Consider the following 144,179-nt stretch of genomic DNA (forward strand, 5'->3'; position numbering starts at 1 on the left):
AGAGTACTGAAATGTTACATTTATCCAGTTATGTTATATGGCTCAGAATGTTGGACAATATCTAGTAGCATGAGGAAATGAATTGAAGCAGCAGAGATGTGGTTTTTGAGGAGGATTGAAAGAATACCATGGACAAAACCAATATCTAACGAGGATGTCATGAATAGAGCAAACACAAAAAGAGAAATAATGTATGAGATCATGAAGAGGCAAGGTAACTTCATTGGACATGTGATTAGGAAAGAGGAGTTAGGATGCACGGTAATTATGGGAAAGATTGAAGGGAAGAAAGTAAGAGATAGACAAAGGCAAAGACAAGTGATGGTGGAGACAGCAGCCAGAGGACTGGAAATGAATACCAATGAATTGATCCACTTGGCCGGAAACAGGAGTGTGTGGGCCATGGCAGTCAAAGCTCAAATTGGGCACGGCACCTGATGATGATGATAGTATGATAAATCTAGTCTGCAAGTTTCCCTGAACTATGCAACTTAATCAATTTGGCAGCTTTGAAGCAAGCCAAAATCAATGGTTCAATGGTTCCATTTAATATCAGAGAATGTATACAGCATACAACCTGAAATTGTTACTCTCTGGCAACATCCATGAAGCAGAAGAAAGCCCCAAAGAATGAATGACAGTAAAATGTTAGAACCCCAAACCTGCCCACTCCCCTCCCACACACAAGCAGCTGCAAAGCATTAAACCTCCCTCCTCCCCCTGCCCCCACTTGTTCCAGCAGGAAGCATTAGTATCCACCACTCACGAAGCAAACAATAGCAAAGTTCCCAAAGAGGCCGTGATATGCAGTCCCACAAAAACATCGTCCATAACTCAGCACTTCAACATGCTACATGCTCCATCTCACTAGCAAGGAAGAAAGAGCCGTCATCCTTTCCACAGCAAGAGGACGAGCAACAGATTGCTGTTTCGGAGCAACACTTATTCAGGCTCACTTAAATTGAGAACTAGCAGATCCTTCCTTACCCCCCCCCCCCAACCCCCATTGAGAGAGAGCGAGCGATTGCCCGAGTACAGAGGGCTCCAACAGCCGCACCTGCTGTCTCGATGTACCAATCTCCACACTGTTCCAGTTGGCGTTACTGGTGAAGAATCGAGTCATCCACAGGTGCTGCTGAGGCCACACCCCAAAGGTGCAATCTTCCTGGCTGCACTCCTGAAGATATAGAAAAACAGCCAGTCAATGAGTTCTGGAAGTAGGAACCCTCCGCCATGTCAAACTACAGTTAGAATGCAGCTGCGGATCATGGACTCTGACAGGATCCCAGCCACCTTGAAAAGGAAAATAAAACGAGACGTTAAAAAGAATTATTTAAGCTGTTTCACTGATGAGCTTGATGAAGTCACCCTCTGCTGCCATCTTAGCTCCTCCTCCTGCCAGGAAAGTGATATAATCCATAATATCATGCTGTACTCTCAAGTACCATAAACTAGGTGCAGTGAGCTAGTATCTTACTCTCTACAAACGGAGCATCAGTTATATACAGAGCATGTTTGCAAAGCTGTGTTTTTAACTTCAAGCTGATTACTGCTTTAACGTTAGTTGGAAGTTTACTTACCCCTGTTTTTCCTTATAAGTGACAGCAGCTGTGTTTAGAACTTGAGGAAAAGGCCTAGACCTTCGAAGTAAATATCCATCACACCACCCTCTTGCTAAGCAAAGATTTCTAACCCACCTTCTTCATATGGAAGTCAATTTCAAGATCAGTACTCCTACCAAACCCCCTCTTGGTAACAGACTATTGGTTCTCCATCCATTCCAGTCGGTTACCAATATTAGAAAGGTTCTGTTTGTCCAATCCTCAAATAACTCATTGAGTACTTCCCAATGCAGGGGTTTCTGTGTGCTTTTCACTTTAGAGTATTCAGTTCTTCACTCTCAGCTGCACACATTTCCCAAGCCTCAAAGGAACGTCATCATTATAATTTTCCATAAACACACAATAACGATTCATCAATGTCCGACCATAAGTCCATATTAGTCAATCTTTAAAACCGTCTTCCCCACAAACAGTTCTTGCCATTTCCTTGAAGCAGGTTCAAATCATTATCTCTACTGCCATTAGTTCATCGCGATGTCTCTCACTAAGCTGATAGTTCATCTCTTTCACAGGGGTTTTAACATTGCTTTCAATGCAATGCACAGCTTTATTCAGGTTTTCTGAAAACAAGTCTTGTAAACAAGTTTCAAATTTGGTATTACTGGCTTCTTGTGCTTAAGGATTAGAAATTTCACATTTTTGCTTCAGAAAATTATATCCGCCAGCTACATAATTTCACAATATACATAAAAATGAAACATCCAGAAAGTAAGGAAGAGTACAGTTCTCCTGTTGAGATTCTATCTATACCTTTAATTCTTGCCTCCCAGGAAAAGATGTCAGAACATAGGGATTGGTTATGTCCCTGTCATGGGAATGAACACCCATTCGGACTGCTGTATTTTAACATTCTGACATCTGCCATGCCATCTGCATAAGTTCCTTCCCATTTTGGTGATTCTGGACTCCAGGTATATTTTTTCAGGTCGTCCCCCTTTACTTTGTTAAGGAGTGGATCTGACTGAGAAGAATTGACGCATCTTCCCTATTTTTGTGTCTTCCCAGAAAACTTTAACTGAACATGACTACTCAGTCTGCTCTGTCGAACCATGGCAATTTGTCAACTAAATATACATTTTGTTCTGGTAACATTAAATATAACATAAATAGCAAAATCACTAGGCCTAGTGGTCCTACTTGTTGCATTGTAGGAGTACCACATACAAATTATATGCTCATACCAAAATAGTAAGTAAAACACATTGAAATAGTTCTACCTTGTGACACTATAATGCTTTAAAACTTTGAAGGCTCTAGGGCTATAACTCTGTTTCTGAGGAAATCACAACAAAATAGTTTAAAAAGTCATCAAGTGTATAGCATTCCTCAGGGGTAGGTAGCTATCTTTCTCCTCCTGGTAAGTCCTTTATTATTGTATAAAAGTCAAATGTGTAAATTATGATCGTATAATATCATCATTAGTAATAAAAAACATGTTTACAAAATACATTATACAATATAAAATCTTAAGAACCATATATAAAAAGTTACACATGTTAAAAAATCAATGTAATATCCAAGTAGGTGAGTGAAAAATGATGTTTGTCAACTCATCTTTCCACAAGATTGTGTTATTAGACCAATTATTCACAACCGACACATCCTAACCCACTCAAGATGAGGCGAGAAACACACATACCCGTATGCATCGTTAGTGATCAGGACTAAGAGAAGGAGAGGAACAAAGATAACATGATGAGGGCAGTCCCTGCTCTTCACTCTTCTGGGGTGGAAAACAAGCCGGAGGAATAGGTAAAGAGCCAACTACGAGGCAGTGTAGCAATGTAGTCATATGAGAAATAACCCATAGTAGTGCAGGGTAGATATGGGAGTTGACGGAGGCTCAGGAGTAGAGCCGTTACACAAAAAATATAAGTCACCAAACTTCCATCATGGCAGACTTCAACATCTCAACAGAAAGAGCATTACAAAAGGAATAATTCCAACAGTTCTGGGAATTATCCATCGGAAAACTGCAAAATAAAAATCTGTATCCCAACTTAAAGTGGCGCCAGTCCATCCGGAAACTACTTTCGTGGCTGTGGAAGCTAAACTTGAAGTTTCAGCTAGAGCCAGATAGGGAAATAGTATGAGTATGCAAAAGAGACTTACATGCTGGCTGACCAGCTGAGTTCCACCAGCATTTTGGGTGTGTTGCAGAACGAGGTGCCTCGCTCATCTGATTGCGTCAGTTCAATGAGTGTCTCCCATAATGTATAGAGAAATGTTCTTTTAATTCAACTGAATTTCTCCTAGCCATTGTTGATGAATATCAAGTCCTTCGAGAATGTTCTTTGTTGTATCTATTATATATCATTCCTTAAAACTGGACGCATTTTTGTCTTGAGATACGCAACATGGATTAAATCATTAAGTTACTCCAAGTCATTTCCTCTGATAATGTTAAAGTGAGTGATCCTCTGATAGCAGTATGCTTGTCATCAGAAAGTTCTACCTCCTGCGAGAACCAAAGGATCACATCATTCTAAAAGAATTCTCATTGTAAGGTATTATTCGCACTAGAGTACGAACTATTCACAACTTTTTGATTAACAACAAATATGAAATCTGGGTAGATACAATAGACTACAGGAACAAAGCCTCTAAAAAAACTTCTTGGATTTATCAATTTCAGTTGACCAGAGAGGAAAACATTTTCGTTTTATCTTAGCTTCAGCTTCAGTGCATTTCCCTATGCAAAACCTGGATGAAGGGCTTTGTTGAGCCATTTCGAACACAACCCAGAAATGCAGAAAACTGTCCTGTCACCATGACATTTAATAATGGAGTGGAATAGTGACCACAATTGGAGAAATGGAAGCATCTAAAATATTTGTAGCAATTGCATTCATATACGTGTTAGTCATAAAGGAAAAATGCATTGAGACACCTGTCTAATGTAGATGCCTTTATTAAAAATAGCTTTTCACTATGTTCTAGTCTAATGATTTCAATGTCTTGCTCTAATCACTGGGACCATTTAATGACATAACACAAAATACATACTTTTCTTCAAATATAGGGTGATCCATGTCAAGGGATTCCTTCATTAGTTTACCTTCAATATCTGGGCTGGACTCTTTCAGTTCTGTTAAGGTGTTATTAATCATTTCTGCAAAGGATTCTTGCCTTCCTATGTATCTATGTTCATTTTGTCTGCAATGCGGTCAGAGTGAATGTTTAAATAGATAGGAGCAATCACTTTGCCAGGGGCAAGATTTAAGGGTTCCAGTGTATTAGTTCACATATGACAAAGAGGTAAAGGTCATTTAGTGATATTTAAATTAGAATCATCATAGCTCGCAGATCCCCTTAATCTAATATTCGCTGAGTCATTAAGTGTTAGGAGTGTCCAAGTCAGATGAGACAATTTCTGTAGTAAATGCGACTTTGTCTGCAATAAAGCAAATGGTATCAAGGTAACACTGAACAATATTATTATAAGCACAAATATTAAAAGTAAAATACAGCAAAAACAACAATTCTGCTTGGAGTTTGAGACTCCTCTGACCTACTCTGAAAACAACAGCATATTCTGGATATATTATCCTTGGGCAATAAATCTATAAGACTTTGCTCAGGTGAACAGAAACATGTGTTTTATCTTTTCAATACATCTCACCTGCCCTCCACCCATTGGGTTGTAGGGATTCTGTGGTGGACCCATGCAGATTCAAGATTCAAAAAACTTTATTGTCATTCTAACCTTACATCAGCTCTGCAGGGCAGAATGAGGCAGCGTTCCTCAGGGGCAGAGCAATCATAACATAACAAATGCAACACTAAATAATAAACATAACAATAAATAGTAAAACACAACAGCCACATGTCAGTTAAATCAGTTATAAGCGTCCAGAGCGAGTTAAAAGTGTCCAAAGCAGAGTCAGGTGGAGCAGCTATTTAGCAGTCTGACTGCCTGTGGGCGGAAGCTGTTTAGTAGCCTTGTGGTTTTAGTTTTGATGCTCCTGTAATGTTTGCCTGATGGCAGAAGAACAAACAGTTCATGGAGAGGGTGTGAGGGGTCTTTAATGATGTACCGTGTCTTCTGGAGGCATCGACTCTGAAAGAGGTCTTGGACAGAAGGTAGGGAGACCCCAATAACCTCCTCTGCTCCCCTAACCACCCTCTGCAAGGCTTTTTTGTCGACAGCACTGCAGATGGAGTACCAGGTTGTGATGCAAAAGGTCAGCACACTCTCAACCACGCCTCTGTAGAATGTAGTTAAGATGTTAGTGGGGAGTGATGCTTGTTTAAGCTTCCTCAGAAAGTGCAATCTCTGCTGGGCCCATTTCACAATCCCAGTGGTGATCCTGGGCCCGGTGAGATTGTCTGAGATCTGCACCCCAAGGAACTTGATGTTTTCACTCTCTCCACTGTGGAGCCACTGAAGCTGAGGGGTGTGTGCTCAGGCTGAGACCGTCTGAAATCGATGATCATCTCCTTGGTTTTGGTGACATTAAGCATCAAGTTGTTATCCCTGCACCAGCTCTCTAGATGTTTGACCTCCTCCCTGTGCATAGTTTCATCATTTTTGCTGATGAGCCCCACCACTGTGGTATCGTCTGCAAATTTAATGATCAGGTTCTCTTTGAATCTGTCTGCACAGTCATGTGTTAGCAGTGTAAACAGCAATGGGCTAAGCACACAACCTTGTGGGGATCCAGTGCTCAGTGTGATGGAGTCAGAGATGTTCCTGCCAACACGGACTGACTGTGGTCTCTCTGTCAAGAAATCCAGAATCCAGCGACACATGGCAGTGCTAAGGCCAAGCAACGACAGTTTCTCCACTAGTCTCTGCGGGATGATGGTATTGAATGCTGAACTGAAATCAATGTACAGGATTCTGGCATAAGTGGTCTTTGTTGTCCAAGTGAGAGAGACCTGTGTACAGTGTGGTGGATATTGTGTCCTCTGTAGAGCGATTTGGACGATAGGCAAACTGTAGAGGATCCAGTGATGAGGGGAGGCTGGCTGTGATATGAGGCTTGACAAGCCGTTCAAAACATTTCATCACTATGGGGGTCAGGGCAACGGGATGGTAATCGTTCAGACAGGCTACAACTGATTTCTTTGCTACAGGGGTGATTGTGGAGGTTTTGAAGCATCTGGGGACAATAGCTTGACTAAGGGAGATGTTGAAAATGTCTGTCAGGACATCCGCTAATACATCACTATGTTCCTTGAGCACATGTCCAGGGATGTTGTCGGGACCTCCCGCTTTTCGTGGGTTGACCCTGGCAAGGGTCCTCCGTGTTTGCTCTGGATCAACGATTGGAGCCGGCTGGTCTGATGGTAAAAAGGGACTGGCTCTCCCCCTTGCTGTAGTGTTAGATGCTTCGAAGCGGGCAAAGAAATTGTTAAACCTGTACTGGTTAAATTTAAGGGTTCCACTAATTCTGGGGGGATAATTCCTGCTTGGGGGGCAGGTTTGATGTTATCATAGGAGACATTTGTACTTGGTCTTGTTTCATCTCTCAGTCTTGATTACCACTGTCCTATCATTGAAAACGTGCGTAACATGACAAGGAAGTTTCCATTTGGGGCAGAAACTAGGACTGAAATTATTTTTATGGAATTTCTATTTTTGGACCCATTCCCCTTTTGTGATCTCCAAACTGCTTTACCTAGTTTTTTGCTTTCTCTTAATTCTTTGAGGAGAATTGTATCAGGTGTAGGCAATGGTTGGCCTGAGTTAGTAATCAGGAGTGTACCTAGGTAGACATTGAAGACTAAGAAATAAGGTGTAATGTTCTTGTGTACTTCTATTTTCACAATTGGCTCTTTGCTTGCAGACAGAGGCACTTCAGGGACAAGTGTAGCCTACTTTGCCTCTAGGTTGCGGGTGAATATCCTCTCTGAAGGCAGGCAGTCTCCAGGGAACTTATCTGGTTTATTGATTTTGTCTTCCCTGTTGAGGGCCTGGTGCAGGAGAACACTGTGAATGCAATTGACCAGAGAAGTAGGGTTGGTTTGATTTGTTGACTTGTTACTGATCCCACGTTCCCTTTAGAAGGACAAGGAGAGGATCCTGTGCCAGGACCTTGTGGCGGAGATTTTCACAAGTGTAAAGGGGTAACATCATAGAATGAACCAGGTCTCAGTCTGCCCTTTCAGCTTGTTCTTCAATCTTATAAAATGTTACTAATCCTTGGCTTTCAACTATTTTACTCAATACAGTACTAAATCCTCCACGTACGTCTCTACCATTAATTTGTTTATAAATCCATGCATATATTTGATATGGATTTCTACATCATGTGCAGGTGACACCAAGGCAATGAGAAATCATGTTAAAAAGAATTGCTGAATACGTTGGGGAGCATAACTGGCCCAGAAGACAAGTAACCTTCCAGGAATCAGAAAGAGCCTCTTCAGAATTCCTTCAGCATCAGCTGGAGGCGAATGCATGCTGCTGGCAAATTCTGAATAGCCAAAGGTCCAAAAATCTTTGTATGGGGGAAGCTGCAGTGACTCCCCGTACAGGAATCTGTCCCTGTATTATTCTTTGTCGTAACTCTAGTCCGTGTTCCCAAGCATCTGTTCTACAGGCTTCATTTGTACCTCTAGGGTTTACTAGTATGTGTAATACCTTGTGTGTGCCTGAAAGGAATACCCAATATCCCCATGCATTGGGATTAAGATACAGGTCACTAGGTTCTATCACATAAGCATGTGGTGCCCACTCAGGTGTTTGGTTTCTATCTAAAAGAGGGCCAATTATTTGCCTCTAGACAAGAATTATTCTTACATTGTTGAGATCTGGTACAAATTGTGATGGTCTGAGTCCAGCAGGTCATTCTGCAGGGTTTGGTCTGTCTAATCTGCAACCTACTGTATGTTCTATACCTTCAAGTCTGTGACTTGAAGAATAAAATATTCATGATGTTCAGTTTGAGGAAAGTACGTAAATGGCATACAACATTACACCACCATCTCATACGAGCATACCTCACTTAAAGTAACTGCAAAACTAATGTGCACACATTCCGTACTTCGCCTTTTTTCTTTTTATTACCTTTAAATTCTGGAGTTACAAAATATAACAGGAGCAATGAGAAAGTTTTAAACAAATCTGAGATGTTGAAGTATAGCAAAATGTTCAAGTTTTAAAAAAGCAGCAAGATTTTTGAGTTTTAGCAAAAAGGCAGAAAATGAACAAATTCACAGGTTCATAAACAGTGAGTACCGGGTGATAATGATCATAAATTTTATAAAACTGAAATCATTGACAACACTGGTAAGATAGATGTGTTTGATTGCGCAAATGATAACGGGCTGCTATATAGAGAACAAATTGAGCAGTATTTTGAAGCAAATTATTTAGCTGATGAGAAATGAGTACCATTTTTGCTGAGTGCATTGGGTTTAAAGGTATATAGTTTGCTAAGAAGCTTGAAGGCACCAACCAAACCAGCCAAAATGAGCTTTGCTGATCTGATGAAAGTAATGCAGAAACATTGTTGATTACAGAATGCTACAGGTTTCATAAGCAGAATCAAAAGGAAGAGGAGTCCATTTCTTTGTACATGGCTGAATTAAAGAAGTTTTCTGAGCATTGCTAGTTCAGTAATTGGCTTAAAGATACACTAAGAGATTGTTTAGTTTGTGGTGTCGTATATGAAAGCATTCAAAAATGACTCCTAACTGAAGCACAACACATTTAAAAGAACAGTTGAATTAGCTGTATTAATTGAAACAGCAGACAGAGACACAATTGAGTTGCAGTCATGAATGAATGCAAGTTGAACAAAATTGCAACATCTAAACAGAGACTAGTCTGGCATTACAAACTGTGTTACCATTGTGGCAGAGTCTCACATACACCAGACCAATGTAGATTTAAAGGAGAAACTTGCAGAAAATGGGAAAAAGTAGGACATATACAAAGAGCATGTCAGGCAGACAAAAATAAACTGACTGCACAGGGAAGAGAAAAAAAAAGAAGTCAAGTTACAATGTCAAAAAGGGCATTAATCTGCATGTTGTTGATGAAAAGTCTGATAATGATGAGAGTAACACAGGACTGAGTAGCTTAAGATTTACAATGTGAAAATTAATCATAGACAAGCAATATGTCTTATACCAGAAGTGAAGGTCAAATTAATTAAAATACAATTGGACACTGACTTGGCTGTTTCAGTCATTCCATAAAATGAGTTTTAATATCATTTTGAAGATACTGAACAGAAGCCTGCAGATATCCAACTAAGAACTTTTACTGGAGAAAAGATGACTCCTGTGGGAATGACATTTGTAACAGTTAAATACAACAAACAACAACCCATATTGGCTTTTTATGTGTTAGAAGTCCAGAATTATGGATACATCAGTGGCTGTGACAACTAAAATTGATTTGTGATCCATCCACCATTTGCATGCTACATCCGCTACAATAGAGTCAACTGCATGCAAATTAGGAAAGGTACTGAAGTATTCAAGGATTGCATTGCAAGACTCAAACATATCAAGGGTAAAATGTTTTTAAGTGAAAATGCCACACCCAAGTTTTACAAAGGCCATTCGGTATCGTATACCATTCCTGATAAAGTAGCCAGGGAGCTAGATCGCATGAAAGCTGAATGAATTTTTCCAAGGATGAGAGGAGTCCCAAGTTTTTCTCAGCATCAACACTCACAAAGGGCTTTATTGCTATAATAGGCTTATTTTTGGGTTAGCATCTGCATCTGCACTCTGGCAGAAAGCTATGGACAGGTACTGCAAGGCTGTCTAGGCACTCAGTGTTACCTGGAAGATATCATTGTTACTGGTAAGGATGACAAGGAACATCTCCGAATTCTCAAGACAGTATTAAAAAAAATAGCTTATAGGCTCAGAGCATGATGGAACAGGTGTGATTCTTTAAACTATAACTTACTGTAATCACAACATCAACGCAGAGTGATTACACAAGTGTGCTGAGAAAATTCAAGCAATGGTAGATGCCCCAATGCCAAAGAACATGTTACAGTTACGGTCCCCTTTAGGATTTGTCAATTACTATAAAAGGTTGCTACCAAACCTGGCTACTGCAGTCCACCCCCTGAACTCATTACTACAGATCGGGAAGAAATGGCAATGGACAAAGCAATGTCAAGGGCCTTTCCAAAAGGTAAAGGAAGTGATAACGTCAGGCACTGTACTCACTCATTATGATCCACATCATCCAGTAAAGCTTGCCATGCACTGTTCGGGATGCCAACATGTCCAGAAGAAAGATGTCCAGAGTTGTCAGAACCACTTCCTGCAGTGCCAGAGTCAATTCCTACAACCATATCGGAAGAAGCCCCAGAACCTAACATTCTTTCACAGCCACAAGTCTCTCCAACCAAGCAGAATGACCCTCCTTGTCAGGAAAGGTGATATCCCACAAGAGTAAAAAATCCTCCACAGTGATTAAATCTGTAGGACTGAATGGGAAAATTTAAAATTTACTATGCTGTGGATAGTATGGTAGATGTATTATATAGTGTACTGTATATAAGTTGAGTTGCATTCCATATTGAGTTGGAGTTTATAGCTAAGCAGGGAGGAGTGTCGCATATTTAATATATCAGTAATATTTGAGTAATATTTTAAATATATTGCTTGATTAAGCATTCTTTGTTGTTTACATAATGCATTGCGGGTTATCTGTAAAAGTACGTAAATGGCATACGTCATTACACTGCCACATCATAATATGTGCCTTGCTTAAATTAAAAATAAAACTAGTTTACATGCATTCTGGACTCCCGCCATTTTCTTTTAATTTGAATTACAAAAAAAAAAGGTCCCCTTTCCCCACCAAGGAGAAGATATGTACTTCCAGCTAACAATATAGTTTAAAACACAGTACATTCATTTTCAGTGATATGTTTTTAAAATTATTCAGAATCAAGTTTATTATCATCAGCATGTGACATGAAATTTGTTAACTTAGCAGCAGCAGTTCAATGCAATACATAATCTAGCAGAGGGAGAGAAAAATAATAATAATAATAAATAAAATAAAACAAAACAATAAATAAACAAGTAAATCAATTACGTATATTGAATAGATTTTTATTTTAAATGTGCAAAAACAGAAATAATTTATATTAAAAAAAGTGAGGTAGTATCCAATGCTTCAATGCCCATTTAGGAATTGGATGGCAGAGGGGAAGAAGCAGTTCCTGAATCACTGAGTGGGTGCCTTCAGGCTTTTGTATCTACTACCTGATGGTAACAGTGAGAAAAGGGCATGCCTTTTCTCACTGAGAATTGTTAATGAGAATTAAACAACATTCTCAAAATTCATTTGAAACTAACAGATGATTTCAATGTTAAACACTGCCAAATTATAAACCACTTCTAAATTACAAAGCACAAATGATAAAGGATTTCCAAAACATAGGAGCAATTCCTATGAAATAAAAAGACTTACCAACAATGCAGACGAATGGATCGTCCATCGCAAAAATCGAAGCAAAGGAATGGATTCTAGTTTACTCCATGTTTCTTCCATGCTTCTTGATGTTCTTTAACCATTTCTAATAAGCCTGAACAGCTCTTTATACTTATACACATTCTTTGCTGCTCGGGTAAATTAATATGCATTTGATATTTCCTTAGATACTCTTTTTACACAAATGGTCTAAAATCCTATTGGAGACAAAGTTCCTAGCTAATGCTGTAAAGCTAGCTTCCTTGAATACAAAAAACTTGCAATGATAAACACATCAGTTGTTCTATACTGTCTAGGTACCATATCCCATGCGGACGTTAGTGACCATGGTTTTCCATATAGATCTATCCTTCGTTTTTTGGATGACTTCCATTTCCTCTGTGTAGCCACCTGGCTAGGCTTTTGATGTACATAAGCCGAGGTCTTCCTGTAGGTTTACTCCCCTCAATCTTTCCAGAGAGTATGAGTTTTTCTAGTTCATCTTTCCGCATGATGTGTCCCAGGAATCTGAGTTGTCTTCCTCTTATTGTTGGTATGAGTAATCGAACTGTTTGGGCTCTTCTAAGAACTTCTTCATTTGATGTGTGTGTGGTCCATGATATTTTTAACATTCTCCTGTAGAACCATAATTCAGCTGCTTCTAGTCTCTTTTCCATTGCTAGAAAAATGGTCCAGCATTCACTTCCATAAGTCAGCATAGAATAAATGTAGCACTGCAGTATTCTGTTTTAGTGTATGTGCTCATCTTTCTGTCTGTTAATATGGTCTCCATTTTTTGGAAAGCTTCTTTCGCCATTGCTATTCTGTATTTGATATCTGTGTTGCACCTGCCATTACTTGTTATTAGGCTGCCAAGATATTTGAAATTGTTGACCTGTTTGATATTTGTATTTCTGATCTTGATCACACATTGTGGGATGTCTGTCTATACATTCCATACATTAAATGATATTATCTATCTATCTGTAAGCTTCCTTGAATGAAGCAACTTAGTCAGCTTGTCTGGTTTGAAGCAAGCAAAGTTAAATAATCCATTGCTTTATATTGCACTCTTGAGCACCAATAAACCAGGTTCAGTAAGCTAACATCTTACTTTCAACAGGCAGAGCATCTGTTATATACAGTGCTTGTTTGCAAAGTCGTGTTTTTAGCTTCAAGCTGATTATTGCTTTCCATTTCCATTTGAAGAACTGAAGACTGGCTCCTATTTTTACAACTAGAAGCTAAACAAAGAAACATTAATTGGAAGTTTACTTACTTCTGCTTTATCTTAGAAATGGTAGCTGTTGTGTTTAGAAAGTGAGCTGGGCAAACATGAGAAAGAGGCCCAGGCCTTCAAAGTGAATATCTGTCGCAATGAATGCTAAAGATGAATTAATTCTGATGAATGGGATTGTGTTAACAGATTTCAAAACATTTGGTGGGAAGCTTTGTCAAAAGGACAGAATACGTAAATGTTTTAAAAATAACATCTCTGTAGACACATCTAAGCAACCAAGAGATATTTAATGGCCAAATCAGCAAATGTTTTCAGAATTCACAGCTCTAATAAGCACCAACATTAGTATTGCATGATACACATACTTGCTCAATTTCCTTCATTCACCTGGCTGATATAGGTGTAGAACAGTCTTTACAGTGGAACTATTCCAGTTGATCTGGCCCAACAGAATATATCCCTGAAATATCTTTCATAGCTGTGAATAGAGTTTGTTTTGTTCTTAGTGACCACAATTAAAACTACTTAATTACCCACTGGCACACCAAGTCTCCTCATCTTCCCTGGTTTGTGCACATATAAATTAGATTTTCCCATCACAGAAGATCAGAGCCAAGGACCTTCTGTGCAGAATGTTTGCTCAGTGAAACAACACTGTGATACTTTTTGACACTAAAAACTAAAGCTACATAGCTGGGGAAAGTGCCTGGGAGCAGTCTCCCCAGGACCTCAGACATGAATTGACCAACCTATCTACCTTCTACAGAATCCTGATCGCACCAGAATAATGAGAATTTCTGAGTCCTGAGAGCAGCATCCAGGGTTGTGCCAGGAATAGAGCAGCGAACTGCAGCTGCAGCACAACATTCTGTTTCCCTCTAAAAGCCAATATAGAATGCCAACAACAAAGCTTCACACACCATTGCTCCTAGCCGATTGAAATCTTTCCCAAACAACACTGCTGCTCGGAATGTGAGAAAGAAACACAGACATGAATTTATATACCACCTTTCACAATCTCAGAGCAGATACTTATAGCCAATGTTTTATGTGAGACCCTGGTCTGGTCTCACCTATCATCTGCCAGCTTGCACTCCTCCCCTTCTCTCCACCTTCTTACTCTGGCTTCTTCCCCATTTCTTTCTAATCCTGATGTAGGGTCCTGGCCCGAAAGGGCAACTGTTTTATTCCCTCTATAGTTGCTGCCTAATCTGCTGGGTTACTCCAGCACTTTTGTGTGTGTTGTTTTGTAAGCATGGTGGTGAAAGAGACATGGCAGAACTTTGCACACAAACTGCTGTCATGAACAACAGCCAGTTATCTGTGCATCACACTGATGAAGTCATAGATTTAGATGGCATGGAAAAAGGCCCTTCCCTCGAAGCGTTTCTTATCCATTCACTTGTCCAAATGGCTTTTATTCATTGAAATTCCACCTACCTCTTCCATTTCCTCTCGCAGCTCAGTCCATATACGTATCACCCTCTGATGGTAAAATGCCTCTCTGGTCCCCTTTAATCTTTCCCCTTTCACTTTAAAATTGGTGCCCTTAGATTTAAACTAAAGGCATAGGTTTAGAATTCTCTACCCTGGGAAGAAGTCAAGTCAAGTCACGTCAAGTGGCCTTTTATTGTCATTTCGACCATAAACTGCTGGTACAGTACACAGTAAAAATGAAACAACATTCTGCCAGGACCATGGTGCTACATGAAACAACACAAAACTACACTACAGCAAGTGAGACAACACAAGGCTACACTAGACTATGTAAGACAACACAAAAACTACACTATACTACAGACCTGCACAGGACAACATAAAGGGCACAAAACAGTGCAGGTAGTACAATAAATAATAAACAAGACAATAGGCACAGTAGAGGACAAATTACAATATAATAATAAATGATGTAGATATCAGTCTAGTCTCTGGGTATTAAGGAGTCTGATGGCTTCGGGGAAAGAAACTGCTGCACAGTCTGGTCGTGAGAGCCCGAATGCTTCAGTACCTTTTGCCAGATGACAGGAGGGAGAACAGCTTGTATGAGGGGTGCGTGGGGCCCTTCACAATGCTGTTGGCTTTACAGGTGCAGCGTGTGGTGTAAATGTCTGTAGTGGCCGGAAGAGAGACCCTGATGATGTTCTCAGCTGACCTCACTATCTGCTGCAGGATCTTGCAATCCAAGACGGTGCAATTCCCGAACCAGGCAATGATGCAGCTGCTCAGGATGCTCTCGATACATCCTCTGTAGAATGTGGTGAGGATGGGGGGTGGGAGATGGACTTTCCTCAGCCTTTGCAGAAAGTAGAGACGCTGCTGTGCTTTCTTGGCCATGGAGCTGGTGTTGAGGGACCAGGTGAGATTCTCCACCAGGTGAACACCAGGGAATTTGGTGCTCTTAACGATCTCAAATGAGGAGCAGTCAATGTTCAGCAGAGAGTGGTCGCTCCGTGCTCTCCTGAAGTCAACAACCATCTCTTTTGTTTTGTTCACACTCAGAGACAGGTTGACTGTGACTTCCCTACATTGGGAAAATAACTGTGACCATTCACCTTATCTATGCTGTTTGTCACTTCATAAGCCTCTATAAGATCATTCTTTAGCCTCCAGGAAAAATAGCCCAATCTATCCAGTATCTCCTCATAACTCAATCCCTTCAGTCCCAGTAAAAATACGTCAATAATTGACCAGGATGCTGGAGACAATTCTGTTACTATTCTCCAAAATAATGGCACAAAACCTTTTACATTCACTTGAGTGTGGACTGAGCCTGGGGTTAATGACAGACAGCACTGCTGACCGTGTAGAACAGCTGCAGTACTGCACCTGAATGGTTGAGATGAACCCATAGCCTCTGACTCAAAGGTCCAAATGTCTCTAGCTATGCAACTGGTACAATGCATATAACCTACGGAACTAACATCATCCAGTCATGAATGTAGTCACCGGTCACATTATTTGGAGATTTTGTTTTCTCAACAAATATTAAGTTTCATTTTATAGATCTTATTACATCCAGCTGCACCTTTTTATTATTCATAGATTTTTCACATTTTAAAATTACTACAACTATTTAACTAAGGCTGATTTCATCAAAAACAAGGGATGATATTCTTACACAGAACAGCAGAAAATGCTGATGAAGTTGCCAGGAACACGACCAATGATGCCTTTCTAATTCAGTCATATTTGCACTCACTTTCTTACACACCTCAAACACATTTACTCGTACACTCATATATACTTCCACCAGCATGCATGTTATTTTAGACACATACACACACACACACACACACACACACACACACACACACAAAAGGCTTTGTGGTTAAAAAGATGGTTTCTATCCAATTGGCAATTTCTGACACTACAGCACTGAGTAAACAGACACACACAAAAATTGGCTGCTATCACAGGTGGTCCTTCAGTTCCCTACAATTACAATAAAGGTTGGGTTTTAGAAGATGCTTTCCTCTTTGAACAACACCAGTATATTCCGGTCACGTTGTACAATCCTTTTTTTTTGTTATTTATTTCTTCAGGTTTTTTTAAGTCTCAAAATTGTTTCAAAGACATTGAATAAAAAGTACGTGTGGCATTGTATTCTGTAGAGTTTCTGTCATCTCGATGATTTTATTGTTAAGGCAATACAATTGAATGCCCCATGTGTCCAGGCACCTGAAAGATCTGTTCAATTTTTCCATAGCATTCTGCAATATTTTTATTAGGAGGTTGTGTCCAGTTTTGGGTTTTGTGTTGTGTAATGTTACTTGGCCAGTGTGCGCTATGCAGCTGAAGTCTTGACCAGATTTTTGGCCATTTGCTACTGTTCAATGAACAGCAACGAATCATTACACACAAAAAGAATGAGATAATTTTTTTCATTACTGCTACATCCAACCAAATAAAGAAGTCTTTTGTTAGATTTAATATTTTTTATTGTTAACAGTACTCAATATTTTGTGATAGAGTACAACTGATTAGTGTGAATAATGCAAGCACATCAAGTCTATTTTTAAGAGAATAACTGTATGTGTCCATTTCATTTACAAAAGCGAGCGCCATCGTATTTGTGCATAAAAGCAGTGGTGACATGTTAGTTAAAACTACATAAATTAGAATAAATAGGAAAATTAATAGAGTTTTCCTTTAATGAAAAGGGACTGCAGTGAAACGCTAGAAGCAGAGTGACAATTCTCCCTGGGGTATTGTATTCCTATCATACTCACATACAAGTGGATACGTTATAAGTACTTGCAAGTACACCTAAAAGAGATGTACCTTGTAATCGTTGTTTATACAACAGAAACATATTTTGTTTTGATTTGAATAATAGACATGTTTAAATACTAGTGAAACAATAGAAATGTAATTGAAATTTAGTTTAAAGCAATTTACCAACATTATCAGACACATTTATATTGAGTAAAATTCTATTCTGGTATGTGGCTTTCAAAGTGCAACTTAATGTTTCGGAAATATATTCCGACATGATACAATAGAAAAAAATGATGATGGAGAACGCTGTCAATATAGTGCCTTCTGATGGTGGCAGTATCACAGCTGAGAGCAGCAGTCCCTGGAGTAATGGCTCTGATGCCTTCCTTATTTGCCAAGTATCAGTCTTAAAAATGCTGCATGACTGGGGGACAGCCAGGGAAAGGGCAGAGAATATGGTGGAACAAAATAAGAACTCACAGTTCCTGTGATACAAGACTCCAATCACTTCCCGAGTAGGCCAAGCAGAGCAGTAAAAGACAGATACGTTCCATTTATCTAATATTCGTTTGAGATACTCTTTGGAATTGTTTCCAATACCTACTTCAATAATTTCAGTTAACATCTTAGCCCGTTCTTTAGTTAGAGCCTTCAGCATTTTGGGCATCGAGGGAGAGAGGAAGAGGAGAGCCATCCGCAGTACCACCGATGCAGCAGAGAGGGCCTCAAGATGGCTGTGGCTGAAAACAGGGGAGCCATGGAGTCATAAGTTGCTAGCCATCTGGACACAAGCTGGGGTCTGATCAGCCCCGGCTGGGTCACCTGGAGGAGGTTGTATGATGTTGAAAGACTCGAAACACCTAATGATTCCAGGAACATGACTGAAGATGTGTCCAGAAGCATTAATAGATGTATGTACACAGCCTTTCCTCTATTACACATTGATTCTATGAACTCAGATACAGTACTCTTGACATCTGAGGCAGAATATTCCTGATTCTGGCAATGTGAGCTTTTAAAAAGTCTGTTTGATATACCATATAGCTCTGAGAGAGTGTTACAGTGTCATAGGTACTATTTTTGGATGACAAGCTTAAAATGTGGCCCAACTTACTCATCCTCTCCTGGGCAGCAATGATCTCCACCATCCCCAGCACCGAGATCCATATTACCCTCAGTCAGATCCATTGGAAACTCCACAATATTCCAAGCCAAGCACCTAAAACCAACCCTCTTTTCTAAGTTCTGATTTGGGAAGAGATTGCCAGACAGAAAGAGAAGAGAATTCAAGCATGTGCTAAAATCCCATTTGAAGGTTTGCAATATCCCCACTGATTTCTGAATCTCTGAATCGCTGGCTCTTGACTGTTCAACGCTGAGTAGGAGAATTTGGGATGGTATTGAGGACCTCCAATCCATGTATTAGGAGCAAACGGAAGCCAGCATAAGGGATTGGGGGTCAGGGGGCACTCCACTCCACAGAGGTCAAGGTGCACCTGAGGAAGAGCTGGTTGTTCCCACACTTGTTTCATTAGAAACCACAGAGATCTCAAAATCCAACAAACTGGAATGGTAACAAGTCACTCTTAATGTTGAGGGACTGTCTATGAAAATAAGAATAATCTGTTCTTGTTCATAATAATGTAAAACACCACAATAGACTACTCTAGAGAGCAGCTGGGAATTAACTATCCTTTTGAGCAAAACTTGTCACTCAATCAACATTTATAAAGCGAATTCAGAATCTTTAGGTTCCTATTACAATAAAAGGCAAGGTTGACAGGTTTAGAGAACATTGATTACCAACTGTTACTGAGGCATTAGTAAAGAAAAAGAAGAAGATGCATGTAGGATCAAATGAGGTGCTGAGGGGTATAAGAAATGCAAGAGAACACTTAAGAGGGAAATCAGGAGTGCTAAAAGAGGATATATAGATTGCTCTATGAAACAAGATGAAAGAGAATCCCAAGGGTTTCTTTAGCTACATTAAGTCCAAAAAGATAGTAAGGGACAAAATTAGTCTTCTTGATCAGCATGGTCATCGACGCATAGAGCTGAAAGAGATGGGGAAGATCTTGAATTAATCTTTAGCATCTGTATTTATTTGGGAAACAGACATAGGGATAATCATCATGATCATCGGGTGCCATGCCCAGCTTGAGCTTTGACTGCTATGGCCCCCATACTCCTGTTTCGGGTCAAGGTATTCATTTCCAGTTCACTGGCTGATGTCTCTATCATCATTTGTCTTTGCCTTCCTTTTGCTTTCTTCCCTTCAGTCTTTCCCATAGTTACCATGCATTCTAACTCCTCTTTCCTAATCACATGTCCAATGAAGTTACGTTGTCTTTTCATGATCTCATACATTATTTCTTTTTTTGTGCTTGCTCTGTTCATGACATCCTCGTTAGATATTCATCTCATCCATGATATTCTCTGCATCCTCCTCAAAAACCACATCTCTGCTGCTTCAATTTGTTTCCTTACATTACTAGCTATTGTCCAACATTCTGAGCTATATAGCATAGCTGAATAAACATAACATCTCAGTGCTCTGAGGTGGGTTGTCATGCCTAGTTTAGTGTTGGTCAGTACACTCTTCATTCTCGTAAAGGTGTCTTTTGCCATGCCTATTCTTCTTTTGACGTTTATGTCGCACCTGCCATCTGAGGTCACCCAGCTTCCCAAGTAGCAAAAGTTCTGTACTTGTTTTGTGTCTTTCCCATTTATTTTCAGCTGCAGATAGGATTCTCCTTCTTTTTGGATATCACCATACATTCTGTTTTTTTGCAATTGATAGATAGACCCATTTTTGCACTTTCTTCAACAATTATATCAATTAAGTTTTGTAGTTCTTCCTCCGTACTTGCAATTAACACAGTGTCATCCACATATCTGAAATTATTGATGTTTTCACTGCCAACTTTGATTCCCAAGATGTCTCTTATTTTTTGTAATATTGTTTCACTGTATACATTAAATAAATCAGGGGAGAAAACACACCCTTGTCTAATGCCTCTCTTGATTTTCATAAACTGACTCACTTCTCCATCTATTCTTACAGCGGCAGTTTGTTCCCAGTACAGATTTCTGATTAGGCGGAGGTCTTTCGAATCTAGATCTAGAGTCTCCTGTACTATTTCAAATAACTTGTTGTGCTTCACTTTATCAAATACTTTTCTGTAGTCGATAAAACAAACAAACAAATCTTTTTGCACTTGAATAGCTCATTCTGATAGTATCTTTAACATCAATATCGCATTTCTTGTACCTTTGTCTTTCACAAAACCACATTGTTCTTTACCTAATTCAGCTTGTATCTTACTTTTAGCTCTAGTCATCAAAATTCTTAGAAGTATCTTAGTGATATGACTCATTAAACTTATGGTCCTATGTAATTCACGTTCTATTGCTCCAGGTTTCTCATGAAGAGTGATAAATACTGATTTTTTTCATCTCTTCTGGTATTATTCCAGTCTCATAAATGTCATTGATTAAATCAGTAAGTTTTTCAATTCCATTCAGGAATTGTCTCAAGACGACCGAAGCGAAAAACCAGAAATTAAGAAGAACATTGAAGGTCTAAGTATTTTAAAATCTGAAGTTCTTAATACAATAAATAAGGTGAAGAAAGGGAACACAGCAGGTCCTGATGAATTAGTAATAGAACAAATTATCGCCCTTGAAGATTATGGAATTAAAAAACTTACTGATTTAATCAATGACATTTATGAGACAGGAATAATACCAGAAGAGATGAAAAAAATCAGTATTTATCACTCTTCCGAAGAAACCTGGAGCAATAGAATGTGAATTACATAGGACCATAAGTTTAATGAGTCATATCACTAAGATAGTCCTTAGAATTTTGATGACTAGAGCTAAAAGTAAGATACAAGCTGAAATAGGTAAAGAACAATGTGGTTTTGTGAAAGACAAAGGTACAAGAAATGCAATATTGATGTTAAGGATACTATCAGAACAGGGCCAATAGAATTTAGGAAAAAGAATTGTATGTTCATGGACCATATCCAGATTATGGAAGAGGGCGTGCTTGCTGCCTTGATGAGATCTCCTTCAGACCTTGTGGGAGGCTAGTGAAGATATTGCAGAGGCCCTGGCAGAGATATTTAAAATGCCCTTAGACATGGGTGAGGTGCCACTGGACTGGTAGATAGATTTCCATTGTTTAAGAAAGTATCTAAGATTAAGCCTGGAAATTGTAGGCTGGTGAACCTAACGTCAGTCATGGTTAAGCTATTAGAAGGCATTATAAAGGACAGGATATATAAGTATTTGGATGGACAGGGCCTGAGTAAGGATAGTCCACATAGATTTGTGCATGGCAGATCATGTCTAACCAATCTTATAGAGTTTTTCTAGGAGGTTACCAAGAAGTTAATGAAGGGAAAGCAGAGGATGTTGCCTGCATGGACTTAAGCAAGGCCCTTGACAAAGTCCCACATGGGAGGCTGGTCGAGAAGGTTCAGTTGTTTTTTTCAGGATGAAGTAGTCAATTGAATTCAACACTGGCTTAGTGGGAGAAACCAGAAAGTAGTAGTAGTAAATGGTTGTCTCTCTGAAAGGAGGTCTGTGACTAGTGGAGTGATTTAGGGATCGGTGCTGGGTCCATTGTTGTTTATCATCAGTACAAATGACTTAGATGATAATGTGATAAACTAGGACAGCAAATTTGTGAATGTCACCAAAACAGGGAGCGTAGCGGACAGTGAGAAAGACTATCAAAGCTGGCAATGTGACGTGGACCAGCTGAGAAAACGAGCTGAAAAATGGCAGATGGAATTTAATGCACAAAAGTGTGAGGTGTTGCACTTTGGAAGGATAAACAGGCCAGGAGTTATACAGTGAAAGGTACTGAGGAGTGTGGTAGAATACAGATCCATAAATTCTTGAAAGTGGCAAGGTAGATGGAGTTCTACAGAGAGCTTTTGGCACATTGGCCTTTATAGACACATGGTTCTGGATACTGAATGAGCTTTGTTGTGCCCACAGAAAAAGTAGGTTTTGGAGGATCGATCAGGCGAATCGATCAGTGGCTCTCGCAGTGTGAACAGGGTGTGACCGGTGGGGAGTTATTTGTGTGTCCATACCTCGCCTGGGTTGATAATTCCATCACAGAAGAACAGTCCCCTTTGTTGTGGTCACAGTCGGTGAATCCTAAAAGATGGCGGAGGACAATGGGAAGATCAACAGCGTCAGCTCACCTGAAGACTCAAATCTCTCCCTCTCTCTCTCTCTCTCCATCACTACTCAACTCAATACCATGAACTGAACTGAACTTTACTCATCATCGTAAGACTATCTATTTACCCCTAGACTTGAAGAAGCTTGATTTTCATGTATTTCCACACACATATATATATATATTCATTGCTAACCTGTTTGATTTACCTGCATTTATATTACTGTATTGAGTAGTTACTAATAAATACCATTAGTTAATAGCAGTACTGGACTCCAAGCTGTTTTCCATTTCTGCTGGATCTTTAACCCTTCATGGGGTACGTGATAATAGAAATAGAAAAATAGAAACATAGAAAACCTACAGCACAATACAGGCCCTTCAGACCACGATGCTGTGCTGAACATGTACTTACTTTAGAAATTACCTAGGGTTACCCATAGCCCTCTAATTTTCTAACCTCCTGGTACCCATCCAGAAGTCTCTTAAAAGGCCCTATCATATCCGCCTCCAGCACTCACCACCCTCTGCATAAAAAACTTGCCCCTGACATCTCCTCTGTACCTACTTTCTAGCACCTTAAAACTGTGCCCTCTTGTGTTAGCCATTTTAGCCCTGGGAAAAAGCCTCTGACTCTCCACACGATCGATGCCTCTCATCATCTTATACACCTCTATCAGGTCACCTCTCATCCTCCGTTGCTCCAAGGAGAAAAGGACAAGTTCACTCAGCTTATTCTCATAAGGCATGCTCCCTAATCCAGGCAACATCCTTGTAAATCCCCTCTGCACCCTTTCTATAGTTTCCATATCCTTGCTGTAGTGAGGTGACCAGAACTGAGCACAGTACTCCAAGTGGGGTCTGACCAGGGTCCTGTATAGCTGTAACATTACCTCTTGGCTCTTAAACTCAATCCCACAGTTGATAAAGGCCAATGCACCGTATGCCTTCTTAATCACAGAGTCAACCTATGCTGCAGCTTTGAGTGTCCTATGGACTCGGACCCAAGATCCCTCTGATCCTCCACACTGCCAAGAGTCTTACCATTAATACTATATTCTGCCATCATATTTGACTTACTAAAGTGAACAACCTCACACTTACCTGGCTTGAACTCCATCTGCCACTTCTCAGCCCAGTTTTGCAGCCTATCGAATGTCCCGCTGTAACCTCTGACAGCCCTCCACGCTATCCACAACACCCCCAACCTTAGTGTCATCAGATATTTTACTAACCCATCCCTCCTCTTCCTACTCCAGTTCATTTACAAAAATCACAAAGCGAAGGGGTCCCAGAACAGATCCCCGAGGCACACCACTGGTCACCGACCTCCATGCATAATATAACCCATCTATAACCACTCTTTGCCTTCTATGGGCAAGCCAATTTTCGATCCACAAAGCAAAGTTCCCTTGGATCCCGTGCCTCCTTACTTTCTCAATAAGCCTTGCATGGAGCACCATATCAAATGCCTTGCTGAAATCCATATACACTACATCTACTGCTCTTCCTTTATCAATGTGTTTAGTCACATCCTCAAAAAATTCAATCAGGCTCGTAAGGCACAACCTGTCTTTGACAAAGCCATGCTGACTATTCCTAATCATATTATGCCTCTTCAAATGTTCATAAATCCTGCCTTTCAGGATCTTCTCCATCAACTTACCAACCACTGAAGTAAGACTCTATAATTTCATGGGCTGTCTCTACTCCCTTTTTTGAATAAGGGAGCAACATCTGCAACCCTCCAATCCTCCGGAACCTCTCCCATCCCCATTGATGATGCAAAGTTCATTGCCAGAGGATCAGCATTCTCCTCCCTTGCCTCCCTCAGTAGCCTGGGGTACATCTCATCCGGTCCCGGTGACTTATCCAACTTGATGCTTTCCAAAAGCTTCAGCATATCTTCTTTCTTAATGTCTATATCCTCAAACTTTTCTGCCCACTGTAAGTCATCCCTACAATCACCAAGGTCCTTTTCCGTAGCAAATTCTGAGGCAAAGTATTCATTAAGTACCTCCGCTATCTCCTCTGGTTCCATACACACTTTTCCACTGTCACACTTGGTTGGTCCTACTCTCTCACATCTTATCCTCTTGCTCTTCATATACTGGTAGAATGCCTTAGGGTTTTCCTTAATCCTGCTTACCAAGGCCTTCTCATGGCCCCTTCTGGTTCTCCTAATTTCATTCGTAAGTTCCTCCCTGCTCGCCTTATAATTTTCTAGATCTCTATCATTACCTAGCTTTTTGAACCTTCCATCAGCTTTTCTCTCCTTCTTGACTAGATTTTCAACAGCCTTTGTACATCATGGTTCCTGTACCTCACCATCCTTTCCCTGTCTTATTGGAACGTACCTTTGCAAAACGTCATGCAAATATCCCCTGAACATTTGCCACATTTCTGCCGTACATTTCCCTGAGAACATCTGTTCCCAATTTATGCTTCCAAGTTCCTGCCTGATAGCTTCATATTTCCCCTTACTCCAGTTAAAAGCTTTCCTAACTTGTCTGTTCCTATCCCTCTCCAATGCTATGGTAAAGGAGATAGAATTGTGATCACTATCTCCAAAATGGTCTCTCACCCAACACCTGACCAGGTTCATTTCCCAATACCAGATCAAGTACAGCCTCTCCTCTTGTAGGATTATCTACATAGTGTGTCAGGAAACCTTCTTGAACTCACCTAACAAAATCCACCGCATCTAAACCCCCTTTCTCTGGGAAGATGCCAATCAATACTTGGGAAATTAAAATCTCCCACCATGACAACACTGCTATTATTACACCTTCCCAGAATCTATCTCCCTATCTGCTCCTCGATGTCCCTGTTACTATTGGGAGGTATATAAAAAAACACCCAGTTGAGTTATTGACCCCTTCCTGTTCCTAACTTCCACCCACAGAGACTCAGTGGCCAATCCCTCCATGATTTCCTCCTTTTCTGCAGCCATGACACTATCTCTGATCAACAGTGCCATGCCCCCACTTCTTTTGCCTCCCTCCCTGTACTTTCTGAAACATCTAAAGCCTGGCACTCTAAGTAACTATTCCTGCCCTTGATCCATCCAAGTCTCTGTAATGGCCACAACATCATAGCTTGAAGTACTGATCCACACTCTAAACTCATCCGCTTTGGTCATGATGCTTCTTGCATTAAAATAGACACATTCCAAGCCATCAGTCTGAGTGCATCCTTTCCCCATCACCTGCCTACCCTCCCTCTCACATTGCCTACAAGCTTTCTCTATTTGTAAGCCAAGCACCCCTTCCTCCATCTGTTCAGTTCAGTTTCCACCCCCAAGCAATTCTAGTTTAAACTCTCCCTAATAGCCTTAGCAAACCTCCCTGCCAGGATATTGGTTCCCCTCAGATTCAAGTACAACCAGTTATTTTTGTACAGGTCATGCCTGCCCCAAAAGAGGTCCCAATGATCTAGAAATCTGAATCCTTGCCCCCTCAGCCATGCATTTATCTTTCACCTCATTCTATTCCTATACTCATTGTCACTTGGCATAGGCAGTAATCCCGAGATTACTACCTTTGAGGTCCTGCTTCTCAGCTTCTTTCCTACCTCCCTGAAGTCTGGTTTCAGGACCTCCTCCCTTTTCCAACCTATGTCGTTGATACCAATATGTACCATGACCTCTGGCTGTTCATCTTCCCACTTCAGGATATTGTGGATGCGATCAGAAACATCCCGGACCCTGACACCTGGAAGGCAACACCATATGCCTTGACAGGAGGGGGAGGCACTACTTTCAGGGATATCGTCTCAGTCTTTCTCTGGCTGACTCTGAGTTCAACCTGTCCATCAAAGTACATAGGTATATGATCATAATGCAAAATCATCCACAGTCAAGTTCTTCTAAAGTAGAGAATAGAGTCCACCTCATGCCTCTCTCCCTATCTTTCATTGTTTGCCTCATAACCCAGTCAATCATTAGGTTAAACAATATCGCTGATATCACACAGTATTGCCAGACTCCTGTCTTGACTTCAAAGCTCAGATTGCAGTCCCCAACTGTGCAGATGAAATTAACACAGAAACTCTGGATAAGCTGGACAATTTTGGAAGGGATCCTGTATGATCTGAGAATTTGCCAGAAGCTCTCCCTGTGGATGCTATCAAAAGCCTTTTCAAAGTCCATGAAATTTACATACAGTTGTCTCTGCCACTCTGCACACTGCTCTATGATGTTATGCAGCATGAAGATCTGGTCAACACAGCCTCTGTTCTTCCTGAAGCCAGCTTGCTCCTTCCTCAAACACACATCGACAGCATCTGTAATCCATTGGACAATGACTTTGGCGAGAATCTTGCTGGGCACTGACAAAAGTGTGAGGCCACGCCAGTTGTTGCAATCACTTAGCACTGCTTTCATGGGGATCTTAACAATAACTCCTTTTGTCCAGTTCTTTGGTACTTGACCCCATTCCAAGATTATAGTAAACAGTGGTTTCAGGATGGCTGCTGCAACTTTTGGTTAAGCTTTGAACTGTTTGGCGTTCAAATTGTCATGTCCTGGAGCTTTGCTGTTCTTTAATGATTTAATCACAGCAACAAACTCTTCTTTCTTGCATAGATCTCTGCTGATGTCGAGGTCCTTTGCTGCCTCTTGTTTGTCAGTCTCTTCCTCTGGTGGTGGTCTATTCAGTAATTCTCTGAAATACCCGGACTATCGAGCTTCTTGTTCTTTCTCAGTTGTCAAAAACGGGCCGCTCTTATCTCTCACGGCACCACTGGATCTGGCCTGGAACTTTCCACACACCGATTTTGAAATTTTGTACATATTTCCCTGACCACCACAACCGGTTTCTACTTCAGCCCCCACTGCAAGGTATTCGATGTAGTGTCTCTTATCCTTCCTTACAAATCTCTTCACTTTCTTGTTAGCTTCAGTGCATGCTAATAGGAAGACTTTTTAAATAAATGTCAACAATATTTGTGAAGTCCATTTAATGTAGTGGAATATCCTAACATGGTTAAACATTAATGGCTATTTTTCTATCAATCTGATTTTTTAGCTTCTTTTACGTTCTCTTCGCCATTGCACGTAATCTAGAGAGAAAGTTATAGGACTTCACCTCTCCATACAATTAAAACAGTTGTCATTTTTAAGATATAACTGAAGCCTGCCCATCAGTTCATTTGGATCTCCTTCCCTTTCTGATGCCTCCTACTGACCCTAAGTAAGTTATGTTTGCTCTCTGCTTTTTCTCCACGCATTGTCCTTTGACTGGCACAATCTCCACAGGACTAAGTTTAACAAAGCAACTGATTAAGAAATCCTTCTCAAATGTATTTTTTTGAACTACTTTTACTAATAGTTCAATGAAATACAATTAAAATGGTTTCTTTATATCCATTCTTATTCTGTATTGCCTCTGTATATTACTATTCAAAAATACCTGCAATATGGATTTATTTTAATGGTTAAAAGAATGCACAGTCTGATGTGACTGCAATTATTTGTACATACATTGAAGAGTATATGACAATCTCTGCAAAATAGCATTCCCTCCAGGTTAAAGCCAACTAAACAGGAACTGAATAAGTAAACCAGCAATAATAGAGCAATAAAAGAACCTGTCGTAATATCAGGCCTTCAATAGAGTCAACAAACATCTTCCCCTATTTTCTTATTCCACATGGAACATTTTTGTACTTCTATAACTTAGCCGTAAACAACAACAGGAATTCTGCAGACGCTGGAAATTCAAGCAACACACATAAAAGTTGTCAGGCAGCACCTCTAGGAAGAGGTGAAGTCGACGTTTCAGGCCGAGACCCTTCGTCAGGACTAACTGAAGGAAGAATGAGTAAGGGATTTGAAAGTTGGAGGGGGAGGGGGAGATCCAAAATGATCCTGATCCTCTCGTATCCCTTTTGCCTATCACCTGTCCAGCTCTTGGCTCCATCCCTCCCCCTCCTGTCTTCTCCTATCATTTTGGATCTCCCCCTCCCCCTCCAACTTTCAAATCCCTTACTCACTCTTCCTTCAGTTAGTCCTGACGAAGGGTCTCGGCCCAAAACGTCGACTGTACCTCTTCCTAGAGATGCTGCCTGGCCTGCTGCGTTCACCAGCAACTTTGATGTGTGTTGCTATAACTTAGCCATTGTCATTTTGTTTGCAACACCCTTACCTTTAAGAAAAAATTGTTTATATACTTAAACCCCACTCCAGAAGCACAAGAATCATGTTGTCCCTTCATTCAAGTTCTGTATTTCAGCAGATGTTGATAATGTTTTCTGGATCAGACATTAAACTCAGTCCTGCCTGCACACTCATGAGGATTTGACAAGATGCCACAGCAGTATTTTTAACAGAAAAGCAGGGAGTACCCTGGTGATCTGGCCATATTTATTCCTTATTCAGCATCACCAAAAAAAAGGATTATCTAGTCATTATCAATGTACTGTTTTGGGATACTGTTATGTGCAAAGTAGCTGCCTACTGAACAACAATGACTGCTTAAAAAACACTAATTTTCCTGTAAATGCTTTGGGATATCCTTAGGTGGTGAAAGGCACTAAACAGATGCATGTTTTTCCTTGTGCATCTCATGTAAATAAAGGACAACTTTCTAAATATCATTTCATATGTTGAAAACACAAAATTCCTATTTTTATCAAGTACGTTCTGGAATAAATAACATTACAGAACAACATAATATAAGGTAATGGGCATTGTTGCAGATGATATATAAACAGCTAATACAATAATCAAAGAGCAAGCATAATAATTCACTGAAATATTGTATCATACAGAATATTCATTAAAAGTTAAAGAATTTCTAAGATCCTAATTTTGCTTTTTCCATTAGTGTAAATTTTTGAAATGAAAACAGAAAATTCCTTCCAAACAACAACTATGGTACAAGAAATGAAGATAACATTTCAGGTTTAAGACTTTTTATCAGAACTGGATAATGAGAAAATAAGTTGGTTTTAGTTTGCACCGAAGGCAAAGAAGGGAACAATAGACCAAAGGAAATATTTCTGAAAAAAGTGAAGCCTGAGATGCCCGGATAATTCCAATATTTACAGTGCCTACATTAACAAGGGCAGACAGATAGAAGAAACACCAACAAAAGATATGCTAAAGCTGTGAAATGCAGATCACAGTTATTGCTGAAACCTGAAGCCCAAGGGTAGAACCTACACAGTGAATGATAGGGCACTGAGGAGTGCAATAGAATAGAGGAATCTGGGAATACAGATCCATAATTCTGTGAAAGCGGTATCACAGGAACATGGTTGTAAATAGGGCGTTTAGCCAATTGGCCTTCATTAATCAAAGTATTGAGTATAGGATTTGGGATGTTATGTTGAATTTGTATAAGATGTTGGTGAGGCTTAATTTGGAGCATTGTGTCCATCTCTGGTCACCTATCTACAGGAATAATATCAATCAGTGCAGTGGTTGTAGCAAAAGGTTCAATATGCTAGCACTTCATTCCCTTGAGCATAGGAGAATGAGGGGAGATTTGATAGAAGCAAGCAAAATTGTGAGGGGAAGGGATAAAATACATGTAAGTAGGCTTTTTCCACTGAGGTTGGGTGAGAAGTCAAGGGTTAAGGATGAAAAATGAAATGTTTAATATGAGGTGGAACTTTTTTAATCAGAGGGTAGCCAGAATGTCGAACAAGCTGTCAGCAGAAGTGATGGAAATGGGTTCAATTCCAATATTTAAAAGAAATTCGGTTAAGTACATGGATACACGGATGGAGGGATATGGAGGGCTATGGTTCGGATACAGGTCAATGGGACTAGACAGAGTAATAGGACAGCACAGACTAGGTGGGCCAATAGGTCATTTTCTGTGTTGTAGTACTCTATGACTCTGTGACTTTATGACTCCAAGGTATGCTGGAAAGACTCAGAGGATCAGGAAGTATCAGTGGGAAAAGAATTGTTATAGGTGGATCACCATACAACAGAACTCACCGTTAATGATACAAAGAGAAAACATGTGTTATCTGGATAACTGTTTGATTTATTTATTTTTTCAAATTAGGTTGTTGCTTGTTCAGTAATTACACAGGAAACCCTGCATTACAGAGGCATTGTAATCCTAGAAAAATGTCCATATCACTATTTTCCACAAAGTGTATCTACATCATCTGAACAAGCATCATAAAAATAAAAAAGCAGCAATTTTTTCCATAAATTCTGTAGGTGATCTTTTAATTCCATATTTCAGATTTTTGGTAGTGATTTATGATTTCTGTTAGGACAAAGTACCTCTACTTGAATTGTTGCAACAGGCAGGTGTGGGAAAGCACCCGTATTTGAACATAGCAATATGAGTTTAAAAGAGAAATGCACAATGGGTCATTTAACATGTGTAGGGAACCATTGTGACACTTTTATTTGTGCATCAGAATGTATCCAAAATGTCATAACCTTCTTTGTCTCATAACACAAATAATTTTTTTTTATCACAGTTTTAGGGCATTTTCAACTTGTTTTGTTTTATTTATAGTATATATACCCGTCTATTGTATCATTTTCATTAAATCAACCCAGTACTAACAGTCATCACTCAGTATATCATTCATGAGGTATATGATTCCCAAATCAGCAAAATCAACTGAGAGAAGCCTTTGGCCCAGTTCCAAGTACTGTTCTGCTTTCTTATGTTTCCACATATTGAATATTTAAAGGAATGTCATAGCTGTGCTTAATTTATTAAAACATACAGATCTGTGGCAATCACATTAAGAAGAAGGCTATTTTCTACCTTTCATTCAAGGAGTATGGGTGTTGCTGCTGGCTGCCCTTAATTTCCTTGAAAAAATGTTGTAAGCAGCTTTTTGAATATTGCAGAATGTTTGACAGAGGTTGTCATCATCAGGAATCCCTTATGGTTGAGGTCGATCTGCTCCATGGATCAGGTAATGAGTTGTTGATTGTACAGATAAGGATAATCAAATACATGTAGTGAAGGTTCTTCCACGGTTAAATGATAATCAAAAGACATTCATATGGAAATCTCTTCATCTGATGAAGGATCTGTGACCTGAAACATTCAATGAGTTCCTCCCATGGTTTAGTAAGATGTAATCTTAATTGTGAATGACCTTAGATCTGAGGACATTGTAGAGTCCAAAGTAAATATTAATGATAACTAGTGCATTGCTTTTGATTATATGCCACTATTCCAGTATCATTAATGGTCCTATATAAGACTCCCTTAATATATATGTCTTTACTGGTCTGCAGCTTAGTTGGTCTGTAGAATAGCTCTCCTAATTTAGGCATGTCCCAGAATATCCAATAGGAGTAATACGTGAACGAGGTCGTCTCTATCACCACTAGATCCATTTCTTCGGTTGCTGTAAGTATTTTGTCCAGTTTTATGCTTCACCTATTCAACCATTATTCTTGGTAAGTTAGCAACTTCCTAGGACATTCAGAGTCTACATTTGTTTCGATCTGGTGTACATTTGTTTCAATCTGTTCCTGGCCCAGGCAGTTGTCCCCACAAGCTTCAAGATCGCCACCATCGTGCCAGTGCCGAAGCATTCCACTGCCACAGGCCTGAATGACCTCCGTCCAGTTGCACTCGCCCCCATCATTGCAAGGAGCTTTGAGAGACTGGTTCTATCACATCTGAAATCCTGTCTGCCTGCTACCCTGGACCCCCATCAATTTGCCTATCGCACCAACAGGTCAACAGAGGACACCATCTCCATGGCACTTCACTCTGCCCTGACCCACCTGGACAACCCCAACTCTTACATCAGAATACTGTTCATTGACTTTAGTTCGGAATTCAATACTGTGATCCCCTCCAAGCTGATCGCCAAACTTCGTCAGCTTGGTATCGGCTCATCTGCAATTAGACCTTGGACTTTCTGACGAACAGACCCCAATCAGTTAAGTTAGACAAACTCTCCTCCTCCACTGGCGTGCCTCAAGGCTGTGTGCTGAGCCCTCTTCTGAACTCCATTTTCACCTATGACTGCGTTCCTGTACATGGTTTTAACTCCATAATCAAGCTCGCAGACAACACCACGGTGGTTGGCCTGATCAGATGGGATGACGAGACAGCCTACAGGGACAAGGTCCAGCACCTGGCTGCGTGGTGTGCCAACAACCTGGCCCTTAACACGCAGAAGACCAAGGAGATCATTGTGGACTTCAGGCATGCTAGGAGTCACACTCTAATCCCCATCTACATCAATGGAGCTGTAGTGGAGTGTGTATCAAGCTTAAAGTTCCTTGCTGTCCACATTTCCGAGGATCTCACCTGGTCCCTGAACTCCTCCATCCTGATCAAAAAGGCGCAACAGCGTCTTTATTTCCTGTGGAGCATCAAGAAAGCTCACCTCTGTCCCAGGATACTGACGGACTTTTACCGCTGTACCATTGAGAGCATACCCACCAACTGCATCTCAGTGTAGTATGGCAATTGTCCCGTATCAGGCCACAAAGCACTCTAGCGTGTGGTGAAAACTGCCCAGCGGATTATCGGCACCCAATTGCCCACCATTGAGAACATCTACCATAAACACTGCCTGGGCAGGGCGAAAAGCATTATCAAGGATGCATCTCACCCTAACCATGGACTTTTTACTCTCCTCCCATCCGGTAGGCGCTACAGGAGCCTCCGCTCCCGCACCAGCGGGCACAGGAAGAGCTTCTTCCCTGAGGCTGTGACCCTGCTGAACCTCTCATCACAGCGTTAAGCAGTATTGCACCCATATTGTACTGTCTCAATACTTTTATATTTGTGTGCTGTCGCACTTACTTTTTATTCGCAGTTATTTTGTAAATAACACTATTCTTTGCACTTCTGGTTAGATGCTAACTGCATTTCATTGGCTTTGTATCTGTACTCGGCACAATGATAATAAAGTTGAATCTAATCTAATCTAACATATAGGCCAGATCAGCTAACAATAGCAATTTCCTTCCCGAAAGGCAACTATTAAACAGATATACTGCATATAAGAAGTATTCACACCCCCCCAAGTTCTCATCTTTTATTGTTTAACGATACTGAATCACAATGGATTTCATTTGTTTGTTTTAACACCGATCAACAGAAAAAGACTTTTGCATGTCAATGTGAAAACAGATCTCTACAAAGTGATCCAGATTAATTACAAATATGAAACACAACATAACTGATTGCACATATATTCACTCCCTTTAATATGACACACCAAATCATCACTGGTGTAGCCAATTGGTTTTAGAAATCACATATTTAATTAAATGGAGATCACCATCAAGGTGTTTCAATTGATTATAGTAAAAATACACCTGTATCTGAAAGGTCCAACTGCTGGTTAGTCAGTATCCTGGCAAAAACTACACCATGAAGACAAAAGAACACTCCAAGCAACTCAGTGAAAAGGTTATTGAAAAGCACAAGTCAGGAAATGGATACAAGAAAATTTCCATGTCACTGAATATCCCTTGGAGTACAGTTAAGTCAATCATCAAGAAATGAAAAGAATATGGCTGTAAATCTGCCTAGAGCAGGCCATCCTTAAAAACTGAATGACAATGGAAGAAGGGGACTAGTGAGGGAGGCCACCAAGAGACCTATGACAACACTGGAGGTGTTACAAGCTTCAGTGGCTGAGATGGGAGAGACTGTGCATACAACAACTGTTGCCCAGGTGCTTCACGGGTCATAGCTTTATGAGAGAGTAGCAAAGAGAAAGCCACTGTTGAAAAAAACTCACTTGTTAGAGTTTACCAGAAGGCATGTGAGAAACTCTGAAGTCCACTGGAAGAGGGTTCTATGGTCTGATGAAACCAAAATTGAACTTTTTGACCATCAGACGAAATGTTATGTTTACTGTAAGCCAAACACTGCCCATCATCAAAAAAAAACTGGGAAGCATGATGGCTGCATCATTTTGTGGGGATGCTACACTGCAGCAGGCCCTGGAAGGCTTGCGAAGGTGGAGGGTAAAATGAATGCAGCAAAATACCGGGAAATGCTGGAGGAAAACCTGATGCACTCTGGAAGAGAACTGCAACTTCAGAGAAGATTTGTTTTCCAGTATGACAACGACCCCAAGCATAAAGCCAAGGCTTCACAGGCATAGCTTAGAAATAATTGAGTTGATGTCCTTGAGTGGCCAAGTCAGAGTTCAGACCTCAATCCAATTGAGAATTTGTGGCTGGACTTGAAAAGGGCTGTTCTCTCACAATCCCCGTGCAACCTGACAGAGCTTGAGCCATTTTGTAAAGAAAAATGAGGAAAAGTTCTATTGTCCAGATGTGTAAAGCTGACAGAGACCATTGCTGCCAAAGATGCAGCTACTAAACTCTGACTGGAAGGGAGTGAGTAATTATGCAATCAATTATTTTGTGTTTAATAATTGTAATAAGTTTAGACCAATTTGTAGAAATTTGTTTTCGATCTTTTCTGTTGATCAGTGTCAAAAAAGCCAATTAAACCACACTGATTCAATGTTGTAAAACAATAAAACATGAAAACTTCCGGGGGGGGGTGAATACTTTTAATAGGCAATGTATGTCTTTTCATGACAACTTGGATCTTTGGAACATAAAGGTTTATGTGCAGAAGATAAGATATTGGTGTTGATAGAGGATTGCCCCCTGAATAGGAACCAAAGACGAGGCATAAATGGATATTTTTGGGCAAAATTCATTTTGGTAGACAAGCTGTAAAGAGTAGTATACCACATGAAATGGTGTTAGAGACTCAGCTTTTTAGAATTTACATAAATGATGAAGAGTTCTTAACACAAAGTCAGGTGGGAAAGTAAGTTATGAAGAGGGATATGGTCAGATTAACTGAGTGGTAAAAATATGGCAAATGGAGTATAATATGGGAAAATGAGAAATTGACAGTTTTGCCAAGATAAATAAATAAATAAATTACCTAAATGGTGTGAGAGACAGAAGGATCTATTATCACAAGAGGCCAGCATGCAGATAGAGCACATAATGAAGAGAGCTAACAGAATGTTTTCATGCTCTATAACTCTACTTTCATGACAATCACCTCATAACTGTGTTAAAAAAAACAGTCAATTTAGTAAGACACAATTTGCCTCACTCAAGGACCTCATGCAAGCAAGTATTTCCCCCTACTGTCTTTGTAGTTATCCTCTAGCTTTTGATGTATGTATAGAATGCCTTGGGATTCTCTTTAATCCTACTTGCCAAGGATTTTTCATGGCCCCTCCTGCCTTTCCTAATTTTCCTCTTGAGTTCCTTTCTGCCTTCTTTATATTACTCAAGAGCTATGTTTGATTCTAGCTTCCTAAGCTTTGCATATTTTTCCTTTTTCTTTTTCTTCTTAATTAGTCTTCTCATTTAACGAAGGATGCTAATGATCTGGAAGCTGTTCAGAGCAGGTTTACTGGATTGACAGTGGGAATGAATAGAATGAAAATGAGGAAAAGTTTGGAGATGCTAGGTATTAGTGAGAAGGGGCTTGATTAAAACATATACAAGATCCTAAGTGGTCCTGGCAGTCTGTACACAGAGAGAATATTTCCTTTTGTGGTAGAATTTAGAATAAGATATCATTGCTTAAAAATAAGGGATTACACATTTAAACAAGATATGGAATGATTTTTTTCCCAATAAAAAGGCATGAGTTTTTGCAGATCTCATCTGCAGCATATAGTGGAAGAGAAGTATTGGAATATTTTTTTTAAGTTGGGGGGACAACAGTTCTTGATAACCAAGCAAATGAAAGATCATTATGGGTAGACAGGAATGTAGAGTTGAGGTGACTATTAGATTAGACTTGTTTAATAAATGGCAGAGTAGACTCAAGGGACAAGTGGCCTATTCCCATTCCTAACTCGTATAGTTTATATACTTACTTGTTTCACCATAACTGACAGTAACATTTTATTGCAGGTTATGTAATTAACTTAGCTAATTTAGTGCCTTAGATAGCACAATGGTGTTTGATCTCACTGCTTCATCATCATTAGCCCAGGCCTATGGAATACTATTTACATAAACAGTCTGCTTCTAATTCACTCCAAATACTATTCAAAAGATGATATAATTGGGTAACAGCACAATGGAGGAGCTAGTCCCACCTCATTATATCAATCACAAGTGTTAATCTCAGAAGAATACACTTCATACACAATCCATTTAATCTCAAGAGTGTACTCTTATATTATTTTCCAGGGAAAGAGCAACAAGCTCTTTTTTAATCTAAAACACATCAAGTTAGATTGTCACAGCAGGCAACATGTACAAACTTCAGAGACTGATAAAAATGAAATGATTATTATTGATGCAGACTATATGGTTGATACGAGTTAGAGGCATGTCATCTACACTAATGGAAAAGTGGTAATAAATCAAGAACTCTCTATGTCTTTTTTACATTTTTATGTATATTTATTCAGCTAACTTCAGAATCAATATATTTGCACATCTAGACTTCTTTAGATTTTTTATCAATTATGTTATTTATAGCATTTTCTTTCTCCTTTTTTAATTCTATTCTCAATTGTTAAATTATTAGTTGACACTTAACTCCAGCTGCTCTCTCCTCAACTTGACAGTCAACAAATTTCTTGCCACAGTCTGTATTTTCTTCCCAGAATTTACTAAACCTATCAGTTTGATTTTTATCGGGAAGTTCTAATGGCTAGAGTAAGGGAATTAGAATTCTCTAGGTTAGGGAATTGTGTATGGTAAATAAGTGTAACTCCTAACAGTAGCACCATTGGACCTTCATACTCCTTTTAAAGGAGCTAGTTGCTCTTTCTGCCCATTATTGACTTAATTATCCAGGTCCGTTCCTGCAGCTATACAGGTACTTCCACCTTAATTCATTGTGTTAGAACTTTTCCCTATGCCTTTGATGCAGTACCTAACCACATGTTTTTACAGTGACAGAGAAGCTTAATAATAAGCTGCACCTATCGCTCTAAGCTTAATGTCATTTCCTTGAAGAACTCAATGGTGTATGAACAAATGCAATCCGCCTTTTACAAATCCATGTGTCTCTGATCCTGATGGGATCTTCCAAAGAGTTCAATATCAATATCACTTTTCTGAACGGTGCTCTTCCAAAGAGATTTCAGAATTGACCATTCACCCATTTTTGGTACTTTGAGCTGGTCAATATTTTATTAGCATATAGTAATATTCATGAAAATAATTTTTTACTTCTTAAACGTATTGTAGGTAGTATACAGAATTTTGAGGAGCAATTTTCAATTAAAACAATACCAGCTAAATCTCTGATACTGGTGTTAATTTCAATTATAGGGAGATGTGTACTAACAATTCAATTCCCTGTAATCTCTTGATTTTCATTTCATTGAAATAAAATAACTAAAAAATGAGGAGCATTGTGTAATATGTGGTTGAACCAAAATGCCCCTCATACACCATATTCAATTTATTACAGTAATGCTTTTAATGAAAGAAAGATATTAACAGATAATTTCTTTTTTGCTTTCTTAAACATCCTTATCATGCTTTCCAAAACTGACATCTAGGTAGATGATAAATTTGCCTCTCAGGTTGACTACAGAACTGATTATAACTCTGAAACAAAACAACACTGGTATGAGAATTTCACAAATAGCTGTTATTTTTATGGTATGTTATTTGACAAATGGTTTATTTAAGTATTAAGCCTAGGTTAGATAATGCATGTGAAAATTTAGCTAAAACATAATTTTAGTAAATTAGTTGAATCCTCTGTCCAAGATTTAATCTGCTCCAACAAATAAAGTTCAGTATGTCTAAGCACATTATTTTATTATCTTTCAGAATGTATCCATGAGAATATGTATAAGGCCTAATCTGATATATGTGAAGGTAAGATGCTCTCATACTGATTAGCTCCACCCACATTCACTCATTATATGTGTACAGTGGATGTTTATGTACATTACCTTAATCAGATTGCATATGTAAGACATGGATGCAAGTTCAACATTGGTAGGAAGATATAAATATTCTGTTTTTGGTAGTATTAACAAAAAAAGGCTACCTGCAAGTATTCAATCAAGATGATAAAAAAAACATTGTTATCTCTTACAGGACATTCTAGAAACAGCAGTGTAAATAATATAGGAAAAATATAATTTATTATATTAAATATTTCAGGAAGATACATTTCATAAACATGAATTGTATGTGTGTGCATTACACTAAAGTCTATCAGAATTTTCTGAGGCTTCCTTTGTACTGACTGATCACATGGTTTGCTAAAATATTATGTTTTGAGTTATGTCAGTCTCTTTACCATTCTAAAATACTTGGGAATAAAACATCATGTCGCCATGACTCAAATTTGCTTGTGCAATAAGCCATTAATGTGGGACATGGCAGTGCCAAATATTGAGTTTTGTGGTTTGGCCTGACAAACACTATAGGCAAAAAAGGTTCAAACCAGCTAAATAAGGGTAAATGCTGACCTCTGACTCAGTGGGTATAGAGAGTTGAGATACTTTCCAAGCTGTGACATCTTGTATTTAAGATGATGTTGGTGAATCACTGAGGCTTTGCTTTTACCACTTACTGTAATGCTAGAAATGTGCCAGTAGCAATGCCCATGGTCAGTTCATGGATATGATTTTTTTTACATACAAGATTATCTTAGGTTTGGGAGAGAAAGCGACTGTAAACTTACTCCATGGCATCACCTATTGAGCTGAAGCTGCAACTACACATTGGAGGCACTATGAGCCCTACCCATTGGAAGCCAGTTGGGTAGACAGATAAACCTGCAAGGCTAGAGAGCAGCCCAGATCTCATGACCATGACTTTTACTCGTAAGTGTTGATATGTGATGAAGTATCACTGTTGAAGATACTGGTGGAGGAGGGTCCTTAAATATGCAGATTAAGGTGCAAATAACACAATAGCTCAGACTTGACTTGAAAAGTTTGCTCAGCTACCTGAAAAATGGAAATCATAAGATGCCAGGGAGTAGAGATAAAACTTGATGTTCCCTGCTGGGGCCAGAAGTCACTTTCTATCCATATCCATCTCTCCCTGCACCACCCTTCTCCTCTCCAACCAGGATAACCTCTCATCCTAACAGAAAGAGGTCAGCGGTTGTCCAGTTTTTCTGACCCAGCATAACCTTCAGCACTTCAGAAAGTGCTGTGCAGATGTTGATATAAATGTTGGTTAATGTTGAAAAATGTGTAATCTTTTCCCAACCTATGTTGTTAATGGTGGCATTACTAGGAGCAAGTCCTATGTGGCTGTTTGTAACAGAAAATTAAATTATGATGTTGGTTTTCCAGACAATTTGGATTACATTTCACCATTTGAATATCTCCTCATCGACCACTCTTAAATATTCAATCTCTATACCTCCAGAACTCTATGGTGGCAGGGTATACTATGATGTTAGAGACTCTCGTTTTGGCAGATGTCTTTGGAGTAACTATTTATCAAGGTTACTCCGAAAACGCTTCCCAAACCCACAACCTTCAGCATCAGAAGTCACAGTCAGCGAGTTTCTGGAAATGCTTTCTCATGCATATTCTCCTTCAAGACAAATTTGTTTCTTCACTGTTGTTAGATAAAAATACTGGAACTCACCATCCAACAGCATTGTAGGAGTACCTTCACTGGAAGGACCTCCACCTCCATCCTAGTCTAGAAGTCTTACAGGTGATGACCTGATCCCATAAATATTTTTTTTAATGTTCAACTTTGGGAACTATCTCCAACAGGACCACTTAAATGGACCATTACATCCTGATTTTGGTTCATTGTTGCTTGGTTTCCACTATTGGCACAATTCTACAAGAGTTTGGTATCTCATGTAGACTTTTATTGTCACAAAATAATAAGAGGCTTGGCAGGTACTGTCGGGCTTTTTTTTTACTGATGTTAAGGCTTCTGTATAAACCAGTTACTCCCAGATAGGGATGCCTACACGAGCAATTACAACATGACTGGAAGAAGGAGTAAAGTGCATCAGCTTGGCTTGTTCTGAGCTCCAGAGGATAGTGGGAGCAGAGCTGTCCGTAGGAACCCACGGATAAAAATTGATTTCCAGAGTATAATTCTTTTTTGTGATTCTGAACAAACAGCAACATGTAAAACATCTGCATTTTACCAAGCATATCATGAATGAAGATTGCTGCAGCTACATCTTCAACCACAGAACAAGCAAGAACTGTATTGCCATGGCTACCAATGGCTTTTTATGCATGTGCTGATGTCACTCTATATAACCACATGTACCACCAACATTTGGCCATAACAAACAAATCAAGTGTGGCTTCTGGTGAACAAGAGCAATCCAGTTAAAATATGGCTAATGATTCAGCCTCATAAATACTCCATGCACATACAACAAAAGCCATGCTGTTACATAATCTGTGAAGCAAAACTTCCTCGACCTGAACCATCCTGAAAGAGCATGGCAGCATCTGATCTGTCAAGATCAGGACTTGTGGGTCCTGCTGCATAATGCACAACTTCACCAATGCGATGGAACCACAGGCCTATAAGATTGTAGTTACACTGTCGTGCTGCAACTCACTGAGAACAGTAAATATTTATTTTCTGTGCACTTAAAAAATCGAAAGGCTGGAATGAAAAGCATCTTCAAAGTTCGTCGCTGAATAACCTCATCATAAATCAAAGATCCTCAAACAAACAGAGATCTGAATGAAGCTTTGACTGCCACATTGTGAAACACAAATTGCAGCATAGATGTGAGAGGCAATTCAAATTTTGCAGTGCAATTAAAAGAAGCAGTAAAAATTTACATCGTGCAATATTAATTTAACCATGAAAGTAAATTGACAGGTATAAATCCATCATAATTTTGAATTTAAGATAACATTATTCCCCTCCTTTCCTATCTTTTGAAAAAATAAAATCTTGCGCCACTAATTGTCACAAAGAGTTCCCACTGTGAAATTGGACAGAAGTTTTTACGATACTGTTGCCTGCCAGTCTAATTATAAAGACTTCTGTTCATGTTGGATCAAGAACTGAAAACAACCCATACATGGCAATGAGGCCTTCTTTCGGAAATCATGCTTTAACAGCGAAGTCAAGCATCAGCAGAAAGCAGACACTGAAACCAAAATGTTCAAGTCAACTTTTCTTCATTTAGATTATTCATATTAATAAATTAGCAAATGCAGCTTCAAAGTTATTATATGCTAGAAACAGCATTTCAAGCTCCAAAGAAAATTATGCACTCAGGGGCACAAATTTGTGTCTTCTCAACTTGCATAATTGGATTAATTACGATGTTTTGTAAATAAGCACAATGTAGAATGTCCTCTCTTTTATAGTTTTATGCATGAATAGTTGCAAATGGTATCGAGTATTTCTCATACTTAAAGCTCAAGTAGAAGATTTGATTGGTAGATGACTCCATTATAAAGTGAAGTGCCTGTAATTTATGAACCTGAATCAGTGACTTTTACAGGCCCAGTGTAATCTCACAGGCGGGGGTGGTGGTTTGGGGAGGGTGGGATAGAGTGCGACAGGATGATTTATGAAATGCTTTAGAGTAGCCTAAGCAGTTCCCATATTGATGGAATTTCTATATTATCCTTAATGTTGAACCTACTGCACTGAGTGAGCAGACACAAAGCAGACAATTCAGATGGACACATCTTTTATATTATTGCAATAAATAGCTTGGATTAGAACTCTCAGCCTTCAGGTGAAGTTTGTATTGTTAGCTGATACTGGCAGAGATTACAGAAAGAATAATCGTCATCACTGAAATCAAGCATCTGTATTTTATAGCAGATTTAACAAATAACAATTATTCAAAATGCATTTTCAGAAGAAAAATTAGCACCAATCCACCTAAGAAGATATTAAGCCAGGTGCATGAGAGTTTGGTAGAGAGATAGCTTTTAAGGATTGTATTCAAGAGGAAAGAGGAAGTGAAGTAGAAGATTTAAGGAGGAAATATGAGGAGCACTGGGGGAGGGGATGGTCCGGCCTAAGGCATTCTGAGTTGAAGATACAGTATCATTGCTAGAGATGGCAGATTTAATTTGAGGATGATCATTAGAGGTATGCCAATATCTGAGAGGCTTATAGGGCAGGAAGAGGTTGCAGGGACATAAAGAGATGAGGTCAGTGGCAACTTTAAAAATAAGGATGGGAATTAAAGGTCCTTAAAGATCTTTTGAGGAGCTAACAATCATGGCTGTCTTTATTGTACCATGAAGTGGGTTAAATGAGATGATAAACTGACATGTTTCTAGGGAGTGGATAAGAATTGCTTTTAACAGATTTTTTCCTTTTGTCCCACATTGTTCAATTTTAGAGGCAGTTCTATGCAGTATTACATCTCATGGAGGATGAACCAAACATGGGCTTCTTTAATTGCTCAAAAAGGGAAAAAGAGAGGTCAAAGTGAACAATAACACCTTAGATAAAGAAGCTTGGAAATGACAGATGAGAGAACAGATACTTTGTATTAGTAATTAGGGTGGAAATTACTTTGAACATACTTCAAAAAAAAGGAATTAAATATCAGCAGCATCCCCACATAATTATCATGAAAAAATTAATGAGAAGTGGAGGCAAATAAAGCCAGGTCATTACTGGAAAAATATTAGGAAGGCAACAGCAAAACATTTGGGAAGTTATATGACATGATCAAGCAGTTTCAAGCATGACATTATGAGGCAAAACAAAATCTGACAAATTTAGACACGAGAAAATCTGTAGATGTTGGAAATTCGAGCAACACACACAAACAATGCTGGTGAACACAGCAGGCCAGGCAGCATCTATAGGAAGAGGTACAGTCGACGTTTCGGGCCGGGAACCTTCATCAGGACTAACTGAAGGAAGGGTCCACCCCTCCCTTCCTGTCTTCTCCTATCATTTCGGATCTCCCCCTCCCCCTCCCACTTTCAAATCTCTTACTATTTCTTCTTTCAGTTAGTCCTAATGAAGGGTCTCGGCCCGAAACGTCGACTGTACCTCTTCCTATAGATGCTGCCTGGCCTGCTGTGTTCACCAGCATTTTTTGTGTGTGTTGTGTGACAAATTTATTTGGGGACTAATCAAAAAAATCAGTAGAGGAAAACCAATAGAAGAAATACATTAAGACTTTCAAAGGGCATTCAACCAGGTATCACACAAATGGAAGATAAGAGCTCATGTTGTTGGAGGTAATATATTCTGGATAAAGTTTGCCTAACTAGAGGGCTGGACAGAATAAGTGCTGGGAGGATGTCTTTCTTTGTGAGAGAGTCTAAAACCAGAAAATGCACTCAGTTTGGGGGGCCTATTTAGATTAACGTGCTGGCCGGAGGAGTAGTGGCATCTGCACCAGACTTCGAGGTAACTGGCCCTGGGTTCGAATCCGGCTGGCTCCCTGCATGTTTTCCATCCATGCTGGGTTGAGTGTTGAGCAGCAATTTGGCCTCATTTAAAAAAAACAGACAAATGCTGAAGAAATGGTAAAGTTGCTGCCCGATGCAACACAAGGTGCGGAAAGGAATAACAGCAATTTAAGATTAAGTAAGATTAAGATGGGGAAGAATTTCTTCTCGCAGAGGTTGTGAGTCTTTAGAATTCCTTGCCACAAAAAGGTGTGACTGCTGAATGGATGAATATATTCAAGGCTGAAATAGATAGCTGAAAATACTAGTCACATCTCAGATGCTATATTTTGTGTGATATCAACAAATTAAACAACCTGCTCTTTAAAAATCACACAGAAATGTCTAGCAACACACATCAAAGTTGCTGGTGAATGCAGCAGGCCAGGCAGCATCTCTAGGAAGAGGTACAGTCGATGTTTCGAGCCGAGACCCTTCATCAGGGCTAACTGATAGAAGAGCTAGTAAGAGATTTGAAAGTGTCTGTGTATTTCCTATCATTTTGGAATGTAAAATAACTTGAAATGTTTCTCAGGTGGGAAAGAAGAGACAATCATACGGGGGGTGATTGATAAGTTTGTGGCCTAAGGTAGAAGGAGTCAATTTTAGAAAATCTAGCACATTTATTTTTCAACATAGTCCCCTCCTACATTTACACACTTAGTCCAGCGGTCCTGGAGCATACAGATTTTGGACCTCCAGAAAGTGTCCACAAATGGATGATTGATAAGTTCGTGTCCTAAGGTAGAAGGAGCTGAGTTATACTGCTCTCGTTACGGTGGTAAACCATATATATATGTTGTAACTGGGTTAACTGTCTGGACACGCCCCTCTGCTGACTGCCCCTGTGGCTCCTCCCACAGAGTCCTGTATAAAGGTGTTTCGCCTTGCCCCTCCCCCTCAGTCCGGGGGCAGACCCTCACAATGGAGGTCGTATTGTACAACGAATAAAAGCCTTTCAGCATTTTACCAAACCTCAGTATTTTGGAATAATTGAAGGTGCTTCAGTTACATGCAAATGCAAGTCAACTCTTTGAGTGATTATGCAGAAAGTTTGAAGTTAATAACTCATCTCCTTCTACCTTAGGCCACGAACTTATCAATCACCTCTGATGTTATTAACTGATGAGTTATTAACTTCAAACTTTCTGCATAATCACTCAAAGTGTTGAACTGCATGTGCATGTAATGAGAGCTGTATAACTCATCTCCCTCTACCTTAGACCATGAACTTATCAATCACCCCTCGTATATTAACCTCCATAACCTTCTAACAGCAATTATTAGTTTTTACATTGCCTCCAAGCATACTTGTACCACTTACCCACATATGGAATCATAATTTTAATGTTAAAAGACATTGACAGTGGAATTTGGATCCTGTGGTTTTCCTTGAACAGCACTAGGTAACTTTTAAAGTCCTTTTGAACATTTCCATATCTGACGACCTAAAGTTAGCAAAATGTGAGAAAGAGTATTAAAAGTTATATAGCCAGCAACTAACAGCAGTCCTGAATACAATTATATATCAAGTCCAAAACCATAAACTTCCCTGAATATGCTGTGGGTCTCAGGCTTGTAACTTATGCTGCAGATAAATTTATCACATAATATCACAGATAACGTAGAAAAGAGGAACAGTCCATTTAACCCAGTCAGTCCAAGCCAGCATTTATGTTCCATTACAGCCCCATTTCATCTTTCCTCACATGAATTATCTAAATTTGCTAAGTACTATTTGAAGATAATAGAATAAGTGATTGGTGTATGGGGTGGATAGGGAGAGAAGTTCTCAAGGCACTTGCCTTTTCCTGAAACTCGATTGCTTAAAACAGTTTTCTAGGATACAGCCTGTTCTATTTTCAACTTCACTTGGAGTAGGGCACTCAATGATCATTTATAGCTAAAACTACATCAGAAATTAAATTAGACTGAGCACTTCCATGTTAATGTACACAAGTTTTCCCTTGATGTTATTATTCATGACACCCATTCCCACCAGTAGCAACATTAACTGGAACATAAAACATACAATCGTTATAGAACAGAATTGCATTACACTAATTTTTCATTCCTTCCACTGAAGAGGAGACACTGCTGATAAAGAAAGCCCTGAATGGGCATTTTCATCCAGCCCAGACTAAGTTCCTGACCGAGTACTGAAAATCTGTGCTGATCAACTGGTGGAGTGCTCACTGAGATCTTTAACCTCTCGCTTCAGCACTCTGAGGTACCCATCTGCTTCAAGCAGGCCTCAAATATACCGGTACCTCAGAAGAAAGTGGTAACCTGCCAATATCTAGTAGCACTCACATCCACAGTGATAAAGTGTTTTGAGAGGTTGTTGATTAAACATATCAACCCCTACCTGAGAAGCCATTTGGATCCACTCCAATTTATCTACTGGTGCAACAGGTCCACAGCAGATGCCATCTCACTGGCTCTTCACTCAACCCTGGAACATCTGGACAGCAAAGATGCTTACATCAGGATACTGTCTATCAACTATAGCTCAACATTCAATGTCATCATTCCCTCAAACCAATCAAAAATCTTCAAGACCTTGGCCTCAATACCTCCATGTGCAATTGGATTATCACTTGCAGTCCCTAGTCAGTTTGGATTGGCAACATCATCCTCTCCACCATCTCCATCAGCACAGGTACACCACAAAGCTGTGTGCTTAATCCCCTGCTCTAGTTGCTTTACACTTACGACTGGGTGGCTAAGCACAGCTCCAATGCCATATTCAAGTTTTTTGACGACACCACCATCTTAAGCTGAATTAAAAGTAGTGACAAATCAGCATATAGAAGGGAAATAGAAAATCTGCTTGAGTGGTACCACAACAATAACCTCTCAGTCAATGTCAGCAAGACCAAAGAGCTGATTATTGAGTTCAGGAGGAGGAAACCAGAAGTCCATGGGCCAGTCCTCATAGGATCAGAGATGGAGAGGGTCACTAACTTCAAGTTCCTCAGTGTTATCATTTCAGAGGATCTGTCCTGGGCCCAGCATATAAGTGCAATTATGAAGAAAGCATGGCAGCGCCTCTATTTCCTTAGGAGTTTGCAAAGATTTGGCATGACATCTAAAACTTTGACAAATGTCGAAAGATATGTAGAGGAGAGTATATTGACTGGTTACATCACAGCTTGGTATGGAAACACCAATGCACTTGAATAGAAAATCCTACCAAAAGTAGTCGATACAGCCCAGTCCACCACAGGTAAAACCCTCTCCACTGTTGAGCACATCTATACAAAACATTGTCGCAGGAAAGCAGAATCCATCATCAGGGACCCCTCCTAAGCAGGACATGTTCTCTTTTCACTGCTGCCATCAGGAAGGTGGTACAGGAGCCTCAGGGCTCACACCACCACGTTCAGGAATAGTTATTACTCTTCAATCATCAGGCTCTTGAATCAAAGGGAATAACTTCACTTCCCACAACCAATGGGCTCACTTCCAAGGACTCTTCACCTCATGCTCTCGATATTTATTGTTTATTTATTTAATATTATTATTTCTTTCTCTTTGCACTTGCACAGTTTATGTCTTTTGCACAGTGGTTGAACGTCCAAGTTGGTGCAGTCTTTCATTGATTCTATTATGGTTATTATTCTATTATTACTGAGTGTGCCTACAAGAGAATGAAAAACATGGTTGTATGTGGTGACATATATGTTCTTTGATAATAAAGTTACTTTGATCTTGGCATCTGAATGCATTGCAGGCTTCTCAGATCACTGCCAAACTCCCAAAGGTGTAGTGAACCAACAGGGAATGTTTTTTTGTTTTCCAGAACCAGGATGCTGAGATCAGAGATGCTTTGGTGCAGCACCCTCTCACAAGAAGTATTTTTAGGGACATAGCAGGCCACAGAGTCTAGATCAGAGACCTTGAGTAGAAGACAAAGGCATGATGCCTAGAAAAGATTCAACTCTCACAGAGACATTATATCTTACCTATAGCTCTCTGTTGGTGTTAGTCTCATCCCAGATGATAAACCTTGTATATGATATCAACAAGTCAATCTGCTTTGTAAAAAAATCACAAAAATATACGCTGCATCTGTGAGCTGCATGTGTTCATGGGATGAAGTTTTTTAAAGGTATGTGGAAGACATGCTATTCTATTCAACACTATAGGCCACATCCTTGCACCTGGATGGTTCTCCCCATGTATGTCAAGGTCACATTGACTCTGAACTTCCTTGTTACAGGCTTTTTTCATTTGTCTCCAGCAGGCACAGTTTGTCCTATAGTTTGACAGTCAGCAAACACTGGTTTCACAAAGAAATAACTCCTCCAGTGAATGAAAACAATCCCAGTCCTGTACTATTTCCTTGTAGCTTATTCTCTCTCAGATGCATGTTAAGTCCCCTCTGATTCCACCTTTATCTTACAAGGAGCCATCTAGCGACCAGCACATGTGGAGAGAATAGGAGCACGCAACAGGAATCCATATGGCTACAGAACATGTGCAAACTCTGTGCAGGGAGCATCAGAGGTCAGGCTTGAGCCTAAGCTGCAAGGGCTATGAAGTAGTAACACAATCTCCTGCACTATTGTGCTGAACATATGTGGGGATTGTCATACCTGAGGAGACTATTGTAACCACATCAGACCTGGTTGTTCTTTTGGTTTTCCTGGTAGCTGTCATTCATCCACAGCCAAACAGAACTTCTCACCAAAGATAGTCCTTGCTGACCAGGATTTGCTTTATCCTTTCATGTTAACATAAGAGTTGCCTCCCTCTCCTCTGCAGTCTCCATCTCCTTCATGGCATGCCTTTAAGGGCTGCTGTCTTTAAGCATTGCACAGTTAAGTATAAGGAGAAACCAGGTGAGCTCCCATTGGTAGTCATACCAGTTTCACGTAGAACTTGTTTCTGCGCGTAATCCACCTTAACTCTGTTTCAGAGTTTTGGTGAATCTAACCATTTGTTTTTCAGGTATATTAGTGCTAACCACAGCCATGTTAAAACAACCCAAAATGGGGCAATCAAATGTTAGGCATCCGTTTCATGAGAGTTGTAATTTTCACATTTTAATTGATGTAGTTTCAATTATTTTAGAATGTTCAATGAACTGTTTATTTTTCCTAACTCTTTCTACTTTTTTTGCTCAGATTTGCATTTGGGAATGAATTACATTCATTGTACTTCAAAACAACTTTTCTCTCGTGTAAAAAATACACATTACGGCAAACAGGGGATTTTAATTTATTTTCATATTAAGAGGATGCTTAGTAACATGTAGGGACTTTGGGCTGGCCAGCCCAGTCCCTCACGAGTAAAGTCCTTCCCACTATTCAGTATATCTGCATGGAGATCTGCAGCATCCATCGTTAGAGAACCCCACCAGCTAGGCCATGCTATCTTCTCACGCCTACCATCAGGTAGGAAATAAAGGAGCGTCAGGACTACACAGCCAGGTTCAGGAACAGTTACTACCCCTCAACTATCAGGCTCTTGAACCAGAGGGGATAGCTTCATTCGCCCCATTACAGATTTGCTCCCACAACCTATGGATACACTTTCAGGACTCTTCATCTCATGCTCTTGATATTTATTTCTTACTTATATGTTATTATTATTATTATTTTGCTTTTTTGTTTGTTTCTTTGTATTTACTGTGAATGCCCACAAGAAAATGAATCTCAGGGTTGCATATTGTGGCATATGTGTACTTTGATAACAAATTTACTTTGAACTTTGAATGCCACTCCAGGGCCTTGTAACGCATGAAACTCTTCTACGTTTTAGGTAAGTACTAGTTCGGCTTTCAGGCACACCATTGTAAGGAAAAAAAATTAGCCATCATCTTTCAAAAAGCTGCCAAAATCCACAGTAAGCTGACTCCTCATGAACCCTCTTCATTATGTCTGTGGCATTTGAAAATTAGCAGTTAAGCAGCCCTTTAAATTAAATAGGATGTACAAATAACATCCTTACACTTATATTTTGGGGGTTGAGGAAGAGAGGCATAAGTACATGAAGAGAAAATGTAAATATTGTTGGTGTAAAACTAGCGATGTATTTTGAATACACTGGAACTCCTTTACACCACTTGGCTAGAGTGAGTTGTGGTGATAAAGACTACTGCATCTTCTAAGAGAAGAGCAGACAGCTACTTAAAGCAAAAGAGATGCAGAACTAAAGGGGTGGACTTTGAAAAGAAATTTAGCTTATTTTTAAAAATAGTTGAAACAGACATGATTGTCCTTCAGTATGGTGTGCATCTGCAGGCCTTTATAGTTGCAGAGTGCCTCATCATGAAAATTTTGTAACTTTTAAATTAGCGTTGTTGGACTCATAATCAGCTAGAGTGGCTGAGGCTTTGGCACAGTACTGTATTTGTCAACGTGGGGCAGAGAGAGTTTGTAAATCTGGAGGCAGCAAAAGATTTTGGGAATGGTGAGGGTGGAGTGCCACGGGAGGGGTGTGGGACAGGGGTCAGAGAAGGAGTGCCTTGGGTAGGGGGAGTTGGCGTGGGGGCAGACATGCCCAGCCCTGATACACTAGGCAAAGTCACTTGATTCCAAACAATTAGTTTATTGATCATCACAGAATGTCCCTCTGGTGCTTCCTGCTCCCTCCCCTCTCCCTTCTCCTTTTCCCAATCATGGTTCCCCTCTCCCCACTCCCTTCCCACTCTTAGTCCACAAAGGAGACCCATATCAGAATCAGATTTATCGTCACTCACATATATTATGAAATTTGATGTTTTTTCTGTGTGGCAGCAGTACAGTACATAAAATTACTATGGTACTATGAAAAAGTCTTAGGCTCCCTAGCTATATATCTATATGCCTAAGGCTTTTGTACCGTACTGCATGCTTATTGTTATCATAATTTTATTATTTACATTTTTCATAATTATGACCTTATTTCATAATTGCTAGTTCAGGAAATTTGGATTTTCACACTTGTAATGCATCCATTGTATTCACAGATCCTATGTCAGGTCTCTTCCCTCCTTTGGCTGACTGTAAATCTGCATATGTAAATCTGCTTTTTTAAACTAAAACAGGTGTCAACATGTAATGCAGAAAGTTGCTTTGCGTCATACACAAATGCATGAATATTTCACTGTTTAATAGCTTATCTGAATAACTCCACCAGTTGGAGCAAGCAGAAAGGGCTGAGCGATCAGAAGCTGTAGCTTTGAAATGACAATGTAACCAGCTCACTTAAACTAACATCATGATAAAATTAACTCAATATACTACTTGGACTAATCAGCATTCTTTATTAATGTTGCCTGCTTTTACTTGCTCTTCTGAGAATCTTGGCAAGTGTCCTCTTCCAATCATGATTATTACAATAGTAGTCCTCAGCTATTTCATTCTTTAACTGAAGTACTCGTATTTCTAGTGAAAATGATTAATCAATTATCCACTTTAATTTTAAAATGTACAAAACCATCATTTTACATTGCTGCCTGAGACACCCAAAGAAGATCACAGGTGTTTACAAAACAATTACTTAAGCATGTTGAACAGACCAAATGCATAATCAAATGGCAGTAATGAATGATTGTGGCTCTTCACAGACTGCTGTTTGTAAAAGGATGAGGTCTACATTCTCCTCCTTCAACGAAACTATAGGTTCTCACTTACAACTTATAGTAGTCCCCTGTGTCCTTGTTATCATTTAATGTGGCCACATCTCCATGAAATGTTGCATTCTGATTATTTGATGCTATTCTTTCACACTCAGCTGAGTATCTCAATGTGAATGAAGAGACCCCCTTGAGACAGAGCATATCGGAAGCTTCGCATTTGTGGCCTCCACCATTTCACAGTATTTGCAGGACGTATTTTAGGTGCCAGCACCATGCAAGGATCCAGCTATATTTTGAAAGTTGTTAGCATCTTTTGTCATAAACAGTTAATAAAATATTATACAAAATTAAATTTGACTTCTTTGTTTCAGTTTAAAATTATAATCTGTATTCAGAAACTTTGCCTGACTTAATTACTAAATTTCATTGTGGTATCAGAAAAAGTTATATTCAAAATAATATAAATGAATTCTAAATATGATTTTTAAAGAAGAGCATTGTATTCAAAAGATGAAATTTGCAGTAATAAAAATATAGCAACATCTCGAATCACCGAGACGTCACAAACTTGCAGATCCCAATCCAGTGAGATAGGACAAGTGCCTAATAGAGATCAAGTATATCCCAACAGTGACGAGAAAAGGGCATTGATAAATAACTCACTCTCAGAAATATGGCAAAATATTACAATTGGCCATTCTTTTCAACAATGTTCATCCTGATAAAAGAAGATAAATTACATCTGTAACAATAACACAAATTATCTTCTATAAAAGTCTCATCATTATACATTTTACTTTAAATTCTTACTTTTGCAAGTAACTTGCTATTTAATAAAATTAGATGGCAATAACCCTATGTAGAAAAGCAATTCATTTCATGATTTTTTTCTTGTTTTTCAAGCATGATTAAGCAATTGGCCCATGAACAATAGCCTAAAACAGATAAATATGCAACATCATTGATGGCACCAACAGTGTTTTTTTTGTTTCATCCAGAGGTGAATGAACTGGAAAGGTATTCTCTGTAGCTGCATTGTGGCATACCATTTCTCTTACAGTAGTCAACCAAACTCAAACTCACCTAACTTTATTGCAACTATTCCACTGCAATTCCTGCTAATAAATATGTCATGTTGAAATATAAGATTTCTTTGTGAAAGGGCTTAAATGTTATTGGGATACAAAAGTTTCAGCAGAAACTGCAAATCTCAAGCAACACACACAAAATGCAAGAGGAACTCAGCAGGTATGGCAGCTTATCAGGATGAAGGGTCTCAGACAGAAATGCCAAATGTACATTTCTCTCCATAGATGCTGACTAACCTGTTGAGTAGCTCCAGCATTTTATGTGTGCTGTTAAGCATTGAAGAAAGTTTGGGATCTATATAGAGTTGTGTTTCACATAAATGAACTGCTGCACCATAAACACTGCAGTAGCTATTGTTCAGCATATGAACATTTCACAGTCATGTTGACCATGATCTCCTCTTGTGTTCTGACTGTCAGAGTGTAGTTGTATGTAGGAGAGGCAGATCGGTGAATGAACTTTACTTTTTCTCATTGAATTTAATATACTTAAGTATTAATGTGGATTGCCTCCCATACCTCAGGAGTCATCCTCAGCGAGGGCAGACAATAACGGCAAAGTGCATCTCCACCTCCAACATGCCAACATAGATTTCACCAAAAAAGGAAAAGACAGCTTGAAGAACAAGATCTGAAAACAAGTAACAATGTTGGCCCATACTCATCAGAGTGTGGACAATCTACAGAAGGTACTTCAAAGCACCAGAGAGGTAGCACCAGTGCTGTCTCTACAAATTCTTTCAAATCAACAGGAAGAGTAAATGAACTAACTTCAGCATCTCCTGATGAAGGGTCTGGGCCCAAAACATCGACTGTACCTCTTCCTAGAGATGCTGCCTGGCCTGCTGCGTTCACCAGCAACTTTGATGTGTGTTGTCAGCATCTCCTCCCAGGCCAACATTGCCATCATCAAAGCTCTAATGTCCTCAACCAGTCCTCTGGGTTATCCAGCCACATTATCCATGTGCCTGATACCAGACATCCAAACAAGCACTCTACTCCAAATATTATCAAGGCAAGAGTGTCAGTGGAAAAGATAAACTGCTTCATGGACATATTTAAACTTCCTTTAAAAATTGTCACATCCTCACTCACCACTGGGATTCCCTAGCCTGAGATTACTCAAACCATTGAATAAAATCAGGAAAGCACTGAGCACTTTGTGTCACTCTGATTGGCACCGAGTGCAAACAACAGAATGGAGATACAACTTTCCAATCAGGCTATGCACTGGTCCCATCAATCAGCACCTACCCTACTTTGGACAGTGTGTCGAATGCACAGGATTCATTAGTTACCTCAGAATGCACAGAACAGCAGTGGAGGAAAGTCATCCTCAATGCAGGGAGACAGACCAAAAAGAGCATGGTCAGCATATGACTGTCTATAATAAAATGTAAAACCCTCTCCCACTAAAGCTTTACGAATAAATGGCTAAAAATAATTTCTTTTTAAGAGAAATTGCTAATTTTACATATAAATTGTTCACATTCAGCAAATGTCTCAGGGTGAACTTGACCTTCTCAAATTTTGCTTGCTGTTTGGCCTGAAACTGAGCTTCTATCTTGCTTTGGACTTGTCAGTGTTTTCACATCCTGCAAAAGATAAAGGAATTTTCCAACCAATCAACCCAGCATACCAAACACAACCCAGCCTATACCCAATGTTTTCCATTGAATAATATCCCATCCATTGCCATTTGACCTAGAACTGCTCTTTATTTCAAAGAATGAATGTATTTAAACAGGATGTGCATTTTATGCCTTCAGAAGTTCTACAATAGACTACAGTCAAAGCAGTGCTGTTGAAGTATAGTTGTTTTCTGAAGGATACCCCATAGCCAACTTGTAGCCAGTGATGTTCCACCAATAACATTGAAATTCTGACCAGATAGTCTATGTAAACAATATTGATTGAAGGATAAATGACACAAAGTAAAGCTCATTTACTGATTTTTGTTTAAATAGAGCCATATGAGTTTCCATACTCTTGAGAAAATGTACCAGGCTTCAACTGAACATTATGAGTGAAGGCAACATCTGCGTAAGAGCAGCACCTCCTCAGTACTACACTCAAGTACCACTTAGAATAGGTCCCTAACTCTCCAAAGTTTAACAAACCCAAAATAAAACCATTATTGCTGAGTCAAGGTTGATGTAATTGAACAAATCCCTTGGAAAATAATGCCAATACTTCTATCAGCTTGAGTCAAAATCCAGACACAAGATACAGCAGTTTCATAACCACCATAATTCAAATTGATTTCCTTCTAGTTAAATTAACCAGTGATGCGGAGTTCCCTGCATGTGATAACTGTATTTCTAGATACCTGCTTCCTTCAGGCAGGGTGATACAATATAAGAGTAGTACAGGATAACACACTGTGGGTAATTTCATCTGACTCGAGCAATACACGCAATATTATGGCAAATTGTCAGTCAGCTGTAACAAGAAGCTCCATTATTGAGATACTGAGCCTGATCTGAGAATTGGAACTCAATAACCGCAGCTCTGTTTTCATATGTTCTGAATTGTCACAATTGGCATTATATGAACATTTTAAGACAGAGGCTAGGATAGTGGACATCATGGGAAATGGAAAAGACATATGGGTGCCTTAGCAACTACCAAAGAGAGGAAAGTATCATCCCATCTGTCTTAGCTGGAATGTAAGCCAATCTCCCAGAGGTGAAATAACATCAACTTAACCCATTCTATTACACTGGAAGCACTTATTGATGGTTTTTGCTTTGGTAGTATACATAAAGATAAATGAGATTGCAGTACTTACATAAGAATATACAGTATGTAAAAAGTATATGAGAATACATATAAAAGAGGAGCAGTTCATGTGGTAGACTCTATGATTTCAACATACTATCACTTGAAGTCTTAGTGGTTTGGCAACAAAAGAGTTAAATCTGTATTTTTTTTTCCCAAACATCATACTCATCTTGTGTTGGAGAGCCCTTGAGAATGTTATTAGCTGGGTGTTCGCCTGCCATTTTCCATGGGAGGCAGCTGTGTAATTACAAAGCTAATAGCCTGATTGAGAGAAATCAGATGCAGTGGTTTGTCCAATTATATGATACATTAGCTCTTTCTTTGTAAGCAGCTAATGTGTGAAGCAAAGTGGCATTTCAAGGGTCAGGATCCTTAAACAAGTGCCGAGATGCAGGAGATTATTGTGGTTTCTAATGGATAAAAGTGCTAAATCTTCATTACCAAAAGCACGAAAATGCAAATAGGACTCAAACAAAAGAGAGGAGGACTGGCAAGAATATCCAATGTATAATATGTCAACCTACAACACCAATTACAGCAAAATGCATGGAAACTAATCAAGGACAATGTAATTTTTTCAAATTGCATTCTTCTTTATGGGAGTGTGGCGAATGTTGTTGCTATTTCCTTTCATATTGCTGTTACTTGACTTGTTTGCCATAAATATGCAGTCTTGCAAAGTGAAAAGTATGTGATAGTATCCGCACTGGCCTCAGGCTTGCAAGAGCTTTGAGAGTGTTACAGTATGCTTCCATTGTATTGTTTAATGTTTTGTGCATTAATGAAATAGTTGCGGATGAACAGAAATTATTTTAATGCCATAGTTTGAACTGGTTAAAGTGATGTGCTCTCTTACCAGAAGTCCCACCGTAAAGTGCAAGAAAAGCAGATAAGATTCTTCAGTGAAAATACCTTCATTAAGCAATTTCATTATTCTTCCGTAGTTTGATTGATGCTTTACACTCTAACTAGTTGGACGCTGATTATGTATGGATGTTTAAAGTATGATAATTTCATGAATAATTAAATGAGAAAAACAAAATGTAGCAGTCTGCAGAGACAGAAAACTACATAAACATTAACAAACATCAACTCAATTAGTTTTTGCTGCTTGAAGTAAAGCTATGAAACTGGCATGAGCAGCTCTACAAAACTTAACTTTAAACTTGCACAAGCTGCCAAAGGAACTCAGCAGGTCAGGCAACATCTACGGAAATGAATAAATAGTGTTTCTGGCCGAGCTGCCTGACCTGCTGAGTTCCTCCAGCAGTTTGTGTGCTTTGTTCTGGATTTCCAGCATCAGCAGAATCTCTTGTGTTTCAACTTGCCCTTTCAGAAGTCCTTTGACTAGGTGATACGCAAAACCTTGATCAGAGGAAGATCAGGAATTTGAAGCCAGTGGCTTGGCAAGAATATGAAAAGAATGATGACTACAAAACAGAATATAAAAGGTTATAAGTTAAGAAAAAGTTTATGGAAAGTATAAATGTAAATGTAAAGTATATAATGTAAATTTCCTGTAAATTCTAGAGATTAATTTTTGTGAAAATCACAGGAAATCATCAGTTTCCAAGATACTCAGGCCACCCCATCTGGCACCAACAATCATTTCACAGTCAAAGTCACTTAGATCACATTTCTTCCCATTCTGATAGTTGGTCTGAACAAAAACCAAACGTCTTGACCATGTCTGCATGCTTTTATGTATTGAGTTGTTGCACATGATTTGCTAATTAGACATTTGCATTAATGAGCAGCTGTACCTAATAAAGTGGCCACTGAGTGTATACATGGTCCCTAAGATATTCTCTTTTTAAAGTGCGGTTGTGTTCTGAGATGGCATTGAAACTATTCCATAGGACATTGGGTTGGTATGAGCACCAAGCACAGAGATATTTTTGTTGCTCTACTTATCATTCTTAGGCCAGCACCTCCAGTATTTAGACCCTTATTACTGAAGTTGACTACCTTGGGCAGCCAACATTGCTTGTGTGTTCGACACTGGACTCCCAAAACAAACACTTTATTCTTCATCCGTTTGTGGGAAGAGATTTCAGGCAGACACAGAAGACTCATGGACATGCTCAAAGTGTCCTTGAAGAAGTGCAACATCTCTATAGTACAGTGCCGCACAAGCTCATCGAGACAGCACTGAAACATTACTACATCCCAGAGAAGGTCACCAAGATCCTGGCAAGTTATTTCGAGGAAATTCACTTAAGGTTCAGCATGCAGGACTACATAACATCATGGCAGCGAGTCGAGAAGGGTGTTGTGACTGGCTGCACTATGTCCTCTTCGTCATGGCCATGAATCTACTTATAGAGGCGGGGAAAAGAGAGACCAGAGGGCCAAAGACAAGCACTAATATCAGACAGCCGCCAAGCAGAGGATTTATGGATGACCTTACAATTACAACCACAACACGTATCCAGACTGGATGGGTACTCCGGGCAATGGACGAGACAGTCACATGGGTGCAAATGAAATTTAAACATGCCAAATCAAGGTGTTCAATGATAAAGAAAGGCCAACTTACCCAGAAGTTCACCTTGAAGATCCAGGATGAAGAAATCCCATCTATCATAGGAAAGCCCATCAAGTGCCTAGGAAAGTGATATGATGACAGCCTGAAGGATGTCAACAACAGCAGACGGCTGGAGCAACAAACAACAGAGGGGCTGGTAAAGATCGACAAATCAGGTTTACCAGGAAAGTTTAAGGCATGGATTTTCCAACATGGGCTCCTACTCAGACTAATGTGGCCAATGAGGCTGTATGACATCGCCCTGTCAACGATCAAGGGCATGGAGAGGAAGATAAACCGGTATCTGAGAAGGTGGTTAGGAGTACCGCAGTGCTTCTCTTCAACAGGGCTATACAGCAAGTCAGCCAAGCTCCGGTTGCCCCTCGCCTCAGTTGTAGAGGAATTTAAGGCAGGGAAAGCACGCCTCATCATGACCCTCAAAGACGCCAAGGACGACAAGGTCAGTGAAGCAGGAGTCAAGATACAGACCGGGAGCAAATGGAAGGCAGCAGAGGTGGTAGAAGAAGCAGAGTCCCAACTTTGCCACAGAGACGTTGTCGGAATAGTGTGTAAGGGCAGACAAGGCCTAGGAAGTGAGTCAACAACCAGGTGGAGGGAGGCCAACCCTAAGGACAGACAGCACTTGGTCCAGCAGGAGATAAGGAAGAAAGAGGAGACTAGATATGTGTGAGCAGTGGAGATGGGGAGTCAAGGGACTTGGACAAAGTGGGAAACAGAACAGAGAGTGTTGACATGGGATGACATATGGAAATATACATCTTTCCAACTCCAGTTCTTACTGAGGGCTGTGTACGATGTATTACCAACTCCAACAAACCTGCAGAACTGGGGAATAACAGAAGACCCAATGTGCCATCTGTGCCAGAAACCAGCCAACCTAGAGCATATCCTTTCTTCATGCCAGGTTGCCCTTTCCCAGATGGAGACACGACCAGGTTTTGAGAGTACTCGTCCACACTTTGGAGACAGAGAGGAAAAAGGACCACAGAAAGGACAGCCAACCAAACTTCATCAACTTCATCAGGACTGGGGAATGTGCTGCAGTAACAAACAAGCATAGAGACAGTATTCTGAGCATGGCAGAGGTCTGGGAGATGAAGCTCGATCTTGAAAAGAAGCTGGTGTTCCCACCAATTGTAGAGTCCACACTTCGACCAGACGTTCTACTGTTGTCAAAGAGTGCAAAGAAGCTCGCGGTGATAGAGCTAACAGTACCATGGGAAACCCGATGCCAAGAGGCTCACGAGAGGAAGCTTGCAAGGTACGAAGACCTGGTGGTGGACTGCAGACAGCAAGACTGGCAGACGTGGAACATCCCTGTCGAAGTGAGGGCAAGAGGATTTCCTGCCATGTCATGCTGGAAGATTATGGCACCTTTAGGGGTACATAGAACATATAAAACATAGAACATAGAATAGTACAGCACAGTACAGGCCCTTCGGCTCACAATGTTGTGCTGACCCTCAAACCCTGCCTCCCATATAACCGCCTACCTTAAATTCCTCCATATACCTGTCTATTAGTCTCTTAAACTTCACAAGTGTACCTGCCACCACCGCTGACTCAGGCAGTGCATTCCACGCACCAACCACTCTCTGAGTAAAAAACCTTCTTCTAATATCCCCCTTGAACTTCCCACCCCTTACCTTAAAGCCATGTCCTCTTGTATTGAGCAGTGGTGCCCTGGGGAAGAGGCGCTGGCTGTCCACTCTATCTATTCCTCTTATTATCTTGTGCACCTCTATCATGTCTCCTCTCATCCTCCTTCTCGCCAAAGAGTAAAGCCCTAGCTCCCTTAATCTCTGATTATAATGCATACTCTCTAAACCAGGCGGCATCCTGGTAAGTCTCCTCTGTACCCTTTCCAATGCTTCCACATCCTTCCTATAGTGAGGCGACCAGAACTGGACACAGTACTCCAGTGGTGGCCTAACCAAGGTTTTATAGAGCTGCATCATTACATCATGACTCTTAAACACTATCCCTCGACTTATGAAAGCTCACACTCAATAAGCTTTCTTAACTACCATATCTACCTGTGAGGCAACTTTCAGGGATCTGTGGACGTGTACCCTCAGATCCCTCTGCTCCTCCACACTACCAAGTATCCTGCCATTTACTTTGTACTCTGCCTTGGAGTTTGTCCTTCCAAAGTGTACCACCTCACACTTCTCCAGGTTGAACTCCATCTGCCACTTCTCAGACCACTTCTGCATCCTATCAATGTCTCTCTGCAATCTTCGACAATCCTCTACACTATCTACAACACCAACAACCTTTGTGTCGTCTGCAAATTGCCAACCCACCCCTCTACCCCCACATCTAGGTCGTTAATAAAAATCACGAAAAGTAGAGGTCCCAGAACAGATCCTTGTGGGACACCACTAGTCACAATCCTCCAATCTGAATGTACTCCATCCACCACCACCCTCTGCCTTCTGCAGGCAAGCCAATTCTGAATCCACCTGGCCAAACTTCCCTGGATCCCATGCCTTCTGACTTTCTGAATAAGCCTACCATGTGGAACCTTGTCAAATGCCTTACTAAAATCCATATAGATCACATCCACTGCACTACCCTCATCTATGTGCCTGGTCACCTCCTCAAAGAACTCTATCAGGCTTGTTAGACACGATCTGCCCTTCACAAAGCCATGCTGACTGTCCCTGATCAGACCATGATTCTCTAAATGCCCATAGATCCTATCCCTAAGAATCCTTTTCAACAGCTTTCCCACAACAGACGTAAGGCTCACTGGTCTATAATTACCCGGACCATCCCTACTACCTTTTTTGAACAAGGGGACAACATTCGCCTCCCTCCAATCCTCTGGTACCATTCGCATGGATAATGAGGACATAAAGATCCTAGCCAGAGGCTCAGCAATCTCTTCCCTCACCTCGTGGAGCAGCCTGGGGAAAATTCCTTCAGGTCCCGGGGACTTATCTGTCCTAATGTATTTTAACAACTCCAACACGTCCTCTCCCTTAATATCAACATGCTCCAGAACATCAACCTCACTCATATTGTCCTCACCATCATCAAGTTTCCTCTCATTGATGAATACTGAAGAGAAGTATTCACTGAGGACCTCGCTCACTTCCACAGACTCCAGGCACTTCTTCCCACCTTTATCTCTAATTGGTCCTACCTTCACTCCTGTCATCCTTTTCTTCTTCACATAATTGAAGAATGCCTTGGGGTCTTCCTTTACCCTACTCGCCAAGGCCTTCTCATGCCCCCTTCTTGCTCTTTTCAACCCTTTTTAAGCTCCTTTTTTGCTTCCCTATATTCCTCAATAGACCCATCTGATCCTTGCTTCCTAAACCTCATGTATGCTGCCTTCTTCCACCTGACTAGATTTTCCACCTCACTTGTCACCCATGGTTCCTTCATCTTCCTCACTGGGACAAATTTATCCCTAACATCCTTCAAGAGATCTCTAAACATCGACCACATGTCCATAGTACATTTCCCTGCAAAAACATCATCCCAATTCACACCCGCAAGTTCTAGCCTTATAGTCTCATAACTTGCCCTTCCCCAGTTAAGGGAATAAAATACAATACGAGGGAGAACCAGGAAGAGAGCTGTTAACACCATGGGCCAAGCAGCAGAGAGAGCGTCCAGCTGGCTTTGGCTGCGAAGGGACGACAGTAGCTGGATGTCTGACTGTCAGGGAGTAGAAGACTGATCACCTTCTGCTGTCCCACCATCCTGAGGATGTTCCGGGTTAGGGGATGAAACGTCTGAAGATGGATGGGCCCGGCTGATTACTCCGTGGTCCAGCAGCAGAAACATCACAGCTGTTTAAGGTAATGGGAATCTCTAGCTATAGCTGCTTGATATGGAGAAGAAGCATTTGGAGATGGAATTGAGAGCATCACGTCCATTCACCAGGCATCCACAGAAGTACAGCATTAATGGTGTAAGGAGATCATCTCCTCACAAACTATCAGGAACCTCCTTCTTCATCAGCAACAGAGTCTACATCAGCCTTATTTGCCATCTCAGAACCATTAAAACTTCAGTAGAATTACGTATATGTCACCTATGACTCAGAGAAACAGCCTAAAGGGAAGAAGTCTTTTAAATTGGTACTGGGCCTTAATTGAGCAATTCCTTCAGGTTTCCCCCAATGCCGAGGTGTGGCTCTAAATCCCATTACAAATTTAGTGGGATCTAGATCCCACAGAAAAAAAGTTAAATTTTCTTTGCATTTGGTCTCTGCTCGTTGGTTTCAAGTACCAGCAATGGAGCTCGAATAGTACTGCCACTTGTAGTGCATTTTCAATGCAAAACTGCATCTATACCAATTAGTGTTCCATTAGTGAATCAGCCTATTGTCCTGTCACTGTTTGCAAACTTTAAAGTAAAGAGCACAAAATCTCTGAAGTCCTTTCAGTAGTATAGGTCCTCACTTCGAGTTGTGCTCCTGGAGCTGAGTGGTTGTATTGGCACTTAAAGAGTATATGCATTTTATGTTGTACCTGCTAATGGATCCATGCAGTAAGTGTTACACTCCAAAGTAAGTTTGCATATCACAATGTTTAAATCACCTTTAAAATCACCTTAGCTCTACTTCAATTATCCAAAATGTCACTGAATTTTTGGTATTTTGGAGATTACAAGAGATTATTGATTTTATCTCCTTAAATTTAAGATGAATTGCAATTACTAATCTTCAAACTTTAACAGATTACTCACATTTGTGCATAACTGAACAAGTCAATTTTCAGAGTCCTCTGACCTCAGACAACATTTCCTGTAGCTTAGTGCGATTTTTTTCCTCCCTAACCCCCATTTCTTGAATAGAAGTTTACAGAATAGAAGCATGCCAAAATTTTGCTGCAGTATTTTAGAAATCAGCCACTCGTTAAACAACATTGGCACCAGAGGATACAAGGATGGATAAACAGATGTCTGCTCACATTATAGAATGTACTCAAAGACATCTTACCTTTCTTCAGATCAGTCAATCTGTGAATAAACAACTTACACTGTTAGCTTTGGATAAAATATGGTGGTAACTGAACTCCTCATTATTCAAAACAATGCTGCTATAATAATATTTAGTTTATGAAGGGTCAATGCACTTAAAAATATTTACTTCAGGACTGTTTCACAACAATCCAGTTTTGCTATATTGGGACAAAGTAACAACATTCTGACCAAATTCATTTGCTTTGCCTGTACTTGCTAATGAATGCACAGTGTCACCCTACATCAGTGTTAGAGAATGTATGGAGAAGCTTCTCATTCACACATGTATATGTGCAGTATATTTTTCCCATCTTAATGACACATTAGAACAGGAGTTCCAACCTCTTCAATGTCATGGACCCCTACCATTAACCGAGGGATCTCTGGACCTCAAGTTGAGAACCTTTGCTTTAGAACATCAACGACACCTAGAAAACCTTGCTATACAGTGTTTGCATTGGATTTCTTACACCAGAAGTTGTGCCCGTTACAGGGAAAAACTTCATTTTTATATGCATTTTTGTATTTTAATCTTTACTAGAGTTAATAAAAATAATCCACTTGAGAAAAAAAACTGTCCCATGTTATCACTTATCTCAATGTGCTGACAGCATCATTCAGCATCTTTTGTTCACAATTAGGACAGATTCATGGAATCAGAATCAGAATTAGGTTTAATATCATTGGCATATGTCGTGAAATTTGTTGCATACACCATAAGACCACAAGGCATTGGAGCAGAATTAGGCCATTCCACCTATCGTGTCTGCTCCACCATTTAATCATGGCTGATCCATTTCCCACTCAATCCCATTCTCCTGCCTTCTCCACATAACCTTTCAGACCCTGGCGTATCAAGAATCTATCACCCTCTACCTTAAGTACACTGAATGACCCGACCTCTACAGCAGACTGTGGCAATGAATTTCATAATTTCCTCCTCATCTCCATTCTAAATGGATATACCTCTGTACTGAGGTAGTACCCTCAGGTTCTAGATTTCCCCACTATTGGAAACATCCTTCCACATCAACTCTATCTAGGCCTTTCAACACTCGAAAGGTTTTAATTTTCTAAATTCCAGCGAGTACAGGCCCAGAACCATCAAACGCTCCTCATATAAGCCTTTCAATCCTGGAATCATCCTTGTGAACCTCCTCTGAACTCTCTCCAACGTCTGCATGTCACTTCTCAGATAAGGAACCCAAACTGCTCTCAGTACTCCAAGTGAGGCCTCACCAGTGCCTTATAAATCTTCAGCATTACATCCTTGTTTTAATATTCTACTCCTCTCGAAATGAATGCTAACATTACATTTCCCTTCCTCACCACAGACTCAACCTGCAAATTAACCTTTGAGGAAAGCCTACATGAGGACACCTAAGCCCCTTTGCACCTCGAATTTTTGAAACTTTCTCCCCATTTAGAAAATACTTTATGCCTTTATGCCTTCTACTAAAGTGCATGACCACTCACTTCCCAACACTATATTCTATCTGCCACTTCTTGGGATTGGGAGACCGTCTCCCAATCTGTCTAGGTCCTTCTGTATACTCCCTGCTTCAACATTATTTGCCCCTCCACCAGTCTTCGTTTCCTCTGAAAACTTGGCCATAAAGTATTCAATTCCATCATCCAAATCATTGACGTACAATGGAAAAAGAAGTAGTGTGAACACCAACCCCAGTGGAACATCACTAGTCACTAGCAGCCAATCAGAAAAGGCTCACTTTATTCCCACACTTTGCCTCCTGGCAATCAGTCAATCCTCCATCTCTGCTAGTGTCTCTCCTTGTCTGCTAAGCAGCCTCATGTGTGGCACCTTGCCAAAGACCTTTTGAAAATCTAAGTACACAACATCCAATGATTCTCCTTTGTCTATCCTGCTGGTTATTTCCTCAAAGAATTCCAACAGATTTGTCAGGCATGATTTTCCCTTAAAGAAACCATGCTGACTTTGGCCCATTTTATCATGTGCCTCCAAGTACCCCAAAATCTCATCTTTAACAATTGACTCCCAACCACCGAGGTCAGGCTAACTGGCCTATAGTTTCCTTTCTTCTGCCTCATTCCCTTTTTGAAAAGTGGAGTGACATCTGCAATTTTCCACTCTTCCTAGAACCTAGTGATTCATGATGGATCATTATTAATGTCTCTATGATCTCTTCAGCTACTTCTTTCAAAACCCTTAGGTGAAATCCATCTGGTCCAGGTGATTTACCTACCTTCAGAACTGTCAGCTTCCCAAGCACCTTCTACCAAGTAATAGCAACTGCACTCACTTCTGCCCTCCGACACTCTCAAACTTCCAGCATACTTTTAAAGTCTTCCACAGTAAATACTGGTGCAAAATACTTATTCAGTTCATCCGCCATTTCCTTGTCCATACTACCTCTCCAGTGTAGTTTTCCAGTGGTCCAATATCCACTGTCTCCTCTCTTTTGCTATTTATATAACTGAAAAAACTTATAATCCCCTTTGGTATTATTGTCTAGCATATCTTCATATTTTTTTTTAGTTGCCTTCGTTTGGTTTTTAAAAGTTTCCCAATCCTCAAACTTCCCACTAATTTTTGCTCTATTATATGCCCTCTCTGTTGATTTCATAGAGTATAGAGACTGTACACTAGCCAGCAAGGTAGTCAGAACTGGGGGACTAAAGTGGAAATACATGCAGAACAGTAGAGCTTCCAAAATTATAGTTAAACACTAATACACCTTCAGTAAAATAGATGCAACACGTTGTGTATTTATGAATGAATCAGTAAATATTTTTTATCCATCTTCTAAGCACAAATATTTGAAGATTATTGATGTAAATGCTTATAGTATTCATACCTAAAGTTAATTCTTGTGATTCTGATCTGGTTCTGTTTATGCCCCAACTCTCAGAAGTTTGTACTCAGCATACTTGTTAGGTTAATCATGCAACAATCTTCAAACATGATTTCTCACAACATTTCCTTTCCGGTTTTACTGGGTTTTTTTATGCTGTACACTTAAATTTGGAACAGCTATGTATTGTACACCTTCAATGACCAGCATGCAATAAAACAATGAAAATTTATAGAAAATTATCTGAAAATGTTGACTATTCCAACCATTTATCCTATAATGTGGCTCAGCTGAACACACATGTGAAATTCTTACTTTTCCTGTTTTTGTACAAACATCCTAACTGTACATCGCTTTTCAAATCACTGCTTAAAAAAGTTCCTGAGGCCACATCATTTATTAAGGCCTAATGTATCATAGAAGTATAAAATATAGAAACAGGTCTTTCAGCCCATTGTGCCTGTAGTGTTTGTTGGTGGGGCTATCCATTTAGTCCCATTCTGTTACCCTTTCCCTACTCTCCTGTAAATTACTCTCTTCAAATAATAGAATATTTTATGTCCTTCATATTTCTTTTACGTACTTTACCTCATTTTATTGAGGTTGTATTTCTTTATCTTTCTTCAATTATCTTGATACTTTGATTTTTTCCCCCAACAATGTCATTAATTTTATATTGTTTCTGAGCTATTCTATTTCTTATGCAGTAACTACAAAGCCAGCCTAATGTTGAATTCATTTGGTTTTATTGCAAATGTGGAAAATTGCTCAAATAATACAGTGATAAGATTATATTCATTTGCATGGAATTGATATTAATTTTGCTTCTTCTAGATCCATGCAGAAATAATTTCACATTTCAGGCAAAGCTAGCAAAGTATAAACAAAATACACTGGGAGTGAAGCTACACTCTTTAAATGCCACTTCACTCATCCAGAAACAACATCAGTACAGTGTCCTTCCACCCTGCCAGAAGCTTATTTGGTTGTGATAATCTCTGAAATCTTATCCAGCAATAATTCCCCCAATTCAGTCACTACTTTTCAGGAGTTCAATTAATACATCGCCTTTCAGTTTCCCCATTTGAAATTGGAATTACTCCACTTGCACAATCTCATTTTTACAAATAATTTTCATTGTTTTCTGTTCTTCTATTTTTTTTCCAATCTTACACTATTCAAACAGCTATTAATACAAACACCTAAAGATGTTCCTCTCAAAATGCCAGAAAGAAATTTAATTCACAGCTTGCCCTCTTTTCCAGGCATCAACTCATCATTATTCCTTTGTTCTTTTGTGATGACATGTTGCTCTTATTGGATTTGTGTTGGATACCATATTGTCTGGACATCTAATTCTTCAGCGCATGCACCTGAAGCAGTCATATTGCCATTTGTATCGTAGAATTCTCCGTCATTCTGAGGGATGCTGTATGTGATAATCAGGAGTAAGGGAGCTGAAATGATTGTAGAAGGTCAGCTAGGTACCAAAACAGCCTTTGAAATAAGTTTTTATTTTTGCCGGTACAGAATATGAACACTAACTAAGTGCAACTGAAAATATGTGTGTTTGAGGGTGCCAGAATCCACACTCAGAACTCCACCTCACTGTAGACAGTTTCCCCTAACATCTTTACCCCTTTTCCCATAAAGAATGAAATAAAAATATCAATGCATTTGGGCCATTAAGTGGCTAAGTTTAGATTTTGAGGACAGTGAATTTTAATTCTAACAAATAATTTTACTACTGTCAATTTGTAGGCTACAGTGTGGGTTTTACCTCTATACAGTGGGTCAGCTTGTGAAAATGAAGCAGACATAATCCTCAAAGTCAGCTGTGGCCTGCAATTAATAGGCCTGTAAACAGCTGAAATCATGTTGGTACAGTGCGAACAGATGTTAACTGAGTAAAGCAGCTGCAGTCCGGTGTGATGATACAGAGTGAGGAATGTTGGGTTTAATACCTAGTCACTGAAAATCACACTGCAACAAGTTGGGGAGATTAAGGAATTGATGGCCAAGGGAATGTGATGTTAACATTAGAATTAGGTCGTTTAGTGCTGAAACCAGAAAAGCACATTTTAATGCAAATAGTCATAGATAGGTGGAAACAGGCCACCTCCCACCCTAGCTCTTCCCCCACCACCAAGATTGATAGTTTGATTGGCTACTATAAGATACCCTTAGCATTGGTGAATTACAGGTGAATAGGAGGGGAGTTAATGGACACATGAGAGAGAGTGAGGTACAGGGAAATAAGTGGGTGAATGCTCTGAGAGCCAGCATTGATTTAATGGGCTGAATAGCCTTTTTTCTATGTCATAAAAGTATATGGAAATATGAAAACAACTACCGTAAAAAGGCTTAGAAAGCTGAGTTTGTTGCTTGCTTCAATAACAAAACTGAGAGACTTTGTTGTGGATGTCAGGGCATGAGGGAGTAAATGAATTTTTTTTTGGAACTAGGGAACAAACTAGCTGTGATATGTTGGAAAAGCAGATAAGTTTAGAGGGCTAAATTGTTTCTTCCTATTTCTACACCATTATCTCAGTCAATACCTTCAGGCTGTGCAAAACCAGTGTGGTTTTACATGCCTACCCCACTAGTTTTCATTGAGGGTTGAGCTTGAACACATCCATTTCAGCCACTCTCCCCGCCCCCCACCCCCGTTTCAAAATACCTTTCAGGTAACTAAGGCCATGTGCCCAAACTGCACCAACCATCATGTTATCTTGCAAGCACCGTTTGAAGACCAGATGTACACAATGACACAAACATGTAGCATATCACCATTCACCATGAAAAAGAGTGAAGCTTTTAAATGCCAAGATGTTGGGAAGTCTGCAGTGAGAGTAGGGTCCCAGGGCTTCAGACCCAGTCGGCTGCTGCACAAACCTTTCCCCAGGCACAGGATGTTCCTGGCTGTTCCAGAAGCTGTGTTTACTCATAAACTCCCCTCCCAGATGGCACAGCCTGTTTAAAATCCTGCTGGCAAGAGCACAACCAAATCTCTCTTTTATGTATGAGGATTTTGGCAAAGCCCCGTTGGAGCACTGGAAATGATTGGTGCACCAAACTCATATTTCTAGCTTTCATTTCCAAATAAGACAATTTAAATGATCTTTGTATATTTGCGGAATATTAAATTCTACCCTTTTGAGAACAACTATTGCATGTGTTGAAATCTAATAGGGCCTTAACTGTTGACAGTGTTGTATCAGTAACACTTCTGCGCTATAATGAGAGGCATCAGGGCTTAGCTCTTACCAAGAGTGAGATTTTATGAGCACAAACAGTGAGACAGATTGCAAGCCCGTGAACAATACAAGGCTGAACAGTGAAGCACACTGCAGAAGATAGATCTTTTTAAAACCAGAAAGGATTTACATTGAGTTAATTTTTTTTTTGTGATGCTTCAGACATGAAATAAAGAAAACAGAGAATAGAGAGTTTTAAGGTGTGCTGTCTGAGAAAGTGGACTGACGTTGCTGGATATTTACCTTTAACTCATGAAGGCCTGTGTGAACCATTACAGAACCCCTGGCAAACCTTGCACAGTGTCAGACTCAGAGGCAAGGGAAGAATTTTATCTTCCGTCACTTATGTTGAACAAGTTTTACAGTGGCAGGTCTTATACGGCTTCTGAAACTCAGTGCAACTAAAGTCAATGGGTAACTGATAAATCACATTTTGGCTATCAAGTTCCTGTACAAAGAGATAACCTTACGAAAAGAGAAAGCCTTTATACACAATAAAACAAGGTCTCAAAACCCCTCTCAGAAAAATTTAATGCATAAAGTGGAACCCCAAAATACAAGTGCCAAGTGGTGACAAAACACAAGACTCTTTGCCCAAGTTTCAAGATTCCCATTCTCCTCTTTCTCCACTGTAACTTCTCCCATTTCCTCCTGGATTATTCTCCCTTTATGCCTCCCTTCTTCTTACTTTTTCCATGTCACTTTCCCCCACATTGATGAATGGCAATAGTTCACAATTCCTGGACTGGGGAAACAAATACAAAAGCAAAACACTGCAAAAGCTATACAGCTGAAACAAGAATGGAAAATGCTGCTGGTAAGGCAGAATCTACAGAGGGAGAATTGGAATTGATCCCTAAGGTCAGCGAACTTTCATCAGAACTGACCAATGGAAAAGAGCTGGCCACCTCAGAAACCAAGCAGACTTTGCACCCCTTCGGATCTGACAAACATTAAAACTGAACACAGATGAAATTTGCATAGAGTATGTAAAAAAGAAAGAAATCAGAGGTGACCTCCCAAGCCAGACAAAGGAGCTTACATGTTCTGAAAAATACAAAGTGAACTCTTAATGCTGATGGCACCTCATCTGATAGGGGATGACCTCTGAGTTTGCTGTGACATTCTTTACCTTAATTCACATTAGATCTCAGTGCAGCTGTCAGAGGGAAATGAAGGATCCTGTCCTCCTTCTCCAATACAAACTTATAGCAGACTGGTAAAAAAAATAAATAGAAGAGCAACCTTCATAATTCATGGATGGGTCCAGATTTTCCTGTCAGAATAACTGTGAGACTGATGGCACTTGTTGTTATTGATGCACAAATGAAGAGAAAATTCAGGCAAGGCCAGATCTGAGGTCAGGCTCCAATACCCAGAATTAGCATAGTGAAAGTGGCATCGCGCTGAGCTGCAGCAAGTAGCACGAAGTCAGTGTGTTTTTGCATCTTCACATGAACTTGTGACATTCTATAGATTCTACCAGCTTAGGCTACGATAATTTTCTTTGAACAGCATGGGTGTGGGAAACAGATTCCATATCATCAGCAACATTGACTGTGATGTGTTTATTTAATGCAACAGCATAATTTCTAATCAAGGAGAAATCATCTAATGATCACCTGCCTGGCGTGCATTGCCTTTTGCCATTTGAATTAAAATGATATTTTTTTTTGCATGTTCATAAGTAAACGGTATTTGACATGTGAATGAAAAGAAAGAAAATGATTCTTTTAAATCATGTGAATTGATAATTCCAAGGTCCGGAACCTGCCACCGGTGGTGAGCCATTGGTACTGGAAGTGCTCAGCAGCTTGGACAGTACGTGTGGAGAGAGAAAGAGAGTTGACAATTCAGGTCAATGACCTTTCAACAGCAGTTCTGAGAAATGGTTTGAAATTTCCTTAATGAACTGCTTGAGCGGCTGAGTGAGTAAAAGCAACTTGTAGGTCAGCCCGGTGGACAGTGATGGCCCCGGATTTAATTCCTGGGCTATACTCTGTTCTCCAGTCTCAGCTAGGTTACAAGTATGTACACTACAATCGTTCTTAGCACTTTGCATTATAAGGAGGAAAAATGAGCAATGTCCTTGTTACAGGCTGCAATTCAATGACACCAGATGAAAAATGCACATGAATTTTTAAAACATGCTGACTCTGTCACATTACTCACAGAAATAAGGGTGTCACACAATTTGAAGAAATTATACATTGTTCATTGTAATTGTCACTTTCCAACTTTTAAGTTGATGAAATGTCACATCAGGACAAGGTTAAGTTGGCTGCAATGCCCCCACAGTTGAATAAACTGTTGAATTACATTATTCAGCCTCTTGCATAAAAAATGACAACTTATTAGAAATGTCAGGCAGAAGAAAGCACCAAGGAAACCAACTTTTGCGGCAACTGATAACATCACCAATAGAGGAGTGGAGAAATCGCCCAAACATTAATACCTTGAATCTATTAAAGAAAACTTAAAGTGGTTGGTGTACGAACACACAGTATTTGTACCTGCTGTAGGATCACATCTTGTAGGATTCTGCCTTATGTTTTTGGTTGGTTTGAGAGTGGCAAGCTGTGTCAGTGATGTGAAAGTAAAATCTTGTAGTTTTTGCCAAAACTGAAACTGTGGATGATCAGTCCAAGGCAGAGGAAAAGCACAAAATGAGCACAACATCTCTTCCTGTCATGGGTTCCTTCGTAGCTACACTTAGTGATTTCTGTTAACCTCCACTTGCAGGTGTGCGTTATTTATCGGTTTTAATTGTAAGAGAATAATTAGATTTAATTGGAAGAAAGAAAAGTTCCGGAAGATAAATAAAATTGTTGCCATATGTCCGCGGTACAAATGCATGATACCTTTCAGATTGAGAGCTTCTTTGCACCAGATTAACAGCTACTGCATGACTTAGCTGAGCCATTGTTTAGTGTTATGTGGTCATACCTGTGCTTAGGTGAGGTTAATAAATGCAACTCCCACACACATGATCAATGTGACTCATGAGCAGTCTGCCATTTGTTAATCACTATGAGATGGATCAATACAAACATCTACGTCAAGATGCTGCTCCTTGACTATAGCTCAGAGTGTAACACCATCATTCCCACTGTTCTGGTCGAAAAGCCACAGATCCTGGGCCTCTGAACCTCCCTCTCCAACTGGATCCTCAACTTCCTAACCAGAACACCACAATTTATGCAGATTGGTAATAACATCACCACCTCACTGATGATCAACATTGTCGCCCCTCAAGGATGGGTGCTTAACAAATAACTGTGAGACTGATGGCACTTGTCGTTATTGATGCACAAGTGAAGAGCAAATTCAGACAAGAACAGATAAAATAAAATTTAAAAAAAGAAATAATTGAATAGATTTAATCTGCAGCACCCAGAACTGCTAATCACTCAAAATTTAGCTTTTTTTCTATTAATATCTTACCCATAATCCTCTATTTACTGGAAACTTCTCAGTCAGTTAGCTTAAGATGTCCTACTTATTTCAAATATGCAAAGTGGGTCCATATTTGACCCATTACTGAGCCCTCACTCCAATTTTAACCAGCACTGCCAGGTAAAATGCTGTATGGTGTTCACATCTGATTTGAACTTTCTCCCTGATAATCATCCTGATGGTAGGATTACTGCTGTTAGCGGTTTGGAGGCAATTTTGACACCGATATACAGTATCTCCCAATGGAATTCAGAAGATTTTACGTTAGACTCAGTATTCTAAATACTGAATGAAGCTGTCCAGAGTTATCCAGTGTGCTTGTGATTATTGAACAGCCTATATTATCATAGACTTTCTCTGTCCATCTACACTCAGTGCCCACTTTATATGTTGTAGGAGTGGAACCCAGTGTGGCATTCTGCTACTGTAACCCAAACATTTCAAAGTTCAAAGTGTTGTGCATTCAGAGATGCTTTTCTGCACACCACTGTTGTAACACGTGGCTATTTGAATTACTGTCACCTTCCTGTCAGCTTGAACCAATCTGGCCATTCTCCTCTAAGCTCTCTTGTTAACAAGCTGTTTTCACCCACAGAACTGTCACTCACTGGATGTTTTTAGTTACTCTTAACATTCCCTGTAAACTCTGGAGACCATCGTGCATGAAAATCCCAGGAGATCAGCAGTTTCTGAGATACTCAGCCCATCCTATCTGGCACCAACAATCATTCCGTGGTGAAATTCACTGATATCACATGCCTTCCCCATTCTGATGCTTGGTCTGAACAACAACGGAATCTCTTGATCATGTCTGCGTACTTTCATGCATTAAGTTGCTGCCAAATGATTAGCTGATTAGATATTTGCATTAATGAGCTGGTGCACAGGTGTACATAATAAAGCAGCCAATGAGTATTCTTTAAATGTTTAAATAGTCCATACGTGAATGTTGCACAGCCTACTATTACTTAAATGAAACTAGAATGAAGAACAGGGTGTGTAAGTCTTGAATGGACCAAGTTATGTTTGTTTGTTTATCTATTTACTTAATTATTTTAAATTTATTAAGATACAACGAGAATAGGCTCTTCCAGCCCTTTGAGCCATGCTGCCCAGCAATCCCCCAATTAAATCCTAGCCTAATCACAGGACAGCTTACAACGACCAACTAACCTACCAACCAGTAGGTCTTTGGACTGTGGGAGGAAACCAGAGCACCCGGAGGAAACCCACACAGTCCTGGGGAGAACATACAAACTCCTTACAGGAGGAAGCAGGTAATGAACCCAGGTCGCCTGTACTGTAAAGTGTACTAACCACTGTGCTACTGTGTTTTGTTGTATATCATGTAGCTGATTTAAGAGTACATTGAAATAGGACTTCTGTCTTCCTTAGGCTGATGGTAAGACAAAAGAGACACGAGGCTTCGGCAGATTTATTGACTATTAGCTGAAGGTCAGACTTCAGTGTGAGCTATCACAGCACAGTTGTCAGTGTAAAGGTCTAGACAGATTCCATATGTGTAGGCTGAGGTCGAATCTTGGCATCTGTTGGCAGGACTGAGTCACAAACCTAGAGTCCTCGACAGGGCAGGGACCATAAGAGTTGAGGCCATAATTGTAAAACCACAGCTTCGGTGGACATGACATGTCATGCACGTGAATGGCCAAGCAGCTAGGTCATGGTGAGCTTTCACTGGGCAAGAGGAATCAAGGCAGGCCCTGTAAGATGTTCAAAGACTGTCTGAAAGCTAATAAAACACCCCAGTTTCCTTGGCTGCGTAAGTCTGGGGAAAACAACCTTTGGCCCCGCCAAACTGGTGAGATTGAGGTGTGCTTGATCCCACCCCGAACCCCGGCTTGTGTGGATGCTGTGTCATTTGCTACTCTGTCACAAATTAATGCCATGAAATAACACACAGTACACTGCATACGATTAAAGGAATTATACTTATGAATCTTAACTAAAGGGTTGGTAAAGAATAACAAAAAGAAAAATTAAACAGGCAAATGTGCACAAGTTGGAGATCATCTTGAATGTCTCTGTCACTCACGTGCTGGGCCCTCGGTCAACGTGAAAGCAGACATCACCTTTTGAACATCGCTCACAACCCATCTCGAACAAATGGGTCTCTCACCGGATCAGGTGCTATGACCGGTTCTCCCCTGAAACTTCTCTCTTCATCTCCTCTCGAACAAAAGCCCTAAGCCCAATCTTAGTGTCCCTCACCAGAGAAACCTCCCCTACATCCGACCATTTTAATTGGATGGCACACATTTCTCATCATCTCTTATCTTCAGCAGTAACCCAAACAAGCATGAAACCAGAACAGAGTGCTCTTATAGAACTGCCAAAATGAAATACATACAGCATAACAGTAAAAATATGAACCAGAGCATTACACTAACATTTCACACACTAGGCTTGTACCAAAATGGCTGGCACAGAGTGCGCAAAACAGGAGTGGCTGGCAAGCATTGGTTAGATGGCCTGACTTGGTCCTGATGAAGGGTCTCACCCTGAAACGTCGACTGTTTGCTCTTTTCCATAGATGTTGCCTGACCTGCAGTGTTCCTTCAGCATTTTGTATAAGTTGCTTGGATTTCCAGCATCTGCAGATCTTTACGTGTTTGAGACACTCACAACAAACCTGGAGGAGAGACGCCGAGCAGTACTGACAAAGAAGGAAAGCAACAGCAACAGGTCCACTTCCAGACGCACACAGTTTTCATGTCCTTACTGTGGGACGTCTATGTCGCTCACAACTTGGACTCAGCAGCCACTTACAAGCATGCAACAGAACTGCACAAATCTATCTGTCATTGTCAGAAACTATGGACAACCAATCATATCATGTAGAAGTCAATATAATCCAATGGTTATAGGGGTATGAACATTTAATTAACTCTGGGAATCAATGTTTTTTCATAAAACAATCAATGTCTCAATGTCAGATTAAGGTGTCACAGGACACTATTCTCCGGAGTATTCTTATGACCTTCAGGTTATGGACAGGCTGGAAACCTGTCATGTGACAGAGGGTTTGAGAAAACAACTTTTTTCATATGCACATAAAATGGCCACATTTAACCAGGAACTAGATCTGCTGATTTGTTCTTTTTTGAAGTTAGCTCATTTGTCAATTTTACATAAGGGTTCAATAATTTTTTGATCTTCTTTTACTGAAATTAACAACAGTCTACTTCCAACATGATTCCACGTGAAAAATACTTGCAATCCATTTGACACACGTACGTGTTGTTAGATATTAATTAACATGAAATCTGTAAAATTAATAAACATTTTCACATATTAATTTCTGTTATTTATTATAAGGTCACGAGGCAGTGGAGTGATTGCAATCTCCTGGCATATCTAATTCAATTGCAGTCAATAGCACCCTAGTGTTGAGGCAAATTCAATAACAGCAATCATGACCTCTTCCCAAGAAACACATTCAGTCATGCCTCCATCCCTACTACCTTTCCTTTCCTCAAAGACTGCAATTTAACCAGTACCCAGATTCAGAACTCAGAATCAGAATCAGAATCATGGCTATTGTCACAAACAGATTGAATTACTATGTTACAATAAAAGGTACACAAATTGTGCAAAAGAGGAATAATGAGATAGTGTTCATGGTCCCATGGACCATTCAGAAATCTGATGGCGGGGGGAGAAAAGCTGTTCCGAAATGTTCAGGCTCTTGTCCCTCCTCCTTGATAGAAGTAGTGACAAAAGGGCATATCCTGCATGATAAGGGTCCTTAATAATGAATGCCCTCTTCTTGAGGCATCACCTGTGGATGATGCCCTTGATAATGGGGAGGCTTTTGCCAGTAATGAGTCGACAGCCCTCTGAACCCTCTAATAATCCTCCATACCAGACTGTGATACAACCAGTCAGAATGCTCTCCACAGTACACCTGTAGAAAGTTGCAAGAGTCCTTGATGATATACCAAATCTCCTCAATCTCCTAATGAAGTATAGCCTTTGGCATGCCTTCATCATGATTGCATTAACATGGTGGACCCAGGACAGATCCTCTGAGAAAGCTGATGCCTAGGAAGTTGAAACTGCTCACTCTTTTTGCCTCAATGAAGATTGGTGTGTGCTCTCAGTCTTCCCCTTCCTGAAGTCCACAATCAATTTCTTGGACTGGCGTGCTGCCTGGCTGCATCACCATCAGGTATGGAAGTGCCAATGCACAGGATTGGAAAAAGCTGAAGGGGTTGCAGATTCAGCCTGCTCCATCATGGCAACTAGCCTCTCCACCATCAAGAGCATCCTCAAAAGCCAATGGCTCAGGGCAGCATCTATCATGAAGGACCCTCACCATCCAGGACATGACCTCTTCTCATTACTACCACCGAGGAGAAGGTACAGGAGCCTAAGGATGCACTCTCATTGGTTAGGAAAGCTTCTTCCCCTCTGCAATCAGATTTCTGAGCAGTCCATGAATCCATAAACACTACTTCACTATTTTGCTCTCTTTTCGCATGATTCATATAGTTTTTAATATAGATATTCTTGTAGTAATTTATAGTAATTTTTATGTATTGCACTATACTGCTACTGCAAAACAACAAATGTCACAACATATGTCTAAGATAATAAACATGATTCTGATTCTGAATCTTAGTTGTGTTGGATCCCAATTGAAAATACCATTGGGAATAAGATTCTGATTTCTAACTCATTTTGCTTGGAAACTTTATCCATAACTGTTTCCATAGTAATTGGATGATTTTCATCATGTACCAGTGAAGCTTCTGTTTCAGTGAAACAGTGTCCACAAAATGCACTGAAACTGGGCAGTTAATAACCACCACGTTTTCTGTTCCTGCTTTCAAATTCAACTTCTGTAAAAATGTTCAGACAATTCATCGGTATTTCAGAATGTTGCCAGGTACACTTTAATTTCATTTGTTCTCTCTCTAACTTTGAATCCAGTTACAAAACGTCTCCAGATTTTTATCAAGACCTTTTCCACAGTATGCTTAAATTATGTGTCCAATTGCGCAGGACACCCAGTGCACCCCATTTTAATCGTCTTACAATGCCAATGCCCAAGATCTCTTTTTAAGTAATCAGCACCAGCTATATTATGTATCAGAAACTGCTGGATTGTTGGAAGTTTTTACAAAGCACTGCTGATCTTTGCTGAGAGCTGGGTTTCCAGTCAACCCATCAGCACCAATGTCTAAGGAACTGGCAGAAGTCAACTTGTCTGTACTTTCATTCCTTTTTTTCCAAACTCACACACCAATGATACCATGATACAATGAACTATTAAAGCATTTTCTGATAACCACATAGCTTATGTGTTACATAATAAAACCATATGTAGCTTCATACATCTATGGATCCCTCAACAATCTAAGGTTTAGTGGCACACCCTGTCATAAAAACTGTGGGTCAACTGCCTAAGAAAAATAACAAGATGGCTTGAGTTGCAAAAATAGATTGAGGTGCTTTTATTTACAAAAATAGTGAAAAAACAAAAACTTGGACGTCCACATCAAAACAAGAAAAAAAAGAAATAAAATACTATATATATATATATATACAGCTTGCAATTGTCACCTGTCTAGTTAACAGCCGCCCTCAGACTAAACACAAAAAAAAACCCAAAGCCTTGGTCACACGAGGCTTATAACTGTTAAGCCCCTCCCCCTAGACCAACCAAAAGCTAATTAACTCAATTATCTTCCATTTCACACAATCTGAAACTCTACTGCGAGTTTTCACAATTAACACATATACCCCATTATAGGATTCACCATTTCCCGATTAAATAACTTAAATCAACCCCAAAACTTTACCACAAGATGAGTAATTAGGTAACATAACCCTTGACCCAATTAAAGATGGTATCCTCCGCCATCAGCACACCTGTGCAGGTTGCTGCCGCCTCTATATAAGACAACTCCGTGTAGCAGCTCTGTTTCAGACCCAGTCACTATTACTGCTGGGGATGAGTGTTTTACTGAGTGTGCCATGTGCTGCCCGTAATCAATGAGGGCCTTTGTCACACACCCATTGTTCCAAGTAGCAATGGTCAGGTACATCCAGGATTCCTGTACAGGACAGTTTATGTACCCTGTAGACTTTCTTTCCACACTATGACCTGAGCAGGTCAGGATGGATTTGAGTGTGGGGCTCAAACCTTGACTCTTAGACCTCATTAAAAGGGTGGATGGGCTACTAAACAGGGAAAATGTCAACTGTATTTATTAACAGCAGCATTTTACAGGGCCTCAGAGCAATTTCAAACTTAAATGACTGACTCCACCATGAATTTAATTTTATTTACTTTTTCTAACTCCTCCAGTATTCGCAAGTCTCTCCAGCCAGGTACATTAGAGCTTACTCCTTACCACCAATACCAGGATGACTAGCTTCTTCCACTCTCTGCTTTGTCCTGTTGCTCCTTCACCCTGAGTTTGGCATCATCGTAGTAAAAGAGGAGGCCATGGACCAACATGTCAGAACAGGAATGGGGATAGGAATTAAAATAGTTGGCCACCGGGAAGTTCTGCTAATGGCAGATGGAGCGGAGATGCTCAACAAAGCAGCCGCCCCTATTTGCCCTGGGTCTCACCAATGTAGAGGAGGACACATTTGAAGCACTGGATACTATAGACAACCCCAACTGATCGCTGGTAAAATGTTGCCTTTCCTTTAAAGATTGTTTGGGACCCTGAACGGAGGCAAGGGAGGAGGAGAATGACCAGATGTAGCATTTCTTTTGCTTGCAGGGATAGGTGCCAGGTGGAAGATTAGTGGGGAGGGACAAATGGACAAGGGAAACATGGAGGGAGCGATCCCAATGAAAAGCAGAGAGTTGGGGGGAGGTAAAGATGTTTTTGGTGGTAGGATCCCGTTGAATATGGCGCCAGTTGCAGAGAATGATGTATTGGTTGGAGAGGATCATGGGGGTAGAAAGTGGTAGGTGAGGACAAGAGGAACTCTATTCTTGTTAAGAAAGCGAGAAGATGGGGTGAACATCGATGTCCAGGAAATGGAGGAGATGTGGGTGAGGGCAGTATCAATAGTGGAAAAAGGAAATCCTGCTCTTTGAAGAAGTTGGAAAGGAAAGCCTCGTGCTGAGACAGATGCAGTGGAGATGAAGGAGCAGAGAAAAGAGAATAGTATTTTTACAGGAGACAGGGTGGGATGAGGTATAGTCAAGATAATCAGGGGAATTGGTAGGGTTATAAAAGATGTTGGCAAACAGTTTTGTCTCCAGGGATGGAGACAGAGAGATTGAGAAAGAGGAAGGAGGAGTCAGAAATGGATTAAGTGAATTTAAGGGCAGGGTGCAAATTGGAGGCAAAGTCTATGAAATTGATGAGCTCAGCATGGTTGCATGAAGCAGCACCAACACAGTCATTAATGTAACACAGGAAGAATTGGGAAACATTACCAGGGAAATCTTGGAACTGTGCTACGCAGCCAAAGAAAAGACAGGCATAGCTGGGACCCATGTGGGTGCCATGGATACCCCTTGAATTTGAAGAAAGTGGCAGCAGCCAAAGGAGAAGTTGTTGAGAGTGAGGACTAGTTCTGCCAGATGGAGGAGGGTGGTAGTGGAGGGGAACTGGCTGAGTCTTTTGGTGAGAAAGAAGCGAAGAGCCTTAAGACATTTCTGAAGATATTAAACAGAGACAGAAGGAATAGCGCCATTGAGTCCTGATTACTTCTTTCCTCGGCTCTGATTGCTTACTAGAAGTTCACTTAGAAGTTTTCCAGGCATGACTCTACTGTGATCTGCTTTCCAGTAGTACTGTATCTGGATTAGCTATCCTCACTGCCAATGCTATACAACTTCTGTGGAACCAAGGTGTGTTACAAAAAGAGAGTAATCTGCCCAATGATGCAGCTCATGGACCTTTACAATGGGACTTGCTCTGCTGATAAAAGCCTACTAACATTTTTTTGACAATTTTAAATTACCCCTTTATTTGCACCCAGATTTGGCGAGATCAAGACAGCTGCGTGATCAATTTGAAGAGGCAATCCAAAGAGTCTTCTTCACTGCACTGTGTAACAGAACCTTCAAGCCTTGAACACTGTGAGTTATTTTCTCTGCCCATGCCCATCGCTGCACAAATCTGAAACATTCATTTCTATTTCCTTATTAGATTGTGCAGCAGCTGGCAAGCCCAATTTTTCAATGCAGCCAAGCTGCCTACAGGCTTCACTCCATGCATACATTTCCCATCTCCATTAATTAACGAGGGAATCTTAAACCAGTTCATTGGACCAGGCTGCCTCATTCTCTCTCGCTGCTGCACAGGTGCGCACAGACTCTAAAGGGAGGATGAGGCAAACGTGGCTGACAAGGAAGTCAAAGACAGCATAAAAGCAAAAGAGAGGGCATGTAATATAGCAAACATTAATGGGAAGTTAGATGATAGGGAAGCTTTTAAAACCAACAGAAGGCAACTAAAAGCCATAAGAAGAGAAAAGATGAAATATGCAGGGAAACTAGCCAATAGTATAAAAGTAGATATCAAAAGTTTTTTTTCAAATATAGAAAATGTAAAAGAGATGCAAGAGTAGATATCAGACCACTGGACATGACAGTGGAGAGGTATTAATTAGGGACAAAGAAATAGCAGAGAAACTTAATAAGTATTTTGCTTCAGTCCTCAAAACTTGAGAGTACTTTGGGGCAAAAGCGAGTATTGTTGCTATTACTAAGGAGAAGACACTTGAGAAGCTGAAAGGTTTGAAGTTAGATAACTCACTTTGACCAGATTGACTACACCCCAGGGTTCTGAAAGAGGTGGCTAAAGAGATTATGGAGGTGTTAGTAATGATCTATCAAGAATCACAAGATTCTGGAGTGGTACCAGATGCCTGGAAAATTGTAAAGGTCACTCCAAACTTTAAGAAGGGAGAGAGGCAGAAGAAAGGAAATTATAGGTCAATTAGCCTGACCTCAGTGGTTAGGAAGATATTGGACTCCATTATTAAATTGAGTTTTCAGGATACCTGGAAGCTCATGATAAAATAGGCCAAGTCAGCATGGTTTCCTTAATGGGAAATCATGCCTGACAAATCTGTTGCAATTCTTTGAGGAAATAACAGGCAGGATGGACAAAGGAGAGTCAGTGAATGTCGTTTACTTGAATTTTCAGAAAGCCTTTGACAAGGTGCCACTCATGAAATTGCTTAATAAAATAAGAGCCTATGGTATTACAGGATAGATGCTAGCCTGGATTGAAGATTGGCTGACTGACATAAAGGCAAAAAGTGGAAATAAAGGGGGCCTATTCTGATTGGCTGTCAGTTACTAGTGGTATTTCACAGGGGTCAGTATTGGGACCGCTTCTTTTCTCGTTATATGTGAATGATCTGGATGTTGGAGGAGGAGAAGATGGCGGCGTGACACAGCTCGCAGCAGCTACTCCGGTGGTGATGTCTGTTATCGGTCAAGTAGGGTGCCGTGCACAATCCTGATTTGATGGAGACAGATGTGAGAGCATGGAGGAACATCGGGAGAAACTTCTGGAATGCCTGCTTTGCTGCTGCTGCTACTTGTGGTCCAGAATCTCCGGAGGAGAAGGACCCGAGTCCTTGGCTTTAATTGTTGCTCGGCGGCCGGGGCAGAGTCGAAGCGCTTGGCAGAGGATGGTGCTCAGGAGGCTGTATCGGAGGGGCTGGTCGGAGGCTCAAAGTTTTCGGACGTACTCAGAGTCAGCTGCGGTCAGGCGCTTCCAATGCATCGGCAAGTTGTCAGCACTTGGAGGTTCATGACAGGGAGAGTTCCTCCCTTCTGCCGCCTGCTATCGGGACTTTGAGACTATTTTTTACCGTGCCCATGGTCTGTTCTTTATCAAATTACAGTATTGTTTTGCACTGTTGTAACTATATGTTATAATTATGTGGTTTTGTCAGTTTTAGTCTTTGGTTTTTCTTTTTTTTTGTGATATCACTCTGGAGGAACATTGTATCATTTCTTAATGCATGCATTTCTAAATGACAATAGACGAGGACTGAGTGTCCTCATAATCTAATCTAATTTAATTGATGGCTTTGTTGCCAAATTTGTGATAATATGAAAATAGGCAGAGGGGCAGGTAATGATGAGGAAGCATGAAGTCTGCAGAAGGACTTAGACAAATTGGGATAAAGGGCAAAGAAGTAGCAGATGGAGTACAGCATCGGGAAGTGTATGGTCATGCACTTTGTAAGAAGGAATAAAAGAGTAGACTATTTTCTAGATGGGAAGAGAATTCAAAAATCAGAAGTACAGAGGGACTTAGGAGTTCTTGTGCAGAATTTCCTAAAGGTTAACTTTAAGGGGAATTGTAAGGGGAATTTTGTAAGGGGAATAAATATTGTTAGAAGTCATGGATACTTTCCCTGATTATTTTAAGGTCATACTATAGGACCTCTTATGTCTACTTGACAGAACAGATTGGGCCTTCACTTATCAACCCCCTTCAGAGGAGGCACACCAAAGATTGTAGAGCTCCCCCATACTACATGGTAATATTGACTTAGATTTTTATGCTCGAGTCTCTGAAGTGGGACTCTGAAATAGGACTGGGAGTAGGCTATCGGAATCAGAATCAGAATCAGTTTATTATCGCTCTCTTACATGACATGAAATTTCTTGTTTTGTGGCAGCATTACAGTGCAAATACATAAAATTACTATCAATAAATAGTGGGAAGAAAAGCATGATGGGGTAATGTTGACGGGTTCATGGATCATTCAGAAATTTGATGACAGAGTGGAAGAAATTTTTCCTAAATCATTAAGTGTGTGTCTTCAGGCATCTGTACCCCTGCCTTGCTGATGGCAATGACAAGAAGGCAGCAAGTCCCAGATAGCAGGGTCCTTAGAGTTAGATGGGAACTTCTTGAGGCACTGGCTCTTGAAGATGTCCTCAATGGCGGGGCAGGATGTGCCATGATGGTACTGGCTGAATGTACATCCATCTGCAGCCTCTTGTGGTCCTGTGCCTTAGAGTCTCCATAACACAAGCAGTCAGATTGCTCTCCACCAGAGTCAAACTCCTAATGAAGTAGAACCGCAGGCATGCCTCCTTCATCCTTGCATCAATGTGTAGGACCCAAGACAGGTGACACCACTGTTGATGGTAAAATCTCAGATGCCAGTGAGGAAGGTGTATAGGAGAGAGATAAACCAGATTGTTGAGTGGTATCACAACAACAAACTCACACTCAACGTCAGCAAGACCGAGGAACTAATTGTGGACAAACTCATGAAAACCTGCACCAGGCATTATGGGAGTGGGGGTGTGGGAGGAGGGTTCTGCAGTTGAAAGCGTGAACAGTTTTAAACTCTTAGATGTCAATATCTCAGAGGAATTGTCCTGGGCCATACTGCTAGTCTGGTTTACTATTCAACAGGCTCAAGGTCTTGTTTAATTGTAGAAAGACATGTTTGCTCTTCTATTTAAACCCTCTTGCTATGGAGAACAACATATATTTTGCCTTTTTAATTGCTTGTTAGTTTTCAGTGACCAGTGTATAACAATATCCAAGTCTTCTTTCTCATCAAATTTATCAATCTGGCACAATTTGAATAACATGGAGCTTTTCTACTTACCCTGCCAAAGTTGATATCTTTACATTTGATTGCAATATACTCAATTGCTTTTTTCTTCGCACTCTTCCAATAAAGTCTTATTCTTCAGAATCAAAAGTGAGAGTGGCTCTTGGTGGCAGCAACCACTAAATCAGCATCCTACTCACAAGCCAGACAGGAGATCACTGCTCCAGACACCTTCGTAGCTAATGTAGCCTAATGGAAACAGGAATCTCTTTTGTTCATTCTGAGAATAAATTGCGATCAAACTCTATTCTGTGCTAAACTATTTTGACAATACTATTATGTGGAATAACTCTAATTCAGATTAATTGCATTTAGTATTGTGTGGGGGAGGGAGGGGAGGGAGGGGAGGGAGGGGAGGGAACGTCGACTCAGACCATGAGAGGCCTGCGTCAGACATTTTCATGCCTTACAAGGCGCAGATTGGAAGTCTGTGTGGGGCGCCACTCCTCACACAGACACTAGAGAATGGTGTGGTTAAGTGCCTTGCTCAAGGACACAAACACGCTGCCACAGCTGAGGCTGGAACTAGCAACCTTCAGATCATTAGATGAACGCCTAACCACTTGGCCACGTGCCCAACCCATGTTAATTGCATTTAGTATTGTGTGAAAGAAAATTAATTATCATATTGTTCCTCTTCTACGAACTGCGTATATTTGAAACTGTATTTTAAGTAGTCCTTACATATTTCCCATATATAAAGAGAAAATGAATCTCACAACATACTTAATATAATAAAATTTCTATATAAAGTTTTTTTGAAGTATTACTTTTAGAGTTATGTGTCTCTGGTGAAATCAGGCACTGGGTGAAGCAAAGATCTAGAATGGAATATGTTTCATTGTATGCAACTGTTACCCAGCAGTTACCCCTTTGCCATCTGCCTTTTTGCTCTATCTAGTCAACGAGCTATAAAGCAGGAACTTTAATTTGCACCACAAACGTTAAATCCAGCAGGATACATTCCTTCAAGTATCACACTGTAAAACTGTAACATTATCTGAAATGTTATTGATCTGAGGAGTTTTTCACTTCACATAGTTCAGGTGTGTTTCTGTGGCTGCATTCTCCATAGATGGAAACAGATGGAAGTGATAAGTGAGACAGATGTTAAATTTCTTACAACATGTTAAAAAATCTATTTAAAGCAGGTCAGTGATGCTGTAGTTCAGATAATTTACCTTGGTTGCCTACACCGCGGGGTCCCTCTTATTTGCAGTGTGGATTTGATCAGCATATTTGAATGCGAACAGGAAATTCTTTTGCCTGCTTATGTAACAATGTTGCAAGCTGGTTTATGAAAATTTCCTTTTAGGTATTCCTTGAAAAACCATGCAACCCATTTTTTATATAATGGAACTACGATAAACATAGAAATGATTGTGCAAACAGTTATATCAGTGATAGCTGGGAAGAAACAGCAGTAACAGCAACAGAGCAGGGGGATTTTAAAAGGGAGATATTTGTAAATAGATATGGAGCTCTGATTTTCTATTCTCAAAGAAGGACCACAGGATCATAAGACAAACGAGCAGAATTAGGCCATTTAACCCATCAAGTCTGCTCTGCATTTAATATCACTCTCAACCCCATTCTTCTGCTTTATCTCTGTAACCTTTGATGCCTTGACTGACCAAGAACCCATCAACCTCTGCTTTAAATATACCCAATGACTTAGCCTCCACAGCTGCCCATGGAGATGAATTCCATAGATTCTTTACCACTTTCTTAAAGAAATTACTCCTCATCTCTGTACTAAATGGATGTCCCTCTAGTCTGAAGCTGTGTCCTCTGGTCCTTGACTCACCTGCTATGGGAAACATCCATCCTACTTCCATTCTATCCAGACCCTTCAATATTCAATAGGCTTCAATGAGATCCCTGTTCGTTCATCTAAATTTCAGTGAGTACAAGCCCAGTGTCATCAAGCACTCCTCATACATTAACCCTTTCATTCCTAGAATCATTCTTGTGAACCTTCTCTGAACCCACTCCAATGCCAGCATATCGTTTCTCAGATAAGGGCTCAAAACTGCTCACAATCCTCCGTGCTGTCTGAACATTGCCTTACAAAGCCTCAGCATTAAATCCTTGTTCTTATATTCTAATCCGCTCAAAATGAATGCTAAAATTGCATTTGCCTTCCTTACTACTGACTCAGCCTGCAAGTGAGTTTGTCATTATGGCTTTGCTTGTAGTGGATTACACCAATGTCTGTTCTTCAAAAGCAGCTGATTGGTTGTAAAGTGCTTTGAGACATTATGCAATGTGCATGAAGAGCTCAATACAAAAGTAAGTTTCTCTTTTGAACTAAATATATGAGTGTAAGCAATAAGAAAGTGTTTGTAGAGACAGCTATGCTCCATAATTCCTTGACCTGGTCCCGATGGTTGCTTGATATTGCTTCTGAAGTGCTTGGGATGTTTAATAGCACGAAGGACATTGATAAATGCAAATTGTGGCCTCCCCAAAATAAATTAAAAGACTTCCTAAATTTCACCACCTTTCATCTGGAATCCTGTGCATGTCTAATCTGTCACAGATTTCTATAAAGTTATCAGTGTGAGTAATGGGATAAGCTAAAAAGAAAAGCAAAGACAGCAACAATCTATTTAAGACAAAATGACATTTTCATTAGTATATGCAGTCTAAAAGAAACTACATTACTGTACTGCATAACAGTATGATTTGTTCCATGGAGTCAAGCCAATACCAAATGCCATGGGTAACTTCAAAACATGCAGAGAACCTTGTGCTCGGAAAATCATTTACTTATCTATGGTGACTCACTCTCATTTATACATTCACCTACAATGAAGCTTTATTTCGCCTCACTCACAATTTCTTGCAGTCTCCTGCTGCATATTTCTGGTGACTAGATATGTGAACTTGACCATCCCATTCCACAGGTGTTAAGGACATACGCTGTGACCAAAGAAAACAATGGCTGGCGTTGCTTGCACCGTAGTAGAAGGGTGTTTATTAGATATGTCAAAAATCAAACTTACAAAAATTTGTGAAAATTAGTGAAAATAGTGAAAAGAAAAATGCCAATATTCACAAAATGATATCTACAAGAAAACCCAATAATAGCTACGTACTTATTCTTGTTCTGTGTGAATTCTTGGCAATTACAACCATACTACCAAATAAACAGAAGTACAGTATCTACCTTATCTAGAGTATACAAACAACAAATACACATTTACATATCCCCATTGCTGAAGAAATGAAATATTCCACCATGTGTGGTGGGAAAGCCACCGTAAACCCAACCCCAGTGCATCAGCTAAGTTCAGCACCCAGCGGACGCCATGGGCTGTGGGAGGATGACGGTGTGAAACGGCAGAACAGTCAACACTGGCATACAATTACGGTTAACTACAAATAAAGAATGGAATTAAACTAAATTTTGGCCTCTGACTCTGAATATATGTAGCAATGTGGAGGGAAAAAGATGGGTAAATTATGAGAATATACTGGGAAAGATATTGAAGCGCATAGACACACCACAACAGCAGCAGGATGCCAAGACGATGCATGTGTGAGGTGAGTGAATGTGCATGTGTAAGGAGTGCATGGTATCGATTGCTCTCTGTCACAACAGGGGATTTGAGGAATTTTCTTTTTTATTAATGGGACAGGATTGTGAAGACAGAATCCTCTCTATATATAAATTTTCCTTCCCTCTCCCAGAACTGTTGATTCTTGGTATAGATTCACAAGCAGATATGAAATGTAATTCTTTCATATCCCCTCTTAACCTCGTCCTCCTGAAGAAAAACAGATCTATCCTCTTCAGTCTCTTGTTAGACCTGGACCTCCCTACCCCAAGCAACATCCTGATAAATCTCCACCACACCCTTGCCAACACTATCACATACAAGGGGTGATTGATAGGTTCATGGCCTAAGGTAGAAGGAGTCAATTTTAGAAAACTGAGCACATTTATTTTTCAACATAGTCCCTTCCTACATTTACACACTTAGTCCAGAGGTAGTGGAGCATACGAATCCCTTCTTTGTAGAGGTCGGCGTCTTGGACCTCCAGAAATTGGTCCACATCAGGGGTGATTGATAAGTTCATGGCCTAAGGTAGAAGGAGATGAGTTATTAACTTAAAACTTTCTGCATAATCACTCAAAGAATTGAACTGCACGTGCTTGTACAAGAGCTGTGTAACTCATCTCCTTCTACCTTAGGCCATGAATTTATCAATCATCCCTGCTGTGGACCACTTTCTGGAGGTCCAAGATGCCGACTTCTACAAAGAAGGGCTCCCTGTGCTCCACGACTGCTGGACTAAGTGTATAAATGTAGGAGGGGATTATGTTGAAAAACAAATGTGCTAGGTTTTCTAAAATTGACTCCTTCTACCTTAGGCCACGAACTTATCAATCACCCCTCATAGTTCCTACAGCACTATCACACATTTTCTGTAGCCTGCCAATGCTTCTTATTCCTATCACAGTGGATTACTGCTTGGGAGAGATAGTTAGGCAGCCATAGATTCTCAGCCCAACAAACAATTAAGTAGGATTGAAGAATAGAATGGATGTGAGTAGCATGAACACTGATTATTTTAAAAAGTTAAAAAGAAAGCAGCCACTTGTTGCACTAAGATGTAGATCCTTACACATGAGAAGTTCACCATACTGAACTTGCGAACTCAAACATGACTTGTTTTGCAATGATTTTACTTTTCCATTGCTGCTTTTGGAATATTGATCCTATTTCTTTCCCTCCACTAGTGAGTGATGAATTTGGCAGACTGAAAAGGCAAAAGCAATATTTTGTTCATAAGTAAATTTGACAAGAATTAAGAGTTTTGTTGTGATAAATGGTCAACACAACTGTACATTCCTACATGTGCTCTGTGGGCTTTGGATGACTAATGGTGGGAGTTGGAAGAAATATACAACACAGTGCCCTCTACAGGTAATTTAGGACCACAATGAATCGGTCAGACAATCACATGTCTTCTCAACCAATCACATTGAGGAAGCGTGATTGAGAAGTACAGGGGTCAACATTTCCCAGATGCATAATTCTGCTGAGGCTCATTTCCTCCTCCAGACCAAAAGAGGTCAGGGTAAAATCCCCATGGCTAAGTCTTCCCCTTCTCCTGGCTACTCCTTTAAGATGTCTAGTACGTGGATCAGCCAGTGATGGTTTAGTCCACACATAGTGCTAAAGAATTAATCATATATTTTTGTCCTAACCAATTCTCTCCCACCTCTCTGCAACTTAAATTTAATTTTTTTTTCTCTCAAAATCCAGGCCTGAATTAGACACTTTTCAATTTGAAACATTAAATGTGCATCTCTTTCCGAAGTTGCCATCTAAGCTGCTGAGCATTTCCAAAATTTTCTATTTATACATCACAATAATGTTGTTGAAACCCGGCACAAGAAATGCAGCAAACTAAGTTTCATTGACAATTAAATGTGCTGTTAGCCTCTAATAAGGTGGTTCTTCAACGTGAAATTTCTTTTTCCACAAATGCTGCTTCGTCTGCTGAGTGTTCCAGCCACTTTTAAGATTTTACTTCAATAAAAAGTTCGCGGCTACTCCTACCAATCAGAAGTTTCAAACTGAATGATTTGGATGTGTTTGAAGACGATTTTGAGACATCTTTGGATTATTTCTAATTCTGTGTCAAAAATTCACTGGAACATTTTTTTCGGGAAGTCTCTGAGTGTTTTACCTAAAAGAACGGAAGAAAGCTGGAATTGCTGCCCTACTCCATCTTACAAAACGCCCTTAAAGAAACAGACCAAAACTTCGTCACGAGGATGGAGCTTGGATCCAGAAGAGACCAATCAGCTTCTGCAGAGCAGCACCAGTTACTTCCCTCAGGAGAGAAAGCTTGCAGGAGATCCTATTCACACTGGTTCCTGAAGCCAAAAGTGAGGAGGGTTTTTAGAACACATTCACCCAAGGCCACTGTGTAAGGAGACTGCACTTCCCTAAAGAGGTCACCACTGAGACCTGTGACCTTGTGGGTTAAAGACTTAAAGCTATCACAGCACTGCCTGTGGCAGTTAAAGCCACAGCAATTCTAAATCCTTTTTTTGCTACTGGAACCTTACGGGTCGCCACCAGCTTTAGCAGTCAGTTCAAAATCCTCTGTGTAGGGAAAATTGCTGAATCTCTGTACACTCTGAGAAAAGATCAATTATCGTCTTCTCATGTAAAGAAGACCTGAAGCAGAATGCTCTAGGATGTGATAAAATAGTGGGATTCCCCTGAGTCCAAGAATCATTATTTGGTGCAATGTGGCCATGTATCCCCTTTGTTTACTTATTGCCCTTTGCAGAATGACATTCATGGTGACTCTTCCCCCAGGCAGTCTTTTGGCAACTACAACAGGTGAGGCAGTATGGTGTACTTGAGTGAGGGAAAGATTGGAGGAACTAGGGCTTGGTGCCCTCTACAGGCTACCATTAGGATTCCCATCTTCCCTCAGCCTGTAGGTTCAGGGTGGTGCTAACTAATCTCTGAGTTTATGCATATGACAACAGTAGCAAATGAAGCAATAGCACCTCCTTCACTCTCCTCCTACTCTCCCTCTTCCATTAAAGTAGGTAAACACTCTTCCTCTTCTCTTCGTCCACTGTGGGGGTGATCATTCAATAAAAGATGTATCTTGATCTTTAGAGTCTACAATGATAATGCACAAAGGACTTGGGTGCAGTGTATGTGGCAACTGGAAAAGGGCAAGACCATGTGGTTCTGGTGGGTAAGGATAGGCTGGGGAACTAGGAGCTGGGAACAGCTTCAGATTTGTAAGGAAGCTGGAGTGGCCACATACCTATGAATAATCTGCCACTGACTCTGCTTGCAGTCATGGCATCTACAACTTGTGAAAAAGGGACAGAAAAAAAGTATATTATTAAAATCACCAGTAATAATTAAATCTGTTGGAATGAAGCTCTGCACTTGATGTATTTGTCAGAGCTAAAGAGGTTTTTTTGGCTGCAATTAAGGCTTATCAGACTATTAAAAATTCACTTCCATTTGAATGGATGCCCTAACTTTTCCCAGAGCTCTTCATAAGTTTCCCATAGCTCAATGTATTACAAGTTATCACTTGGCCTGCACTGTAATGGGAAGCAGGTGAAAAAAACAGGCAAATTCAGAGAGTAAGTTCCTGAATTATGAGTATTTCTGCAGGTACCAGCTGTTACTGTCCAATTTATTTCATAATAGCAGTGAGCATTAATTGACTCACAATTTGATCTTCCTACAAACCTTTAAAATAAAATGTGAAATTAAATTTATCTTCTCGTTTGACACCAAGTTTTGGGATATAGCCACAAGTGTGCCACAATGTAGCACTTGGTGTGTCATTACTTTGGGTTCATTTATTTAATTTTATAATATAGAGTACTTACCATAGCCATTCTTTGCTTCTGGTATATGTGACACTATCAACTGTTAATCTTTGAAAATAGCTCTACAGATTAATTTTCATTAAGAATATTAGGCACATTGCACCTATGCTAAAAACACAATTTAGACTGTTCAGATTCAACAAGCACTGGCATTTGTCAGAAAACCTTATTAAATTGGTAGACAGTGACTGCTTTAAAACTGGTGACAGCTGGACCCTAATCTCTTCAAGACAGTAGAGGCTATAATAATTTTATGGTTGTCAAATTGTAATTCTGTGAATTCTGCAAATTTCAGTTGAAGAGAATATGAAAATTTCTTGACATTGTTCACAGGAGGAATAAACTGCTCTGATCTACGTTGAAGTACCTGGAGAAATGAAAAAGTCCTTCAACATCCTGGTTAATGCTTTTCTCTGTATCAAAGAACATAGAACATTACAGCATAGACAAGAGAAACTCTGCAGATGCTGGAAATCTGAGCAACAGACATAAAAAGTTGGGGGAATGCAGCAGGCCAGGCAGCATCTATGGAAAAGAGCAAAAACAGTTGATGTTCTGGGCCAAGATCATTTCATCAGGACTGGAGAGAAAGGGTAAAAAAGGTGGAGGGGGGGAGGGGAGGAAGAAGTACAAGGTGGTAGGTGGTAGGTGGTAGGTGAAAGGGTTGGAGCAGGGGGAATCTGACAGGACAGGACAGAAGACCATGGAAGAAAAGGAAGAGGGGGGAGCACCAAAAGCAGGTAACGGGCAGGTAAGGAGAGAAGGTGAGTGGTGGTGGGGGTGGGGCCAATTACCAGAAGTCAGAGAAAACGATGTTCATGCCATCAGGTTGGAGACTACCCAGATGGAATATAAGGTGTTGCTCCTCCAACCTGAGTGTGACCTCATCTTGGCAGTAGAGGAGGCCATGGACTGTCATGTTGGAATTGAAATGGGTGGCTACCAGGAGATCCTGCTTTTTGTGGCACACGGAGCGAAGGTGCTGGATGAAGCGGTCTGCCAGTAGTGTCAGGTCTCACTGATATACAGAAGGCCAAAAATGGAGCATCAGATACAATAATGACCCCTACAGACTCACAGGTGAAGAGTCGCCTCACCTGGGAGGACTGTTTGGGGCCCTGAATGGTAGTAACGGAGGAGATGAATGGGCAGGTATGGCACTTGTGCAGCATCTATGGAAATGAATAAACTGTCAATATTTCTGGCTGAGAACATTCTTCAGGACTGGAAAGGAAGTGTGGGGGGAGACATCAGAATAAAAAGGTGCAGGGATGGGATGGAGGATAGCTCGAAGGTGATAAGTGAAGCCAGGTGAATAGGAAAGATAAAGGGCTGGAGGGGAAGGGATCTACTAGGAGAGGAGAGTGGACCATAGGAGAAAGAAAATGAAGAGGGGACCCGGGGGGAGTGATTGGCCAGTGAGAAGAGGTAAGAGGCCTAAATAGGGAATAGAAGAAGAGGAGAAGGGAAGGGAAAGTATTTTTTGCTGGAAGGAGAAATTGATTTTCATCACCAGATTGGAGGGTACCCAGACGGAATATAAGGTGTTGCTCCTCCACCCTGAGGGTGGCCTCATCTTGGCACAAGAGGAGATCATGGAGTGACATATCAGAATGGGAATGGTAATTGGAATTAAAATGTTTGGCCACCAGGAGGTTCTGCTTTTTGGCAGGTGAAGCACAGGTGCTCGAAGAAATGGTTTCCCCAATTTACAATGGGTCTCAGAAATGTAGAGGAGGCCACATTGGCTGCACTGGACTCAATAGACGGCCGCAACAGATTCGCAGGTGAAGTATTACCTCAATCAGCTGTGTTTTCCGTTTGCCATGATACTATTAAATTCCGTTGCAATTCCAGAACTATTCTCTCATTTCAACATCAAATAGTAAAGGTAATTTTCAGAATACCAGTCACGAGTATTGTTTCTGGTTAGTCTTCAGCTAAAGCTTGGGCATGCAGAGAATACAGATTATGACAGGTGCTGTTCATGTGAACTTTTAGTAACACAAAAGTTTGCAAGTCAGAGATGCAGCTAGAAACTGAGTTTCCACTTGGTAAAAGATGCCTGTAGCCCCTTAGCAGCCAGAAAATCCATTTGAATGTTCATTCATATATAAATATGTCAGGCATTCATAGCCTGGGAGGAACAGGATAAATAAATTTGCCCACTTGGGTAACCTTAGTAATTTCTATGGTAGGGACATGTTTGGCACAACTTTGTGGGATGAAGGGCCTTTATTGTGCTGTAGGTTTTCTATGTTTCTATGTTTCACTTAAATTAACACCTGGCAAAATACACATGCCTGAATTTCAAATCTGTTTCTGCAACAAAAATTTAAAATTTAATAACAGTACACTAAATGCTGGAGGAACTCAACAGGTCAGGTTGCAACCATGGTGGGAAATAAACAGTTGACATTTCAGGCCAAGACTCTTCATTTGAGGAATCTCTTGAGTCTCCAATTTTACAAAATCTTTGCAAAATATTCTCAAGCTTATCCTGCATGTATTGAACAAAAAAATGAATGTTAAATAAGGTGAATGATCAAAGGATTGGTCACAAGGGTAGGTTTTAAGGTGTGTCTTAAAGAGGGGAAACGAGATGAAGATTTGGAGAGGAATTTTACACTTACGGTTTTGGCTGTGAAGATGTCATCATCAATGGTGAAGGGGTTATATTCATGATTATCTGTCCAGAAAGTGAAGGCCATTGATCAAAGAAAAGATTAGATAGAACCCATGTAATGTGTTTCTGTGCCAGGATGGATAACTGGAAATATTGGCTAGAAGGGTAGTGTTGCTTGGGCTGACCACGTGCACCAACCACTCAGGCCAGAATGCCTCCATAGACCCATAATGCTGAGAGAACATTTTATTTAGTTCTTTTAACACAGTGTTTCCTGATTTCCATTGCAAGGTATCCTGGGGAATACTCAGATTGAAAGGACTTAGATATTTTGATCAGTTGAACAAATGGCTAGAAAAGAACCACTTTTTCACGAATTCGTGTGAGCTTGAGTTCCAGTGGTATACAGTATATGGGCAATGTTGGCCTAAAGATGTGTAAACAGTGTTTATGAATGAGATCATCTGCCATTATCATAGCAACATAAGTGGCTGGAAACAAAGGCAAGGCTAACCACCAAAAGAGTTCCTGACAACAAGACTACAGATTTACACTGCAGTATATCATGTAAACTTGTGCTGCATAATGGAGGGACAATATACGGCACTCTGGCAAAATCCAGTGAAATCAATCATTTTCTAAAGAAACTTTCTGGTCATGGAGCAGGACAATTATCCATTTTGACCTTATTTGAACTAAGTCATTTGCTTACCTTTAACCACTCTGCCACAAAACTCCTCCCAACACAACACAGACCCCAATTGCCCATCTGTGTTGGTTCTGGCCTCCTGCCATCTGACCTTGAAGCCCACCACCTTCAATCTTGGTCTCAAACCACCTCACCAAGTCATTGCCTCTGTATCTCAAACATAATTAATGAGCCTGTTCCATTGAGTCTGTAACAATGAATGGCATGCTTCCTTTTCCTCTTTCCCTTCTCCTATGATATAATCCATAGGCTCTGTCTTGGCCTAAGTTCACCAGCCATCTCAGTCCTGGAATATGGAAAACAAGTAACACTAGAATCAAAATGCCAGAACTGACGAAGAGTCTTTAACTTGAAACATTAGCTAGTTTCCCTTCACGCATGTTACTTGAGTGAGTTCTTCCAGCATTTCTACTTTTCCCCAAGAACATGATCTTAGACCTGGCTAATGGCACATTCCTGAAATTGGGCAATGCCTATTTCCCAAGGCGACAACCACATATGGAACTGGAATTGAATTGGAATTGGAATAGGAAAACTGGCTTATTATTGTCACATGTATCAATTTACAGAGAACATCTTAATTTTGAAAGCCATCCATACAGATCATTTCAAAACATAAAAATGTCATGGTAGTAGAGGAGAAAAGTAATGAATGAATGCAGAATATAGTGTAGTATTTACAGTACGGAGAATTTGCAGCATGTAGCAATGGGTTGTATAGCTGCTGGAATATCTTTATTGTGGTTTATACTAAATATAGATTTTATATATAAAGTCATTCCTTGTATTTGATGCAGAACTTCAGTGCAACTTTTAAAAATAAAGCACATCATCCAAACAAAAAGACAAATTGCTAATCAATTTGAAAGGTGAAGAATGATTTATTTCTCTCTCCACTGGTGCTGCTCGACCTGCTGAGTACTCCCAACATTTTTTTTTCTTTAAAATGAGGTTGAATATTTTGATCTCTGATACTTGCTTTACACTCAACCCAGGGAAGTCTGAGATATGTTTAGAGTACTTCTGCCAGAAAACTCAAAGAGCTCTTAGGGGAAGGCCTTAGTGGAGTAAATTATGGACTTTGTTCACATAGATTTAATAGTTTAAACTACAGATGCAAAGATGAATGATACTAAATCTTACATATGGAGTATTTTTCATAAGAAATGGAGCATCATTTTTTTTCAGTTTTAGGCATATTATTGAATTAAAAATGCTGGAGAGCATGTTGTTAGCATTACAATAAAAGAAAAACAAGTTTGTGGCATTTGTCCTGCAAAATATGTGTGTGGTGTTTTGTAATTAGTTATTGGATTTATAATAGTCACTTTTCTAGTGGTTACAGTATTTATCTATAATTACTTTCATATTCATTGAAATTGCAAAGTAGCTTACTAATTAACTATTTCAAATATATAATTATGCTGCATCTTTATACAAGATTTGCTTAATTATGCATTAATGCCACTCCTTTTGTGCACATGTCTTATTAAACACTCTTACAGTCACTCTTGCGCTTCCTTGCAATTTATTTTTAAAATAGGAACCCAAATTAAGCAGCTTGCTCTCCTGTTAACCCAGATGAGAAATAGCAAATAAGCTTTTGGAGGGAAAATCATGCTTAAATGTTAAATTACATAATTTCATAAATTTTTAGTTGATAAATTAGACAAAACTACATCATTACAAATTGACACAGAGAGATATTTTCTCTAATAGAAGAAATGAGAATGAGGAAAAGTAATGTGCAGGTTAAACATAGGCCATTTAAATATAAAACAGAAAATAGTTTTTGCACAAAAGATAGTAAGTGTTTAGAATTTTTGCCTCAGAAATCTATTGTCTCTTAGGCAAGAGGAGTTTTCTGAAATAAAATCAGGAAATGTTGTAAATACTTAATAGGTCAGGCAGCATTTATAGAGAGAGTTAACATCTCAGATTGATGACCTTTTAACAGAGCCACTCCAGACATAAGGACTCCATTTTAGAAACAGCAGAATCCACAGGAAAGCCAACTTTCAGAATGGCAGAGATATCCTACTTGAACTTGTTCCCGTACGTAACAAATGATGATACTGCTCCAGAGAGGGAACCATCTGGTACAATGCGGCCACAGCTTTTCGTTCCTCTCCAGAAAACAAATTTGAAACGTTTTTACCCACTCTCCAACAGCGCTCATCAAACTCTTGAAATGGACCTACTTCCCAACCCTTATTTGACTGCTATGCATCGCTCTTTAGATGTTGGAATCCTATTTGTTCAGCATTCATTGTAAGTTGTTATTTTCAATCTTTTGAACCCATTATTCAAATCACCATCCATTTTCCCCATGATAATAAATATTCAGATATGTGTAGTTAACATGATTCGGTGTAAATGCTCGAAGAAAACATATCTAACTGCCTTGTTTATTCAAGAGATGAGAATAATTTCAAAGTGTTGGTTTCATCACAAGTTGTAATTTAAAATCCGCCAGAATGGTTTATTTATTGAATGCTGAAGGACTTAAAGAGGATTTTGATGTCAAATTCAGTCCTTAATACATTATAGTTAATGCTAAAAGGTTCTAAGTCTTTGAGATGGAGATATAGTCCTGTCGATCAAATAAACAATGATCTTTTGACATTATACTATTCAGGCATATCTCAATCCTGTTAAGTAGTAAGCACACACATATATTGTACCTAAAATAAAATCTACTTTGCCATGTGCAATTTACCAGATTTTTTATTCAGATTATTCCTTATCACACTGATTTAATGTGCTCAGATGCTCAAAGAACGAAAATATCATGTGCTTTTTGATTAGCACCCATTGCCATGGGCACCAAATCCAACAGAGGTCAGGAAAACTTAAAGCCAACGACAAAGGAAATGTAAAGACATAACTTTATAAGCCAGCTAATAGCAGTTACAATGCAAATAGCATTTTCTCCTCACCATTACCCTCTGCTAATTTCTACTTAAGAACGACACTCAGCCTGTGAAACAGTTAAAATAATGGGAGTATGGCAAATTCTCAGCATGAGTGGCTTTGCTGTTGTTTGATTGTTTCCAGCGAGTAATCACAGAAACCTGAAAGGAAACATAGAAGGCACAGAACCCTCAAAATCCTGGCATTAGACATCCTTGGTAACACAACTACTGCCTCAGGACCAATTACCTGGTCATAACTGTCAACCAGTGCATGCAGAGAGATGGTTACTAAGTCCTGTCATCTGTTAGCATCTGAACTGCAGGAGCAGTCCACAGTGAGCACAACTCTGTGCCTCTCAAAGTGAACACAGGCTTATTTTTTGTATGCTTCTGGATCCTTCAAAGCTGCCGGGGGAATTTGACACAAATTAGCTGGTCTATTGTGCTCCAGTGCATCCACAAGGTCACTGAGGCTGTGCAGTGGCAAAAACAAAAGCCTCCCAATGCGCATTTTGGCACCCATTCACTGCAGCAAAGATCCAACTTCAGAATCAGAATCAGAAGCAGGTTTAATATCACTGGCATATGTCATGAAATTTGTTCTTTTGCGACAGCAGTACATTGCAATAAACAATAATTTTAAAATATGATAAATTACAGTAAGAAATATATTTTAATTAAATTAAATAAGTAGTGCAAAAAGAGAGAAAAAAATAGAAAAAATATTGAGGTAGTGTCCATGGGTTCATTGTCCATTCAGAAACCTGATGGCGGAGGGGAAGAAAATGTTCCTAAATCGTTGAGTGTGTCTCTTCAGGCTCCTGTATCTCCCCATTGATGGTAGCAATGAGAAGAGGGAATGTCACGGGTGATGGGAATCCTTAATGATGGATGCTGCCATTTTGAGGCATTTTGAAGATGTCCTCAATGCTGGGGAGGCTAGTGCCCATGGTGGAGCAGGCTGAGTTTGCCTCTTTCTGCAGCTCCTTCTGATCCTGTGCAGTGGCCCCTCTATACTAGATGGTGATGCAGCCTGTTAGAAAGCTTTCCACAATACATTTGTAGCAACTTGTGAGATTCTTTGGTGACACACCAAGTCCCCTCAAACTCTTAATGAAATAAGCTGCTGTCATGCCTTCTTTGTAATTGCGTCACTATGTTAGGCCCAAGATAGGTCTCAGGAACTTGAAACTACTCACCCTTTCCACTGCTGATCCCTCAATGGGAACTGGTGTGTGTTCCCTCGAACTCCCCTTCCTGAACTCCATAGTCAATTCCTTGGGCTTACTAAGTGCAAGGTTGCTGTCACGACACTACTCAACCAGCTGAACTGTCTCACTTCTGTATGCCTCCTTGTCACCATTTGAAATTTTGCCGAAAATTGTTGTGTCAATAGCAAATTTATAGAAGTCATTTGAGCTGTGCCTAGCTACACAGTCATGCATGTAGAGAAAGTAGAGCAGTGGGCTAAGCATAATTCTTGAGATGCACCAGTGTTGATTGTCAGCAAGGAGGAGATGATATTTTCGATACGCACTGACTGAAGTCTCCTGACGAGAACGTCAAGCATCCAGATGCAGAGGAAGGTACAGAGGCCCAGGTTTTGGAGCTTGTTGATTAGAACTGAGGGTATGATTGTGTTGAACACTGAGTAGTAATCAACAAACAGAAGGCTGACATAGGTATTGTTCTCGTTCAGGTGATCAAAGGCTGGATGAAGAGCCAGTGAGATCCATTGTGGTAATAGGCAAATTACAGCAGGCAACAGGAATTCTGCAGATGCTGGAAATTCAAGCAACACACATCAAAGTTGCTGGTGAACGCAGCAGGCCAGGCAGCATCTCTAGGAAGAGGTACAGTCGACGTTTCAGGCTGAGACCCTTCGTCAGGACTAACTGAAGGAAAAGTTAGTAAGAGATTTGAAAGTGGGAGGGGGAGGGGGAGATCCAAAATGATAGGAGAAGACAGGAGGGGGAGGAATGGAGCCAAAAGCTGGACAGGTGATTGGCAAAGGAGGATATGAGAGGATCATGGGACAGGAGGCCCAGGGAGAAAGACTGGGGGGGGGGAACCCAGAGGATGGGCAAGGGGTGTAGTCAGAGGGACAGAGGGAGAAAACGGAGAGTGAGAGAAAGAATATGTGTATAAAAATAAATAACGAATGGGATACGAGGGGGAGGTGGGGCATTAGCAGAAGTTAGAGAAGTCTATGTTCATGCCATCAGGTTGGAGGCTACCCAGATGGAATATAAGGTGTTGTTCCTCCAACCTGAGTGTGGCTTCATCTTTACAGTAGAGGAGGCCATGGATACACATGTCAGAATGGGAATGGGATGTGGAATTAAAATGTGTGGCCACTGGGAGATCCTGCTTTCTCTGGCGGACAGAGCGTAGGTGTTCAGCAAAGCGGTCTCCTAGTCTGTGTCGGGTCTCGCCAATATATAGAAGGCCACATCGGGAGCACCAGACGCAGTATATCACCCCAGCCAACTCACAGGTGAAGTGTCGCCTCACCTGTAAGGACTGTCTGGGGCCCTGAATGGTGGTAAGGGAGGAAGTGTAAAGGGATGTGTAGCTCTTGTTCTGCTTACAAGGATAAGTGCCAGGAGGGAGATCAGTGGGGAGGGATGGGGGGGACGAATGGACAAGGGAGTGGTGAAGGGAACGATCCCTGCAGAAAGCGGGGGGGGGGAGGGAAAGATGTGCTTAGTGGTGGGATTCTGTTGGAGGTGACGGAAGTTACGAAGAATAATATGTTGGACCCGGAAGCTGGTGGGGTGGTAGGTGAGGACCAGGGGATCCCTATTCCTAGTGGGGTGGCAGGAGGATGGAGTGAAAGCAAATGTGTGTGAAATGGGGGAGATGCGTTTGAGAGCAGAGTTGATGGTGGAAGAAGGGAAGCCACTTTCTTTAAAAAAGGAGGACATCTCCCTCGTCCTAGAATGAAAGGCCTCATTCTGAGAGCAGATGCGGCGGAGACGGAGGAACTGCGAGAAGGGGATGGCATTTTTGCAAGAGACAGGGTGAGAAGAGGAATAGTCCAGATAGCTGTGAGAGTCAGTAGGCTTATAGTAGACATCCGTGGATAAACTGTCTCCAGAGATAGAGACAGAAAGATCTAGAAAGGGGAGGGAGGTGTCGGAAATGGACCAGGTAAACTTGAGGGCAGGGTGAAAGTTAGAGGCAAAGTTAATAAAGTCAACGAGCTCAGCATGCGTGCAGGAAGCAGCGCCAATGCAGTCGTCGATGTAGCGAAGGAAAAGTGGGGGACAGATACCAGAATAGGTACAGAACATAGATTGTTCCACAAAGCCAACAAAAAGGCAGGTATAGCTAGGGCCCATATGGGTGCCTAGACCTACACCTTTAGTTTGGAGGAAGTGGGAGGAGCCGAAGGAGAACTTATTAAGAGTAAGGGCTAATTCCGTTAGACGGAGCAGAGTGGTGGTAGAGGGGAACTGATTAGGTCTGGAATCCAAAAAGAAGCAGAGAGCTTTGAGATCTTCCTGATGGGGGATGGAAGTATATAGGGACTGGACATCCATGGTGAAAATAAAGCGGTGGGGGCCAGGGAACTTAAAATCATCGAAAAGTTTAAGAGCACGAGAAGTGTCACGAACATACAACGAACAATTACAGCAGGTCTAGGTTCTTTCTTAGGCAGGAGTTGATTCTGGCCATGACCAACCTCTTAAAACACTTCATCACAATAGATATGAATGTAACTGGTTGATAGCCACAACTTGCAAGAAGTCTTTGTCCTAACAGATTCCCAAAGGTACAGGACATCGTACGTCACACTTACATACATGCACAACTTAGTAATTGAATATTGTGTGTCACTGAGCTAAGCCCAGTCCCCAGTAATGGATGGCATCTAGAGAGCTCCAATGACTCCTGTGATATTTCAGTACCTTCCATCAGGATGGCAAGCTGAATGATTTTATCTTTTATTCCCCACTTTAGCTGATAACACCAGTTATTCTTTATTCTTATTCATTATCTGGAAGTCACAGGTAAAGTCAGCAATCACTATGCTGGTGTTCTTTGAAGGTGCAGCAGGCTTTTAAATCCCTCCAAAATGATGTCAGGTGAGAAGATAGTAAATGTTGAAACTGATTGCATTCTGTTGAGAGTGTACTTCTCCTGAAACAGAGGACAGCAGCTCTCTCTCTCTCTCTCTCTCTGAAGGACATCACCAAGCATGGTGACATGTTAGCTGGAAGTGAACCCAAGTGGGTTTAGTCATGGAAGACGATGCATCTCTTGCTGACAACAGATTCACCCTCTCCACTGGTAACACACAGCTTTGGAAATTCAAATAACTGAAATAAGCCTAACAGTGAGGCTTACTCACCAAGGTCTGTGGGACATCACTTGAGGATTCCCTTGTGGATTTTCACTGCTAGTTGTGAGATAGGCCTAGCACCGGGGATATCCATCTGAAGAGATGCTAGATGAAGGTAGTCAGGCATGAAGTACATAGAGACCTGCCAGGCATCCACAGCGACAAACCCTGCACAAAACACCACCTTACAGAGGTAACCTGTTTTAAAAAATATAACCACACAGCTTTACCCCAGCATCTTCCAGCCTATCACAGGCACAAAGAGGTGGTACTTGGTGTTATTTTGGATGTAAAATGGCAGGCACACAGGCCATAGATTTTATTCCATTAATACCCAACCTGAGTAATCCAATGAATGCAAATAAACACCCCACCTTAGTTTCTCTTTCCAAGATTCATTTGCATTTTATTCTTAAATAGAAAATGCAAATGAATTTATCCCTCTCATTTGGTTTCTTCCTGTCTCAGAACACTGAACAGCAAGTCCCTTCCTCCATTAGCTCTACCATGGTAGATCCAATAGAGGAACAGAGGCTGGCCATGAACTGCAAGTGGGGAAAGGAACAGTATCAAGAGGTTCAGGAGAAGATAGAGAAGCTGATTGCTGGTGCTGCTGGTGTAAAGTGAGAGCTCAAGGGTCAGTTAGGACATTGGGTCAGCAGCAGAGAGATCAGTTTATGATCACCTACTGAGGTAGGTGGAGTGTTTGGGAGAAATTTCATTTTAGGAATTGATTTTCATAAACTGTCATGATATAAGTAGTTACTTGCCAATGTTACAGGTTATTTCCCTGTTTGCTCAAGTCTGTTTATTTTATGTAAACGAACACAAAGAAGAATAAATTTCTTTTGGATTAGACTTTTTATACAAACTCTTAGCAGCAAACAATTTTTTGGGTATATTTGTGTGCAGAAGCTAATTTGCTATTTACAATTGATGATGAGTTGAAATTAAATGATTAGATTGCTTTAAATAACTAAATTGTTCCATTGCATCATATTTGGACAAAAAGCATATGTGCTGAATTATTTGGGATCCAGTGATTTTGCATGATTAAGTCTAGGACTTCAATTACAAACAATACTTCCAACTAAGGACCTATTGAGCTATTGATAAGCTCATGCCAGCATCAATGCCTGGAAAATTGTAATAAATAAACCAGCCATTCATGCCATCAAATCTGTACCCAAACCTTGAACCAGCTAGTCTCGCCTCATCCTTCCTCCTACTCTCAATAGCATTGTTAGGAAACGTAGAGGAGGCTTTGCCCAAATGCAGAGCAGCAGAGACAATTCAGCAGCAAGCAATAGCTTTTATAATAAACCGCAAAATAACAAGCCAGGGAGGTGCCACAAAACAAGAGAGAACAGATACCGAGCACAACAAGGCAACGAGGTAACTGAAGGCTAGGAGCAACTAGTTGAGGCAAACTGGTTTGTATGAGTGAACATCAACTGTGGATGAAGATTATCAGTCCTGATGGACGGTCTCGGCCCGAAACATCGACTGTTTGCTCTTTTCCATAGACGCTGCCTGGCCTGTTGAGTTCCTCCAGGATCTGCGTGTTTTGCTTCGGATTTCCAGCATCTGCAGATTTTCCCGTGTTTTTAGATGGGAGCTGTATTTAAATAGATTGCAAGTGATGAGTTGGAAATGACTGGCAGATGTCTCCTGCAGCCGGCCCCTGATTGCTTAGCACGAACCGAATATGTCCGGTAGAATTCCTTGATAAGCAATGGATTGAAGATATAACTGGATGGCTGCCAAGATCCCTACTCCTAAATGGATGTGTCCCCGTTGACCTGGTACTACACACCCCATCAAGAATGACTTGAACTGATCAACCAGTGAACCATGTACCTTCCACCAACCTTGGTTCCAGAGGAGCAGGCTCAGGTGGTTTGAGTGATCCATGGACAACGGGCTTGAGCCAGGACACAGGGAATGTAAGTGTGATCATGAGGGGTGGAGGCAGCTGGAGATGGTATGTGAATGGGTTGTTGCGATGGGTAGTCATAAAGAGACCAATAAACCAGGGCAAGAGCTTGTGGGAGTCGATGTGCAGGAGCAGATCTTGGAGGGACAGCCAGTCATGGTCCCCAGGCTGAAGTACTCTGGCTGGACGCCGACAGTGGTTAGCCTGGCAGCAAAAGGCACGGTTGGCAAATACGATGGCCTTCCATGCCCTCTTTCAAGTATTCTGGCAGTGTCAGACCAGGGAACGGTAGATGGGGCATCCACCATTGGTAGCAATGAAGCACCTCATGGGGTGATATGCCTGTGGCAGAGGAGATGTGTAAATTGTAGGACAGCTCGGCCCAGAGCAAATATTTCTTCCATGTGAGAGGGTTAGAGGTGGTGAGGCATTGCAGAAACTTCTCCACTTGCTTTTTGGCTTTTTCTGCCTGTCAATTGGTGAGAGGATGAACTCACTAAGGTGCGGAGGAAGGAGCAGAAGACTTGCCAGAAATGGGAAATGAATTGTGAGCATTGGTCCAACACAATGTCCTAGAAGAAGCCATGGAGGTGAACTACACGTTGGAGAACCAGGTCCACTGTCTCAGTGGTTGACGGATGATTGGGGAGAGCAATGAAATGGGCTGGCTTGAAGAACTGGTCGACCACTGTCACGATCACCGTGACCACGTTGGAAGGTTGCAAACCATGATGAAATCCATGGTGATGTGGGACCAAGGATGGTAAGGGACTATCAGTTGCCACAGAAAGTCGTAGGGCTGCTGGTTGCGGGAATTGGACCGGGCATATTGTGGGCAGGCAACAACGAACTGATGTACAGCCGTAGTCATGATGGGCCACCAGAACCGGTGTTGCAGAAATTCCAGAGTCCGTTGTGCACGTGGATGGCCAAAGAGGGGGAAGGAGTGAGTTAACTGGCGTGCCTCAGAGCACACAGCTGCCAGCACGTACATGCGGTTGTCAGGTATGGTGGCCAGAGCAGGCTCGTGCTGTAGGGCCTGCCAGATCTGGTTCTCAAGATCCCAGATGATCGGGGTGTAGACTTGTGAGGATGAAATGATGGGCTGAGGGTCAATTACTGTTTCAGCTGGGTCGAACTATGGTGGCAGAATGCCTTAGCGTTCTGGGAAAAGAACACTGTTAGGGGTGATGGAAGAGAAGTAATGGTTGTAATCTTGAAACTTCATAAAGCACTGGTGAGGCCTCACTTGGAGTACAGTATTGTGAACAGTTTTAGGTCCCTTATCTTAGAAAGGATGTGCTGAATCTGGAGATGGTTCAAAGAAGGTTCAGGAAAATGATTCTGTGATTGAATGGCTTGTCTTATGAAGAGCATTTGATGGCTCTGGGCCTGTATTCTCTAGAATTCAGAAGAATAAGGGGTGACTTCATTGAAACCTATCAAACGGTAAAAGGCTTTGATAGAGCGATGTGGAGAGGATGTTTCCTATGGTGGGTCTGTCTAAGACCAGAGGGCACAGCCTCAAAATAGAGGGTGCTCTTTTAGAATGGAGTTGAGGAAGAATTTCTTTAGCCAGAGAGTGGGGAATCTGTAGAATTCTATGCCACAGGCAGCAAAGGAGGCCAAGTCTTTATGTATATTTAGGGCAGAGTTTGATAGATTCATGATTAGTCAGGGCATGAAGGGATACAGGGAGAAAGCTGGAGATAGGGGCCGAGAGGAAAATTGGACCAGCCATGACTGAATGGCAGAGCAGGCTTGATGGGTCAAAAGTCCTAATTCTGCTCCTATAGCTTTTGGTCTTATCAGGATGTCGTCGAGGTAGACGAACACATACCTGTGTAGCATGTCTCAAAGGATCTCATTGTTGAAGGCTTGGAAAATGGCTGGACTGCTGGAAAGTCCAAAAGACATCACCAGGTATTAGTAGTGGCCAGTGGGTGTTATGAATGTCGCCTTCCACTTATCACCCTGGCAGATGCAGATCAAGTTGTACACGCTCCATAAATCCAGTTTGGTTAAGATCTGGGCCCCATAGAGTGCTTTAAATGTGCTATCCATAAGAGGGAGAGGATAAAAGTTCTTAATAATCATTTTGTGAGTCCATGGTAGTCAAAGCAAGGATGAAGACCCCCCCCCCCCCACCAAACTTCCTTTTCAACAAAGAAGAATCCAGTTGGATACCAGGATGATCAAATGAAGCCATGTTGTAGCACTTCAGCAATGTAGTCACTCATGGCTTGAATCTCAGGATGGGAGAGGGAGAACAGACAATCTCGGGGAAGAGTGGTTCCCAGGAGGAGGTCGATTGTGCAGTCACTTGGTCTGTGAGGTGGCAGGGAGCTGGCTTTCCTTTTACTGAAGGTGATGGCTAAGTCGTGGTATTCTTGTGGGAGTTTGGTGAGGTTGAGATTTTCCTCTGTCTCCAGTGATTTACAGAGTGAAGTCAATTGAATTTGCAGGCAGGTGGGCCTCCAACTCGGCAGTGAACAGAATGACCAGGTGAACTGAGGGCTATCAGTGGAGAGCCAGGGGTAACCTACAAGGAAAGAAGTATTGGGTAATTCCATAAGGAGGAATTGGATGGACTTGCAGTGCTCTCTGACGCTCATGTACACAGGCCATGTGCACCTTGACCATCCCAGACCCCAAGGAACATCTATCAATGGCCGTGATGCAGAGGGGGTGAGAGTAGTCTCGGTAGGGAGACCAAGCTGCACACACAGAGTCTGGCCCAGATCATTGGTGGCCTTGCTGGAATCCACCAGAGCCTCCTGTGTGCATAGAGCCGTGAGAATGTTGAGGAGGACGGAGAGAGGGAGTCAGGCTATGGTGCTGGGATTAGAGGCCAAAAGGAGCTTATCAGATAGAAGGCCCATTGTCTCCCCCGACGATGCTGCTTTCCCAGACGAGATGGGCATTTGATGCATGGGTGATCGACGGCTGCAGAGTAAACGCATTTCTGCACAGATGCTCATGCTCTTGTGGAGTTAATGAAGCTCTCCCTAACTGCAACGGTCCTGAAGGCATCGATGATGAGGGTCCTCTGGCCTGAAAAGTCTGTGGGACAGAACAGATGGTCTGAAGGGTCATTCCACAAGACATCAAATCAGAGGGCCAGAGTGATGAGGTGTCCAAGGTTGGTGGGCATCTCCCAGGTAGACAGCTTATCTTTCAAGTACTCCAAGAGGCCACGATGCTAATAGGCCAGCAGCGCTTCGGCATTCCAACCACACTCCGCCACGAGGGTCCTGTGATCCAGCAGCGAGCGTGAGCTTTGATCCAGGCAAAGTATCTGGTCCACTGTCCTCCCTCCACTTTCCAAATTGGCAGAACCCAGCGCATCTCAGCAGTGAATTCCTCACATTTATTGCAAACACACTGGGACAGGAAGTTGAGGCATTGGTTTGGGGATCTATGGAAGCATTCAGGCACCAGAATCTAGGGCTTACAGAGAGGAAGTTGATTGTCGCAGTGTTGCTCTATTAAGACAAAAATTTGGAAGAGAAGGGTGAGCAGATGGTCAATGGTTTCCTGCTGCTTCTGAATCATCTGGTCATGTCAATGGACGACTTCCTTGAGGCAAGAAAACTCCGCTGGCCAATCGTTGTTTCTCTCATCCTATCAGGAAATGCAGAGGAAGTTTGACCCAAATGCAGAGCAGCAGAGATGATTCAACAGTGAACCATAGCTTTAATAATAAATTGCAAAATAACAAGACACAAGGGGCCACAAAACGAAAGAGAACAGATATTTAACGTGACAAGCAACAAGGTATCTGAAGGCTAGGAGCAACTGGTTGAGGCTGTCTGGGCTGTATGCATGAACAAAGATTGTGCATGAGGGCTGGGTTTAAATTGGCTGCAGGTGATAAACTGGAAACAAGGAACAGGTGGGTGGAGATTAGGAGGAGCCTGTATGTGCAGGCCTGACAAACATATACTTTGTTTCAACAATTATCTCAGTATTGTCAAATTCCATTTAAGTATTTATGGATTATCTTTCAATTCTAATTTTAAGCAGACAATTTTGTACTCAATCAACGTAGTTGATCTTAATTGAATCTACAACCTGATCCAGACTATCTAAACATTCAGGTAGTAATAAATGGCTAGTTAGTATTAATAGTACAGGGATATAGCTGTACCTGACATAAGTCTTTTATCTTTCTGATATTACAGTCTTCCTCGACATCATAATGTTACAATCCCTTTAAAATACTACCAGCTCCTGGAAGTCTTTCGACTCCAGGTGTTGACAATTTAAGGGTGAATATGGAGATCTTGACCTTGGAATGTATGTGGCTGTGGACTTGCACGAGGACAGTACTGGGCTCAGCTGTGAAGCCCTGCACAGTTAACTAGCCTGCCAAAATACTGTCTAAGCTCATTCATGAAGAATGACCACTTGGCTGAGATGTTCAGTGTGTACCCCAGCATGAGTCACTAGGAAGAACAACGAAGTTTACCACTGGCAAGAACAGAGGAAATACCTTAAGTGAAAAACCAAAGTCAAATCTTCTTGGTTTTAGTTTCCTTTTCAACCAATCATATAAATTCTGTAATCAAGTTTAAATAGGCCACAGTATAATCACTAAATGGGATGAGCCTACTGAGAAATAGTAGGGGTAGTGAGGGGTGGGAGCACAGTTGGAGATTAGTGTCTTGGAAATGGATGCAGGATTGCTTATGTAATTAATCTGTGCTCAGAGATTGCATCCTACCTTTATATTGCTGCTCATTAAAATGATTTCTGTATCCAGCCAGCACTAACCACACTACTAGTTGGCAGGACACGTCAGCAGGAGGCCAATATTCTGAGTAGCCAGTTCCAGTTAAAGCTAAGCCTGATCTTCTGAAAGCCCATAGGCACTTAGTCATTTCAACACATTTTGTCATGAGTTTTGCTCAGAACTTGGTAATCATTCTTTCCAACTTGATAGTGGTGACCTACTCTGTTTACATAATTGTGCGTAGTCAATGGCTCATCCCAGTGCAAGTAGCATCCACCCACCCTACATCTGATTACCATACTGACATGTAAGGACTGACTGCAGCCACCATGCCTGATTTTCTCAGCAGTCTGACAACCAGTCTTTCAGCAGGTTACAAGACTTACAGTGGCACTAGAAAGTTTGTGAATCCTGTACAATTTTCTCTATTTCTGCACAAATATGACCTAAAATGTGACCAGATCTTTATGTTAATTCCTAAACCTAGATAAAGAGAATTCAATTAAATAAATAACTCAAAAAATATTATACTTATTCATTTATTTATTGAGAAAAATGAACCAATATTAGATGTATTTGTTGGTAAAAGTATGTGAACCTTTGCCTGCAGTAACTGGTGTGACCCATTTGTACAGCAATAACTTCAACCAAACACTTCTGGTAACCGTTGATCAGTCTTGCACTTCTCCATTTGTAGACAATTTCTCTTACTGTGGACTGATGAACACTCAGGTCTTTAGAAATGCCTTTGTAGCCTTTTGCAATTTCTGGACGTCTCTACAATTCTTCTTCTAATGTCCTCTGAAAGCTGTTTTGATTGAGGTATGGTGCACATAAACAGATCTCTCTTGAGAAGAGCAGGCTCTGTTAGTAACCTGACATTGTGTGACTTTTTGATTGGTCAGGACACCTCTACAACCCACACCTCCAATCTCATCTCATTGATTGGAACAGCTGACTCCAAGTAACTTGTAGAAGGCACTCCCCCAGAGGTTCACATATTTTTTCCAACAAATACATTGGATCATCTTTCTCAATAAATAAATGAACAAGTGCAATGTTTTTGTGTTATTTATTTAATTGGGTTCACTTTATCTAGTTTTAGGATTTATGTGAAGATCTGATCACACTTTAGATCATATTTATGCTGAAATAGAGAAAATTCTACAGGGTTCACAAATTTTCCAGCACCATTGTATCAATGTGTCTACATGGTTGTGGCTGCAAGCAACACCAACTTTGTCCTTAAAACACTGCCACTGTGCTTCAAGGGCTCCAATGCCTTTGCCATTGTCTGTTAAACAGAAGGCTGGGGTTTCTGTCATGTTGAGATGATGTTGCAGACAGTTAGAACACTTAGGCCCAGAGCTGCTTGAGGCCATCCACTCTTTCCTCCTCTCAAACCCAGAAGCCTTCCTCCATCTATGTTAGAGAATGATCCGGATACAATGGAAATTCAAAAGACAGCAGATGCTGGAATTTGGAGCAACAATCTGCCATCTGCACTCAAGGGGTCATGCAGCACCTGTGGGAGGAAAGGAATTACTGATGTTTTGGATTTTAACCTGCATCAGATGCTGCATAACCCACTGAGTTCCTCCAGCAGGTTATTTGTTGACTGCGATACAAGTCTTGCAAACTCCTGGAATTGAGACATTGACTGTGAGACGAGTTGGGTGTTCAGGGAGTGATATTCCTTCTGATTTACGTCTGGACTTGGGTTCACCTGTGGATCTTGATGTGCCATATAAATACAGCCCATCTCTCACTGAATCTTCATGAAGGTACAGTCCTCGCAAATCCAAGTGGTTTCTCTCATCAATAGAGTCTACTTCAGATAAAACTTTTCCTTGTGTAGTGAGTGTCAGTGACCTTCCTGGGCCGTGACATGCTACAGATTGGGAAATAACACTTGGGTCAACCATCAATGCCCGGAGGACTCTGGAGACTGGGAATTTCTTCACGACTATAACCTTCATCACTAAACATAGAATAAGAGACAGGCGCAATGGATGGGTCAAGCCCTGCAAAAAATTACAGACTCAGACACTTCCAGCTGAAAAAACTTTAGCTTCCAGATAGAATACTTTGCAAATTAGAGTGCAAGAAAATAGGAATGTGTCTCTTGTACATTCTTGTGAGAAAATGTCTCTGATCTTGAGCTATCTGGCTCCGATACTTGGAGACTGGTAAGTTTATCTCTCTGTATAAAATTGACCTTTGGAGGGAGGTGGGAGGTGTTGATGGGATGTGGGGAGAATAAAATGAGATAGGATAGGATTAATGTAAAAATGGATGTCTGTTGTTCCGTATTGACTCGGTGGACCAGACAGCAACCTCCATACTTTATCTCTTGATGACTCACTGGCTCTATCTGTTCCTTGACTTCAGGATCATCACTCAGACGCTCACAAAAAAAGGGACAGTAACTGGAGAAATGATGCAACCTCATTCAATGTTACAGGAGCACCATAGACCTCACTTTCTTGTTCCCTGACTACATCCAAACTGCAGTTCAGTGGTCAGTACAACTCCATGTGAAGAGGCTGATTAGTCCCTTGGGTAATGCTGCTGCTGTGAACAGGGTGATTTTCAACCTCTCACTGTTACAGGTGGAAGTTCCCATTTGCTTCAAAAAGGCAACAATTATACCAGTGCCTAAGAAGAATAATGTGGGCTACCTTAATGACTATCGCCCAGTAGCACTCACATCGACAGTGATAAAATGCTTTGAGAGGTTGGTCATGACTAGACTGAACTCCTGCCTCAGCAAGGACCTGGACCCATTGCAATTGGCCTATTGCCACATTAGGTCAATGGCAGATGCAACCTCAATGGCTCTCCACACGGCTTTAGATCACCTGGACAACATAAACACCTACATCAGGATGCTGTTCATCGACTATAGCTCAGCATTTAACACCATCATTCCCACAATCCTGATTGAGAAGTTGCAGAACCTGGGCCTCTGTACCTCCCTCTGCAATTGGATCCTCAACTTCCTAACCGGAGGACCACAATCTGTGCGGATTGGTGATAACATCTCCTCCTCGCTGACTATCAACACTGGCGCACCACATGGTGAGTGTTTAGCCCACTAATCTACTCTCTATATACACATGACTGCATTGCTAGGCATAGCTCAAACACCGTCTATAAATTTGCTGACGATACAACCATTGTTGGTAGAATCTCAGATGGTGACGAGAGGGCATACAGGAGTGAGATATATCAGCTAGTGGAATAGTACCGCAGCAACAACCTGGCACTCAATGTCAGTAAGACAAAAGAGCTGATTGTGGACTTCAGGAAGGGTAAGACAAAGGAACACATACCAATCCTCATAGAGGGATCAGAAGTAGAGAGAGTGAGTAGTTTCATGTTCCTGGGTGTCAAGATCTCTGAGGATCTAACCTGGTCCCAACGTATCGATGTAGTTATAAAGAAGGCAAGACAGTGGTTATACTTTATTAGGAGTTTGAAGAGATTTGGCATGTCAACAAATACACGCAAAAACTTCTATAGTTGCACTGTGGAGAGCATTCTGACAGGCTGCATCACTGTCTGGAATGGAGGGGCTACTGCACAGGACCGAAAGAAACTGCAGAAGTTTGTAAATCTAGTCAGCTCCACCTTGGGTACTAGCCTACAAAGTACCCAGGACATCTTTAGGGAGCGGTGTCTCAGAAGGGCAGCGTTTATTATTACGGACATCCAGCACCCAGGGCATGCCCTTTGCTCACTGTTACCATCAGATTGGAGGTACAGAAGCCTGGAGGCACACACTTAGTGATTCAGAAACAGCTTCTTCCCCTCTGCCGTCCGATTCCTAAGTGGACATTGAATCTTTTCTAATATACAGTATTTCTTTTATTGCACATTTTTTATCTATTCAATATATGTAATTGATTTACTTGTTTATTTATTATTATTATTTTATTTTACTTTTTTCTCTCTGCTAGATTACGTATTGCATTCACCTGCCGCTGCTAAGTTAACAAATTTCACGTCACATGCTGGTGATAATAAACCTGATTCTCATTGATAAGCTGACTTCTTAGGAGTTCTCCACAATAAAGCGACTACCTTGGATGAACACTTTGCTCGGAATCGACCAGTTGGGCTGAAAGGCCTGTTTCTCTTCTGTATGATATTATAACTTTAACAAATAGAAAAGGGTGACCCTGTTTCAGATGGGAATGGTTTATATATACAGTACATTGATAGCTTGATAACATCGACAAAGGTCCAATATGACAAATATCTCACACAGGTTCACATCATCAGTGAGGAACCTAGAAATCCCCATTAACTACTTAGCTTTACCATGTTTGCACATACAAATACATTCAAGTTCACCTGCATAGTACACAAAACTCAATGCAGTATGTAAATGAATTTCTACACCTGTAGTTGAGTAAGATTAAGAGAAATCTTAGGTGGAGTATTCAATTGTTACTGGTAGCATGCCACATCACTGAAACTTTCAAACATGCATCAAAACCTTGCCTTGCTGGTAGAGGGAAGATCTTTCTTGTCTGATAGTTCTCTCACAGCCAGAGTTTCTGCACCAGCATTTACTATCCCTAAGGCAGCTGTGCTGGAGGAGGGACCATCATTCACCTCCTTCGGGAATGCACATTTTCCACGAAGGCCTGGAAAGAAATTTGGCCACCTTTGCCAGAGTTCATCGCATCCAACCAAGTAACACAGGCCTCTGTGCTCTACGGACTGTTCCGACAGATGCAAGCCCAGACAAATATCAACTGCTGCTGGAAGATTATCAACACAGTGAAAGATATCCTTTGTCTTGCCCAAGATTTGCTGGCCTTCCAGACCAAGGAGCAGTTGATGAATGTTGCAGATTGGCACATTCCAAGATGTAGGAGCATATGCTGGGCGACACGCTGAGGCTTCACGCAACTACTATAAACTCCTAATAGGAATAACCAATGTTTCGAGTCTATCCTTTGTGTGGGGCTGGAACTATGTAAAAACCTCTTGGTTTATCATTCAGTTGAAAGAGAAAGTACACTTCTGGAAATTAAATAATGACGTACTGATTGGTGTCATGAGCTCCCTACTTTACATACTTTCAGTACACAGTGTGCACATTAATAGCTTAAAAATGGATTGTTACCAAATTTAATTTCTCACTGGTGGTCTCTATCATCACACACCACAACTGAAGATTAGAGCAAATGGAGGTGTTAATAAACAGAGAGGCAGTACCCTATAATGTGTTCAAAGAAGTAAAAGGCTTAGGTAAATTAGAGGAATTATATCCCACAAAAATGCTGGGGTAGCCACACGGGATACCCTAAAATATTACACCAGCATTTTTAGAGTATTCTGGTGGGCACAATTAACCAATACATTCATTTCATTGTGGGAGGGGAAGTGCTCATTTTTTTAACAGATCATCTAGAAAAAAAAAAGCCTTATTCACTCCCCCAAGCCCAAGAGACTATTGCTGAACAGTTTTCTAGCACAGTGGCATGACCTTTCCAAAGGGTCAGAGTTGTTGGTGATAGTTAAACTTTTAACATAATATTCTTCGCTCAGCTTTTTGACTTAAAGAAGTAGCAATCTGCTTGAAGTTGAAGGCACAGTTTTGAAAAGTGAAGTGACGAGGAGCATTCTTGTCTGCATTAGCCAAATACAAGACGATGGGGTTATGTCACTCAGTACATCAAACATGGTTACAAGATGGGTGGTTTATGTACTCAGAGGGTCAGCCCTCACAGCATTAATTGTGGATGTTTGAGATCTCTATCACCAGAAGCTTTTAAGAATATCTGTGTGAGTTACTTTGTCCCAGCAAAGCTATCTGGATAACATTACATGCAGATGTTGTCATCTAGTAGAAAATAATATCAATAAGAAAAGCATTGGCAATTGTTAGGAATGATAAGCTGAATGACAGAAAGTTGGAATTACAGAAAGAAGAACTAGAATTCATTCCTTAACCTTCAGTCTCTGTGATGGACAACTTGTTCATCTGCAACTTGCAGGTATGTTCTTTTAGTTTGTAAAAATTGTATCTGTGTTTGGAAATCCTTTGTAGTTCATTAATTATTTTTAATTCAGAAATCTTTTATAAATTAGAAATTATCTGCGAGTGTTAAATATGTGCTAAGAACTATAAAACGTGCATTATTAAAAATAAAATAAACTGTGTTTAAGCTACTTCATTAGCTGAAATTATCTCTTCCTTTGAAGGCAGGGGGGCTCACCGCTCAAGCAAATGCTGTTGGCTGCTAAACCTCACCATAGAAACTAGACAGGGAAGTAGATTAGGTCTTGAAGAGTAGGTGGATAGAGTACAACCTCCCTTTAGTGAAAGTACCCTTAGATGTCTACATTGGATAGGGCTCAAAATCTTCTTTTGAGTTTAGGGCTTTGAGAATAGATAATCTAATACTTTCAGAAGAGTTTGTCTCCACCAGCCCTCCAAACAGACAGGATACCTATGAATCTGTAATGATTACTGTTGCATTCAACATCAGAGGTGCCTTTGGATGAGAATTCTGAAGAGATCAGTATAGGTCCATCATTCCAATTTCAAACTAGTATAAAATAATGGGAAAGAACTACAGAGAATGTGAATGATCTTTCCTATAGTCCTGAGCTCTGCCGCCTGTGGGATGTAGCTTAGTCAGTTCCTGCAAAACTATCAACTTGCAACAACAAGAATTTAGAACTTCCTAATATACAACCTTTCAATTAACTTGTGTTTCTACATAATCAATAATGGTTGCAATCTTCAACAATGATTTAATTGAAGCAGTTTTTTGCTCAACAGTTAAGAATCAATTGCTGGTACTGCAAGTGGTGGATCCAAGTATCAAACTCAGAAAATATGTAGAAAATACAACTACAGTTGTACTTGACACATTTCCATGCATTCTGGTTGTCTTCTGTAGATTATTTATAAATTATGACAGTCTGTATTAGTTACTTGTCAGGTTCGATTATTTTAAGATTACCTTCTTAAGGCTGATAAGAAAAACTGGCTATGTAGATATTTATCCAATTTGTTCGCCAATAGCAAAAATGCTTGTGTGGCTACAGCTTTCACTGGGGCTGCCTGTACAATGCTACAACAATGTGTTCTCTAAACCACCGCCTACTTCTGTGTTTTTTCTAAACCATCATCTACCCTGTCTCTTTGCTGCTTCCTTCAAAAATACTTAAAATGCTTACCATGAGGACTAAAATCTTCTGAAGTTTGCTGAAGTTAACATGCACTTATATTTGAACAATCTTGATTACCTTGAATTGAACAGGATGGTAACTTTGCTCTAAATCAAATGAGGCCCAGCAGCGAGCTTGGGTTTTTTGCATTATTGTTTTAATCTTGATGAGACCCCACCTGTTAATGACCATTTTATTACAGGGTCCTTGTAATCACCAAATGTACTTTCACTGCTAGCTATACTGATTGTACCTTAATATCTCAAAGAGCCTTTCTGCTACACCAGACCTACAAAAATGGAACTTTACAGCCAATGTCTGGCTGAGGCATAACTCTGGGTGTTATACTTTAGGACAACATTTTGCATATAAAGTTACATTACCTCAGGACTTTTATGCACTCCTATTTGTATTGCCTAAACATATGCTTTGAGCAAATAATACAATAGATGGTGCAGTACAATTTTCTGATAGAGGACCCTTGAGTGATCAATAAATTTGTTGGTGTCACATGAAATACTACTAAATATGTCTGATCTGTTCTATGAATTGATAACCATTTAGCAATGCAGATTTGTTTACTGATGTATGTTTCTAGTTATAAATTAATAATATCCATTCTTATTTCAAGAAATATAATTGGTGGTGGGTCTAAGAGAATGGGGAGGGGAGTGGAACTGCTTTCCCAATAGGTTGCTAGAGTCTTCAGTATTCCCCATGCTTATCTCTGTAAAAGTCCAGGCCAAATCACAGAGGCATAGGTCCTCTACCTGCAATTGCCACCCCTAGTCACCCCACACCTGTAGTTGTTTGATTTGGAGTCAGTGGGCCCAAAGTGCCAGTTTAAAATCATCTAGACTCTCGCACACTGGCCTGAGCTGCAGCTGGGACTCCATTGCAATCTGAAAAGGTCTCACCCCTTGCTGTGGTGGTATTGAATGACTCTGAGATTTGATAGAGCTGAAAATGAAGTATATAATAGTTGAAAGCCTGCACTATTAAAGAGAATAACATGTAAAAATATCATTAGCTAAAATATAAAAAGATGAAGAATTCAAAATATTAAAACTGTAAAGGAAGAACTTACCTTCCTCTTTAATTTCTTGTTTGCAAGCATATAATCCGCATTCATATCAATGAGGTCACAGGCCTGTCCTGATACTCCAAAGAGAGCTTAACAGTGGATCATCTTCATACCCAATTTTATTCAGTAGGCTTGGGATTTCCGTGTTTAACCATGCACATGCAGAAGTCCCTGATTTGCTTCAATTTAAAAAGGGTGATGATTTCATTTAGAGATGCCAAGCTTTACCAGCATAATCCAGGCCAGTCAGTTGCTATGGAAATGCTTTCACATTTTATTCCAGAATATCCCTGTCCAGATAAAATAGCCAGCAAGAACAGTAGAATCTGGAGATTAAAAAATACTGTTCAATTGCTACCTCTAACGATCAAGAAACAATACTCATGTGCAATGATTATCAATGTGGATGGACTGAAATGTAGATAATATTTTCCTTTATAGACATATGAATAATAGATTTTTACAACAATAATGGAATCATGCAGGAAATCTCCCAACTTCAATGTGGTAAATTTGCCCTTGCTGTAAACTATGTAAGTAAAAAAAATTAATAATCCCATTTGCCTCCACAAGAACGTTCAAATGTGGAGGAATAATTGACCATCTTTCATTGTCCTCTTAATCAATACTCAACTGATCATCCTTCCAACTATCTGATTGAGGAACGCATTCTAACAAGTCAAGTGTAGCAAGCAAATATTTAATACATTATCTACACACCACCCTGCTAATAAGTACAGCAGCATTTGGAAGATACTGAGGACTTTAATTGGAATGCTAATTATTCTCTTCAATTTTAGATTCCTGTTAGAAACTATAGGACTAACACAGGAAACATGGGAAAAATCACAGGCTAATGTTGGAGTGATAAATGTAGCTGTATAAAAGGGATGTCCACAAGAAGTAAAGTTGCCAAGAAAACCTAAAACTTCCCTAAGCTTGAGATCAAAAGTATTGGAAAAATCTTTCAAACAATTGCACTTCCAAGTATTTTATTCAGATTTCCCTTTGTATTTGCATCGCCTTGTTGCAGTTCTTACAAACAATTTACTCACTGAGCCATTGACTTAAGAGTTGCACAGAAAAGTTACAGATTATGGAATACTGTTCAAAAAAAAACACACACACACCACGAAAAGTCTTGTAAGATCCTCTAACTCTGTACAGTAAATGGAATTTAACTTCTCAGGGTTGCACTAATTGCTTCAGAGCAACGCTAAAATCAGCAGTGAAAGCCAATCCCAAATACAAAATGAGTACATGCAGTACTTGTTTAAATGGTCCTCATCAATTCTGTTACATCTTTATAAATATTTTCTTTAAGGTATAATAAATTACTTTGTACTAAACCTCACAGACTAATCGTTCTAGCAATCGTCCTAATGAAATTGAATTATATTGTTTTTTAATCCTAAAGCAGTGGTGTTAAACCTCTGTAATAAGATGAAGTAAAATACATAAATTAGACTTTCAGAACAACACACTAGCTTGTGGGAAAACTAAATTATCTCTCCTAATTTCATATTGCTTTGTACTCATTCCAGCCGATACAAAAATCAAAGAAACTGTATTTTCTGTACTATCAACCCTGATGGAAAGCCATCAAAAGCATGATTAAAATTTTAGATCATAAAATGTTGCAGGAAAGCAATGATAGGGTCCCTGTGTGGAAGTAACAAAAGCAAACATCAAACAGAAGAATGAATGAACAGAACAGTTGACAAGGAGAAGAATGGGCGTTATATAAAGCCATCTGTTTTGGAGAACACCCAAAACTTATGCTGTAGAGGCATACTTCAGCTATCCTAACATCCTCCATTCCATGACTGACCAAATGCACATATGCACAATCAGCTTTGCATCAAATGGCTTCGGCCACAGTTTCTTTGCAATTATGTAATTTATTCCTTTCTTTCTCCTCCTTACTAATGAATCCAAGCCACAAACAAGCACCAATTGCTTCTATTCAAGGCATCTGATTGCATCTGCCAGTAATTGCTCCAAATGATGAAGAGGGAATGGGGAGGGGAGCACATTGTTGTGGGGTAAAAGGTGAAGACCTGCCTCTGTTGACCTGTAATACATTAGTGTCAGGGAACATTTGGCAGCCTTCAGATGATTAGCAGTGAAGACGAGTCTACCAGAAGAGGTAGAAATCTGCCTCATCTGAATGGCCCCAACTGCATAAATTTGCATATTAAAGGACTGTCTTTTGTCTGAAGCCCAGCTCTTGTCCTAATTATTATGACACATTATGTCTTCATCATAGAAGATTCAGCTCTCTTTTCAAAAATGCATACAAGAAAGCAGTTTATTGATTTAGTTTATAACTGAGTTTTGTTGCAGCAAGATTTATAAGCTTTTCTTTAATTGTACATAAATTTGAATCTTAATTGTCTTTTTGGTACCAGTTCTTAGAATCATATTTTGTTTTAACACTGTTAATAATCAAACAGGTATGTTCAGTGTAGCGAAATGTGTAAAATGCAGCTTTGAGCTGCATACATCATCAAACATTTTGTTTGTTTGCTTCTTTTCACAAATTGAAAACAAGGCCAACATTTATTAATATTCTGTTTTACCATGAGTCTTAAAAGTGGCGTATTGAATTTAATTACAAAAACTGTGTCCTAACAATGCACAGAGCTTGAAATGATACCATTAATTGAATGTGTGATAAGTGTTTTTGTAAGTGCAATTTGCAATCAACGCTGTGTATAAATTATCCATATTCCTCATCATGATAAATATACCTGAGTGATAAACATTATTAATTTACTGAGTATCAGGATTGTCTGCAGCAGTGGAATTAAAGGTTTGATGAAGGGACACTGTTGAGAGGCCAATAGCCCTTATGTGCGAGAAGTGCAGAGTAATTTGGTGATAATATAGAAGCAGGTGAACAGTATGTTTGATTAGGAACAAGACGTAACAGTACTCTGACCCCTCAGTTTTATCTGCAATGATGAGCATATTGCTTCAATATGTCAGTCATTTTTTTTAAATTTTGCTACACTGTGAACATCTTTATCCAAAATAGGAAGAAATACAAATCCTCATTACAAGTTTGGGCTGAGGACGGCAGGGCTTTTGTTAGTGTTCATTCTGCATGACAAGGCCATTTGTTTCCTCTCCCAAAGGCCAGGCTTATGCTTCACACAGAACCAAATCTGTACAGAATTTTTTAGATTTTTATTACTTTATATTTTATAAAGTCTAACGGCTTTGATGTAACCATCCAATTTCTCCTTTCAGCTACCCCACTGAAAAGAGCGAAGTAGTTTGATTGGTGTCTCACATTGTGTGGAACATTTTGTAAGCTGTATTACACTGTACGTTAAGATCAGTAAAAAGAATTATAATTTAATGTTTTCTCTGTCAGGACTCATTTTGCTGACATCAAATACATAACCAATTAAACATTTTTTGCATGCAATCTTTATTTGTGATTTACTTATGCCATTTAGAATTAAACTTTAGGAGTTACATTTGTTGTTAAGTGTTGAAAAAAGTACATGAAACTACTCAATATCAAAACAACAGCATGATTTTTATATCAAAAAAGTAATTTTCAACATATTTTAAATCAAATGGGTCCTGAAACTAGCACAATACAAAGTTTGTTGGACAACTTTCTCTCTTTGCTATTAGAAGCCATTGACATTTTCAAGTGTGTAGGAGCCTAAATTAAATAACTCCAGAAGTGGATGGTAGATTACAAGGTATGATTAGCCTGCACTTGTTGAGTGGAGTGAGTGGTAGACAAGCAGCTAAACTTCAGTTGCCTCTGCATTTCCATTATAGCATCCAGTCTGCATCAATGACAACGTTCATTGACTGGACTCATCTGCAGCCAGCAAATATATGTTAAGCTGTTAGCCGCAGTGAAAAACAAGGTGCTGGAGGAACTCATTGGGTGAGGCAGTAACTGAGGGGGGAAGTGGACAGTCGACATCTCAGGCTGAGATCCTTCACATGGGGGCAGTGAGCAGGAGGATTACTGGCTTTGCATAAACAGTTCTGTCTGTGAAATCAATAACAAACCCAGATAGTGCCCAATCCACCAAACGCTTACCTTTCAACAATCTCTATCAATCAAGACTCATTACCATCATACAAACACTGCACATCATCCTATTTCACCAGATTAGAATGCCCACACCCATATTTCACAGTTAGTGTGGAATATCAGCAATTCCACCATGACAGCCAATCACCCAAATATTTTTCACAATACTCGTTAACAGACTCTCCCTTAAAGGACAGAAAAACACAACAGAAGGCTTAAATGTCCTGACCCCCAATGAGCAAGCATTTCTTGAAATGCTTGTTGCTAAGGCCCTGCCCAGTGATGTTTCTGAGACATTGAGGATAATGCTAATCTTGCAGGTAATCCTCCCTCTCACATCGCACTGAACTTCTAGCCACAATAGTTTTGATTTCATTAGCTCCAGATGATGTAAGTGTGCACCTCTCACTTCTCTGCACGACTGGGTCCCTTTATTAAATCAGATAACCAAACTTGGCAGTCTAGTGCAGTAAGAACGTGTGGTGGCCACAATGAAAATGTACCATCACTCAATGACAGACTCTCAGACATAGAGGGTGGCATGGGACTGAAAATTACACATGATGCAACTCAAATTAGATTAGATTCAACTTTATTGTCATTGTGCCGAGTACAGATAAAAAGCCAATGAAATGCATTTAGCATCTGACCAGAAATGCAAAGAATAGTGTTATTTACAAAATAACTGTGAATTATAAAAGTGCTACAGCACACAAATATAAAAGTACTGAGACAGTACAATACGGATGCAATACTGCTTAGGGCCTGTCCCTAGGCAGTATCACGAAATAACAGCATGGTCAGCTTTACAGAAGGTAAGGACACAGACAAATTCTGCGGCAGGTTCAGATGAGGATTTCAATGGAGTAGGCTTAAGAAGGAGCAAGCAGGAGGAGTTCAATGAAATGTCAGAAGCATTGACAAGTCTGTGTTCAATTTAATGAGCACAGTGGAGTTGAGTATGAACACAGCAGGAACCTCTGTGTAGGTCTTGGAACTCCCTTCAACACATGGCCACAGATGTGATGCAATGTTGGATTGCTGAGGTGGCAGTTTCTGTCTGTCCAGTGCAGCATGAGCATCAGCTGCCCTAAACCTCAGCACTGCCATGAATGTATCGTTTTTTTTGTGTGTGGCTATACGTTTACTTGCTATCTTATATGTGCTAAATGTGCCTTGTGCCGTGCATGACTGTTGGTACTGTGTTTTGCACCTCAGCTCCAGAGGAGCACTAATTCATTTGGCTCTTTTCATGTTTGGTTCAATGACAATTAAACTTGAGCATGAACTTGAAAGCTTGGACTGAAGATATACAACTCAAACTTCCCTTGTCCTGGCTATGGATTATAGCCTAACATCCAGTAGGCTGCTGGGAGCCTAAAGCAAAATATCACAAATTGCGAAAAGCTGAAGTTAAAATGAAAAATGCTGGAAACTCTCAGCTGGCCAGGCAGTGCCCGTGAGGGAGAGAACAGCATGAATCTTTCAGACTAATCAGATTACCAAGGTTTCTGTTGGTTCCTCCAGGTGGAGCACAATGTACAGCCCTCTCTTCTGATGACAACAGTCTGAGTTCCATTCCTATCAACCTGCCTTTTCACGAATGATGTTCAATCAAGCTGACACACAGCACTTGGTTACTGGATCTCATGGAGCCAGGGTGGCCCAGTTGGTAGCTTCCTACACTGAAAGTCATCAACCTTGCCGAAGTTCTATCAGAACACTGCTTAGTACCACAGTAGGACAGGTCGGCTAGTACAGCAGCTTTTAAAATCAGCAACAAAAATATTGTTTTATCTATTACTAACAGAAATAAATCAGGAATAAGCCTGTTGGTGGGTGAAAAGCTTAAGCAGAACTGTGTGAGCTTGTTCTTTCTGCTGCCGAATGAATGTTTAGCCTTGTAAAGTTAAGGGAGTTAATTTTGTTGCACATATCAAGTCAGCTCAGTATACCATTACCACCATCATCTGTCCATTCTGCATATCTAAGACTGGCATTAGCGCTGTTCTTGCTAACGGCCTTCCAGGAGTAGTATTTGGTGGTACAATTTGCATTAAAACTTTACCCCTGTGCTGCAGACATTATTTTGGCAGTGAAAGAGCATAAGGAAGACTACTCAGATCCAAAATTCTACTGTTTTGATCACTCTAAACTGGAGTGACTCTGGTGATGCAGAGCAACCGGCTGGGAGCAGGTCAGGTCTGCCAGCCGCCGTCCGGGTTGCACTATCACTTGGTTACATAAGGCAGTATACTATTTACCTTTTCATAAAGGAGCCAAGTGCTACCTTTGTCAAAATGATCTTATATTGTTTATTTACCCTCATCCTAATAATTGTTCGACTTTACAAGTGGGCAATAATGATTGTGAATTCCTTATTTTTGAATTAAACTGAAGCACATTTCCTAAAACTTGTCTCATTATGTAAAGGAGTGAATTAAAACTAATTGGGGCACTCTGTTTACCAACCATACTGTTGGTCTCCTTTTTACAACCTAGAAATCATACTAAGTTTAATTGTCATCATTATACTCTATAGGAGAATCACAAATCAACAGCTATCTTATTAAAATCACATCCTATTATCAGATAGTAGTTAATAAGCACAATATCATGAAATGAATAGAACAGAATTCAACTGACTGGAACCATTAAGTTTGTTTTTCACATTAACGACATTGTTACTCTTCAGCAATGAACACCAACACCATTAGGCTCTATTAGGCTTTTTCAATAATGCTGCTGTTCTATTAATAGATCAGGCACAGGAACACACTGCAGTGGGTAAATCATTTCTTATAACTGTTGATTTTTACCACTGTTGATAGATGCTGTTGTCCTGACCTAGACCAGCAGGAATTTAACCAGCAAATGCCTGGCAACTGGTTCTCTTAACAAATTTTGGTCAAGGTTTGTATTGTAGACAGCTACAAAATTACTCTTTGATTCCATTATAATTAAATCATTTGAAGAGCAAGAGCAGAAGAACAACTTTGAAATATCTTTCTTGATAAAAGTGAAAATGGAACTTTGACTCTTTTTTAATATAAATTATCAGAAGCTGCAGACAGTTGTAAATTTAGTTGGATACATCTTGGGTACTAGCCTACAAAGTACCCAGGACATCTTCTAGGAGCGGTGCCTCAGAAAGGCAGCATCAATTATTAAGGACCTCCAGCACCCAGGGCATGTCCTTTTCTCACTGTTACCATCAGGTAGGAGGTACAGAAGCCTGAAGACACACACTCAGCGATTCAGGAACAGCTTCTTTCCCTCTGCCATCTGATTCCTGAATGGACATTGAACCCTTAAACACTACCACACTTTTTTAATATATATTATTTCTGTTTTTGCATGATTTTTAATCTATTCAAGATAAGTATACTGTAATTGATTTGTTTATTTATCTATTTGTTTATTTATTTATTTATTTATTATTACCATTATTATTATTATTATTTTATTTTGTTTCTTCTATATTATGTATTGCATTGAACTGCTGCTGCTAAGTTAACAAATTTCACGACACATGCCGGTGATAATAAACCTGATTCTGATTCTGATTCTAATTCTGATTAAGAAGTCGTCATCAGAACATACTTTTGTCCAGAGATCATGCACTAAGAAAATCCACATTTTGACTGTAAACCAGCAATCACTTTTAGAATCTCTGAGGATATAGCATAAATATATGTCTTCCCACCAACTATGTGGTTATTAATAACAATAATGTAACGACTTCACCATTTGAAAAACTATAACTGAAGAATTAATTTCATTATCAGTAGTCATGATAATATTTATTTTGGGTAAAGTTTATTCCCAAGGGTCAAACCTGCAATGGACTTAAATGCTTAGTTTGCAATATTGAAAAAGGTGTGACGGACTGTCAAAAGTTTTAGAGGTACATGAATAGAATGGACATAAAGGAACTGACAGACAGAAACTAATTTAGGATCCAGAAGTCCAGATATATTTCTTAATTAAAAATAGAAAATACTAAAAAAAAATCAAATCACACAGCATCTATGGAAAATTAACGTTTCAGATCAAAGACCCCACAGCAGGACTGAGGAAGTGAGAAATCGAGTTAGACTGGAGAAGGGGTGGAACAAAGGGCATTTCTGTGATACTGTGGAATAGTGCAGTCATTCAGGAACAGTTATCCTTCTCTGTCTGTGTAATGTGCTGCTAATGTTGTAAAGTTTAAGTAAAGTTGTGCTGTCTTTACTACAAGGACATGCCCAGAATTGCAGAATATACAAATGAAAGAGAGGCGATTGGTAGGAAATAATGGCAAGTGCCAATACAAATAGAAGGATAGAGTGATTTGTTGATTTGGTATTCTGAAATATTTCTTGATATTTGAATGCAGTAGAGGAAGTTGTATGAGATGAATGGCTTTTGGTTTAATAAAGAAGGATATTTTCATGAAGGTTATCTCAGTTTTCCACCAATTTTATCAGGAAAACAAAAACAAATGTAGTTTGTTAAATTAGGACTATATATATGCGACATAACATTGTTAAAATAATTTATGTAAAAAGCAGATGATACAGTGTTTCATATAACTGTTATTTTTATCTCAACTAAATACCGTGCATCTGAAAATAATTTTCATAACGTACTACTTTTATAAATAAGCAAATACTTTGATCTATTGATGAAACATTTCCTCTGTTTTGTCAAGAAATGTGACCACTTATCACCATTTTCTTAAGCGCTATAGCATCTGTGCTAAAGACCCTTGGTTAGTCCAAGCAGCAGTGTGCATACTTATAATCTATATTAGTACCTATAACACAAATTAATGTGTACAGATGAAAACAAAGCTGTATTATTGAAATGCTGGCATTTTTGCTGAGCATCATCTTATTTAACGTGTCTGAGAGTTCAAAAGACATTGGGTGTAAGGAAATTTTGACTGAGGATTAAACTTCCTTTGCAAAGAATCACGGACCCTCAGAATAGTATAGTTGATTGATTCTCAAAACAATCTAAAGATCACCCCTAGCTTATAGCTGGTTATTGTTTATAGCTTAAGATGGAAAAATGAATTTTGGTATAACTGGAGCCAAAAAAAAAGCTACAGATGTTAGAAATCTAATGCAAACGTGGAAAATCTAGAACAGAAAGCATGTTAGGAAGCATCTGCGGGCAGGGAAATAATTGAAGAACAACCTCCTGTGTGGTGAAATATAGCCATGGACATCATGTCTGACTGTCCACAAAAAAAGGAGGAAGTGATTTTAAAAAACCCTACTGATTTAAAGAGGGAGGAAATAGATGCATTTTCTGAAAGATGTTAGACCTCCAATGCAGTCTATTCTGTTTTTGAGTTGTATTTGTAAACATTAAACATGATTCATTTCTTTCTAGAAAAACCTTTCAACTTTGCTTATTAATTTAAACATTTTCCAATAATTTCTCTTTTCACATCACTAGACTACCCACTTTATGGTCTTGTTTAACCCTCTATTCTCATTTTCTTTTGACCAATCCTATTTTAAATTATCCATTCAACATTTACATTTACAACTCAACATATTTGGTCTTTGATCAATGGCATTATAACATAAATTATCAAGGCTATGTCTTTCAATAATTCTCCAAAATGTTACAGAATTATATTTGAAGGATGTTAAAGTGTGAAAGAAGCAGTACTTTAAATTATTGCCCAAATCATTATCAGTAAAATAAGAGATATGTGTAATTAGCTACACACGGATTATTTAGCTTCTTTAATGTCAGTCAATGCTGGGTTCTGTAGGCCCTGACACTAATAGGGTTAAATAATTTATTAATAATCAATTAGGCCCTGTTGCTATTCACAGTTTTTGGCAGTGCATTAAATATTTGGCAACCATTTAGATTACTGAATAAAAAAATTGCTTCATTAATAATGAAAATCCCCTGAGAGTAGACTCAAGCTATTTACATTTTATAGTAAGTTAATCTCTCAGCAGTAACCAATTTTCTTTTATTAAAGGGGGAAACTAAATAAATAAAAACAATGTCCATCGGTTGTTTTTCTGTGGTCCATGATTAATAGCTATTTGCATATCTTAAGTATTCCCTGTATGTACTTTGCATAATAAGATATATTAATGCATTCTTTCCGTATGTGTGAGAAAGGACTATTGTGAAATATAGAAGTCAAAACTGAGGAAAGTTACAATACTTAAAAAATCAGAATTGCAATGTGAGTAGTCACTGAGCCTGAAAAAGACTTAAACATTGAATAAATGTATTATCACTATAATTACCTCTTATAAAAAGACTGTCATATTAAAACTATTGAAAATACAAGAGAAAAGAAGTAATTATGACTAATGGATGTGAAGTGTGTCAAAATTGGGAGTTATTAACCTGTCAGTACATACTCAAAACTGGTAAAGTGTCAGGATGAGTTGTAGAAAGGCAAATTATTCCAAAAACTCAAAGCTGTTCAGGAAAAAGGGACCCACTTCTGTGGAAATTGGTGTCGCTCTGTGTCAGATTAAGAAACTTGGTGTCAAAATGAACTGGACACTCCAAGCTTTCGTTTTATTCATCATCAGCTTCATATCCGTCTTTCACTCTTCAGGTTTTTGTTTACAAAAGGGCACAAATGGCTATAATGTAGCAAAAGCATCACGATGGATGGTATAATAGCTGTTAATGGCTAAATGGTGTCCATTACTACTAATAATAAATGAGCACTTAGGGACAATCATGACTGAGGTACCTAAGAAATTCACATCACTGCCAGTTACTTCCTTTAAATGATGTGCAACAGTATGAAAAGCAATTTTAGGAAATCTATTTCTTTATAGTAAAAGGTAAGTGGCATGTCGCATTGAACAGTGTATAATCATTGTTTTGTCCCAGTGGTTAGAAAAAAATCAATATCCAATGTAAAATTAAAGTTTTTGTGTTATACAGTAACTCCTAAATGGAGAATCAGCAGACAAAATAGGCATAAAGTGAAATAAAATTTCAGATCTTCACAACATCTCCAAAGTCCTAAATCTTTGAAAACAATTTCTCAGAAGTTTGCATCAAGATGGAAATGCAATAAGTGTTTGCAGTGTCTGACTGGTCTGACAATAGGAAAAAAACAACTTACATGAATATAACACCTTTAGTGTGGTAACATGAAACAGCCATGGACAAAATTTAACACCAAATCAAACAAGATACTAGAACTGAAGTGAAAGGTTTATAGAAATTCTTGACGAAGGAAAGAATGATAAGAAGATGGAAAGATTAATAGAGCTTAATGCATTGGCAATCAAGAAGACAGCAGAATAATTCAGCATAAAGAGGCCAGAGTTGAAGAGCATTGATATCACAAAGGGTTTCAGGGCCAAAGAAAAGCACAGAAAGAGGGAATTGGAGGCTATTGCCAAAGATTAGAATTTTAAAATTTAAGTCAGCTAACATGCAAGCATTAGGAGAATGCAACTTAGAACAAGTTAGATAATAGATATCTTTGGGACTTGACCAAGTTTACAGAAATTAAAATAAGGGAAGCTGCTCAGCAGTTCAATGGATGGGTCAAGTCCAAAGGCATGAATGAGAGAGCTGAGGTAGGGGCAATGGGTGAGAGCATAGAATATATAGTATAACATTGACCAGTACAGCAATGTACGGGCCCTTTGGCCCATAATGTTCTGCCAACCTTTTAACCTACAGTAAGATCAATCTAACTCTCCTCTCCCAAATAGCCCTCCACTTTTATTTTATCCATGTGTCCAGCTAACAGCTCTTAAATGTCCCCAATATATCTGGCTCTATCATCACCCCCAGCAGTGTGTTCCATGCACTTGCCACTCTCTGTGTTATAAAGCTACCTCTGATATTTCCCTCCACTTTCTGCCAATCACCTTAAAATTATGCCACTGCTGCCCTAGGAAGACGATGCTGGCAGTCCACTCTGCCCTGATGAAGGGTCTCAGCTCAAAACATCGACTCTTTATTCCTTCCCATAGACGCTGTCTGACCTGCTGAGTTCCTCCAGCATTTCATGCATGTTACTCTGAATTTACTGCATCTGCAGAATCTCTAGTGTTTATGATTTGCCACCCTATCTATGCCTCTTATCATCTTATACTCCTCTATCAAGTCATCTCTCATCCTCCTTCACTTCAAAGAGAAAAGCCCTAGCTTGCTCAAACTTTCCTCATAAGAGATGCTCTCTAATCAAGGCAGCACCTTCATAAATCCTTAGCACCCTCTCTAAAATTTCCACATCCTCACTGGTCAAGAATTTTTTTTGAAAGTCTTGCTTCCTCAGAAGTTTCTTTCTTGTTTATGATAGACTGCTTGAAGCTGAACACAAATATAATTTGAGACTACTTGTATCACATAGGATATTGGAGAAACAAGAAATTAACTTTTATTGAATATAATACATTTAATTACTTAACAGTGCTGACATTTTGCAATAGTTCGACAAAGCTAAAAATGTTTTGTTGATGATTTTCATTTGTACTCAGTGTCTGAGGCTTCTCGCTTAAGTGTCCAACAATGATCAGCCAGGATTTGTGGATTCCAGTTGCCCTGATACAACTTCTCTATCACCGCAATGTCTTGGTGAAACCTTTCACCATGCTCATCACTGATAGCACCAAGGTTTGCAGGGAAGAAGTCTAAATGGAAATGCAGATAAATGAATCTTTAGTGATATTTTGCACTTCATGGTTTTATATGCTTCAAGCATGTTGGCAGCCAAATGTACATAGTCTGGTGCTCTGTAGTTGTCAAGAAAATTTTCAACAGTATCTTTGAATGCCTTCCATGCAATTTTCTCCATCCCACTAGATGCTCTTCAAATTTCCTATCATTGATGACCTGCTTGATGTGTGGACCAATAAAAAATGCCTTCTTTAATCTTGGTATCAGTTATTTTGAGAAACATCTGTCTCAAATATTGAAATCCTTCTTGGAAATGTGTAAACTTTCTAAAACCTGTTCTGCTATGTAGCATCCACCTTGCCTGAAAATGCCTGGACTCGATAGAAATCTTTTCAGTTTACATTGTGGGCAACATTTTTATTGACTTGAATTATGTATTGAAATAACAGATATAGCCAATTTTTAATGTATATGATAGGGAGATTTCATGAAGATTTTCATGATCAAAAATACAAAAGATACACTCAAAAGTACTCATGAAGTAAAATCTTAGTTGTCCAGTATAATCAGACAACCAGAATTGAACACAATACTCCAAGTGTGATCCAATCAGAGTTTAATAGAACTGCACCATTACCTCATGGTTCTTGAACTTGCTTCCCCAACTAATGAAGGCCAACACACCATATGCCTTCTTAATTACCCTATCAACTTAAATAAGAATCAGGTTTAATATCACTGGCATATGCTGTGAAATTTGTTGTTTTGCAGCAACTGTACATTGTAATACAAAATAATTTTTAAAATAAGAAATAAATATAAAAAATAAACTAAATAATTTGTGCAAAAAGAGAGCAAAATAAAGGAAAGAAATAGTGTGGTGCTGTACAGAAGTGCATAATCCATTCAGAAATCAGATGGTGGAAAGGAAGAAACTGTTCATGAGTGTGTACCTTCAGGCTCCAATAGCTCCTCCTCGATGGTAGCAATGAAAAGGAGCATGTCCTGGATGATGGAGGTCCTTAATGATGGATGCCACCTTTCTGATGCATTTGCCTTTGGAGGGTGTCCTTGATGCTAGGGAGACTAGTGCCCATAACAGAGCGGGCTGAGTTTACGATTTTCTTCAGCTTTTTCCAATCCTGTGCAGTGCCCCACAATACCAGATGGTAATGCAACCAATTAGAATTATCTGTAAAAATTTGAGGGAGTGTCATACTAAGTCTTGTCCAACTCTAGTAATTGCATCAATATATTGAGCCAAGGACAGATCTTCAGAGATGTTGACACCCAAGAACTTGAAACTGCTCACCTTTTTCCACTGCTGATCTCTCAATGAGGACTGCTGTGCATTCCTTTGACTTCCCCTTCCTGAAATCCAGCAACTGTGGTGGATCTATGGACATGGACCTCAAGATTCCTCCGTTCCTCCATACTGCTCAAAATCCTACCTTCATGGTCAACATTCACTTCACACTTCTCCAAACTGAACTCCATCAGCCACCCCTCAGCACAGCTCTGAATCTCTCTATATCCCATTGTAATCTATGACAATCTTCTACACAATCCAGAAGATCACCAATCATCTGCAAACTTAATAATGCACCACTTCTACTTCCTCAACTAAGTCATTTAGATTAGAGTATGAGAACACTCAGTCCTCTTTTATTGTCATTTAGAAATGCATGCATGCATTAAGAAATTATACAATGTTCCTCCAGAGTGATATCACAGAAAACAGGACAAACCAAAGACTCAAAATTTATAAAAATCATGAAGACCAGGTGTCCCAGAATAAAACCTTACAGAAACACCACTAACCACAGACCTCCAGGCAGAATACAACCCATCTACTATCACTCTCTGCCTTCTGAGGACGTCAGTTCTGAATCCATGCAGGTAGATTTCCCTGGATCCCATTTCTCTTGACTTTCTGAATAAGCCTACCATGGGGAGTCTTACTAAAATCCATAAAAACCATATCCACCTCCCGACCTTCATCATTTTGTTTTGTCTCAACCTGACCAGGTTCATTGCCTAGTACTATTTCTAATATGGCCTCTCCTCTTGATGGCCTGTCTTCAAATTGTGTCAGGAGGCCTTTCTGGTCACACATAATAAATACTGCCGTATATAAACTTCTTGCACTAAGAAAGCGCCAATCAATATGAGGGAAGTTCAAGTCACCCATGACAATGACCTTCCTATCTTTGCACCTTTTCAAAATCTGCCAACCAATCTGTTCCTCATAGACCTTGTTGCTATTGGAGGCCTATAGAATACTCCCAATAGAGTGATTGCTCTCTTCATGTTTCTGATTTCTGCCCACACTTACTAAATTGACTATTCTTCCATGGTGTGCTCCCTTTCTGCATCAGTGATACTATCCATGATTAGCAATGTCTCTCCTCCACCTGTTTTACCTCACACTATGTCCCTTTTGAAACATTTAACATAGCCATTCTTACTCTTGTGGCAACCAATATTAAAGAAGAGGATACAAGTGGTCTTATTGATAACACAAATAGATGGATCAACACTCACCTGAAAGCCACGCAAGATCACAAGTTTATGAGTAATCAGGTTTCATTGACACAAGGGCCAGGGATACACCCTTCTCTGTAAGGAGTTTCTATGTTCTCCCTGTAACCATGTGGATTTCCTCTGGGTGCTCTGGTTTCAGACCAAAGACATATAGGTTGGTAGGTTAATTGGTCAGTGTAAATTGTCTTATGATTAAGGTTATGGTTAAAACAAGGGTTGCTGGGCAGCCCAGCTCCAAACTCCAGAAGAGCCTACTCTGCACTGTATCTCAGTAAATAAATAAATAATATTCAACCAGAAGAAATTTCTGCTTCCCTTATGTCATACAGGTAGTCTATCAATATAAAGCCCGATGGAGGGGTAAAGATCATTGATGATGAGGTGGTATTGGATCTCATTACATGTTTTCAATATCTGGAATTGTCAATGGATGGCATATAGCAGTATGGCACAGTAATGCAGCAACAAGAGCTACTGCCTCACACCTCCAGTGTTCTGACATTGGTTGTAGTCCATGTGAAGTTTTCATGTTCACCCTCTGAGCATCAAGGACTGGTATACTTGGATTAAGTATGTGAACAACCAAAGTTTTCTATTTCTCTTGTTGGGGTCTCAGCAGCAACAGCTGAGTTTCTTACTTTTTACCTCAGAGAACTTCAGTATCCTCTAAGCAGCCATCCACTTTTCCAAAGCCATTGTAAGGGAAATATTGTAGCACACTGACCTCTACCAGCCTGAAGCAACAAAGCTTAAACAGCATCTTCTTTAACAAGGTGCCATGCTCACAACATGCTACAGTTCCAGCAGACCTCACTTGGACCTGAACAGTGGTTTGAAATTTATGGTCCGGCCAAAGACCCTTCATTGTTAATGAAATTTAACATTAGAATCTTTGCCCTGCAAGTGAGTACAGATCTTGATAGAGTAAATAAGGCCCAGTAGAATACAACCTCTCCCCTACTACAACTAGCAATATTTTTAGTCCACTTGTGACAGGTGTGTAAAAAGGGCCCGAAGGGGACCCAAGCCACCCCAACCACCTCAATCTATTCCAGCTGCTATCATCCGGGAAACGGTACCACAGCATAAAAGCCAGGAGAAGCAGGCTCTGGGACAGCTTCTTTCAACAGGCCATCAGACTGATTAGCGCATGCTGATTTGAGTGTATTTCTATGTTACATTGACTGTTCTATTTATTATAAATTACTATGATTGCACATCGCACGTTGCACGGAGATGTAACATAAAGATTTTTACTCCTCATGTATGTGAAGGATGTAAGAAATGAAGTCAATTCAATTCAAACATTTAAGGATATTCCCTAAATCATGTTTTATAAGCAACTTACACAGGTAATGTGGCCTGATATTTAGGAAACAATATACTGTGTATATCCTCCTATTACTGGCTTGAGAATGGATTTCTGTGCATATTTCAAGTATTCACGCTGTGCTCAGAGGAACAGACAAGTTGACAACTAACGGTATAACTTAAGCTTGCCAACTAGACTTTGTGTTTCACAGATGGCCATCTCATACGTTTCGAAGGGACATAGAGTAAAATCTCATTAATCTGTCATGTTTGGGACTTTGGTGAATTCAGACTGGTAGATAATCCAGATCATTAGACATTATTTTCATTTTGGTTGGTCTTTTTAAAAAGTATTACACGGCAACATTTCCACCTTTCTCATAAGTTTAAAGGGAGTACAGGCAAGAAATCGGGTGAATTTAAAGGGACTATGGGAACCAGTGCACCAGTGAATGGAAGGTAGCCCAGAGAATAGATGCCCAATAAGTGAATGGGAAGCGAGGGAACTGGGATCCCTGCAAGTGGACAGAGAGTGCAGGAAATGGGATCCCAGAAAGTTAATGGACAGTGTTAATATATTTAATATTCCAGTAATATTTGAGTAACATTGTAAACATATTGTTTGATTAAGCGTTCTTTGTTGTTTATATAATTCATCATGGATTGTATGTAAGAAGTAAGTGAATGGCATACGTCATTTCAACACCAGGTCATATTTGAGGACCTCACTAAAAAGAAATTAAGTATGTGAGTACTCCAGGCTCCCATGTTTTTCTTTCAATTACTTTCTGGAGTTACAAAACATAACAGTGGCAATGAAACAACACACATAAAAGTTGCTGGTGAACGCAGCAGGCCAGGCAGCATCTCTAGGAAGAGGTGCAGTCGACGTTTCAGGCCAAGACCCTTCGTCAGGACAGTGGCAATGAAGAAGTTTTGAAATGAACCTGAAACAACTACCTACATGTTGAAGTACAGCATGTTTTTCTTTGGAAGGGGAGAGAGAGAGACATTCAAGTTTTTAAAAAGGCAGAAAATGAACAAAATTCAATGATTTCAGCTAAGGGTTCATAAACAGTGAGTACTGGATGATAATAATAGATAGATAAATAGCTGGCTGGCTGCATCAGAAAGATAGACACACTTGATGCACAACAGATAACTAGATGATGTACACTGAACAAACCGCGGCATTTGGAAGCAAATTAATTGAATTGAATTAAATTAACTTTATTACTTGCATCCTTTACAGATACGAGGAGTAAAAATCTTTACATCTCTTTCTAAATGTGCAATGTGCAACTTATAATAAATAGTATGTACAACAGGTTAGTCAATATAACATAGAAATATGATTGTATCAGCATGAATTAATCGTCTGATGGCCTGGTGGAAGAAGTTCTCCCGGAGCCTGTTGGTCCTGGCTTTTATGCTGAGCTACCAGTTCCCAGATGGTAGCAGCTGGAATAGTTTGTGGGTTGGGGTGACTCAGGTCCCCAGTGATCCTTTGGACTATTTTTACACACCTGTCTTTGTAAATGCCCTGAATAGTGGGAAGTTCACATCTACAGATGCACTGGGCTGTCCACACCACTCTCGGCAGATTCCTGCGATTAAGGAAAGTGCATTTCCCATACTAGGCAGTGATGCAGCCAGTCAGGATGTTCAATTGTGCCCCTGTAGAAAGTTCTTAGGATTTTGGGTCCCATGCCAAACCTTCAACCGTCTGAGGTGAAAGATGCACTGTCGTGCCTTTTTCACCACACAGCCGGTATGTACAGGCCACGTGAGATTCTCGGTGATGTGTATGCTGAGGAACTTAAAGCTGTTCACCCTCTCAACCCCAGATCTATTGATGTCAATAGGGGTAAGCCTGTCTCCATTCCTCCTGTAGTCCACAACCAGCTCCTTTGTTTTTGCGACATTGTTTTCTTGACACCACTGTGTCAGGGTGATAACTTTTTCTCTGTAGTCTGCCTGATTATTATTTGAGATTAGGCCAACCAGTGTAGTATTGTCAGCAAATTTAATTAGTAGATTGGAGCCATGAGTGGCAACACATTCATGGGTATACAGAGAGTAAAGGAGGGGGCTTAATACACAGCCCTGAGGGGCACCTATGTTGAAGGTCAGAGGGGCAGAGGTGAGGGAGCCCACTCTTACCACCTGCTGGTGATCTGACAGGAAGTCCAGGATCCAGCTGCACAAGGCAGGGTAAAGGCCAAGGTCTCTGAGCTTCTTGTCAAACCTGGAGGGAATTATGGTATTGAATGCTGAATTGTAGTCCAAGAACAGCATTCTCACATAAGCATCCTTCTTCTCCAGAGGTGTAAGGGCGGTGTGTAGAGCTGTGGCTATTGTGTTATCTGTTGATCGGTTGTGTCGGTAGGCAATTTGTAGGGGGCCCAGTGTATGTGGTAGCAAGCTGCAGATGTAGTCCTTGACCAGCCTCTCAAACCATTAATTTATTATTGAGGTGAGTGTGACTGGACGCCAGTCGTTCAGACATGTTACCTTGGTCTTTTTAGGTACTGGAACAATGGTGGATGTTTTGAAGCTGGAGGGCACTCTACACTGGGAGAGAGAGAGAGATTAAAAATGTCTGTTAACACACCTGCCAGTTGTACAGCACACACTTTGAGTACCCGCCCTGGGTTGCCATGCAGTCCCGCAGCCTTGCAGCTGTCCACTCATTGGAAACAACTGTGTATTTCAGTCTCAGAGATAACTAAGGTGCAGGTCACTTCGCGGCTCTCCTCAGGGGCTCAGTGTTGGCAACGTTGAACCAAAAATAGAAATGATTTAGCTCCTCTGGGAGAGAGGCAGCGATGTTGGCAGCACCACTGCGTTTATCTTTGAAGCCTGCGATGGTGTGTGCAGACCTTGCCATAAGCTGCGTGTGCTGTTGGTGGAGAGTTGTGTCTGGATCTTGTTCCTGTATTGTCGTTTCACTGCATTGATGACTTTTGCACAGATCGTAGCTGCATTTCTTGAGTTCCTGTTGGTCACCGGCAACATAAACTCTGTGTCGCGTGTTAGGTGCTGCTTGCACAGAACTGTTGATCCAGGGTTTCTGGTCTGGATAGGCCCTGACCAATTTCTGGAGGACAACATCCTCGATGCACTTCCAGATGAAACTCGTGAACCCCTTCTGTGAAATCGGACACATCCTCAGCATGAAAGACATTCCAGTTGATGTCATCAAAGCAGTCCTGTAGCATGGAGACCGATCGGACGGATCAACAGTGGACGGTTATAACAGTGGTCAATGAAAAACAGGTGCCAGTGTTCCTGAGTGCAGAGAGTGGAAAAGAATAAAATTTGCTTAGAAGTTTAACTGCTCCAATGAAAACAGCTAAAATGAGCTTTGCTGATATTATGAACGTAATGCAGGAACATTTAGAACCTTTAAGAGAGTGAACCCTCGCAAGGCAGAAGGTCCCAATGGAGTACCTGGAAAGTCTCTGAAAACCTGTGCCAACCAACAGCCAAGAGTATTCAAGGACATTTTCAACCTCTCACTGCTACAGTCAGAGGTTCCCACTTGCTTCAAAAAAGCACAATTATACCAGTGCCAAAGAAGAATAACGTGGGCTGCCTTAATGACTATCGCCTGGTAGCACTCACATCGACAGTGATGAAATGCTTTGAGAGGCTGGTTATGACTAGACTGAACTCCTGCCTCAGCAAGGACCTGGACCCATTGCAATTTGCCTATTGCCACAATAGGTCAACAGCAGACGCAATCTCAATGGATCTTCACATGGCTTTAGACCACCTAGACAACACAAACACCTACGTTAGGATGCTGTTCATCGACTATAGCTCAGCACAATACCATCGTTCCCACAATCCTGATTGAAAAGTTGCAGAACCTGGGCCTCTGTACCTCCCTCTGTAACTGGATCCTCAACTTCCTAACCGGAAGACCACAGTCTGTGCAGATTGGTGATAACATATCCTCTTTGCTAACAATCAACACTGGCGCACCTCAGGGGTGTGTGCTTAGCCCACTGCTCAGGAAGGGTGGGATGAAGGAACACATACCAATCCTCATAGAGGGATCAGAAGTGGAGAGAGTGAGCAGCTTCAAGTTCCTGGGTGTCAAGATCTCTGAGGATCTAACCTGTTCCCAACATATTAATGTAGTCATAAGGAAGGCAAGACAGCAGCTATACTTTATTAGGAGTTTGAAGCGATTTCACATGTCAACAAATACACTCAAAAACTTCTATAGTTGTACCGTGGAGAGCATTCTGACAGGCTGCATCACTGTCTGGTATGGAGGGGCTACAGCACAGGACCAAAAGAAGCTGCAGAAGGTTGTAAATATAGTCATCTCCATCTTGGGCACAAGCCTACAAAGTACCCAGGACATCTTTAGGGAGGGGTGTCTCAGAAAGGCAGTGTCCATTATTAAAGACCTCCAGTACCCAGGGCATGTCCTTTTCTCACTGTTACCATCAGGTAGGAGATACAGAAGCCTGAAGGCACACACTCAGCGATTCAGGAACAGCTTCTTCCCATCTGCCATCCGATTCCTAAATGAACGTTGAGGCTTTGGACACTACCTCACTTTTTTTTAATATACAGTTTTCTGTTTTTTGCACAGTGTTTTAATAATCTATTCAATATACATAATTGATTTACTTGTTTACTTATTATTATGTTTTATTTATTTTTTTCTCCCTCTCTCTCTCTCTGCTGTATTATGTATTGCATTGAACTGCTGCTGCTAAGGTAACAGATTTCACGTCACATGCCGGTGACAATAAACCTGATTCTGAACCAAAACCATTGCTGATTGCAGGACGCTTTACATTTCATAAGTGAAATCAAAAAGAAAGGGAGTCCATTTCCGGTTACATGGCTGAATTGAAGAAATTGTTTGAATATTGTCAGTTTAATGATGGGCTTAGTGATTCACTGAGAGATGGTTTAGTTTGTGGAATCTTACAGAAAGCATTCAAAATACGGCTCTTGACCGAAGCACAACTCACATTTAAAAGAGCAGTTGAAATTGCTGTATGAATGAAAACAGCAGCCAGAGAAATAATTGAGTTGCAGTCAAGAATGTAAGTGAGCTTGAACAGAATTGTAACATCTAAACAGCAAGCTGCCTGGCTGAACAAATTGTGTTACCATTGTGGCAGGGGTCTACATACACCAAGCCAATGTCGGTTTAAAGATGAAACTGAAAGAAAATGCAACAAAATAGGACATATACAAACAGTAGGTCAAGAAGACAAAAATAAATGGACTTCAGAGGGAAGATAAAAAGATAAAATGTCGAGTTGCAGTTTCAAAAAGAGCACTAATCTGAATGCTGTTAATGAAAAATCCGATAATGATAGAGTGACACAGGACTGATAGCCTTGAGATTTACCATGTGAAAACTAAAGGGACACAAGCAATATAGCTTACACCAGAAAAGAATAGCAAATTGATTAAAATGAAATTGGATACTGGCTCAGCTGTTTCAGTCATTCCACAAAATGAGCTTGAACAGAATTTCAAAAATACTGAACTGAAGCCTGTGGAGATCCAACTAAGAATTTGTACTGGAGAAAAGATAACTCCTGTGGAATGACATACGTCACAGTGAAATATAGCAACTAGCAAGCCACAATGGGCTTGTATGCAGTAAAAACAGGAGGGTCAGCTTTCTGGGGCTATGATTAGCTGAGACAACTGCATCTTGATTGGAGATCTATTCACCATTAGCATGCCACACCCCTGCAATAGAATCAACTGAAAGTGAATTAAGAAATGTACTGAAGGATGCCACAGCAGTGTTCAAGGATGGCATTGGAAAACTCAAACATATCAAGGGCAAAATCGTCTTAAATTAAAATGCTACACCCAAGTTTTACAGGAAGCCCGCTTGGTTCCTTATATCATCTGTGATAAAATAGCCAGTGAGCTCGATCACATGGAGGCTGCAGGAATTCATTCCAAAGTTGAACAGATCCCTTGGGCAACACTAGTGTTCCCAGTAGCCACGAAGGATGGATCTGTCAGGATCGGTGGTGATTTTAATGTCACAATAAACCCAGTATTGAAACTAGATCAGTATCTTCTGCCCAGGATAGAGAATATCTTTGCCACCTTTCTGGGGGGAGCACTTCAGCAAAGCACTTAGCCAAGGCCTACCTACAGATGGAGATAGAAGAAGAGTCCAAAGAGTTTCTCAACAAAGAGTTTTATCGCTATAATAGATTATTTTTGGGGTAGCATCTGCAGCTGCAATCCGGCAGAAAGCTATGGACCAGGTACTGCAAGGATGCCAAGGCACTCAGTGTTAACTGGATGACATTATTGTTACCAGTAAGGGTGACAAGGAACATCTCCAAAATCTCAAGACAGTGTTAAAAAGAGTTGAAGATTATGGGCTCAGAGCAAAATGCAACAAGTGTCAATTCTTTAAACTAAGTATCACTTACTGTGGCCACACCATTGGTGCACAAGCATTACACAAGTGTGTTGAGAAAACTCAAGTTATGTTGGACGCCCCAAGACCAAAGGACATGTCACAGTGGTGGACTTTTTTTGTATTTGTCAATTACTATAAAAGGTTCAAGATTGAAGATTCAAGATTCAAAAAACTTTATTGTCATTCTAACCTTACATCAGCTCTGCAGGGCAGAATGAGACAGCGTTTCTCAGGGGCAGTGCAATCATAACATAACAAACACAACACTAAATAATAAACATAACAATGAATAGTAAAACACAACAGCCACATGGCAGCTAAAATCAGTTATAAGTGTCCAGTGCAAGATAAAAGTGTCCAAAGCAGAGTCAGGTGGAGCAGCTATTTAGCAGTCTGACTGCCTGTGGGCGGAAGCTGTTTAGTAGCCTTGTGGTTTTAGTTTTGATGCTCCTGTAACGTTTGCCTGATGGCAGAAGAACAAACAGTTCATAGAGAGGGTGTGAGGGGTCTTTAATGATGTACCGTGTCTTCTGGAGGCATCGACTCTGAAAGAGGTCTTGGACAGAAGGTAGGGAGACCCCAATAACCTTCTCTGCTCCCCTAACCACCCTCTGCAAGGCTTTTTTGTCGACAGCACTGTAGCTGGAGTACCAGGTTGTGATGCAAAAGGTCAGCACACTCTCAACCACGCCTCTGTAGAATGTAGTTAAGATGTTAGTGGGGAGTGATGCTTGTTTAAGCTTCCTCAGAAAGTGCAATCTCTGCTGGGCCTGTTTCACAATCCCAGTGGTGTTCCTGGAACAGGTGAGATTGTCCGAGATCTGCACCCCAAGGAACTTGATGTTTTCCACTCTCTTCACTGTGGAGCTGCTGATGCTGAGGGGTGTGTGCTCAGGCTGAGACCGTCTGAAATCGACGATCATCTCCCTGGTTTTGGTGAAGTTAAGCATCAAGTTCCTGACAAACCTGGCTTCTGTGCTCTACCCTTTGAACTCATTACTGCAGTTCAGGAAGAAATGGCAATGGACATAGCAGCGTGAGGTGGCTTTCCAAAAGACAAAGAAAATGGTGGCATCAGACATTGACTCACATATTATGATCCACATCATCCAGTGAATCTTGTCTGGGATGCCTCGCCTGTTGGTTTAGGTACAGTCATGTCATATGTTATGAGTGATGGAAATGAATACTCCATAGCCTTTGCATCACATTTCGTTATGCTGCAGAGAAAAATTATGCACAGATTGACAGAGAGGCCTTGAGTCTGGTTTGGGGTGTAAAAGGTTTAAACCGGAACCTATATTAGCAATGATCTTTCAAAAGTCGATAGATTCTGGCATGGTTCCGGAGGACTGGAAGATTGCAAATGTCACTCCGCTATTTAAGAAGGGGGCAAGGAAGCAAAAAGGAAATTATAGACCTGTTAGCTTGACATCGGTGGTTGGGAAGCTGTTGGAGTCGATTGTCAAGAATGAGGTTATAGAGTACCTGGAGGCATATGACAAGATAGGCAGAACTCAGCATGGATTCCTGAAAGGAAAATCCTGCCTGATAAACCTATTACAATTTTTTGAGGAAATTACCAGTAGGCTAGACAAGGGAGATGCAGTGGATGTTGTATATTTGGATTTTCAGAAGGCCTTTGACGAGGTGCCACACATGAGGCTACTTAACAAGATAAGAGCCCATGGAATTACAGGAAATTTACATACGTGGATAGAGCATTGGCTGATTGGCAGGAAACAGAGAGTGGGAATAAAGGGATCCTATTCTGGTTGGCTGCCGGTTACCAGTAATGTTCCACAGAGGTCCGTGTTGTGGCCGCTTCTTTTTACATTGTACATCAACGACTTGGATTATGGAATAGATGGCTTTGTGGCTAAGTTTGCTGACGATACGAAGATAGGTGGAGGGGCCGGTAGTGCTGAGGAAACGGAGAGTCAGCAGAGAGACTTGGATAGGTTGGAAGAAGTGGCAAATGAAGTACAATGCTAGAAAGTATATGGTTATGCACTTTGCCAGAAGTAATAAACGGGCAGACTATTATTTAAATGGGGAAAGAATTCAAAGTTCTGAGATGCAGCGGGACTTGGGAATCCTTGTACAGGATGTCCTTAAGGTTAACCTCCAGGTTGAGTCGGTGGTGAAGAAGGCAAATGCAATGTTGGCATTCATTTCTAGAGGAATAGAGTATAGGAGCAGGGATGTGATGTTAAGGCTCTATAAGGCGCTGGTGAGATCTCACTTGGAGTACTGTGGGCAGTTTTGGTCTCCTTATTTAAGAAAGTATGTGCTGACGTTGGAGAGGGTACAGAGAAGATTCACTAGAATGATTCCGGGAATGAGAGGGTTAACATATGGGGAACGTTTGTCCGCTCTTGAACTGTATTCCCTGGAGTTTAAAAGAATGAGGGGAGACCTTATAGAAACATTTTGAATGTTGAAAGGCATGGACAGAGTGGATGTGGCAAAGTTGTTTCCCATGATAGGGGAGTCTAGTACGAGAGGGCATGACTTAAGGATTGAAGGGCATCCATTCAGAACAGAAATGCGAAGAAATTTTTTTAGCTAGAGGGTGGTGAATCTGTGGAATTCGTTGTCACGGGCAGCAGTGGAGGCCAAGTCATTGGGTGTATTTAAGGCAGAGATTGATAGGTATCTGAGTAGCCAGGGCATCAAAGGTTATGGTGAGAAGGCGGGGGAGTGGGACTAAATGGGAGAATGGATCAGCTCATGATAAAATGGAGGAGCAGACTCGATAGGCCGAATGGCCGGCTTCTGCTCCTTTGTCTTACGGTCTTATGGTCTTATATGGGAGAGAGTTTACCCTCATTACTGGTAATCAACCACTAGTGTCGATTTTCAATTCACAGAAGTGTGTTGCACTAACAGCAGCAGCAGGAATGCAGAGATGGGCTGTTTCTTGGAGGACACAGCAACAAGAACAAATTCAAGAGGACAACTAATCATAGAAATGCTGATGGATTGTCTTGTTTGTCTTGGAAAAGGAAATAAAGTATATAGTACACATATATAGAGCTAGAGTCCTTTAGACTTTTACACAGTCCTGTAGTAATTTTTTGTATTTCACTGGACTGCTGCCACAAAAGAAAACAAATTTCACAACATATGTGAATGATGATAAGCCTGATTCTCATATTGAGTCTCTATTGTGGACTGAGAGTGGAAGGGGGCAGGGAGAGGGGAATCAACTTTGGGAAAATGGGAAGGAAGAGGGGATGGAGCAGAATGCACCAGAGAGACATTCTGTAATGATCAATAACCCAATTGTTTGAAGTCAAATTATCTTGCCTGATGTCTGCACCCCTAACCTCTGGCTTTCCTTTTCTGTCAGCTATCCCATACCCTTCCCATAGTGCTCTACCCTCATCATTCCCAGCATCCTTTGCTCCCACCAGATTTTCAAACTCACTCTCCCCTCCACATTGACAAATACAAAACTATTCAAAAGTTTTAGGCAACCCTAGCTATATTTGTGTGTGTGTGTGTCTAAGAATTTTGCACATTATTGTACCTGAAAAATTTACAAAAGGATACTCCTCTTGACATATACTCCCTAATGCAAATCAAAAGACTTTCTATTAAGGCACAAATAATCCAAAGGGAAATCAGAAACAACCCCACGCAGTCTCTGGTCCACATGGCAACCCAAAATGGCTGGAATGTCCAGCAGAAATTCTAGTTCCACCAACACCAAGATGAATTTCCCTACACAGGTGCTGCCTTATGTGTGAGGATTGAGAGTTGTTGTATCATCTAAGCTGAGAGCTAAAGTGTTGGATGAGCTACATGTAGGTCACCTAGGCATGGTCAAAATGAAAGTGTTGGCTTGGAAGTTTGTCTGCTGGCCTGGGATAGATCAACAGATTGAGCAGCTTGCCATGTACTGTTCAGGATACCAAAATGTCCAGAAGATGCCAAGAGCAGCACCTCTCCACCCCTGGGAATGCCCTGCATTGCCCTGGGAGAGGATTCAAGTGGATTTTTGCCGGTCCATTCATGGTACAAATTTCTTTGCCATAGTGGATGCAGCTACAAAGTGGCCAAAAGTCTTCCCGATAGCCTCCACCTCAGCCTCGCACACTGTTAACATGTTGCAAAGC

The sequence above is a fragment of the Mobula hypostoma genome, chromosome 8 (assembly GCF_963921235.1).
Source record: "Mobula hypostoma chromosome 8, sMobHyp1.1, whole genome shotgun sequence".
NCBI classification, from domain to species: domain Eukaryota; kingdom Metazoa; phylum Chordata; class Chondrichthyes; order Myliobatiformes; family Myliobatidae; genus Mobula; species Mobula hypostoma.